This window comes from Taudactylus pleione, unplaced genomic scaffold (genome assembly GCF_031769625.1).
Source record: "Taudactylus pleione unplaced genomic scaffold, aTauple2 ptg000378l, whole genome shotgun sequence".
NCBI lineage: Eukaryota > Metazoa > Chordata > Amphibia > Anura > Myobatrachidae > Taudactylus > Taudactylus pleione.
The window spans coordinates 9,028,891-9,173,069 of NW_028284779.1; the positions used below are offsets into that span (position 1 = coordinate 9,028,891).

General features: G+C 47.8%; 1 protein-coding gene across 3 annotated transcripts; it reads right to left on the reverse strand.

Moving 5' to 3' along the window:
* Nucleotides 1-23,829: 23,829 nt before the first annotated feature.
* Nucleotides 23,830-107,498, reverse strand: SLC29A1 (solute carrier family 29 member 1 (Augustine blood group)). 3 transcript variants are annotated; one of them, XM_088445389.1, is made up of 14 exons: nucleotides 107,272-107,498; nucleotides 91,447-91,546; nucleotides 63,582-63,651; nucleotides 61,103-61,184; nucleotides 58,367-58,614; nucleotides 57,222-57,361; nucleotides 52,079-52,213; nucleotides 42,544-42,641; nucleotides 40,244-40,340; nucleotides 37,934-37,986; nucleotides 31,304-31,412; nucleotides 28,851-28,936; nucleotides 26,126-26,325; nucleotides 23,830-24,739 (listed from the first exon to the last, which is right to left on the reverse strand). In XM_088445389.1, the coding sequence occupies exons 3-14, from the start codon at nucleotides 63,602-63,604 to the stop codon at nucleotides 24,628-24,630; spliced, it is 1,383 nt and encodes a 460-aa protein (XP_088301515.1). In that variant the 5' UTR covers nucleotides 63,605-63,651; nucleotides 91,447-91,546; nucleotides 107,272-107,498; the 3' UTR covers nucleotides 23,830-24,627. The 3 variants fall into 3 exon arrangements, with proteins under 3 accessions (XP_088301515.1, XP_088301514.1, XP_088301517.1); XM_088445388.1 differs by lacking the exon at nucleotides 91,447-91,546; XM_088445391.1 differs by lacking the exons at nucleotides 91,447-91,546; nucleotides 107,272-107,498 and adding an exon at nucleotides 64,178-64,198.
* Between the last annotated feature and the right edge of the window lie 36,681 nt (nucleotides 107,499-144,179).

Genomic DNA, 144,179 nt, shown 5'->3' on the forward strand with positions numbered 1-144,179 from the left:
CAGACCCTTTCTAGCAGGGGGACTGATGTCTGGTGTAAGGACACCCTCTATGTCTTAGAGAGCGACAGCAGAGCGAACGCACGCCGATCTAAAGACGCCCACTTTTCTTGCTTAGCACACGTTATCTCCAGGAAGTATATGATTAATCAGAACCATCGAGAGCCAACGGAGCTGCACGCAGCACTTGAGATAGACTCTACCCCACCGCAAGCACTGCGATCACTGCAGGCTGAAATACAACCAAGTGACGTGTACAACGACGCCTCCATGCTAATTATGCACACCCATAAAACTCTGTTTTGACGCCCAGACACGCCTGTGTTCACACCACCACTCCCCCCGTTCACAAGCACCTTCCTCTGTTACCACCCACAAACGGCGATATCTGTCACTCAAAGTAGCGCTCAGACTTTGTGTTAAGAGCGCACGATTCCCGATCGCAATGACTGGTTCGCGCACTGTGATGCATGCGCAGACAGGCGACAATCGCCCATAGCGTGCGTCTGCGGCTTAGCGTCTGGGTCTGAATCGACCCCTGTTTGGTTGAGCTATGTGTAATGATGTTATATGCAAATTCTGTAGTGGGGATTAGATCAACCCAATAATCATACTGAAATCCAACAATAGACTCTTGCTCCAAATATTGATTAAACCTTTATGTTTCGCCTTTCGATTGCGAATGACATCTTGAGGAAAAGTGTAAATGAGACTTGTAAAAAGCTTTACAAAACCGTGCTGTAATTTGTGTCTCCATATCCGACACAATGGTTTCTAGATTGCCATGTAATATAAATTTGCTGTAGAAATAGATGAACAGCTTGAGGTGCTGACAGTAATTTCTTAACACAAAGGCCCTGATTCAGAGCCGGACGCTCTGACAGAGCGCTCGCTCTGAATCAGGGCCGTCCCTGTGAATTTAAGAGCGGCCTCCTGACCGCTCGCATAGCTGTGGGTGACCACCCACAGCTATAGCGAGCGGCCAAAATGATGGTCACGATGGTCAAGACCATCGGGCTTGCGACGAGGCCCTTGCGGTAGGGTCTCATGGCCGCAAGCCCTGGAGTGCTTTTGGCTCTATCAGAGCCAAAAGCACTCCCACTGACATTACTTGTGATGTCAGTGGGGCCGGCCCCAGACGGTAGGCGTTCCCATGGGAACGCCTCCGTCTGGGCAGCCACGCCCCCGGCACGCCCACCAAAGGGGGTGTGCTGTCACTCACCATCGACAGCACGCCCCCTTTGGTGCGAGACCCATAACGATGGCTTGGCCGTCATTATTCGGGTCTCGCGCATGCGCACGACGGAGCCGCCTCTGTCGTGCACATGCGCACTTGGCCAACATCGACCCGCTTGCGAGCGCTCAGCGCTCGCGAGCGGGTCTGAATTAGGCCTAAAGTTCCATTTCAATAAAACAACCAACCACATAGTGGTAAAGCTGTGAGGGTGGAAACACATGGATAACTTTACAGTGAACTAAAGGCCCCCATACATGGTGCGAATTTTTTTTTTACACAATTTGGCCGTTTTCAATCGATTGGAACGACCACGTGCCATGTGTGGGGATGATCACGATGAGGATGCGCGCCCCAGCCGTCGTACATCGTCATCGCTGATCGATTGAAGCTGCAGAAAGATATCGACCTATCTTTCACGATTTAGCACACACAGGGCCTGATTCAGAGCCGAACTCTATTTGCGGACGGTCGTTCTGAAAAAGGGGCCGGATATTTAAATTAAGCGTTCGCTCTTTGCGGTCTGTTGACGCCTCTATGTCTGAACGAGCGAACGAAACATACGCTCGCTATTATGAAAAAAACGCCCCCTGGCCGCTCGCATCATACGTCATCTCCGCTATTTATTAGATTAATCGAGTACATCAAACAGCGTATGAACTGCTCGCTATTCTTGTGGTAGCATTTTCCTACCGCAATCATGTGAGCAGTTCAGACTAAAAGACAACCAAGTGACGTGGTCGATGACGCTGCTTTGTTAATTATGCACACCCTTAAAACGCCCGTTTTGACCGTTTGGCAAGCCTGCGTTCGGATCTCCACTCCCCGTTTTCAAGCACCTTCCCCTGTTACCACCCACAAACGCCTCATCCTGTCACTCAAATTATCAGGCACTTGCTATTTTGCGAGCAACATGATTTCCGACTGCACTGACTGGTTCGCGCATGCGTATTACAACCCATACGCATGCGCAGATGTGCGAACATCGCTCGGAGCAAACGAGCGGCCGCTTACGAGCGGCTCTGAATCAGGCCCACAGTTTCATGTGTGTGCACGATGAACGATGCGATGGACAATGAACGATTTGTCGTCACTGATCCTGGCCACTCCCCTCCACTATTTTTAAATGTTCCAGCAGATGCATCGTGAGGCTGTTTGCTGCCAAATGATATGTCGTTAATGATCTGCAGTCGTTAACGTCCAATCTATATCGTTTGGTCGTTTGTACAATCGTTCCGTGTGTGTGGGCACAATGGACCTCATTCAGAGTCGGTCGCAAGCGCCGATGCGCTCGCAACCGACTCGATGGTTAGTCCTGCGCATAAATTAGCCATTGCATTTGCAGCATGAGAGGTCTCTGCGTGTCAGGAGAGCTGCAGTGTTTGCGGCTGGTCAGACTTGCCGTACATGCTGCATGACTGCCCGATGTGCATTGATGGTACCGATGTTTACCCAGAAGAGCGACATTGGACAGATATAAGAAAGCAGCAGTGGGTGTCTTTATGCCAGCATTAGCATATCTTCGCAGCTGCGTTTTGCGCAAATTGCAGCTGTGATCACATTAGCGTCCTGCAGAATCAGGCCCTACAATGTTTTTTGACTGCGCATGTGTCCAAGTAGCTAAAAAGTCGCCCAGCTCATGCACCCCACTGCGTGTACGCACAGAGGGCCTGTTTCAGAGGAAGATGCAGTGTAGATGTTGGATGAATGCAGCCATGTTTTCAGTCTATGCTCCTTTGGCCAGGCTGCAGAGCCTGAAGCTTACTGCAGCCTGGCCGGGTTCTGGTCACTTAGTCGGCCAGGAAATCTGCATCCACTGACGCAGACCCTGGCCTCGTCCCTCCAGGAAATGGGGGCGACACTCCCGTTTCCGGGAACAATGACCAGCCACACAATGCTCCACCCCCCCAAACGCCGCTGTGGGCGAGATCACAGGACCCATTCTGCACATGTGTAGAAAAAGTTTTGCGAATGCCCAGACCACTCACCATGATGGATAGCGTACATCACTGAATCAGGCCCTCAGACTCTTAATAGCTTACATTGGGTACATAGGGTCTAATTCAGACCCGCTCGCGAGCGGTCGATGTTGGCCCAGTGCGCATTCTCACGAGGGAGCCGACTCCGTCGTGCGCATGCGCGAGACCCGGATAGCGACGGCCAAGCCTTTGTGGGTCTCGCTACAAAGGTGGCGTGCTGTCGATGGTGAGTGACAGCAGGCCCCCTTTGGTGGGCGTGCCGGGAGCGTGTCTGCCCAGACGGAGGCGTTCCCATGGGAACGCCTACCGTCTGGGCCGGCCCCACTGACATCACTTGTGATGTCAGTGGGAGTGCTTTTGGCTCTGATAGAGCCAAAAGCACTCCAGGGCTTGCGGCAACGAGACCCTACCACAAGGGTCTCGTCGCAAGCCCGATGGTCGTGATGGTCTTGACCATCGCGACCATATTTTTGGCCGCTCGCTATAGCTGTGGGTGGTCACCCACAGCTATGCGAGCGGCCAGGAGGCCGCTCTAAATTAAGAAGGATGGCCCTGATTCAGAGCGAGCGCTCTGTCAAAGCATCCGGCTCTGAATCAGGGCCATAATCTGGCAGAGAATATGCTCCTATCATGGGGCACAGTGGCAAACGCAGGATTTCTGGAGGGGGGGTTTCCAAATGCTTGATTTTAGAGCAAGTGTGGTCAGTCCATGAAGAGGGCAGAATTAGTACTTAACCAGCTTTAATATGCGTCATACAAAGTGTATTGTGTCATAATCCCAGCATATACAGGACCAGTGATCACAGTAAGCCATTAGATTCGGCAATAGGGCCATCCTGCCTGAGCTGTATGTTTATATTGTAGTTGTGGGCACCATTCCAGACTATTGGAGCAAGTCCGGGAGTCTGGGGGAGCAGCATAAGAACTTAGCACTGCCCTGCCACTGCCACATATTGGGCTCTATAATAGTGCATCCCTAACAGTGCATGTTTTCCAGATCTCCTAGTTGGTGCATAGGATATTTATTACTGGCTGATACATGTTAAAAGATCCACAGGTGGTGCTAATTATTTCATTTGTGATACTGAGAAGAACATGCAGCACTAGTAAGATTCTATTATATTACTATTTCTACTGTGGTCATGGTGTGTGCTGGGGAGGGGGGTTTCAAGGCAGCCGGAACCCCACCCTGTGTTTGCCCATGGGGCAGGTGCTAGTTTCAATGGTGCGTCTGATGGTAGCATCTAAATGCACCAAGCAGGATTATTGCATCTAAATAAGTGGGCATCTCAGTCCTTGCCATTTAAGCATAAAGTTGCAGAGGCGACTAGTGGCGTTTGTAACGATGGGGCTTCAGCACAGTCCAAAACTAACAGAGGGGAGTAGGGTAACTCAAGCCTCCAACTGTGCCTTTAAACGCTTCTTCATATTACCGGGAATCTGCGAGAACGGCGGGGATCAGAGGCTTGTATCACGGGTTGGGTATGAGATCCCGGCGGTCAGGATGCCGCTGGTCAGAATACCAAAAGCAGCATCCTGACAGTCAGAATCCCAACACCCATATGTACAGAAGGTAAGTCTAACCCTTACCCCTCCCTCCCCGGTACCTAAACCTAACCTCCCCCCTAGTGCCTAAACCTAACCTCCCCCTGCCCCACACCCCAATCCTAACACTCCCTCCCCGGTGCCTAACCCTAACCTTCCCCCCAGTGCCTAAACCTAACCTCCCCCTTCCCGCACCCTAAACCTAACCCTCCCCCCTGGTGCCTAACCCTCCCCCTAATGCCTAATCCTAACTTTGCACCCTAACACTCGCCCTGACGCCCGATACTTACCTTCGGGATGCTGGCGGTCAGGATTCTGGTGCCGGGATCCTGACGCCGGGATATTGACTACATCCCGTGTATCACAGCCATGGGCAGAGCAATCAGCGCCTTCCTTGTAGTATCTGCCTGCCCCCAGACTTTTGTGTAAACTAGTCAATGGGATTCCGGAAGGAAGGGGGGGTTGCAGGCAGATAATATCCAAGTCTTTATTGTGCCTGTGTAGTGTCTAGTCATCAGGGCCAGCCCATCCATTACACCAGGTAGGCGCCACAGTAGGTATGCAGTCAGGAAGCCAATGGTCGAAGTGCCGACCGCGGGCGCGGGGGGGGTTAGGGGCTCCCTGGGAGGACTTAGGGTTAGGCCCCCGGGAGGGTTAGAGTCAGGCTAGGGGATGGAGCTTGGGGTTAGGCCCCCGGGAGGGTTAGGGTCAGCCTTCAGGAAGGGAGCAGCCAGATCGGCATTACAGGGGGGCGTGGCCATCGCGAGGAGACGGGACCGGCCAGGTGATGCACATTTGTGGGCAGACCGTGGGCGGGGCCACGCAATCGCATCATTTTGGCCCCGCCCCCGCTACACAATGCCGATATTACAGGCATTGTGAAGCAGGGGGTGGAGCCAAAATTCCGCAATTCGGCGTGAATCGCGTCACGGTCCCCCTCCCTGCAGGAGTTTCTAAGGTAAGTGCGGGGGGGTTAAAAGGGGTGGGCGGCAGCCGGGAGGATTGCCTGCCTTCCCTAGAGGTCGGGAGCGGCACCCGATTTTCGGGAGGCTCCTGACCAAATCAGGAGGGTAGGAAAGTATGGATGGGGGGGTTAGGGTTAGGCACCCCGAGGGGAGGTTAGGGTTAGGCACCCCCCCGGGAGGGTTAGGTTTAGGCTGCGGGGACGGGGGAGGTTAGGTTTAGGCACTTACGGGGGGGTTAGGGTTAGGCACTATGGGTGGAGGTTAGGGTTAGGCACCCCCCCGGGAGGGTTAGGTTTAGGCTGCGAGGATGGGGGGGTTAGGTTTAGGCACTTACGGGGGGGTTAGGGTTACGCACTAGGGGTGGAGGTTAGGGTTAGGTACCCCTAAGGGAGGATTAGTGTTAGGGGGGGCAGAGGGTTAGGTATAGTTAGTTTACTTACCCATCGGGATCTTCACTGGTGCTGGGATTTGGACCGCCGGACATAGGGCCAGCGGTCATTCATATCGATCCCCTACAGTGGGGAGGGTGCCGTCATGCTGCAGCCTAACAGTGACAGGGAGGGGATGCGATGGGGCGGCAGTCGGGCGCTGGGTCCTAGGGACATAGTGATGGTTCTCAGCTGCCCGATTATACAATAATTCCTGAGTTTTGCCCTCTTGAGATAATGGAGCAGTGCTCTCCACTTTATTTTCCACCTTGGAAAATCTATTTGTGGCACTGCTGTCCTGCACAGGACCAAGCCTTCCAGCGCTTTCTTATATTGACTATTCTTGTGGTGCCCTGCAACCACTGCTCTCCATCTCTCCCCTGTATTACTACTCTTGGCACCTCTAGATCCTGAATGGCACTGTTGTCTTCAACAACTGTGATCACACCTGCTCTATAGACCCAGCCATTCTGTTCCAGATGCTATCCCTTTCTGCTGGGCATTGCTTTCACTTTAAGTGCCTAAGGGGCATACTTATTATTAGGGGTGTGCACCGGCCACTTTTCGTGTTTTGTGTTTTGGTTTTGGATCTGGATCTTTCTTCGTGTTTTGGATCTGGATTGGTTTTGCCAAAACCACCCTTCCGTGTTTTGGGTTCTGGGTTTTGTGTTTTGGATCTGTATTTTTTTGAAAAAAAGCATAAAAACAGCTAAAATCACAGAATTTGTAGGTTTTTCTGCTCCTATGCTATTATTAACCTCAATAACCTTAATTTCCACTCATTTCCAGTCTATTCTGAACACCTCACACCTCACAATAGTGTTTTTATGTCCAAAAGGTTGCACCGAGGTAGCTGGATGACTATGCTAAGCGACACGAGTGGGCGGCACAAACACGTGACCCATCTAGGCGTGAAACTGCAGTGGCAGACAGGATGGCAGTTTGAAAAACTAGGCCCCAAACTGTACATAATGCAAAGAAAAAAAAGAGGTGCAAGATGGAATTGTCCTTGGGCCCTCCCACCCACCCTTATGTTGTATAAACAGGACATGCACACTTTAACAAACCAATCATTTCAGCACCAGGGTCTGCCACACAACTGTGGCTGAAATGATTGGTTCGTTTGGGCCCCCACAAAACAAGCTGGCAATTAATCTGTCCCTGCACAAACTGGCTCTACGGAGGCAAGATGTCATCCTCATCCTCCTCATCCACCGATTCCTCACCCTCTTCAGTGTGTACATCCTCATCCTCACAGAGTATTAATTCGTCCCTGCTGGAACCACAGGTCCCTCTGTACGTTCTGGAGGCTGGTCTCCCTGGAAGAGTTGATAATTCATTTTATGAACATCATCTTCTCCACATTTTGTGGAAGCAACCTCCTACGCCTTTCGCTGACAAGGTTCCCGGCTGCACTAAACACTCTTTCGGAGTACACACTGGAGGGGGGGGCAACTCAGGTAAAATAGAGCCAGTTTGTTTGTACAGGGACCTCCAAATTGCTTCTTTTTCCTGCCAGTACAGGTACGGACTGTCTGACATGCCTACTTGGATGCTGTCACCGATGTAATCCTTTAACAGACAGATGCACGCTTGTCGCTGCTGCTTTGAGGATGCAAGTGCGGCTACAGCCCACACAATTCACAAAGACAGAAAAAAAAAGAATATTTTTATTGTTTGTGGAGCGCACTTTGAGGGTTACACCACCCTTTAACAGACAGACGCACGCTTGTCGCTGCTGCTTTGAGGATGCAAGTGCGGCTACAGCCCACACAATTCACAAAGACAGAAAAAAGAAGAAGAATATTTTTATTGTTTGTGTAGCACACTTTGAGGGTGTCACCACCCTTTAACAGACAGATGCACGCTTGTCGCTGCTGCTTTAAGGATGCAGGTGCGACTACAGCCCACACATTTCACAAAGACCGAAAAAAAAGAACAATATTTTAATTGTTTGTGTAGCACACTTTGAGGGTGTCACCACCCTTTAACAGACAGACGCACGCTTGTCGCTGCTGCTTTGAGGATGCAGGTGGAATCTAGACGGGATTTGGAACCGAGGACACACTACCTCCATCAATTGTCTAAATTCCACTGCACTAATGGCGGATACCGGACGCACGTCTAACACCAACATAGCAGTCAAGGCCTCAGTTATACGTTTTGCTTCAGGATGACTGCTGTCGTACTTCATCCTCATCGCTAGGGACTGTTGGAGGGTCAATTGTTTAGTAAAAGTAGTGATGTTCCTACTTCCTCTCTGGGATGATGAACAACTCCCAGCAGCAGCAACAGCACTAGGAGGAAGTGGTTCTTGATCTTTCACTATTTTATTTTTATCGAAGAAAGTTTGGTCCTCCATTTATGTTATATTGATATATACGTGCGGCTAAAGCGCACACAAACACAGAAAATATTTTTTTATTTTTGCTGGAGAGTAGTGCACTTTGTGGGTTACACCACCCTTTAAGAAATGAGCCAGCCGGCTCTTTACTTATGGGACACAGGCGCACGCTTGGCGCTGCTCCTTTGTTGATGCACGTGCAGCCACAGTGCACACAAGTCACAAACACAGAAAATATATATTTTTTTGTTTTGGAGTGTACTTTGGGGGTTACAGAACCCTTTAACGGTCAAGCCAGCCGGCCCTTTACTTATGACACAGGCGCACGCTTGGCACTACTTTGTTGATGCACGTGCGGCTACTGCGCACACAATTCACAAACACAGAAAATAATTTTTTTTTTGGTTTGGACTGGAGTGTACTTTCGGGGGTTACAGCACCCTTTAACGGTCAAGCCAGCCGGCCCTTTACTTATGACACAGGCGCACGCTTGGCACTACTTTGTTGATGCACGTGCGGCTACTGCGCACACAATTCACAAACACAGAAAATAATTTTTTTTTGGTTTGGACTGGAGTGTACTTTCGGGGGTTACAGCACCCTTAACGGTCAAGCCAGCCGGCCCTTTACTTATGACACAGGCGCACGCTTGGCACTACTTTGTTGATGCACGTGCGGCTACTGCGCACACAATTCACAAACACAGAAAATAATTTTTTTTTTGGTTTGGACTGGAGTGTACTTTCGGGGGTTACAGCACCCTTTAACGGTCAAGCCAGCCAGCCCTTTACTTATGACACAGGCGCACGCTTGGCACTACTTTGTTGATGCACGTGCGGCTACTGCGCACACAATTCACAAACACAGAAAATAATTTTTTTTTTGGTTTGGACTGGAGTGTACTTTGGGGGTTACAGCACCCTTTAACGGTCAAGCCAGCCGGCCCTTTACTTATGACACAGGCGCACGCTTGGCACTACTTTGTTGATGCACGTGCGGCTACTGCGCACACAATTCACAAACACAGAAAATAATTTTTTTTTTGGTTTGGACTGGAGTGTACTTTCGGGGGTTACAGCACCCTTAACGGTCAAGCCAGCCGGCCCTTTACTTATGACACAGGCGCACGCTTGGCACTACTTTGTTGATGCACGTGCGGCTACTGCGCACACAATTCACAAACACAGAAAATAATTTTTTTTTTGGTTTGGACTGGAGTGTACTTTGGGGGTTACAGCACCCTTTAACGGTCAAGCCAGCCGGCCCTTTACTTATGACACAGGCGCACGCTTGGCACTACTTTGTTGATGCACGTGCGGCTACTGCGCACACAATTCACAAACACAGAAAATAATTTTTTTTTTGGTTTGGACTGGAGTGTACTTTCGGGGGTTACAGCACCCTTAACGGTCAAGCCAGCCGGCCCTTTACTTATGACACAGGCGCACGCTTGGCACTACTTTGTTGATGCACGTGCGGCTACTGCGCACACAATTCACAAACACAGAAAATATATAATTTTTTTAGCACTTGGGGGGAGCACCCCTGATGGACAGAGCACCCCCTGGACAACACTACAGCACCCCTTTAGGACTGGGACACTGCACAGGACTTTGGAGAGGACACAGCCCCTATGGAGAACTGACTGCACAACACAGTCCAGCCAGCCCCTATGGACTTTGAAGTAGTGGACACAGGCCCTATTAACAACAGCAGCACAGCACAACACAGCCAGCCCCTATGGACTTTGAAGTAGTGGACAACAGCAGCACTACACTACACTACACTACACAGCCCTAACTCCCACCCTCCCTCTTCACTGTCCACAGCCGAGTGAGAAAATGGCGCCGACGCGGGTACCTTATATAGGATCCAAAACCCGCGAGACTCGGAAGGCGGGATGATGACGTTTTGCCTCGATTTCAGATCCGAGTCAGGCGGGAAAAGTCGAGCCTGACTCGGATCGGACTCAGATCGGGGGGGCTCGGGGGGGTTCGGATTTCAGAAATCCGAACCCGCTCACCCCTACTTATTATAATATGCGGTCTGTCCCGATTATTAAGAATCCTTATCGCCGCAGATTGCTTCACAAAGGATTATTTCTCCACCGAAATGTATCAATTTAAATCGCTGGGGCACAGAACCCGTCCTGGTGATCAGGAAGAAGTGAAGTGATTGCATATGCAATAAATGTACTTCTACCTACGGACACCTTGCAGCTATTGCAATGTGGAAAAAGCTGCAATAGGCAGTGGGTCCTCCTGCAGCCTGTGGGAGAGGGATCGCAAGATCTAGCAGGGCAGCCCCATAGCAGTTAATGGACATTAGCCCACAACTGCAAGATCTGTGGATCTTGTTAAATACCGCACCCATAGACAACTATGGAGACTGCTACTGCGGGGACCAACAGGCAGAAAGCAAAAGATTTATCTGACATCTCCTGCTTTCTGTATTGTTACATTCCAGCAACACTTAATTCCTCTCTTAAACATGTGTAAACAGACATTACAGTGCCGCTATAACGCTTCCTGCTTCGTCTCTTTACCGAGGCGAAGCAGGAAGCACTACCGATGAGATGTAAGAACATCTCATCGGCCGGAGAGGGGGAGCGTTAACTCCCCCCTCCGGCGCTACCTGCTAGAGAAAGCAGCGCCTGATGCGCTGTGTCTCTGTCCCGGCCGGCTCCACTGAGCATGCGCGGGATCTCGCAAGTATCGCGAGATCCCCGCGTGGAGCCCTGGAGCCGGCAGCCGCCGCAGCAGGGACAACGCTGTCCCTGCTGTGGGGATAGGCTAGCGCCAGGCTGTAGCTGTCGATAATGACAGCTACAGCCGGCCGAACAGTCATGCGTTATGACCGTTCATACATAGCCCTGCCGCTCGGCACTGCTATCTTGTAGATAGCAGTGCCGATAATGACAGGGGCGCATAGCGCCCCTGTCATTTACTGCCCAGACCCCCGATCATACATACATACATACATACATTCTGGGCTTCATACATCTCCCCCATGTTCCTTTGTGTCTGTAACATTGATAATGGACCCAGCTCAAAGACGCCCTTCAACTAATTTGTGGCCTATTTGCAACTACAGACATTCCTAACAGTCGTGTGTGATTGCACAAGTCATTCAAGAGCTGAAGTGTAGCTGTCCTCTGCTCAAGTAGAAGGCTATCCCGCGTACTAACCACCTTACATTTACACCTTCAGGCATCCTGGAGTCTGTTGAAGGTTTTCATTGTTGTTCTGTTTGGCCTTGGGCTGTAGTACTGCCATCTTACCACATTTGTGTCACTAGAGGCCCTCAGCGCTCTGTCAATTTTGGATGCTTCAGAATTGAAACTCATTGAGAGCATAGTTCTTGAGTTGGAAGCAAGTTCTGCACACTGCCATTGCGCCGCTAGTAACGTGCACATGCACACAGATGGGAAGTGCGGGGAAACAGGGGAACGGCCCACCGTCTGGATGAAGACAGATGGATATTCAGCATTGACGGGTGAATACTTCCAATGGGGTAAATTTACTAAAGTGCGGGTTTTTAGAAGCGGAGATGTTGCCCATAGCAACCAATCAGATTCTAGCTATTGTCTTCTTGAAGGTGCTAGATAAATGTTAAGTAGAATCTGATTGGTTGCTATGGGCAACATCTCCACTTCTAAAAACCCGCACTTTAGTAAATATACCCCAATAGCACAAAGTAGGCTGCTGCTGCCATACGGAGAAGTGTCGCTGAGCCCCTGAATCTCTATTACTCTTTTCTGGGAATCCCTTGTAGCAAATACATTCTGAGAATAGTCCAGATTCCTTACAAGGAAGGCAAGCTCAGGGCACACTCTGGATGTAAGGCCGCTGTTTATCTTTATTGCTGAATTTCTATGCTGAGGAAAAGATCAATATCACTTTTTGTTTTATTAGATAATTTTTGCCTCCACTATTTCTCTTTTCTCAACCTCTTATAAATGTTGTTATTCTGCCATTTGGATTACTTCCAATTAGAGGTGAGCAGTTCGGTTTTGCTGAAAACTGAACACACTCAAACTTTGGGGTTCCGAGTGTATATACTTCCGGCTTGGATCACTTTTGGGGTTCCAAGTAGAACCGGGTCTCCGTTTGGGTTTGCTTTAGGTTCTGATCTAAAAACGGATGTCGGGTGTTGGATTGCAAGTAAACAGGTCCAAATGACATGATTTCGCTGTTTTATCAATTTTAAAGATACCCGAAACAAACCAAAACACTTGAGGATGGTTTTGCCAAAACCAAAACACGGGCATCTGCGCACATCTCTGCTTTCAATATGTCCAGACAAACTAATATGGTTGGATAAGTCACCAAAAATGACTTATCCTCTGTCTCTCCTGCCAACGTCCATTACCTCTCCAGCTGGCATCCCTAGTGCCTATCAAGATAGCCCCCCTCTGTCTCTCCAGCCAGCACCTCTAGTGTCTATCCAGCTATCCCCCTTCTGTATCTCCAGTCACCCCTCCATTACAGAGCCCCTATCTCTCTCCAGCCAGCCCCCTCTTAGCCATCCCCCACTCTCACCTGCCAGCGCCCCTCTGTCTCTCCTGCCAACCCCCATTGTCACTCCAGCTAGCAACCCTAGTGTCTAGCCGGCTATCCCCCCTCTGTATCTCCAGCCAGCCCCCACTGACAGGCCCCTTTCTGCCTCTCCAGCCAGCCCCCACTGACAGCCCCCTCTCTGTCTCTCCTGCCAGCCCCCATTGTGTCTCCAGTCAGTACCAATTGTCTCTCCAGCCAGCCCCCGTTGTGTCACCTGGCAGCCCCCCTCTCTCTGTGTCTGTGCAGCTAGCCCCTGCATACCTCCGACTCCACCTACCTTCTCCAGCGTCTTCTCGCTGTGTTTTCTGGGTTGTCTACAGTCATGCCATGGCTCCTCTGACTGCAGCGATGCATATTTGAAGGCACCTCTGGCGGTTGGTTAAATAACGTTTTTTTGTTTATTGAGACTCGCAATAAACAAAAAAAAAAACTTTATTGCACTGCCACCAGCCACCGCTACCTGAAGAGGGGACAGCATCTCTACAGACGGACCCCACAAATAGATCCATCTATAACCGCTGGCAGCAGTTATAGATGGATTTATCTGTGTACTCCTGCTGCCTGGTGCCCCCCTGACAGATGGCGCCCGGAGGCCAGTGACTCCACTGCCTCCGGGACTTCTGTCACTGCTGCCTCTCCTTACTGACTCTTCATGGTTACCACTTCAACTGTTCCTGTACTTGTCTCGAATTTTCCATGGTATGTTACACTTCTGTGCATTGCTCACCGTGCCCCACTGTAAGCTATGTAGTGCTCCGTAGATGGCTGCCTCGCCTGGTACTTTAAAGGGCAGGATGAGCAATCCATTGAATTGTCTATGCAGTGGATGTCCTGTCAGCTCACTGCTCATTTTATCCTGGTATGTCTCATTTCCATGTATTGCTTACTTGCACATTGCAACCAATGTAGTGCGCCCAATATGGCTGCCTCACCTGGTGCTATGTGTACAATGAAAAATGCATCGTTCAGTAGGACTTGCAAGGATTTCGCCTAATCCTCTTATCTCTCCCACTGTGTGTGACATGCAACATGTCGACATTGACCACGCCAACATTCATCATGTGGGCACTGCTGAAATGTGGTCTAGCAGTGTCTTACCTGGTCTCAACAGCAGTGATGGCTTCAGGGTGGTCACGTGTGGAGCAGGTCCGGTGCAGACATCTGACGAGCAGTGCTCCAGTGAGTATTAACACTTACCCTCCCTACCCCGCAGCCTATCCCTAACCTCCCCCTAGATCCAAACCCAATCCCACCGGTCCTGCAACCCATACTTGCTGACTTTCTGACTGCTCTATCTGGGAGCATAGGGGGCTTTGCGGGGGCAAGGCTGCACGATCCAGTAATCATGGCTCCGCCCAAACGTTATAAAATGCTGACATTACCGGCATTGTAAAGTGGAGGGCATGGCTACCATGACGCGAATCAGCGCAAATCGCATTATCAATCGCCCGGACTGCCCACTTTAGTCGGGAAGCGCCAGTGCCAGGCGGACGCGGGTCAGCCTCTGGGGGACTTGAGCGCTTTTCCAGGCGGTCGGGAGTTGCACCCGAGATTCGGGGGCCTCGCGCCATTCTGCGAGAGTAGACAAGTATGCTGCAACCTAACTATAATGTCGACATTCTAAAAATGGCGGTTTTTCACATGTCGACATTTCAGATGTAACATTGTGAACATGCTGACCTTATGACTGCATCCCTTCACTGCAATAGGTGAATGAAAATAGTCTCTTAACAGACGTATTTCCATGTAACAAGAACAATAGACTTCTATTCTCTTTACTGTACAGCATACAAGGCTGAAGTTAGAGTTGGCACTGCTATGGGCATTGTGTGAATACGACCCATGGCATTCTATTAACTTCCTCTCTGCCATTACTCTAATACAGTAAGTGGGTGTAAGTAGCAGAGAAGGGACAAGTACTATATATACAGTCGATATAACTACTGTATATTGGATAATCCTGTTAGGTGGTAAATACAGCCTCGGGCAGACGACCAGCCAGCCATCCTCTCCCTCATCACAGAGAAACCATTTACAATATATATCACATATACAGTCAGGTGCATAAATATTGGGACATTGACAGAGTTTTCATATTTTGGCCTCTATTCACCACCACAATGGCTTTGAAATGAAACAAACAAGATGTGCTTTAACTGCAGACTTTCAGATTTAATTTGAGGGTAATTACATCCAAATCAGGTGAACGGTGTAGGAATTACAAGGGTTTCTATATGTGCCTCCCACTTTTTAAGGGGCTAAAAGTAATGGGACAAACTAAACAATCCTAAATTTAACGTTCACTTTTTAATACTTTGTTGCAAATCCTTTGCAGGCAATTATAGCCTGAAATCTGGAACGCATAGACATCACCAGATGCTGGGTTTCATCCCTGGTGATGCTCTGCCAGGCCTCTACTGTAAATGTCTTCAGTTCCTGCTTGTTCTTGGAGCATTTTCCCTTCAGTTTTGTCTTCATCAAGTGAAATGCATGCTCAATCGGATTCAGGTCAGGGGATTGACTTGGCCATTGCATAACATCCCACTTTTTAGCCTTAAAAAACTCTTTGGTTGCTTTTGCAGTATGCTTCGGGTCATTGTCCATCTGCACTGTGAAGCGCCGTCCAATGAGTTCTGAAGCATTTGACTGAATATGAGCATATAATATTGCCCGAAACACTTCAGAATTCATTCTGCTGCTTTTGTCAGCAGTCACATCAACAATAAATACAAGGGAACCAGTTCCATTGGCAGCCATACATGCTCACGCCAAGATACTACCACCACCATGCTTCACTGATGAGGTGGTATGTTTTGGATCATGAGCAGTTCCTTTCCTTCTCCATACTCTTCTCTTCCCATCACTCTGGTACAAGTTGATCTTTGTCTCATCTGTCCATAGGATGTTGTTCCAGAACTGTAATGGCTTTTTTAGATGTTGTTTGCAAACTCTAATCTGGTCTTCCTGTTTTTGTGGCTCACCAATGGTTTACATCTTGTGGTGAACCCTCTATATTCACTCTTGTGAAGTCTTCTCTTGATTGTTAACTTTGACACATATACACCTACCTCCTGGAGAGTGTTCTTGATTTGGCCAACTGTTGTGAAGGGGTTTTTCTTCACCAGGGAAATAATTCTTCTGTCATCCACCACAGTTGTTTTCCGTGGTTTTCCGGGTCTTTTGGTGTTGCTGAGCTCTCTGGTGCGTTCTTTCTTTTTAAGAATGTTCCAAACAGTTGATTTGGCCACACCTAATGTTTTTGCTATCTGTCTGATGGGTTTGTTTTGATTTTTCAGCCTAACGATGGCTTGCTTCACTGATAGTGACAGCTCTTTGAATCTCATATTGAGAGTCAACAGCAACTGATTCCAAATGCAAATGTCACACCTAGAATCAACTCCAGACCTTTTACCTGCTTAATTGATAATAAAATAACGAGGGAATAGCCCACACCTGTCCATGAAATAGCTTTTGAGTTGATAGTCCCCTTACTTTTGGCCCTTAAAAAGTGGGAGGCACATATAGTAACCATTGTAATTCTTACACCATTCACCTGATTTGAATGTAATTACCCTCAAATTAAATCTGAAAGTCTGCAGTTAAAGCACATCTTGTTTGTTTCATTTCAAAGCCATTGTGGTGGTGAATAGAGGCCAAAGTATGAAAATTCTGTCAATGTCCCAATATTTATGCACCTGACTGTATCTTCTGGGTGAGCAATCTGAGAACTATTTGCAGCTATATACTGAACACACTACACCAGTCATCTCTTTGGATCAAAAACAATATGAACTGTTCCATTCTTCTCTCCTAAAGTACTGATCATCTGAGCCGCCTTTACAGGGGAGTAACTACAACTCTGTGGGCACCATAGCAACATTTTGAAGTCCCCCCCCCCCACACACACACACACACAATTCATAGAAATCTCTATCTCCACCACAGCGGGCATGCATAGTGCTGCCAGGGGGCGTGCTTACTGCCTCCTATCATTTTGATGATTTATCACCCCTATTCCACCTCTGTTGATCCCCCCTACAAAACCCAGGACATGCCCCTCCCCCCTCTCCCCCCAGTTTCATCCCTGGCAGGGACCAGGCCATACCCATCTTACTGACTGACTGCATAATAAGCAAGAATAGCATTGCTAAACTTTTGCTTGTTGTTTTCAGAAGCTTCTATTATGAAGTGTGTATGTAAGTTGTTTTCACGCCCTTATTGACATTGTAGGTTTTTGTGATTTTAAAGCTTGAATTCAAGATAAATCATTTCAAGAGAGACACAATAGACATTTAATAAACACAAGTAAATTACACAAACCCACAATACACTGGTTGCATAAGTGTTCATTAAGGTATTTGTTTTTTATTTTATTTCTTAAAAATAGTGTGATTTTTCTGTTAATTTTGTTGATTGTGAGATCACATTAATGGGGGAAAAGGCCGGTCATGATGTATTTCATTTCAGAGTTCACTTCACTTGTTCCACAACCTCTCAGCTCCATCTATCATTCGGAGAACCACAAGGCTCAGTCCTAGGTGCTTTTGTCTATCTATACCACCTCCCTTGGGAAACTAATAAACTCTTTCAGTACTCAGTGTTATCTGTATGTGGCTGGTCGTGATTTTCCCTTCTGCGGTCCATTTGTGTACCAGACCCAGCTAAATGCCCATTCTCTGTACTTACACCAGCACGCCACATCTGGGGCACAGCGGAGGGATACAGCCTTCCATCTGCAAAGCCCAAATCCCCATGCAGGGGTCACTGGTGAAGGTCAGAGATTCACCGAGGATGCACCAGCCATCACACACATGTACTGATGTTATATAAATGTGGCAGGTAGGGCCCAGAGCTGATCTAAGCTACAGCCATCTCTAGCTGCTGCCTGCATACATTGTGATGTCACAGTGCAGGTCACAGCCCTATATAAAGGAGGCCCAGCTACTGGCAGCCATTTTGTGCTGACATTTTGTCCTACATTCATACTCTGAGTAGTTCCTGCTTTATTTATTAAAATTTGGATAACAACTACTGATAAGGACTTTGGATTATATCTTCCAATATGGTCCTGGACAGCAACATATTCAGAAAAAAACATCCGAATAACATCTTCAGGTAAGGACTATATAACAAATTTTGGCCTGTCACCCGTACCCCTTCATACAGCTCCCTAAAGTTTATCTGCAGTTTTTAAGTTAGAAACAATGGATAAAGCAAATTATTCATATGATATGATGCTGCATGACTTAAGATCATACTTGCCTACTCTCCCGATTTGGTCGGGAGCCTCCCGAAAATCGGATGCCGCTCCCGGCCTCCCGGGAAGGCAGGCAAGTCTCCCGGCAGCTGCCGACCCCTCCTGCCCCCACCGCAATTACAATTACGCTGAATCGCTTCATTTTGGCCCCGCCCCCTGCTTCACAATGCCGGATTATCGACATTGTGTAGCGGGGCGGGGCCAAAATGATGTGATCGTGTGACCACGCCCCCAGTTCTGCCCACATGGGCCAGCCACGCCCTCCTATTTTGCCGATCTGGCTGCCCCTTCCCGGAAGGGGCAGCCAGAATGTCGGCATGTCTGCTTAAGATAGGTACACACTTGTCCAATCCTCTGGGGAATGCAACTCCAGTCCAGACCAGACTGTTGTCACAATCCTACACACATACTCACCTATACAGCTGTCTAATTTTGCCGCAGATCTCAGATCTGCATCTGCTGAAACGATAAGCTGACAGGATTGTGTCACCGTACACACTCTTCCAATCTTTGGCAGCTGCCACTCACAGGCAGGGGTGTAGCTACAGTAGGTGCAGAGAGTTCGGCTGTTACGGGGCCCGGTCCTCTACGTGCACCGAGTTAGACTGCTATCTCCTGAGCCCCAGCTTCTCTGTATTACCCAGAGTGCTGTCACTCGCCAGGCCGACTTCGCTTGTCCTCGCTGACTGATTTATTAGTGAATCGTAGCCTTCTTATATACTACGTTATGTCATAAACAATATATATATATATTTTTTTCATTTATAATATTTACTATATGCTAATCACTATTCAGTTAATCCTGCATGTCAGCAAAGTAGATTGCACAGGGAGTGAGGGACGTGTTGAAATTTTGCTATGGGGCCCCCATAGGTCTTGCAACGGCCCCTGCATAGAAACCTGTGGGGGCTGCGTCTGCTGGCAGAAATGCAGGGACAGCAGCAGATATAGCTGCAAACATTTAATGATAAATGGGCACCTTAGTGAGCATCGTCACAGAACAGGCGGCTTTCAAAGTAGATCTCCTACAGATGCAGGGATTGCGCCAAGGGAGGAGCTAGCAGATGATTGTACTGTCCCTGCTAACCGCGCATAAGGGAAAATAACATTGATCTTAGAAAAGATCAATATTATTTTCTATATTATGGTCTGAATTAAATGCAGATATGGGGATCCCGTATCTGAAAGACCGATCTGGGACCGCCGATTGGTCATACCTAGTTGAGCATACAGAAAGCGGAGGATTACAATATATCTGTTTCTGCACAATCCTGTGGTGTTTGCATGGCTGCTGGTGTAAGCGTGGTGTCAGATGCTGGAGCTCCTTGGACATGATTCACAGAAGTACACTATGCCCATGGGTACTGAGAGGGGGGGTGGAGAGGGTACTGATTACCCGGGCATGCCAGGGGCCCGGGCCAGAGCTCACCAGTAGCTGTTATTACAAAAATATCTTTCAATGTCACCTTTATTACACCTAAGCCGGCTAGCTAGCGAGCAGAGGGTGGGTGGGGGGTTTAGGAAGGGGATTACCAGACTGTGTCACTTTAAGATCTGCTCCCTTCCTTGTTGTGCAGCGGCTGCAGCAGCCTCGCCGCTGCGGAGCTACTGGTCTCGCTATATGAAGACGCCATCATCTCACGAGTCTCTGCACCATGCTCCGGGCAGAGGGTTGAGCTTATTTCCCCTTTATGCTAGGGACCTGGAAATAAGGGCAGAAGTGCAGTTCCATGCCCATTAAGGTCACCTAAAGAAGAAAGTTGTCCCCTTGCGGGCTCGTGCGCTCGCCACTCTTCGGGCTCGGTGGCTCGCTATGCCAGCCACAAGGTTATATTACCCTTCTATGCCCACTTGGATGGTAGGGAATGACGCTGGACACTGGCTGATGACGTCAGGGTCCTCTCCGTGAAGGGGATTTAGACATTACCCCGGGCAGAGACTTGGAGGGATGACGGACAGGCTGCGTGGGTGGGTTGTGCAGTCGGAATCAGGGGCAGGATGTATTGGAGTGGTGTGATGGAAGAGCGCAGAGTGTGAGTAACCGCTGCTGACAGCTGATCATAATTTATAAATTCAATATAAATGTATCCATCCACATTACCATTAGTGTGTTAGATATATATTTATAGTTAGTCAGATATACAGATATATATATATATATATATATATATATATATATATATATATATATATATAGGTGGGTGTGTATGTATACTGTCACAAAATAATGGGGTCCTGGGGGATGCGCTTTGCAACCAATGATAGCTGAATGCAGTGCAGACAATAGGATCCTGTCCTGTCTCTCCCTCCAATAGCTGGCAGAAATGTATTCCACTGCGTATGGCTATAGAGGTTAAAGGTACCAACCTTCTGCCCACCTTTAGCATTGTACAGTACTGACACGAATGAAGTCAGTGGTGTAACTAGAACTTTGTGTTGTATACAAAAATGTATCTGTAACCAGGGGGGCAACATAAAACCGCTTCGGTGCCCATCCCCCCTCTCCTCTACCATCCTCTCTTCCCTCCCCCTCCCTTACCTAAGAGGCTTTATAGTAATAGGCTGCATGGCCCCAGCACCGCACAGAGGAGATGTAATGTGCGGTATTTTAACTCAAAGACCGTACATTACACCTCCTCCTCCATTCTATGCAGGGGCCGTGCAGCCTATTGCTATAAAGCACAGCCCCTGACCCTCTGCAGCCACCGCTCCTTTCATGTTTGGTGGGGGGGGGGGGGGGGTGAGACGTCCCCTTGCCCCCCCCCCCCCCCAGTTCCAATGCCCATGCCTGTACCAATGCTTATAGAGAGACACCTTTCTCTGCAGTGGTTGTTCATTTAATACAACAGAGTAGTGCCCTAGTTAAATTTATGCCCCATAGCATTGCTAAAATTCACATTATGCCACACAGTGCCCACAGTTCATATTATACCACATTGTAGTGCCCCCAGTTCACATTTTGCCACAGCGCAGTCATACTCCCAACATGTTGTGGTCACAGCCCCTCCAGGGGGTGCTCCGGGAAGTTGCTGTACTGGGGCCCAAGATTTCTCTTGGCAGATCTGGCTATGCCGATGTCTTCGCAGTTGAGCGATTATCTTCTGTCTGCGAATGAGTCTGAGTCCCACTGTGCTTGCGTCACAGGGCCTGACTCAAAGACGGACGCAAATGCGATCGCAACTGCGTTTCCGTATGCAATGCAGTTGCAAAAATATGCTGTAAGCCTTCTCACCTGCGTGCGAATACGCATACCTACGTAAACATCGGTACCATCAAAGATCGGAGGCCATTTTATCCTTGCAGCAGGTCGGACCTGCCGCAGGACAGGGAGCTCTCCAGCCACGCAGAGCTGTGTATGCAATTGTATTGGCTAATTTATGCACGCCCATGTAACGGCATTCAAACGGCCAGGTACGCCTGCATTTCGCTAACCACCCCCTGTCAACACCCCCCAAACGGTCACTTCCTGTCAAACAGCAATGAGCCTCCGTGGTCTGCGTGAACACACGGCGATCGCATTGCTGCCTTCGTGCACGCACACTGCGATGCATACGCATGCGCAATAGCAAACCATCGCTCGATCTGCGTGCAATTTGTAGTTGCGTTCATCTCTGAATTAGGTCCACAGTCCATAACCTTAATTGCTAGGAGTGACTCTTTACTCGCAAAGTGATTGACGGTTAAGGGTCGTTTGGGAGAGGATTTGGCGTGTGCCGCCAAAAACATCTCGCAACCATTTTCGGGGCATGATGCTGCCTGGATCTGCGATCCCATACTCACATACACAAAACATGGCTCTTGCGTCTCAGTTCAGGCAGCCATTCTGCGCCACCATAGGGTTACTCAGGTGGTCGATTATCGAAGGATCTGCGTATGTGGCTGCGTATTAGTACGGAGGTGCTTGGATTTGCGATGGCCGCTGTGGGCATCTCAATACAAATCCTGGTGTCTGTGACTTTAACATATTTTCTATGATCCTTTGCGTAAAAAAATCACATCAGCGATGGCAATAGCGTACTTCTCAGAATCAGGCCCCTTATACAGTAAAATGAATATTGTATAATACAGCTATTATATAAGCAAACTATTGTCCTCCATTATCGCTCACATTACCCATAAGGGGGAGATGTATCAAACTTTGAAGAGAATTAAAGTGGAGAAGTTCTCCATAGCAACCAATCAGCTTCTAACTGTCATAGATCTAGCACAGTCTATAAAACGACAGAAGCTGATTGGTTATTATGGTCAGTTTCTCCACTTTATCTCTCTGGAATGTTTGATACATCTCCCCCTAAGTAAGAAAGAATGCAAGATTGTCACTGTGACTGAGCCTATATAGGCAACACCAGAGCAGGAGACCCGGGAAAGAAGAACGGTGGAGAAAGGCCGATGACGAGAGGAGGAAGAGGTAGAGAGAGAGACACAGGGAGGAGGAACAGGAAACTCGAGGCACAAGGGAAAGAAACTTGTGTGTATGTGTGTGGTGGGGGGCGAGTAGAGAAACCCTCAATAACTCACAACAGCTACAGGCAGCGGCGTATCTATAATGGGTGCAGGGTGTGCGGGTTAGTGTAGATCCTCTACTGAAGGTATAGAAAGAGTGCTACTTGTAGTGTATATGCAGCAAATATCAGTGGTGGGGAGGTCCGTGTATGTACCCTGCGCCAGCAGCTGAACTCTCCGGCTTGGGAACTGGAAGTATGCTGATAACACCTGGGTGAGGAATTGCTGGCTGTGTTCAGGGCTGCCATCAGAGATTGAGGGGCCCAGTATATATTTAACAGAAAGGGCCCCCCTTATCCTCCCCCACCTCGGTCTGTTGGACGCAAAGTTTCAACAAGCCCATCAAGCTTCCTTTGCAGGAGCAGATAGCTCCATGTGTAAGGTGGGTGTCTGACTGCCATGTGAGAGGTGATGGGTTTGAGTCCCAGGTATGTCAGTATTTTGAATGTGTGTTAAATAAAGGAGGATGTATCTAAAGGTTCTTGGGCAGGTGACCAGATGGAGGGAGAGTCAGCCAAGAAGAGGAAGCTGCAAGTTAGAATGATTACAAACAGAAAAGTGACAGGTGCCGCCAAACAGTGTCCCCTGCCCCGGGGTGCCCTGTACCGTGGCCACATGACACACCACCCTAGTTAAGGCCCTATCTAGTTGTACTGCTTGCATAGGGGCCCTGTCGCGGGAGTGGCCCACCTGACCAGCGCCTTCACCCACCACTCACACCAATGTCACTGTGTAACCTGTGCACAGAAGTGGCCGCGGGTCCAAAGCACCCACACTTTACCAGCGTATGGTGCCAAACCTATCTCTAGCATTGATGATGTCAATAAGTTTTTTTGTTTTTCATAGTATTATCCTATTTATTGTGCCAGTCAACTTTTCTCCTTAGAATTACGTTCTGCCGGAGGGATAGTTGTGTTTTCGGGTTACTATGAGTAGTGTATATGGAGGCACTAGTATTAATCTGTAATGGTGCAGGTTTATTTACCAGCATTTACAACACTGATGCAAAGACTATTGGTTTAGGAATAAGGATTTAATACATTAGACCCCTAAGTGAAGCATCGTATTATTACCGGTTAGTCACAGCTTATAGGGCATGTAACTCTAATATCTCTGCTTTGCATACAAAGGATTCCAAAAATTCAAAAAAGCTAATTAATGTAAATTGTGGCAGAGACGCAATTCGGGTTAATTGTCTAAAAAAGGTTAATTGTCTAAAAAAAAAAAAAAAAGTTTGTCTTCAGTTGAACAAAGTTTTAAACAGATATTTTACTATGAAATACAAAAATGTAGCAAATAATTCCAGAGATTAATACATAGAAACCTGCACAAATATAACACTCCGAGCTGTAAACTATAATCCAGTAACCTGGAAGGAAGAGAATGAACCAGTCATACAATAATAACACAGAAGCCGACTCTGCGACTGGCATCATGCCATGTAATATGGCAGCAGTCAGATCACATGCTTCTGTTGGCACATGGGGAATTACTGCAGCAATAGTTCCTGGCACTTTAATGATCACCCACTCCAAATACAATAACGGATAAAGTTTGTGGTCAATACTATACTGCATTCCGTATTTAGGGGCCCCTCGATGAGGTGGGGCCCGGCGCTGGTGCAACAGGACATAGCCCAGGTAGGAGGCGACGCCGGACCAGCTGATAATAGAACCTGAGGGAATGATGCTGTGATACTATATTTATCAGATCCCGGGTGAAACGCGCTGTAATGCTCAGGTCTTCATTTTTCTCTCTGCATATTAAGTGCATTGATTACACACGAGGTAGCGCTAGACACCAGGTTTCAGGAAAATCAGACCAGAATCCTCAGGAGGAAGGAAAATCCTGCTCCGAGAGCCAGGCCCAGTGACAGGAAGAACGCCATTATAGCGCCACTGGTTTCAGCCTCGTGTACATTAACCTTCCTGTAGGGACAAGAGAGAAGATGTGAGGGGGGTGCACTGGGGAAATTGGGACCCTTCCCCATCACTGGAGATTACAGCTTGTAATATATAAGTCTATACACAGTAAGGGCCGTTTGTATCTTGTCTATGATAATCCAACATCCGCAAACACTGCAGGCGCATACATGTAATGATTTATGGACAGTCAGTCAATGGGAACAGCAGTATTTCCATTGTATACGTTCTGGTATGAAGAGCTAGTGTGGCTTATCCGTTCAGGTAAGGAAAGAGAAGCAACAAGGCTTCAGTGTAAATGGTACATTTATGGCCTTTACATACCATATATAATATCGCACCAACTCGCAAGTACTTTCCATAAATCTCTGTGATTGAGAATCAGTGGAAATTCTCACGAGAATACTTTCTCTGCCAGACATGATTCTTAGCAAATATATCCCTAGGACTCCCGAGTCATACTCACAATGCAAAGGACAGCTCTTATCATAAGCGATGCCCTTTGCGTTATTACTCAAATGTATTCATGCATACGGCATTAACAAACGCCGCTATGCATGCAATAAGTGGTGGGATCTATCGCATGCAATATACAATGCATGATACATCCTGCCCAGATAGACAGAGATGGAGAGTGAAGTAGCTAGAGAGAGAGAGAGAGAGGGAGGGAGAGAGAGGGGAAGGGGGAGAGAGAGAGGTAGGGGGAGAGAGAGAGGGAGGGAGGGGACAGAGAGAGGGAGGGAGGGGACAGAGAGGGAGGGGGAGAGAGAGAGGGAGAAAGGGGGAGAGAGGAGAGTAGGGAGGGCGAGAGAGAGAGAGAGAGAGAAAGGGAGAGAGAGAGAGGGGAGAGAGGAGAGAGAGAGAGAGAGAGAGAGAGAGAGGGGGGGGGGGAGAGGGGAGAGAGAGAGAAAGGGAGAGAGAGAGAGAGAGGGGGAGAAGAGAGCGGGAGAAAGGGGGAGAGAGAGAGGAGAGTAGGGAGGGCGAGAGAGAGAGAGGAGAGAGAGAGAGGGGAGAGAGAGGAGAGAGAGAGAGAAAGGGGGCAGTTGGAGAGAGGGGGGAGGGGGAGAGAGAGGGAGGGAGAGAGGGAAGGGGAGAGAGAGGGAGGGGAAGAGAGGAAAGGGGATAGAGAGAGAGAGAGGAAGAGGGAGAGAGAGAGAGAGAGAGAGAGAGAGAGGAGGGGGGAGAGAGGGACAGAGGAGAGAGAGATAGCAGTACTTTTCAAAGCATCTTCAGCTGTCTTGGTCGCTGGATTTAGATGGGTAATAATAATAAATACTAAAAACTACTGTTTTTTTTCCCACCCCCTAATGGGCAGATCTAAAACACTTGGGGGAAGGGTCTCAGGATGAAGGATTGAATCATGTGCAGCCTAACAGGGACACGGGTACTTACTTGGGACCAAAGCACATGCATAGACTGGCCAGGTAGCCGTTGGATAGCGCAAACACTACCATGATGCAAATATACCAGGCATCGTGTGCTAGTAAAACAGGCAGGTAGTTCCGGGGCATCACGTTACACAGCATGAAGAGGGGCAGGAAGATCACTCGGGTGGCCACGAAGATCGGCAGAAGTTTACTGTCCTTTCCAGGCTGCAGAAGACACACAACATAAGCAATCATTTATATGCAGATGCAGTCAGGCATATAGACGTAAACTACAGGCATGTCATGTTTGCAGATCTAAGTTCAATTAAAGCGGGAAGAAGCATAGGAAGGGGGTTAAGGAATCTATTCTATCAAACAATGAGTTCTGTAGGCACATCCAGCTCTCCGTCACCTGACAGGGACATTGTGCGGGCGGCAGAGAGCACCTGTGCTGAGAGCAGAAACAAAGGGCACAGGATGCTCATCACACAGTCTTCTGTCATACTGGCACATCTGGATGCTCCACCCAGTGCCCACTAAGGTGCACACCTACGTTCCGCCAATGAATGGGCGAGGCATTAACTTGATAACCATATTCCTTTGCCGTGTGATTGGCCATGAAACACAATGGGCCCTACCTATGTGTGGGGTTACTGTGTAAAACCTATGTAGCGATATGAAATTATTGGGGAATCACAAAATGCTGTCAACTGCATTTAAATCCCATTTTAGACACCTCCTGTCCCTGTGGTGGCAGCTTCCCTGTTTTGGAGAGGAGAGGTCTGTCCTTGTGACTAACTGGGGGAGAAATGAGCAGAACGTGAGCTGAAGCTCCCATTGGCTCAGTAGACTATAGTCCTGATTGGTCAGCTCAGCGCAGTTACACATGTACCTGATTGGCCACTCAGATCATATCACCCCATAGGAGATTAGTCCAGTACTTCAGCTGCTTATTTTAGCTGAGGTGGAGCCTATGTCCGGCTGTACACAAGCAGCACATGTTGTCGTGTTTACTGTGATGGACATCTATTACCTTTAAGGGATTGTGTGTAACAGTTCCTGTAAGAGTCTACTAAGCAATAAAAATCATTATTCTTACAGACCCTGCTCTATACCTGGGATGTAGTTACAATCCCGGCAGTCGGGATTCCGGCTCTCAGAATACCGGCGCGAGAGTCCCGGCACCAGTCGGAAACCCAGCTCCGACGGTAAGTATTAGGGTTAGGCACTAGGGGGAGGGTTAGGATTAGGCTGCGGGGGGGGGGGGGGGGGGGTTAGGGTTAGGCTGCGGGAGGGGAGGGTTAGGATTAGGCTGCAGGAGGGGAGGGTTAGGCTGTGGGAAAATTGGGTTAGGGGGAGGGTTAGGATATTACCTTTAGGCAGTCACAATTTTGGCTTATGCAGACTGGCCGGAATGCGAGGCCAGGAATCTGCGTCCATGGACGCAGCCCCTGGCCTTGCCACTCCCGGAAAACCAGGTAGGGGCATATGGAGGCCTGCGTGCGATCACACAGGACCCAATCTGATAAACGGGAATCTGCGACCAGCAGTGCAAGCAGCTGAATTAGGTCCATTGCCTGGAGTCAATGCTCTGCCCTACCCAGCTATCCTGCTCCTAAGTTAGCAATCAGGAGGACCCAGTCATCGTCACCAGCAAAGAGGCGCTGCAGTAGCCAGATGTAAGCAGTTACAGGTGTCTGTAAAGGTGCCTGATGGTGGCAGTGACTACTATCCTACAACTAGTGCGAAGTTGGCACTCGCAGTCGGTGACAACGTCATGGTAAGGTGCCGACAATAGGGGTGGTCAGTAGCGGGCAACTAAAGATGGGAAGAAGTAATTGTGTTTTGATTCATTATTTGACATTGTTCAAAGCTCAGAAATGTGCTTCTGCCCCACATCCCACGCCCCCTGCAGGAAAGCACAAAATCTGTCCCATCAGATGGTCCAAGAGGAAACTCGAAAGCCGCGAGCCCAGAGCTACTGCACTATGCAAGCCCTTCTGCTGTGTGCCATGTCCGGGTAACCCCTCCGCAAGGACAGCCATAAAGATGCACAGTACTGGTCTCTCTAGAGATCTGCAGAACATTGCTCTGTCCCATCTACCCCTGACAGATCGGGATCTATTCTTCAATTTGCGGCTGAATCTGGGTCAGACACATCTCTTTTCACGGTCGCAAGTAGCGAGTTTTTGCATACAGGGCATGTGCAGAAAGGAATTTATACATTTTGAGTCAGATGGATCTCTGCCCGAATTCAATTTGTGTAACATGGGCGTTATGGGGTGGGAACCGGGCGATGACCATGCGATCGCACTGAACTGTTCCGTGTTCTGGGAGTGTAGTGGGCGTGTGACTAAAGCTCTACGCTGTTCTGTGTCGTGCGCATGGGATAGGGAATCCTGTTTCTGATGGATCTCTTGCACCTAGCATGGGGCTGGTGCACGTGCCCATACTAATGATGGCGGTTGCGGCAGTGGGCAGAGCGCATGGATCCTCGCATTAGCCCTATGGAAATTGGCATTAGCATAAGATAATAAATCTGGCTGCTGCGTCATCAGGCAAACACAGGCGCTCTGCGTCCGACTCAGAAAAGCCCCGTCATCTAATACATAGAAACCACAAATAACTCTCACACTGGATTCAATTAAAAATGTTAATATCTGAGCATCAGCAGCTCATAGAGGTCCTGTATAAAAATCTGTACAAGAAATGTCTCTGCTGCTCCAAACAGAACGAGATCTCATACTCACCCACATGAAGAGAGCGGTGAGGCTCCGGCCGGCCCAGTCAAACAGGTTAAAAAGCAGAAAGCAGGATACTGGAATGAAGTATTTTCCTGCACATAGAAGAGGGGACATGACATATATAGTAATTCTGAGAATGATACACATGGAAGGGCCCCAAGCATAATACACACTGGAGGGCCCCTAGCATGATACACACTGGAGGGCTCCGAGTATGATACACACTGGACGGCCCTGAGTATGATACACACTGGACGGCCCTGAGTATGATACACACTGGAGGGCCCTGAGTATGATACACACTGGACGGCCCTGAGTATGATACACACTGGACGGCCCTGAGTATGATACACACTGGAGGGCTCCGAGTATGATACACATGGAAGGGCCCCTAGCATGATACACACTGGAGGGCTCTTAGTATGATACACACTGAAGGGCCCTGAGTATGATACACACTGAAGGGCCCTGACTATGATACACACGGGATTGCTATGAGTATGATACACACTGAAGGGCCCTGAATATGATACACACTGAAGGGCCCGGAGTATAATACACCCTGGACGGCCCTGAGTATGATACACACTGAAGGGCCCTGAGTATGATACACACTGGACGGCCCTGAGTATGATACACACTGGAGGGCTCAGAGTATGATACACACGGGATTGCTATGAGTATGATACACACTGAAGGGCCCTGAGTATGATACACATTTCCTGGGGCTGTGTGGCTGGTGTAATTAACATTGGGACCCTGGATTGGCAACATCAATGGTTGAAGTATAATGGATTAAGGTCCCTTAGAAGGTACCAGCATCGCCGGTTTCATTAAAATCATCTTTTCTGTTCCTCTCCTTAAATACTTTTGGATTTATCCTTGTTGATGTGTTAAATAAGAGTGATGAGACACGAAGACTATTTATTATGTCTGGCGTTAAGCTTTTTCTCACATTGGCCAAATTGTAATTGGAAATGTTATCCTTCACCCAAATGCAACTGAAAGCACCAGATGAGAGCCGGGCAAATAACTAGCTGAATATTTTAGTCTCCAAAACTGGGCACCACTCTATAACCCTAAGTTGAGTTACTCTACCGACTTTCCCACTGCGCAGATCTCTACATGTTACTACCTCTGCGCAGGGAAATGCTGTATCCTATGCTATGTACAGGGATCTGTGATCCAGAATGTTTGAGACTTAAGCTGGGTACACACGTAAAGATTTTCTGTGCAACCATCCAACAAGTTGATTGGTTGGAATGAAAATCTGGTAAGGTATGAAAGCAAATGACAATCAGCAATTTGCTCCCAAACGCCGGAAAATGGACAAAAACTGTTTGAATAAATTGTTTAGATCAAACATTTAACAAACTTGTCTGACGACCAATTTCATCTGTTTTCTGGCATTTAGGAGCAAATTGCTGATCATCAGTTACTCCCATACGTTACCAGATTTTCATTCCAACCAATCAACTAGTTGGATGGTTGGACAGAAAATCTTTATGTGTGTACCCAGCTTTAGGGATAATTGTAATGGGATCGGTATGAAATACCGCCGGTTCTAATCCCGACGCTGGAAGACCGGCGGTTCTAATCCCAACAGGTAAGTATTTTAGTATTTAATAATCTAACCCCCACCCTAACCCTCCCTTAGGGGTGCCTAACCTCCCCCCCAAGTGCCTAACCCTAACCCCCCCTGTAAGTGCCTAAACCTAACCCCCCCTTCCCCGCCGCCTAAACCTAAGTATCATGGGGGGTGCCTTAACCCTAACCTCCCCCCTGGGGTTCCCTAACCCCAATCCCCCCTTCCCCTAGCCTAACTCTAACCCTCCTGGGGGGGTGCCTAACCCTAAGTCCTCCCTGGGAGCCCCTAACCTAACCCTCCCTCCTGCGGCTGTCCACGCCCGGCTTACCTTTGATCAGGATGCCGGGTGTCGGGCTCCAAGCGTAGATAAAATTAGAGGCGACGGTCATTAGACTCTTGCCGGTATTAGACAGCCGGGATCCCGACGGTCGGCATTTAGACCGTTGGCATCCCGACTGCATACCATTGTAACACCCTGTGAATTGCAGGCACCTGAGAGTTTTTGTTGATTTAGTGGATAAATTATAAGTTGCAATAATTTGAAAGTCAAAACCAACCTGATAACAGGTTATTATAATTACGCCATAGGGTTTTTGGAAAGGGGTTCCTGAAATTTGGAGCATCATGCTTAAACTATGCTAAATTACTTGTACATTGAAAAATAACCCGTGTCCACACGACTCCTGGCAATACCCCTCTCTATTCAAAATGTTTAAGTTGTACAGTATGTATGAGATCTTTATCGAAGGTCCATGTAACGGATCCCATTCCTGTAGCACTAATATGTGTGTTGTGATTCATGCTTGGTCATTCTGTCCACTGGGTTATACATAGACATGTATCCAATCCTGACATACCCCGTCATACTCACCCCACTCAGACTTGCCAGCAATGGTGGATTTCACGTCTGCGGTAACAGAGGGGAATATCCCAATGGTGACTGTGAACACCAGGCAGACAGACATCGCCAATACCCAAATCTAGGGCCAGACACAGCGAGTCACTACACAGGCCGGGAGCTCACATGATTTTCAGAAGATTGGCTAATATGTGCATGCCCGAGCAGAGAGGAGTATTAATGTCTACTCTCCAGATAGGAGATGGATGAGGGAGGGGAATATATATGTATGTATTGGGGGATAGGAGATGGATGGGGGGTATACTCTAAGTATGTATTGGGGTATAGGAGATGAATGAGGGGTATAAGTATGTATGTATTGGGGTATAGGAGATGGATGGGGGGTATATGTATGTATTGGGGGATAAGAGATGGATGGGGGGTATACTGTAAGTATATATGTATTGGGGGATAAGAGATGGATTGGGGGGTATACTGTATTTATGTATGTATTGGGGATAAGAGATGGATGGGGGTATACTGTAAGTATGTATGTATTGGGGGATAAGAGATGGATGGGGGTATACTGTAAGTATGTATGTATTGGGGGATAAGAGATGGATGGGGGGTATACTGTAAGTATGTATGTATTGGGGATAAGAGATGGATGAGGGGGTATACTGTAAGTATGTATGTATTGGGGAATAAGAGATGGATGGGGGGTATACTGTAAATATGTATGTATTGGGGGATAAGAGATGGATGGGGGGTATACTGTAAATAAGTATGTATTGGGGGATAAGAGGTGGATGGGGGGTATACTGTAAGTATGTATGTATTGGGGGACAAGAGATGGATGGGGGGTATACTGTAAGTATGTATGTATTGGGGAATAAGACATGGATGAGAGGGTATACTGTAAGTATGTAATGGGGGATAGGAGATGGATGGGGGGTATACTGTAAGTATGTATGTATTGGGGGATAAGAGATGGATGGGGGGTATACTGTAAGTATGTATGTATTGTGGGATAAGAGATGGATGGGGGTATACTGTAAGTATGTATGTATTGGGGGATAAGAGATGGATGGGGGTATACTGTAAGTATGTACTGGGGTATAGGAGATGGATGGGGGGTATACTGTAAGTATGTATGTATTGGGAGATAAGAGATGGATGGGGGTATACTGTAAGTATGTATGTATTGGGGGATAAGAGATGGATGGGGGTATACTGTAAGTATATACTGGGGGATAGGAGATGGGTGGGGGGTATATTGTAAGTATGTATGTATTGGGGGATAAGAGATGGATGAGGGATATAAGTATGCATGTATTGGGGGATAGGAGATTATGAGGGGAATATATATGTATGTATTGGGGGATAGGAGATGGATGAGGGGGGTATAAGTGTGTATGTATTGGGGGATAGGAGATTATGAGGGGGATATATATGTATGTATTGGGGGATAGGAGGTGAATGGGGGGAATAAGTATGTATGTATTGGGGGATAAGAGATGGATGAGGGAATTAAGTATGTATGTATTGGCGGATAGTAGATGGATGGGGGCGCATATATATATGTATGTATTTGGGGATAAGAGATGGATGGGGGGTATACTGAAAGTATGTATGTATTGGGGTATAGTAGATGGATGAGGGGGTATAAGTATGTATTGAGGGATAGTATGTGTATTAGTATTAGTGTGTAAGTATTGAGGGGAGGTATATAAAATGGATCAGATAGTATCAGTGTGTATGTATTGGGGGGAGGTATATAAAATGAATCGGATAGTATCAGTGTGTATGTATTGGGGGAGGTATATAAAATGGATCAGATAGTATTAGTGTGTATGTATTGGGGGAGGTATATAAAATGGATCAGATAGTATTAGTGTGTAAGTATTGGGGGGTAGGTATATAAAATTGATCAGATAGTATCAGTGTGTATGTATTGGGGGGAGGTATATAAAATGAATCGGATAGTATCAGTGTGTATGTATTGGGGGAGGTATATAAAATGGATCAGATAGTATTAGTGTGTATGTATTGGGGGAGGTATATAAAATGGATCAGATAGTATTAGTGTGTAAGTATTGGGGGGTAGGTATATAAAATTGATCAGATAGTATTAGTGTGTAAGTATTGGGGGGAGGTATATAAAATGGATCGGATAGTATTAGTGTGTAAGTATTGGGGGGAGGTATATAAAACGGATCAGATAGTATTAGTGTGCAAGTATTGGGGGGATTATATAAAACGGATCAGATAGTATTAGTGTGTAAGTATTGGAGGGAGGTATATAAAATGGATCGGATAGTATAAGTGTGTATGTATTGGGGGGAGGTATATAAAACGGATCAGATAGTATTAGTGTGTAAGTATTGAGGGGAGGTATATAAAATGGATCAGATAGTATTAGTGTGTAAGTATTGGGGGGAGGTATATAAAATGGATCAGATAGTATCAGTGTGTATGTATTGGGGGGAGGTATATAAAATTGATCAGATAGTATTAGTGTGTAAGTATTGGAGGAAGGTATATAAAATGGATCAGATAGTATCAGTGTGTATGTATTAGGGGGAGGTATATAAAATGGATCAGATAGTATCAGTGTGTAAGTATTGGAGAGAGGTATATAAAATGGATCAGATAGTATTAGTGTGTATGTATTGGGGGGAGGTATATAAAACGGATCAGATAGTATTAGTGTGTAAGTATTGGGGGGAGGTATATAAAATGGATCAGATAGTATCAGTGTGTATGTATTGGGGGGAGGTATATAAAATGGATCAGATAGTATCAGTGTGTACGTATTGGAGAGAGGTATATAAAATGGATCAGATAGTATTAGTGTGTAAGTATTGGGGGGAGGTATATAAAATGGATCGGGTAGTATTAGTGTGTATGTATTGGGGGGGAGGTATATAAAATGGATCGGATAGCATCAGTGTGTATGTATTAGGGGGAGTATATAAAACGGATCAGATAGTATCAGTGTGTAAGTATTGGGGGGAGGTATATAAAACTGATCAGATAGTGTCAGTGTGTATGTATTAGGGGGAGTCTAGAAAATGGATCAGATAGTATTAGTGTGTAAGTATTGGGGGGAGGTATATAAAATGGATCGGATAGTATTAGTGTGTAAGTATTGGGGGGAGGTATATAAAACGGATCAGATAGTATTAGTGTGCAAGTATTGGGGGGATTATATAAAACGGATCAGATAGTATTAGTGTGTAAGTATTGGAGGGAGGTATATAAAATGGATCGGATAGTATAAGTGTGTATGTATTGGGGGGAGGTATATAAAACGGATCAGATAGTATTAGTGTGTAAGTATTGAGGGGAGGTATATAAAATGGATCAGATAGTATTAGTGTGTAAGTATTGGGGGGAGGTATATAAAATGGATCAGATAGTATCAGTGTGTATGTATTGGGGGGAGGTATATAAAATTGATCAGATAGTATTAGTGTGTAAGTATTGGAGGAAGGTATATAAAATGGATCAGATAGTATCAGTGTGTATGTATTAGGGGGAGGTATATAAAATGGATCAGATAGTATCAGTGTGTAAGTATTGGAGAGAGGTATATAAAATGGATCAGATAGTATTAGTGTGTATGTATTGGGGGGAGGTATATAAAACGGATCAGATAGTATTAGTGTGTAAGTATTGGGGGGAGGTATATAAAATGGATCAGATAGTATCAGTGTGTATGTATTGGGGGGAGGTATATAAAATGGATCAGATAGTATCAGTGTGTACGTATTGGAGAGAGGTATATAAAATGGATCAGATAGTATTAGTGTGTAAGTATTGGGGGGAGGTATATAAAATGGATCGGGTAGTATTAGTGTGTATGTATTGGGGGGGAGGTATATAAAATGGATCGGATAGCATCAGTGTGTATGTATTAGGGGGAGTATATAAAACTGATCAGATAGTGTCAGTGTGTATGTATTAGGGGGAGTCTAGAAAATGGATCAGATAGTATTAGTGTGTAAGTATTGGGGGGAGGTATATAAAATGGATCAGATAGTATCAGTGTGTATGTATTGGGGGGAGGTATATAAAATGGATCAGATAGTATCAGTGTGTACGTATTGGAGAGAGGTATATAAAATGGATCAGATAGTATTAGTGTGTAAGTATTGGGGGGAGGTATATAAAATGGATCGGGTAGTATTAGTGTGTATGTATTGGGGGGGAGGTATATAAAATGGATCGGATAGCATCAGTGTGTATGTATTAGGGGGAGTATATAAAACTGATCAGATAGTGTCAGTGTGTATGTATTAGGGGGAGTCTAGAAAATGGATCAGATAGTATTAGTGTGTAAGTATTGGAGGGAGGTATATAAAATGGATCGGATAGTATAAGTGTGTATGTATTGGGGGGAGGTATATAAAACGGATCAGATAGTATTAGTGTGTAAGTATTGAGGGGAGGTATATAAAATGGATCAGATAGTATTAGTGTGTAAGTATTGGGGGGAGGTATATAAAATGGATCAGATAGTATCAGTGTGTATGTATTGGGGGGAGGTATATAAAATTGATCAGATAGTATTAGTGTGTAAGTATTGGAGGAAGGTATATAAAATGGATCAGATAGTATCAGTGTGTATGTATTAGGGGGAGGTATATAAAATGGATCAGATAGTATCAGTGTGTAAGTATTGGAGAGAGGTATATAAAATGGATCAGATAGTATTAGTGTGTATGTATTGGGGGGAGGTATATAAAACGGATCAGATAGTATTAGTGTGTAAGTATTGGGGGGAGGTATATAAAATGGATCAGATAGTATCAGTGTGTATGTATTGGGGGGAGGTATATAAAATGGATCAGATAGTATCAGTGTGTACGTATTGGAGAGAGGTATATAAAATGGATCAGATAGTATTAGTGTGTAAGTATTGGGGGGAGGTATATAAAATGGATCGGGTAGTATTAGTGTGTATGTATTGGGGGGGAGGTATATAAAATGGATCGGATAGCATCAGTGTGTATGTATTAGGGGGAGTATATAAAACGGATCAGATAGTATCAGTGTGTAAGTATTGGGGGGAGGTATATAAAACTGATCAGATAGTGTCAGTGTGTATGTATTAGGGGGAGTCTAGAAAATGGATCAGATAGTATTAGTGTGTAAGTATTGGGGGGAGGTATATAAAATGGATCGGATAGTATTAGTGTGTAAGTATTGGGGGGAGGTATATAAAACGGATCAGATAGTATTAGTGTGCAAGTATTGGGGGGATTATATAAAACGGATCAGATAGTATTAGTGTGTAAGTATTGGAGGGAGGTATATAAAATGGATCGGATAGTATAAGTGTGTATGTATTGGGGGGAGGTATATAAAACGGATCAGATAGTATTAGTGTGTAAGTATTGAGGGGAGGTATATAAAATGGATCAGATAGTATTAGTGTGTAAGTATTGGGGGGAGGTATATAAAATGGATCAGATAGTATCAGTGTGTATGTATTGGGGGGAGGTATATAAAATTGATCAGATAGTATTAGTGTGTAAGTATTGGAGGAAGGTATATAAAATGGATCAGATAGTATCAGTGTGTATGTATTAGGGGGAGGTATATAAAATGGATCAGATAGTATCAGTGTGTAAGTATTGGAGAGAGGTATATAAAATGGATCAGATAGTATTAGTGTGTATGTATTGGGGGGAGGTATATAAAACGGATCAGATAGTATTAGTGTGTAAGTATTGGGGGGAGGTATATAAAATGGATCAGATAGTATCAGTGTGTATGTATTGGGGGGAGGTATATAAAATGGATCAGATAGTATCAGTGTGTACGTATTGGAGAGAGGTATATAAAATGGATCAGATAGTATTAGTGTGTAAGTATTGGGGGGAGGTATATAAAATGGATCGGGTAGTATTAGTGTGTATGTATTGGGGGGGAGGTATATAAAATGGATCGGATAGCATCAGTGTGTATGTATTAGGGGGAGTATATAAAACTGATCAGATAGTGTCAGTGTGTATGTATTAGGGGGAGTCTAGAAAATGGATCAGATAGTATTAGTGTGTAAGTATTGGAGGAAGGTATATAAAATGGATCAGATAGTATCAGTGTGTATGTATTAGGGGGAGTATATAAAACGGATCAGATAGTATTAGTGTGTAAGTATTGGGGGGAGGGGTATAAAATGAATCGGATAGTATTACATTGGGAAATATGAGACCTATGAAGTATCTGTATAATTTAGGGCTGATGCAGGGTAGCCTGCTGTCGGAGTGTATATAGTGTGTCATCACACTGCGCATTCTGCAGAAACGAGCGCACGCTAGGAAGGGTGAGGCCGAGTCCTGCACATTCGGCCACATCTACTCTTATGATTGCGGAAGGGTGACTGGGAGGTAACGGGGCGTGCTCATGTAAGCAATGTTCAGTGATGGCGCATCGTCACAGCGGATGTAAGTGAAGCTACGCCTGCTTCTAGTATAGGCTGATGATGGCAGCTATCAAACAACATATGAGGCGGGCGCACTGCAACGGCATACAGGCGAATATACGCATTTATTCCAAGCATGCATTTCTGACTGTCGTCCAACTCTGCGTCAGGCCCATTACATATAGCTTTAGTAGTTAAATCACTTGTAGTAATAAATGGCAATAACAAACCTTCTTCAGGATGTGGAGAATAGATTGCTTCTCTGTGCTGGAGCCGTCTCCGCCTGCCAAATACAAGCATGTTATAGAACCGGATTTATCAACTGCAGTTTCCCCTCATTTACACCCACCATACACGTAAAGGGAGGCAGTGTAATTTCCCTGTAAGACACACACTGATCGAGATACATAGGGTCAGTATTAGGGGCAGGACCTGACTTGATGAGGACAGAAAACCAGGTAACATACAGCACAGACGTGTTCTGTCCCCTAGGTGCAGGGAGGAGGTGTATAACAAGGTGCATGTACAGGAATGTAGCAGCACATCACAATACCGATTACCCAGACATAAATTACCTTAATGGTATTGTTGAGGTGCAGAATTATCACATACTGTGCTATAGAGATGCAGTATTATCCTGCACTGTGCTCTATAGGGACAGTATTATCCTGTACTGTGTTCTGGAGGTACAGTATATACTGCACTGTGCTATAGAAAGGCAGTATTATCCTGCACTGTGGTATAGAGAGGCAGTATTATACTGCACTGTGCTATAGAGAGGCAGTATTATCCTGCACTGTGCTATAGAGAGGCAGTATTATCCTGCACTGTGCTATAGAGAGGCAGTATTATCCTGCACTGTGCTATAGAGAGGCAGTATTATCCTGCACTGTGCTATAGAGAGGCAGTAGTATCCTGCACTGTGCTATAGAGAGGCAGTATTATCCTGCACTGTGCTCTATAGGGACAGTATTATCCTGTACTGTGTTCTGGAGGTACAGTATATACTGCACTGTGCTATAGAAAGGCAGTATTATCCTGCACTGTGGTATAGAGAGGCAGTATTATCCTGCACTGTGGTATAGAGAGGCAGTATTATCCTGCACTGTGGTATAGAGAGGCAGTATTATCCTGCACTGTGGTATAGAGAGGCAGTAGTATCCTGCACTGTGCTATAGAGAGGCAGTATTATCCTGCACTGTGCTATACAGAGGCAGTAGTATCCTGCACTGTGCTATAGAGGCCGTAGTATCCTGCACTGTGCTATAGAGAGGCCGTATTATCCTGCACTGTGGTATAGAGAGGCCGTATTATCCTGCACTGTGGTATAGAGAGGCAGTATTATCCTGCACTGTGGTATAGAGAGGCAGTATTATCCTGCACTGTGCTATAGAGAGGCAGTAATATCCTGCACTGTGCTATAGAGAGGCAGTATTATCCTGCACTGTGGTATAGAGAGGCAGTATTATCCTGCACTGTGGTATAGAGAGGCAGTATTATCCTGCACTGTGGTATAGAGAGGCAGTATTATCCTGCACTGTGGTATAGAGAGGCAGTATTATCCTGCACTGTGGTATAGAGAGGCAGTATTATCCTGCACTGTGGTATAGAGAGGCAGTATTATCCTGCACTGTGCTATAGAGAGGCAGTATTATCCTGCACTGTGCTATAGAGAGGCAGTATTATCCTGCACTGTGCTATAGAGAGGCAGTATTATCCTGCACTGTGCTATAGAGAGGCAGTATTATCCTGCACTGTGCTATAGAGAGGCAGTATTATCCTGCACTGTGCTATAGAGAGGCAGTATTATCCTGCACTGTGGTATAGAGAGGCAGTATTATCCTGCACTGTGGTATAGAGAGGCAGTATTATCCTGCACTGTGGTATAGAGAGGCAGTATTATCCTGCACTGTGCTAAAGAGAGGCAGTATTATCCTGCACTGTGCTATAGAGAGGCAGTATTATCCTGCACTGTGCTATAGAGAGGCAGTATTATCCTGCACTGTGCTATAGAGAGGCAGTAATATCCTGCACTGTGCTATAGAGAGGCAGTAATATCCTGCACTGTGCTATACAGAGGCAGTATTATCCTGCACTGTGCTATAGAGAGGCAGTATTATCCTGCACTGTGGTATAGAGAGGCAGTAATATCCTGCACTGTGCTATAGAGAGGCAGTATTATCCTGCACTGTGCTATAGAGAGGCAGTATTATCCTGCACTGTGCTATAGAGAGTCAGTTTTATCCTGCACTGTGCTATAGAGAGGCAGTATTATCCTGCACTGTGGTATAGAGAGGCAGTAATATCCTGCACTGTGGTATAGAGAGGCAGTAATATCCTGCACTGTGCTATAGAGAGGCAGTATTATCCTGCACTGTGCTATAGAGAGGCAGTATTATCTTGCATTGTCCTATAGAGAGACAGTGTTATTCCATATTTAGAAGGGTAGTCTTCCAATTTCTACCCTCTGAATATTTATTGCAGATGTATCTGTATATAGTCTATGTCAGTAATGGGGAATCAGATGTGGCACAACTCACCCTTCTCCAAAAGATCTTTCTTTAACTCCACGTTATTCTGTGCATTGCTGGCAGCGCTAGTCTTCAAGTTTTCCACGGTGTAATAGTGGTAGAATTCCTGCAATCCCACTTTATATGTTAACCGCCTGAGCCCCCAATCATCTATACACACACACAGCCCCTCACCAACTATACACACACAGACCCTTCATATCTATAGACACACACAGCCCCTTACCATCTACACACACACAGCCCCTCACCATCTATACACACAGACCCTCACCAACTATACACACACAGCCCCTCACCAACTACACACACACAGCCCCTCACCATCTACACACACACAGCCCCTCACCATCTACACACACACAGCCCCTTCATATCTATAGACACACACAGCCCCTTACCATCTACACACACACAGCCCCTCGCCATCTATACACACAGCCCCTCACCATCTATACACACACAGCCCCTCACCAACTATACACACACAGCCCCTCACCAACTATACACACACACAGCCCCTCACCAACTACACACACACACAGCCCCTCACCAACTACACACACACACAGCCCCTCACCATCTATACACACAGCCCCTCACCATCTATACACACAGCCCCTCACCAACTACACACACACAGCCCCTTCATATCTATAGACACACACAGCCCTTACCATCTACACACACACAACCCCTCGCCATCTATACACACACAGCCCCTCACCATCTACACACACAGCCCCTCACCATCTACACACACAGCCCCTCACCAACTATACACACACACAGCCCCTCACCAACTACACACACACAGCCCCTTCATATCTATAGACACACACAGCTCTGAATCAGGGCCACAGCCCCTCTCCATCTATGGACACACAAATATATATATATATATATATATATATATACACACACACAGTCCCTCTCCATTTATACATCCACAGACCACTACCATCTACACAAACACAGCATGTCACCAGGTATATATATGCCGGGTCTCCTCAGCCTACCTCACTCTGCCCCCGTCCTGCCATCACTCCATTACTGCCCCACCCTCACTCTATCCCCCTGCCCACTGGTGTCAAATCATCTGCCACTGTAACCATCAGTGCCCCATCATACAAATCCTCTGCCACTGTAACCACCGGGGCCCCATCATACAAATCCTCTGCCACTGTAACCACCAGGGCCCCATCCTACAAATCCTCTGCCACTGTAACCACCAGTGCCCCATCATACAAATCCACTCCCACTGTAACCACCAGTGCCCCATCATACAAATCCTCTGCCACTGTAACCACCAGTGCCCCATTATACAAATCCTCTGCCACTGTAACCACCAGTGCCCCATCATACAAATCCTCTGCCACTGTAACCACCAGTGCTCCATCATACAAATCCACTCTCAATGTAACCACCAGTGGCCCATCATACAAATCCTCTGCCACTGTAACCACCAGTGCCCCATTATACAAATCCACTCCCAGTTTAACCACCAGCGCCCCATCATACAAATCCTCTACCACTGTAACCACCAGTGCCCCATCATACAAATACTCAGCCACTGTAACCACCAGTGCCCCATCATACAAATCCTCTGCCACTGTAACCACCAGTGCTCTATCATACAAATCTACTCCCACTGTAACCACCAGTGCCCCATCATACAAATCCTCTGCCACTGTAACCACCAGTGCTCCATCATACAAATACTCAGCCACTGTAACCACCAGTGCTTCATCATACAAATCCTCTGCCACTGTAACCACCAGTGCCCCATCATACAAATCCACTCCCAGTGTAACCACCAGTGCCCCATCATACAAATCCTCTACCACTGTAACCACCAGTGCTTCATCATACAAATCCTCTGCCACTGTAACCACCAGTGCCCCATCATACAAATCCTCTGCCACTGTAACCACCAGTGCTTCATCATACAAATCCTCTGCCACTGTAACCACCAGTGCCCCATCATACAAATCCTCTGCCACTGTAACCACCAGTGCCCCATCATACAAATCCACTCCCACTGTAACCACCAGTGCTTCATCATACAAATCCTCTGCCACTGTAACCACCAGTGCCCCATCATACAAATCCTCTGCCATTGTAACCACCAGTGCCCCATCATACAAATCCTCTGCCACTGTAACCACCAGTGCCCCATCATACAAATCCTCTGCCACTGTAACCACCAGTGCCCCATTATACAAATCCACTCCCACTGTAACCACCGTCATACATATCCACTGCCACTCTTACAGCCGGATGATGCCTGTAAGTCATTACACACTCACCAGTTTACCAAGTGCCAAGTAAGACAAGAGAGCCAGTAAAATGACCACACAGGCTGTGATAAAATAGCCAAATGCACTGTCTTCCAGTGAGGAACCACCTGAGAAGATACAAACTGGCATTACTAGGCGAATAGGTTACATAGATCCTGTAGGAGAAACACTGATACAGAAGATTCTGCAATTAATGGGTAACCAAAAGAACAGACACTGGAGTACTGAGTTACTGAAATACCTGACAGTGAAAGGACTAAGGGCCTGATTCAGATCCGCTCACAAGCGCATTGCGCTCGCATGCGGGTCGACTGTGGGCCAGTGCGCACGCGCGGGGTGCGAGAGCCCCGGGGCGAGCGCAATAAGCACTCGCTCTGGTGCTTGCATCCAAAAGGGGCGGCTGTTGATGTTGATCGACAGCTCGCCCCATTTTGGAGGCGGGCAGGGGGGGTGGCTGGCCAAACCCACAGCTATGCGAGCGGCCAGGAGGCCGGATTTTTTTGCGTGCGGCTCTGAATCAGGCCCTAATATACTGGAAGACCAGACACTGGGAGAGACACTAAAACAGGAGACTCAACAGTTACTGTGTTATGTAGTAGAACGACACTGAGACAGGAGGCTCTGTAGTTACTGAGTTATTGGAAGGCAAAGGCACTTTGAGACACTGAGACCAGTGACCCTGCAGATACTGGGTTACGGTATTATACTACATAATGGTAAAGTCACTGAGACCGGAGACTCTGCAGATACTGTGTTACGCTATATAATACTACATAATGGGAGAGTCACTGAGACCGGAGACCCTGCAGATACTGGGTTACACTATATAATACTACATAATGGGAGAGTCACTGAGACCGGAGACCCTGCAGATACTGGGTTACACTATATAATACTACATAATGGGAGAGTCACTGAGACCGGAGACCCTGCAGATACTGGGTTACACTATATAATACTACATAATGGGAGAGACACAGACAGCAGACCCTGCAGATACTGGGTTACACTATATAATACTACATAATGGGAGAGACACAGACACAGACAGCAGATACTGGGTTACACTATATAATACTACATAATGGGAGAGACACAGACAGCAGACCCTGCAGATACTAGGTTACACTATATAATACTACATAATGGGAGAGTCACTGAGACCGGAGACCCTGCAGATACTGGGTTACACTATATAATACTACATAATGGGAGAGTCACTGAGACCGGAGACCCTGCAGATACTGGGTTACACTATATAATACTACATAATGGGAGAGTCACTGAGACCGGAGACCCTGCAGATACTGGGTTACACTATATAATACTACATAATAGGAGAGACACAGACAGCAGACCCTGCAGATACTGGGTTACACTATATAATACTACATAATGGGAGAGACACAGACACAGACAGCAGATACTGGGTTACACTATATAATACTACATAATGGGAGAGACACAGACAGCAGACCCTGCAGATACTGGGTTACACTATATAGTACTACATAATGGGAGAGTCACTGAGACCGGAGACCCTGAAGATACTGGGTTACGCTATATAATACTACATAATGGGAGAGTCACTGAGACCGGAGACCCTGCAGATACTGGGTTACACTATATAATACTACATAATGGGAGAGTCACTGAGACCGGAGACCCTGCAGATACTGGGTTACACTATATAATACTACATAATGGGAGAGTCACAGACAGCAGACCCTGCAGATACTGGGTTACACTATATAATACTACATAATGGGAGAGTCACTGAGACCGGAGACCCTGCAGATACTGGGTTACACTATATAATACTACATAATGGGAGAGACACAGACAGCAGACCCTGCAGATACTGGGTTACACTATATAATACTACATAATGGGAGAGACACAGACAGCAGACCACGCAGATACTGGGTTACACTATATAATACTACATAATGGGAGAGACACAGACAGCAGACCACGCAGATACTGGGTTACACTATATAATACTACATAATGGGAGAGACACAGACACAGACAGCAGATACTGGGTTACACTATATAATACTACATAATGGGAGAGACACAGACAGCAGACCCTGCAGATACTGGGTTACACTATATAATACTACATAATGGGAGAGTCACTGAGACCGGAGACTCTGCAGATACTGGGTTACACTATATAATACTACATAATGGGAGAGACACAGACAGCAGACCCTGCAGATACTGGGTTACACTATATAATACTACATAATGGGAGAGTCACTGAGACCGGAGACCCTGCAGATACTGGGTTACACTATATAATACTACATAATGGGAGAGACACAGACAGCAGACCCTGCAGATACTGGGTTACACTATATAATACTACATAATGGGAGAGACACAGACAGCAGACCCTGCAGATACTGGGTTACACTATATAATACTACATAATGGGAGAGACACAGACAGCAGACCCTGCAGATACTGGGTTACACTATATAATACTACATAATGGGAGAGACACAGACAGCAGACCACGCAGATACTGGGTTACACTATATAATACTACATAATGGGAGAGACACAGACAGCAGACCCTGCAGATACTGGGTTACACTATATAATACTATATAATGGGAGAGACACTGAGACCGGAGACCCTGCAGATACTGGGTTACACTATATAATACTACATAATGGGAGAGACACAGACAGCAGACCCTGCAGATACTGGGTTACACTATATAATACTACATAATGGGAGAGTCACTGAGACCGGAGACCCTGCAGATACTGGGTTACACTATATAATACTACATAATGGGAGAGACACAGACAGCAGACCCTGCAGATACTGGGTTACACTATATAATACTACATAATGGGAGAGTCACTGAGACCGGAGACCCTGCAGATACTGGGTTACACTATATAATACTACATAATGGGAGAGACACAGACAGCAGACCCTGCAGATACTGGGTTACACTATATAATACTACATAATGGGAGAGACACAGACAGCAGACCACGCAGATACTGGGTTACACTATATAATACTACATAATGGGAGAGACACAGACAGCAGACCACGCAGATACTGGGTTACACTATATAATACTACATAATGGGAGAGACACAGACAGCAGACCACGCAGATACTGGGTTACACTATATAATACTACATAATGGGAGAGACACAGACAGCAGACCCTGCAGATACTGGGTTACACTATATAATACTACATAATGGGAGAGACACAGACAGCAGACCCTGCAGATACTGGGTTACACTATATAATACTACATAATGGGAGAGACACAGACAGCAGACCCTGCAGATACTGGGTTACACTATATAATACTACATAATGGGAGAGTCACTGAGACCGGAGACCCTGCAGATACTGGGTTACACTATATAAAACTACATAATGGGAGAGTCACTGAGACCGGAGACCCTGCAGATACTGGGTTACACTATATAAAACTACATAATGGGAGAGACACAGACAGCAGACCCTGCAGATACTGGGTTACACTATATAATACTACATAATGGGAGAGTCACTGAGACCGGAGACCCTGCAGATACTGGGTTACACTATATAATACTACATAATGGGAGAGACACAGACAGCAGACCCTGCAGATACTGGGTTACACTATATAATACTACATAATGGGAGAGACACAGACACAGACAGCAGATACTGGGTTACACTATATAATACTACATAATGGGAGAGACACAGACACAGACAGCAGATACTGGGTTACACTATATAATACTACATAATGGGAGAGACACAGACAGCAGACCCTGCAGATACTGTGTTACGCTATATAATACTATATAATGGGAGAGACACAGACAGCAGACCATGCAGATACTGGGTTAGACTATATAAAATACTACATAATGGGAGAGACACAGACAGCAGACCATGCAGATACTGGGTTACACTATATAATACTACATAATGGGAGAGACACAGACAGCAGATACAGGGTTACACTATATAATACTACATAATGGGAGAGACACAGACAGCAGACCCTGCAGATACTGGGTTACGCTATATAATACTATATAATGGGAGAGACACAGACAGCAGACCCTGCAGATACTGGGTTACGCTATATAATACTACATAATGGGAGAGTCACTGAGACCGGAGACCCTGCAGATACTGGGTTACACTATATAAAACTACCTAATGGGAGAGACACAGACAGCAGACCATGCAGATACTGGGTTAGACTATATAATACTACATAATGGGAGAGACACAGACACAGACAGCAGATACTGGGTTACACTATATAATACTACATAATGGGAGAGACACAGACAGCAGACCCTGCAGATACTGTGTTACGCTATATAATACTATATAATGGGAGAGACACAGACAGCAGACCATGCAGATACTGGGTTAGACTATATAAAATACTACATAATGGGAGAGACACAGACAGCAGACCATGCAGATACTGGGTTACACTATATAATACTACATAATGGGAGAGACACAGACACAGACAGCAGATACTGGGTTACACTATATAATACTACATAATGGGAGAGACACAGACACAGACAGCAGATACTGGGTTACACTATATAATACTACATAATGGGAGAGACACAGACAGCAGACCCTGCAGATACTGTGTTACGCTATATAATACTATATAATGGGAGAGACACAGACAGCAGACCCTGCAGATACTGGGTTACGCTATATAATACTATATAATGGGAGAGACACAGACAGCAGACCCTGCAGATACTGGGTTACACTATATAAAATACTACATAATGGGAGAGACACAGACAGCAGACCCTGCAGATACTGGGTTAGACTATATAAAATACGACATAATGGGAGAGACACAGACAGCAGATACTGGGTTAGACTATATAATACTACATAATGGGAGAGACACAGACAGCAGACCATGCAGATACTGGGTTACACTACATAATTCTACAGAATGGGAGAGACACAGACACAGACAGCAGATACTGGGTTACACTATATAATACTACAGAATGGGAGAGACACAGACACAGACAGCAGATACTGGGTTACACTATATAATACTACAGAATGGGAGAGACACAGACAGCAGATACTGGGTTACACTATATAATACTACATAATGGGAGAGACACAGACAGCAGACCCTGCAGATACTGGGTTATACTATATAATACTACATAATGGGAGAGTCACTGAGACCGGAGACCCTGCAGATACTGGGTTACACTATATAATACTACATAATGGGAGAGTTACTGAGACCGGAGACCCTGCAGATACTGGGTTACACTATATAATACTACATAATGGGAGAGACACAGACAGCAGACCCTGCAGATACTGGGTTACACTATATAATACTACATAATGGGAGAGACACAGACAGCAGACCATGCAGATACTGGGTTACACTATATAATACTACATAATGGGAGAGACACAGACAGCAGACCCTGCAGATACTGGGTTACACTATATAATACTACATAATGGGAGAGACACAGACAGCAGACCCTGCAGATACTGGGTTACACTATATAATACTACATAATGGGAGAGACACAGACAGCAGACCACGCAGATACTGGGTTACACTATATAATACTACATAATGGGAGAGACACAGACAGCAGACCCTGCAGATACTGGGTTACACTATATAATACTATATAATGGGAGAGACACTGAGACCGGAGACCCTGCAGATACTGGGTTACACTATATAATACTACATAATGGGAGAGACACAGACAGCAGACCCTGCAGATACTGGGTTACACTATATAATACTACATAATGGGAGAGTCACTGAGACCGGAGACCCTGCAGATACTGGGTTACACTATATAATACTACATAATGGGAGAGACACAGACAGCAGACCCTGCAGATACTGGGTTACACTATATAATACTACATAATGGGAGAGTCACTGAGACCGGAGACCCTGCAGATACTGGGTTACACTATATAATACTACATAATGGGAGAGACACAGACAGCAGACCACGCAGATACTGGGTTACACTATATAATACTACATAATGGGAGAGACACAGACAGCAGACCACGCAGATACTGGGTTACACTATATAATACTACATAATGGGAGAGACACAGACAGCAGACCACGCAGATACTGGGTTACACTATATAATACTACATAATGGGAGAGACACAGACAGCAGACCCTGCAGATACTGGGTTACACTATATAATACTACATAATGGGAGAGTCACTGAGACCGGAGACCCTGCAGATACTGGGTTACACTATATAATACTACATAATGGGAGAGTCACTGAGACCGGAGACCCTGCAGATACTGGGTTACACTATATAATACTACATAATGGGAGAGACACAGACAGCAGACCCTGCAGATACTGGGTTACACTATATAATACTACATAATGGGAGAGTCACTGAGACCGGAGACCCTGCAGATACTGGGTTACACTATATAATACTACATAATGGGAGAGACACAGACAGCAGACCACGCAGATACTGGGTTACACTATATAATACTACATAATGGGAGAGACACAGACAGCAGACCACGCAGATACTGGGTTACACTATATAATACTACATAATGGGAGAGACACAGACAGCAGACCACGCAGATACTGGGTTACACTATATAATACTACATAATGGGAGAGTCACTGAGACCGGAGACCCTGCAGATACTGGGTTACACTATATAATACTACATAATGGGAGAGTCACTGAGACCGGAGACCCTGCAGATACTGGGTTACACTATATAATACTACATAATGGGAGAGACACAGACAGCAGACCCTGCAGATACTGGGTTACACTATATAATACTACATAATGGGAGAGTCACTGAGACCGGAGACCCTGCAGATACTGGGTTACACTATATAATACTACATAATGGGAGAGACACAGACAGCAGACCACGCAGATACTGGGTTACACTATATAATACTACAGAATGGGAGAGACACAGACAGCAGACCCTGCAGATACTGGGTTACACTATATAATACTACATAATGGGAGAGTCACTGAGACCGGAGACCCAGCAGATACTGGGTTACACTATATAAAACTACATAATGGGAGAGTCACTGAGACCGGAGACCCTGCAGATACTGGGTTACACTATATAAAACTACATAATGGGAGAGACACAGACAGCAGACCCTGCAGATACTGGGTTACACTATATAATACTACATAATGGGAGAGTCACTGAGACCGGAGACCCTGCAGATACTGGGTTACACTATATAATACTACATAATGGGAGAGACACAGACAGCAGACCCTGCAGATACTGGGTTACACTATATAATACTACATAATGGGAGAGACACAGACACAGACAGCAGATACTGGGTTACACTATATAATACTACATAATGGGAGAGACACAGACAGCAGATACTGGGTTACACTATATAATACTACATAATGGGAGAGACACAGACAGCAGACCCTGCAGATACTGTGTTACGCTATATAATACTATATAATGGGAGAGACACAGACAGCAGACCATGCAGATACTGGGTTAGACTATATAAAATACTACATAATGGGAGAGACACAGACAGCAGACCATGCAGATACTGGGTTACACTATATAATACTACATAATGGGAGAGACACAGACAGCAGATACAGGGTTACACTATATAATACTACATAATGGGAGAGACACAGACAGCAGACCCTGCAGATACTGGGTTACGCTATATAATACTATATAATGGGAGAGACACAGACAGCAGACCCTGCAGATACTGGGTTACGCTATATAATACTACATAATGGGAGAGTCACTGAGACCGGAGACCCTGCAGATACTGGGTTACACTATATAAAACTACCTAATGGGAGAGACACAGACAGCAGACCATGCAGATACTGTGTTACGCTATATAATACTATATAATGGGAGAGACACAGACAGCAGACCATGCAGATACTGGGTTAGACTATATAAAATACTACATAATGGGAGAGACACAGACACAGACAGCAGATACTGGGTTACACTATATAATACTACATAATGGGAGAGACACAGACACAGACAGCAGATACTGGGTTACACTATATAATACTACATAATGGGAGAGACACAGACAGCAGACCCTGCAGATACTGTGTTACGCTATATAATACTATATAATGGGAGAGACACAGACAGCAGACCCTGCAGATACTGGGTTACGCTATATAATACTATATAATGGGAGAGACACAGACAGCAGACCCTGCAGATACTGGGTTACACTATATAAAATACTACATAATGGGAGAGACACAGACAGCAGACCCTGCAGATACTGGGTTAGACTATATAAAATACGACATAATGGGAGAGACACAGACAGCAGATACTGGGTTAGACTATATAATACTACATAATGGGAGAGACACAGACAGCAGACCATGCAGATACTGGGTTACACTACATAATTCTACAGAATGGGAGAGACACAGACACAGACAGCAGATACTGGGTTACACTATATAATACTACAGAATGGGAGAGACACAGACACAGACAGCAGATACTGGGTTACACTATATAATACTACAGAATGGGAGAGACACAGACAGCAGATACTGGGTTACACTATATAATACTACATAATGGGAGAGACACAGACAGCAGACCCTGCAGATACTGGGTTATACTATATAATACTACATAATGGGAGAGTCACTGAGACCGGAGACCCTGCAGATACTGGGTTACACTATATAATACTACATAATGGGAGAGTTACTGAGACTGTAGACCCTGCAGATACTGGGTTACACTATATAATACTACATAATGGGAGAGACACAGACAGCAGACCCTGCAGATACTGGGTTACACTATATAATACTACATAATGGGAGAGACACAGACAGCAGACCATGCAGATACTGGGTTACACTATATAATACTACATAATGGGAGAGACACAGACAGCAGACCATGCAGATACTGGGTTACACTATATAATACTACATAATGGGAGAGACACAGACAGCAGACCATGCAGATACTGGGTTACACTATATAATACTACATAATGGGAGAGACACAGACACAGACCATGCAGATACTGGGTTAGACTATATAAAATACGACATAATGGGAGAGACACAGACAGCAGATACTGGGTTACACTATATAATACTACATAATGGGAGAGACACAGACAGCAGACCATGCAGATACTGGGTTAGACTATATAAAATACGACATAATGGGAGAGACACAGACAGCAGACCATGCAGATACTGGGTTACACTATATAATACTACATAATGGGAGAGTCACTGAGACCGGAGACCCTGCAGATACTGGGTTACGCTATAATACTACATAATGACTACATAATGGGAGAGTCACTGAGACAGCAGACTCTGCGGTTACTAGCTTACAATATAAAACACTATAACAGATGTGGACTGGGGTTGGTAGACACTACAGACTGAGATTTGGTAGAGAAATACTCACTGGCCAAAGCACAGATCATAGAGAAAGCAGCAAACGTCCCGGCCAGACCCTGACCGCTCATTATCGGGGCCGTGTAGCTGGCCGGGAAGAGTGCGGCCAATCCGAACAGACTACCCTGGAGGAGAGCACCAAACGCTGCATGGGAGAGAAAGAGAGTGACAGTTAGGGGCACAGCGCCACACAGAGACACTCTAAAACAAGCTACACAGTACTATTACTCTACAGTATGTCCCATTGATCTAGTATTTCAGAAGCAGATGGATGTAAAATAAAGCAATATAATATCACATAGGGAGAAAAATCTTGTAGTTACTGATAAGTCAACAAGAATCCAGATTGTCTGGTTCAGTGAACTCGATCTCAGAGCCTGTCTCAGGGCCTGATTCAGAACCGAACGCTCTGACCAGAGCGCTCGCTCTGAATCAGGGCCCTCCTCCCTAAAAATGGAGCGGCCTCTTGGACGCTCGCATAGCTGTGGGTTACCACCCACAGCTTATGCGAGCGTCCATGATGATGGTCAAGACCATCGCGACCATCGGGCTTGCGACGAGACCCAGCGGTAGGGTCTCGCTGCCGCAAGCCCTGGAGTGATTTTGGCTCTATCAGAGCCAAAATCACTCCCACTGACATCACTACTGATGTCAATGGGGCCGGACTCAGACGGTAGGCGTTCCCATGGGAACGCCTCCGTCTGGCAGCCACGCCCCCGGCACGCCCACCAAAGGGGGCGTGCTGTCAGTCACCATCGACAGCACGCCCCCTTTGGTGCGAGACCCCGAGCGACGTATTCCTCGTTGCTCGCCGGTTCTCGCGCATGCGCACGACGGAGCTCCCACCGTCGTGCGCATGCGCATTTGGCCAACATCGACCTGCTTGCGAGCATCCTTCGCTCACGAGCGGGTCTGAATCTGGCCCTCAATCACCTGGATTCCTTGTCGCGCTCACAAGCAGCAGATACCATAGTGCGGCATCATCCTACAAGTCTGTGTAATTCAGTGTCTCCCTCTAGTAATTATATCTCATCTCTTTCAGGGAAATAAAGTGACTGCTAGTTTATTCGATGAAATGACCCTGTGGTTTACTGTATTTGGTCGACCTGTCGTCTAATTTCCATACATGAACCCGCTACACTTAGTAACGATACTGAATTCCTCTATCGTTCATTTTCACAAGTTCAATTTCCAGCCCTAGAAGAAATGTATAGGGCAAAATGTAATAGGGTCCGAGTTAGCCTGGCCCTTGGAGCTTTTTCCTCCTAGCCTCATCTGGCTAGCAGGGTTCCTAGAATGGCACCCTGCAGCCAGAAGCTATGCAGCAGTGCCACCTGGAGCATCCTTAGGATGCTCCAGGCATTGCTGTAATCACCGGAGATTGTGGGCCCGCCCCGTATGATGCCACATTGAGGGGGCGTGGCCTACACCGGGCCCGTGAATACTGTTATATATATCAAAATGGCCGTCAGGTATAAAAAGGTTCCCCACCCCTGCTGTAATGGAACTGGTACATTGGCGTCCTTGAATAATTTTACACTTCTGTATATATTTATAAAGTGCTAAATCCAGAACTCTCGGCTTCGCTGTTTGATCCTGTGTTATCCTTGACTCTGTACTGTCCTTTGTTCCTCACAATCAATCTGTTTCCAAATCATATTACATACATCTAAAAAACATATGACCATAACTCAATTTCAATATTCAATATAAAATACTTTTATTTACACATAAGGCTATTAACCAAACTGCACCAACATACGGGATGTAGTTATGAGACCGGCGGCATCGTGGCCGCCGGTCTCATTCCCGAAGCTGAAAGTCCGACACGGGACTTAAGATAGGCGTCGATATACCGAAGCCTATTTTAATCCCGATGCTGGAACACAGAAGGACACCAGCCCAAACGAGGTAAGATCGGGGTGCCCTTAGTGTTAGCCGTGGGGTGGGAGGGTTAGGTTTAGATAGCATAGCGGAGTTAGCGTTAGGTTTTGGGGGGGGAGGTTAGGGTTAGGCACTCCTAGGGGGGTGGGTTAGGCACCACTGGAGGGGCACTAAGGGGGGAGGGTTAGGTTTAGGCACTAACGGGGAGGGTTAGGGTGCGGAAATTTAGGGTTAGGCTACAAGAAGGGAGGGTTAGGGGGAGAAGGAAGAGGGTAAGTATACTTACCGGACCCCTGTCGGGATACCAACCATCGGGATGCCACTGTTGGTATTTTGACAGGAGGCACCCCCGACAGCTGGCTTTTCATACCGATTCCCAACATATCGTACATCTCTTTGCTTATCTCAAAATATCTACCAACCCAAAATTTCCGCTCTGCACAAGACCTGCATCTCTCGTCCACATACATTACCTGCTCCTTATCACGGTTACAGGACTTTTTTCTGGCTGTACCCACTCTGTGGAATGCCCTCCCACTCACAATAAGAATTTCCTCTATTCTCCAAACCTTCAGGCGTTCCCTGAAAACTCACCTCTTCAGACAGCTTATAAACCACCCACCTAACCTCCATACCTATTCTACTAATCACCTTCAGTGGCGTCACTACGAGGGCATGGACCGCACTGGGTTTCATCCTCCAAGGGAGTGACACCAAAATGCCGGCTCCTCCACAGTGACCGGGAGCTGGCGCTGCACTACGACGCTAGTGTGCATGGCCCTGGCTCCCGATCACTAAGGAGCCGGCATTACGGGGAGAGTCTGTGGGGGCAGCCTGGCATCTCTGGGTGTGCTGGGCACCCCCCCAGAGTGATGAATTCAGGGGTGTGCCAAGAGGCCAAGCCCCTTCCCTATGAGGCCACTCCCCCTTTCCGAGCACGCATGGCTTTACTGGCCGCACTGGGTGTCACCTATACCAGCGACGCCACTGATTACCTCCCCCCTACAGGTTTCGCTTTCACATTTTCCTGACCCTAGGCCAACATTCCTGTGTGACTGGTTCATACAGCCCACCAAGAGCCTCTGCAATCAGGCTGGAGCAATATGCAATAGGGAGCACCTATTCTCGTGTATCAATTCCTATTTCCCTATAGTTTTGTAAGCTTGCAAGCAGGGCCCTCTTACTTCTATTTACTACAATCCGCATATTGAATGCGGATTGTAGTGTGATATTACCGAGTGAATTCGCATTGCGAATTCAGGCAATATCACAGGGATTTACTATAAATCCCTTGCAGGGACAGAGCTTGCGATAAAGCTCTGTCCCTGCGGATCCCATCCGCACTCTAGTCGCGGTATTTTCGGAAAAAATACCGCGACTAAGAGCCCGCGCATGCGCCGACCCACCGTCGCTGCTACCCCCCACCGACGCTAAGCCCCGCCCCCCGCGATCGCATCCTGCATCCTCCTGGCCTCCGGTGATCTTCTCCGGGCTTCCCGATCAGGTGATCTCCCATACTGCACTGGGGCCCGATCACCTGATGACCGGGCAGCAGGGCACTATGGGAGACCAGCTGACCGGAGAGGAGCCATCACCGGAGGCCCGATCACCTGTCCCTGGATTCAGGTAAGTTAAAAAAAAATGTTTCAATTTTTTTTTTTCTTTTTTTTACAGCAATCAGCTTGCGGTCTGTTTAGACCACATAGCTGATTACTGGTACCGGCTCCCGCCTCTGCTCTCCCCATTAGAGCAGAGTGGGAGCTCGGTAACCAGGGGAGACCCTGGATAACGCCACCTCCAGGTGGCGTTATTATCACAGGGCTTCCCCCGGTATTTTTTTACAATTTATTTTTAGTAACTATGGTCGGATCACATTTCCCATTACAATTATGGGAAATGCGATCTGCTTTACTAAAAATAAGTGATAATTAGGGGTTGGAGTAGAATTTTACTAATTCTACTCCAATTGCCCTGTAATAACTGCAGGTGAAACTAAAATAATGTGAAAAGGGTGTGAAAACATCCTTTTGCACTTTATTTTAGTAAAAATAATGTTATAAATAGAGCCCTATGTCTGTCTGTTATAACACGGTCTTGTTCTATTGCTGTTTGTTCCCAATTATAAAGCGCAACAGAATATGCTGACACTATATAAATAACTGATAATAAATAAATGACAGAAAGTGATTCACAAGTCTTAGCGAACACTGGCCCTCATTCAGACCCACTCGCGAGCGGCTGTCCGCTCGCAAGTGGGTCGATGGTCCGCACTGCGCATGCGCACGACGGAGGGAGCTCCGTCGTGCGCATGCGCGAGACGCGACGTGCGAAGGACTTTCCTTCGCTCGGAGTGTCTCATCAAAGGGGGCGTGCTGTCGATGTTGACTGACAGCACGCCCCCTTTGGTGGGGGTGCCGGGGGCGTGCCTGCCAGACGGAGGCGTTCCCAAGGGAACGCCTACCGTCTGAAGCCGGCCCCACTGACATCACTAGTGACGTCAGTGGGAGTGATTTTGGCTCTGATAGAGCCAAAATCACTTCTGGCCTTGCGGTTGGAAAACTCAACCGCAGGCTTTTGCTCGCAGTTTCGATGGTCGCGATGGTCAAGACCATCGCGACCATCATCCTGCACGCTCGTATATGCTGTGGGTGGTGACCCACAGCTATACGAGCGTCCAGGAGGACGCTTCATATTAATGGAGGTGGGCCCTGATTCAGAGCGAGCGCTCTGGTCAGAGCGTCCGGCTCTGAATCAGGGCCACTGTTCTGATATATGTAAAAGGTTAAGTATCTGGCAGCAAAGTGGTTTCCCTTAATCGGCTGCGATTTCGCCAGCAATAGTGACAGATAGACACATGTAGCCACAATGGCAGACAGCAACACACAGCCACAGTGACAGACACACACAGTCACACTAAAAAAAAACAGCCACTAATTGCCGCAGTGACAGACAGCAACACACAGCCACAGAAATGTCCACTGTGACCGGTCAACACAACCACAGTGATCGACACACCATCATAGTGACATACATATAATCATGGCTTTCACTGCCACAGACAGATGACAGTCACTCCCTGCCACAGCAACAGGCACAAGCAGTCATAGCGACGGACGGCCACTCACGGACACAGTGACAGGCACAAGCAGACATAGCGACAGACGGCCACTCACGGACACAGTGACGAACGAACGGACAAGACAGACGTGGTGGGCACAATGACAGACATCACATTATTATAATCACTGAGTTGTTCTTTTATCACTCACAGTTGATGAAGATGATTTTGATCATGGTTAAGGTGAAAAAAGTGACGGGTGAGAAATGGATCTTCACAAATATGACTGTCAGCAGGAAGACCAGGAAAATAGCCACCAGGCTGCCGCCAATTCGTATATTCTGAGAGATCCTAAATAGAGAGAAATGAGGCAACAGGGTTCAAGCTTTGCAGGCCACAGTCTGAGGTTACTCTGAGTCTATGGGGTCAATTTACTAAAGTGAGAGTTTTCAGAAGTGGAGATGTTGCCCATAGCAACCAATCAGATTCTAGCTATTATCTTCTAGAAGGTGCTAGTTAAATGTTAAGTAGAATCTGATAGGTTGCTATGGGCAACATCTCCAATTCCTTAAATCTCTCACTTTAGTAAATTTACCCCTATCTGTCCTGTCCCTCCCTGTAATATAATACTGGCTGGGGGCTTGGTTCAGCGATGGACGCTAATGTAATCGCAGCTGTGATCTGTCACAGATCGCAATTGCAAAAATATGCTAATGACTCTCCTGCCGTCCAGTGTTTAGAGACGCCCACTGTAAGCATCTCACCTCCGTCGCTCACGCACAAAGCCGGAAACGTCGAACGCAGATCAGACGGCCAATAGCCTTCTGAGTAGGTCTAACATGCCGCGGGTCCCCAGACATGCAGAGGGCTCCTCTGCCGCGAGAATTTTATGTTACATGAAAAAACATCCTTTGTGTAAAATTACAAGTTAGACGTCACCTTACAGAACCATGCCCTGTACAACATCGTCCTTCAATGCCGTGACCTCTGGGCCAGTGTGCATTTCTTGTGCAGGGCCCCCTCCTCTCTCCCCGGCGGGCGGCAGCTGACTGATGCGGCTGGCCGGCCACCGCAGAAGCAGTAAACTCTGGGCACTAGAGTGTGGCCAGAGTCTACTGCATATGCGCAGAACGCCGGAAAAATGGCCGCGGCGGCCATTTCCGGTGTTCTGTGCAGCGCTGACAACCAACGTGGGACCACGGACAGGTGAGTTTTCAATAATATGGGTGCAGGGTGTGTGGTGCGGGGCCCGTGGGCCCCGCACACCCTGCACCCATTATAGATACGCCCCTGATTATTTTACAGTCAGGTATCAGTTATCTCCTGCACAGTGTCCCGGTGCTGCCGGTGACTTACCTGCGGTGCAGGATGGAGTTCAGGCATGTGAAGATCAAGAGGGGCAGCATGGCGCACAGCGTCATGACATTGTTGAACTTGCTCTGTAGTAGGGTCTGCGAAGGCTCTAGAACCCTGGCCTCCGTGTCATTTCCGAGTGCAGTGAAGTCACTGGCGGCTGTAGATAGCATGGTAAGACTCTCATTTCCACCGATGCGATCTTCAGGCAACCCCTCGTTATCAGGCTCGGCTAGACGGCTGGTGAAATACTTAGACGAGAGAAAAACCATGATCAGTATGAAGAACATATATAGACCCCCATAGAGGCGCCCATACAGGAAGTAAGGTTAGGTTACTAGCGGTGCTTGGGCCTGATTCACAGATGGACGCTAATGCGATCACAGCTGCGATTCCGCATGGAAGCTATGTTAATAGTTCCAAAGCTTAACCGAGCATAGGGACGCCCACTGCTGCCTTCTCATCTGCGTCCTACGTTGCTTACCAGCGTAAATATCTGTATCATCGACCAGCCATGCAGCCCTTGCGGCAGATCTGACCGGTCTCAAATACAGCGGCTTTCCTGACACGCAGTGAGCTCTCATGGTGCGTAGGAGATTGCAATGGATTATTCATGCACGCCCATATAGCGTTTAAACGGTCAGACGCGCCTGTATGTTTCTAACAACCCCCACCCCCGTTACCCCACCCAAACGGTGACTTCCTGTCATTCACCGCTGCTCGTGCGTAGTGCGACTTACACAAATGCGCAATGGCCATAAATCATGCCCCTTGTACGGTAGTGTAAGACTCGTATACATGAGGAAAAGTGCTGAACTAATAATATGGGACTTTTATGCCTCAGGAGCACAAAGGTCCCGTCCCAGCTTACTTACGGCTCTTTCAGTTCTCTGTATGAAAATAGTATTAGATGACATTTGTTGTTGGTGATCTCTGCCTGACCCCACCTATTGTTCTGTTCCCAGCCCTGATTTATCATTGTGTCTCTGCTGGATTGCAGAGTATCATCATCTCTACACTCATATTTATCAATCTCCTCTGGATATCTCCCCATCAGTGTTGGCCGCGTTACAGAATATTTTTCTACAGCGTAATTTTGGATGTCATCTCACCACTTCAATATTTTAAACATTGAGCTAATATACTTGTATATTCCCACCAGCCAACAGTAGGATTTACTCTTGTGTTGTCCTCAGAGATGTTAGCTAAGTAACTTGCCTGTCTATATATGATTACAAGACCCCCTCAAACTCTTTGCCTTGGTGTCATCCTTAACTCATAACTGTTCTTTGCTCCTCACATGCAGGGCGAGATGGACCATTGATAATTTCCCAAAAACTGCACTTTTTTATCACCAAAAGCAGACTCTGCATATGCAGAATACCTCTTAAGTGAGGTCGCGGTGTCTGTAATGACCGCGCACCCTTCCCTCTCGATCGTCTGCATTAGCGTGAAAAGATGCATGTCACAACAAAGGCCGTCATTACTGGCGGCCGAAAAGTGGCGATTGGCGCCGTTAAATTTCACTTTGAATTTTGGTGCATCCCGCCCCCAGTCTGTATCCAAATCATTTGCATGTATCTAAGAAACATTTCCAGAATAGGCCCAGATCTCACACAATTCAATGCAACAATTTTACATCATGCACTTATCTCCTCTCAGCTCTGTCAGTTTCTATATTGGTTGTATGTTACTGAATCCAGTATAAAATACATCCACTAACATACAAGCAGTGGCGGATTTGGACTGCAGCAACCCCCAGTAAAATCCGCCACCCACAGGGACCGCGCTTCCCGCTAGTCACATGATGGACAGGCAGTCCCGTCCCAGGGGGAGGTGTTTTCTCCTCCCTGGGGCTACTTGTCTGGACTGGGATAGCAGAGAAGCCCCTCCCCTGCTATCACAGCAGTCCTAGCCGGCTTCTAGGGGCTGCAGCCGATGGAATCCCTAGGAGCTGGTCAGTTCTCTTATTTGTGCACATGTGCAGGATCGCTATACTGCACATACGCACAATTACGGACCCACTGGTCAGCTAAAACAGCAGCCCCCGCTGCATACAATGCATAAACGACACTGCACCAACATGCATCCATAAAAACTTTAATGCATCTTCATTCTATTCTCTATAATATACCCTGCCTTACTTGGTCCCTCTCTCTAAGGGACCCATTTATCAATGATCATATTTGCAATGGGATCTGGGCGCAATATTAGCGCCCATGATCGCAATGCAGGATGCGTTCATACCACCTGGATGTAACCTGCAGGGTCAGTGGCTCCAAAAGGAACCCATCCCTGCGATGTGCTTGGGGCGAATTGACCGTGTCAGCGGTCTCTTCACTCCTGTGCTGGGACTCCCGCCCATGTGGCGCTGTGGCCATTGCCGGGGAATTAGTCCGGAACCCTCTCCCGGTAATTTTTGCGATGTGTAGCTCATTAGATGGCGTTAGCTGCGGGGACCAAGCTCCAGAATGCGAAGCTCTGTGTAATCCGACATAGAGACCTATGGGGGTTGTAGCTGCTGTCGGATGTAGAGGGACTGCAGGAGATATCTCCAATCCATCCATAATCCATCCATAATACATCTGGGGGATACTAATTATTTGCAGTTAACCCCTTGAAAAAATGGGTGTTTTTGGGGAATATGCCGCAAATAGTTAATGATAAATGGGCCCCTTAGTGTCTGTATCTGTCTGAGGCCCTGACAGCTGCTACAAGTTACAATAGTCTCTGACTTACCATGGTGGCAGTCATGAAAAAATTCCATGGCAGCAGGGTGCCGAGTCCGAGCATGAAGAATATTAACCAGACAGCCTTGTACCTGTGTGAGAGATACAAGTGAGATCACCTGCCCCATAAGCACAGCCCCACATGTGAAGCCCCACAGAACAACTGCCCCATGCACACAGCGCCCCCCCAACCAGCACCTGCCTCATACACAGCGCACTCCACATACAGCACCTGCCTCATACACACCGCACTCCACATACAGCACCTGCCTCATACACACCGCACTCCACATACAGCACCTGCCTCATACACACCGCACTCCACATACAGCACCTGCCTCATACACACCGCACTCCACATACAGCACCTACCTCATACACACCGCACTCCACATACAGCACCTACCTCATACACACCGCACTCCACATACAGCACCTACCTCATACACACCGCACTCCACATACAGCACCTACCTCATGCACACCGAACTCCACATACAGCACCTGCCTCATGCACACCGAACTCCACATACAGCACCTACCTCATGCACACCGAACTCCACATACAGCACCTACCTCATACACACCGCACTCCACATACAGCACCTACCTCATACACACCGCACTCCACATACAGCACCTGCCTCATACACACCGCACTCCACATACAGCACCTACCTCATACACACCGCACTCCACATACAGCACCTGACTCATACACACCGCACCTGCCTCATACACACCGCACTCCACATACAGCACCTACCTCATACACACCGCACTCCACATACAGCACCTGCCTCATACACACCGCACCTGCCTCATACACACCGCACTCCACATACAGCACCTGCCTCATACACACCGCACTCCACATACAGCACCTGCCTCATACACACCGCACTCCACATACAGCACCTGCCTCATACACACCGCACTCCACATACAGCACCTGCCTCATACACACCTCACTCCACATACAGCACCTGCCTCATACACACCGCACTCCACATACAGCACCTACCTCATACACACCGCACTCCACATACAGCACCTACCTCATACACACCGCACTCCACGTACAGCACCTACCTCATACACACCGCACTCCACATACAGCACCTACCTCATACACACCGCACTCCACATACAGCACCTACCTCATACACACCGCACTCCACATACAGCACCTACCTCATACACACCGCACTCCACGTACAGCACCTACCTCATACACACCGCACTCCACGTACAGCACCTGCCTCATACACACCGCACTCCACGTACAGCACCTGCCTCATACACACCGCACTCCACGTACAGCACCTGCCTCATACACACCGCACTCCACGTACAGCACCTGCCTCATACACACCGCACTCCACGTACAGCACCTGCCTCATACACACCGCACTCCATACACACCGCACTCCACATACAGCACCTGCCTCATACACACCGCACTCCACATACAGCACCTACCTCATACACACCGCACTCCACGTACAGCACCTACCTCATACACACCGCACTCCACGTACAGCACCTGCCTCATACACACCGCACTCCACGTACAGCACCTGCCTCATACACACCGCACTCCACGTACAGCACCTGCCTCATACACACCGCACTCCACGTACAGCACCTGCCTCATACACACCGCACTCCATACACACCGCACTCCACATACAGCACCTGCCTCATACACACCGCACTCCACATACAGCACCTGCCTCATACACACCGCACTCCACATACAGCACCTGCCTCATACACACCGCACTCCACATACAGCACCTGCCTCATACACACCGCACTCCACATACAGCACCTGCCTCATACACACCGCACTCCACGTACAGCACCTGCCTCATACACACCGCACTCCACGTACAGCACCTGCCTCATACACACCGCACTCCACGTACAGCACCTGCCTCATACACACCGCACTCCACGTACAGCACCTGCCTCATACACACCGCACTCCACGTACAGCATCTGCCCCATGCACACAGCGCCCCCACCGTGCATCTGCCTCATACACATCACACCCCACACACAGCATATGCCCCATGCACACAGCATCCCCACCGAGCATCTGCCTCATACACATTGCATAACACACACAGCATCTGCCCCATGCACACAGCATCCCCACCGTACATCTGCCTCATACACACCGCACCCCACACACAGCATCTGCCCCATGCACACAGCACCCCCACCCATAGACACAGTGAGGTGGAGGAGCAGCCACACAAACAATCTCACAAAACATTTATATACACAGCATCCCTCAGACGATGGTCATATAGGGTACTAACACATAAGAGACAGATGTACTAAACCTTGGAGAGAGTTAAAGTACCAACCAATCAGCTCCTGTCAAACACAGCCTGTATACAGTAAGAAGTTGATTGGTTGGTACCTTTTCTCTCTTCAAGGCTTAGTATATCTCCCTCTAAGTCTTTACAGGCACTTACTTGTCCTTAGGTGGGTTGGTCATGGTCAGTCAGAGAGTGTTGCCCCAAATTTCAGCCAGGTATTAAAATGCTGCAGAGGAAAAACAGTGCACTTTAGTCAATGTGATATTAATGTTCATTGTGCCCTATTTCTTTTTTTAAAATCGTTTATTATGGTTATCAGAGATAAACAGCAAAACAATTCAGTGTCACAATAGAAACATTATCTAATAACAGTATATGAAGTCATATAAAGCAAATAAACCTATCACATAAAAATAAAGAAAATTCTTCAGCTGAGTTGAAATTGTAAAATATAACATCTTAAGTATTCATAAAACATTGATAAGATGTGGTAGAAAATAAAGTACAATTAGAGGATATTCAAGGTAAAAGGTAAAGGATAGAAAGTAAAGAGGAGGAGGGGGTATAAGTGAGCCGGGACAACATAATATAAAATAATAAATTGAAACATCAGGAGCAAAAATTGGGGTCATGGTTCATGTAAGACTGGGAAGGGTACCGCTTGGAAGGAGTACCTGGGAGACCATACTGAGTGAAATTTATGCACTGTATTATTCAATAAGCTAGTAATATACTCCATTTTAGATACAAACCAGACTCTGTTTAAAAATCCTGATTGAGTTGGTGTGTCAAATTTTTTTCCAGTTACGTGCCAATTGGTATTTGGCTGCACAGGAGATGTGAAGAATTCATTTGTTAGTGTCCTTGGAAACCTGATCAAACGGGACACAGAGTAAGAGGTTGGTGGGGGAGAGAGAGAAAGGTAGGGTAACAGCAGATGATATGAGGGAGCGAACCATATTCCAGAATGGGCTAATTTTTGGGCAGGACCACTAAACATGAAAAAATGTGCCGGCATATCCACATTGCCTCCAACACAGGTTAGAGGTGTTGGGAAACATATGATGGGGTCGTTCTGGGACTAAATACCATCTAGTGAATACCTTATATGAATTTTCTCGAATTGCCACACTAATGGAACATTTGGAGATAGTAAGACGTATTTCTTCCCAGGTGTCGTCACCTAATGGGTGTCCTAAATCTGCCTCCCATGCAAGTTCGTGTGTTGATAGTAGGGCTGATTCCGGTGTCAAAATAGAATGGTAAAGAAAGGATATAGTACCCTTGTCAGTAGGTAAGTGTATGCAATATCTTTCTATAGGAGAAGGATTTCGAGGTGATAGAGTGGAAAATAAAGAGGTGACAAAATGGCGAATTTGCAAATATTGGTAGTGTAACGAGTTGGGGATGCCGTGTTTTTCCTGACTATCATTAAATGACTGCGGGGCAGATTGTCCTATAATGTGACGGGGCGGGTAATACCTGCCCTGGACCAGGCAGATGCCATGGTAGGTGAGAGGCCTGGTGGGAAGGAAGGTTTGTTCCATATGGGGGTCTGAGGAGACGGGTATGTGGAGAGAGAGTTTTTTATTAAGATTATCACATATGAAGAGTGTTAGAGCTACCGTTGGTATGGAGAGGGCTGCGCGAGGTCTGTATTTGCAAGGTAACCAAGGCGAGTGTGAGATTGAGTCAAAACCCACTAAAGCATTCTCAAGGTCAACCCAGCGTTTAGTAAAACTGGGAGCATGCCAGGCAACCATCTGACTCAACTGAGAAGCTTTATAGTACCGTAGGAGCAGAGGTAAACCCAGACCTCCTTCTGATGATCGTCTAGCTAAGATATCCCTGCGTATACGGGATCTTTTATAGGTCCATATAAATTTACAGTATAGAGACTGGAGTTGGTTGAGAACTTGGGTTGGTATCGCCACAGGCAGTGTCTGAAACAAATACAGCAATTTTGGTAGAACATTCATCTTTATTGCGTTGATACGCCCAATCCATGAGATAAAATAGGTCTTCCATTGTAGAATATCCTGATCAATTGACTTAAACAAAGGAAGGTAGTTAGCTTTATATAGGTGATCATACTTTTTGGTAATATTGACCCCAAGATATCGCAAAGAGTCTGTTCTCCAATGGAAATTAAAATTCAATTGCAGCAGCTGTTTCAGACTACCTGGGAGATGAATAGGGAGAGCTTCAGATTTAGTTTGATTGATTTTGTAGCCCGACAGATCTCCATATAGGGACAATTCGCAAAATAAGTTCAGGAGATAGGCGAGTGGTTTAGTCAAAGTAAGAAGAATATCATCGGCGAATAAAGAGAGAGTATATTGAGTGTCTCCAATCGTCACACCAGAAATATCAGGGTTAGCCCGTATTCTCCTAGCCAGCTGTTCTATAATCAACGCAAAAATAAGAGGCGATAAAGGGCATACTTGTCGGGTACCGTTGGTTATAGAAAAAGGATCTGAAAGTATTCCCCAAGCAAGAACAGAAGCAGTTGGGTTAAAGTAAAAGGATTTAATGGCTTGTAAAAACTTACCCCCGAGGCCAAAAGTAGTAAGCGTGTGCATCATAAATGACCAGGATACCCTATCAAAGGCTTTCTCCGCGTCCAAAGTAAGCACAAGAGAGGGAAGTTGATGATTATTTATATAGTAGGTTGGGTAAAAGGGGATTGAGCCTATTTGCAAGGATCTTCGCAAAGATTTTTAAATCTGCATTAAGTAATGATATAGGTCGATAATTAGAGGTGATGAGAGGATCCTTACCTGGTTTGGGAATGACCGTGATGGTAGCTCTGGTGGTAGAGGGGTGAAAAGTTTCACCATTCAAAATCTGGTTGAACATCTCAGTAAATTGTGGGATTAGAGAGGCTTGAAACGTTTTGTAATAGGATATTGGGAATCCATCAGGGCCAGGCGCTTTAGATGGTTTTTGTGTTTTCAGGGCATTACAAGTTTCGTCCTCAGTAATGGGAAATCCGAGTGTTCCCGCTATTTGTGGATCAATACAGGGAAGACCACAAGAGGATAAATAATCTACAGTTTGAGGATCGACATTGGGGTCTGGACTGGCCGACTCTGAGAGGTTATATAAATGGCTATATTAAGTCTTAAAAATAGTAATCATTCATCAGTGTAATTTTACTGTCCGACACCCCAAAAATGGACCCAATCTTCAGAGAATATTATGGACACATGAGCGTCAGACTATCCGAGCACTGAGGTGGTAGATGTTCAGCGTTAATGTGTGATGGACACGGAACACCCATCAGGTGTAACCTGATTGTCAGTGCGTTGTCCCTATCATCCAGTCCTACTCCTTATTCCTGATCCTCTGTATCATGATCAATGAGTCTTATATCATTGGCACTTACAGGGAACCTACATTTACTTTAAAAATAAAGTACACTTTATAGCAATCTTCCAGCTGTGACGCGTCAGTTATGAACCGAAGAAATGCAGAAATGCAGCACGCATGTGCTTCCATGATGTCGGCTTATTCAGAGTCGGGAGCAAAGCAAAAAAGCAAGCAATTTTACTAGAGATGTGCAGGCTCAGTTTTATTCGGTTCTTATCACCATATTATCGCTAGTTCGGATTTCTCTTATTGGCTATCCAAAACACGTGACAATAGGATAGCCAATATAATGCCGTTTTTGAGATCCGAACATATCCAAGAAAAACCAAACCACACATCTCTAAATTTGACACCTTGGCAAAACCATGTTGCACTGCAGGTGGGTCAGACAGAGGACCGAGAGAGGGGGTAAGTGGATACCAATTACCCAGGCTTGATGGAGGGGCCAGGTTTTTTGGGGGATACCCGCAAATATTAAGTATCCCCTGAATGTATTAAGGAGGTATCACTGCAGATATTTACGATATCTGCTACTGTGTTTCTATGGAGGATGCAATGCTGTCAGGTTTACCAAGTTCCGAAATGCATTCCAGAACCTGGTCCCCGCAGCTACCGCCATCTGAAGATGGCATAAGCCTCTGTAGACTATGGGCTACACATCGCAACACTAGCCGGAGGGGGTTCCATAGGAACCCTCCCCCGGCAATGGCCGCTGTGCATGTGTGGTCAGTAGGCCGTGCATGCGCTGGAGTCCCGGCACAGGAGTTAAGAGACCGCTGACGAGGTCACTTCACTCCCAGCACATCACAGGGACGGGCTTATGGAGCCCTTCAGTACATTTGGGCGCTATGATCGGATCCTGCGATGCGATTATGGGTGCTAATATTGCGCCCAGATCGCATTGCAAATGCGATCATTAATAAGTGAGCCTCACAAGGCTCTTAGAACCATCCAGTCATTCTTTGACGGAGAAGAACATTTCAATACACACCTTGACCCCTGTAATAAAAATCATTATAAATTTGGCTACAGTAAAGTGTAAGGAGAACAGAGGAGGGGTCTTACTTGGAGCTTTGTCTCACTTTTTTTTCTAATAGAACTGCAAACCTACAAACCGAGGTGTAGACTGATGTTATGGAGTTTCTAAATAAGGTTAGCCATGGGATATATCGATCTATCAAGGTCATCAATAACCTATTCCAATATTGAACGCTGCTCGCTATTGTGATAAACTAGGGTAATTTCGCTCGATAGAGGGGACAGTGGTGCAGTGTCTAGGTGAATAAAAAGGGTCCACATGCAGGTTAAATTAAATTAAATTAAGGTTAAATTAAATAAATGGTGCTTTAGTTGTCAGCATGCAGGAACAAAATAATAAATGACCTAGCCCCCAAGCAGGGCACTACCTCACTTCTTTGCCCCTCTCTATAATTGGCAGTTAGTGTGCAAACATAATACAGTCACAGTCTTTAGTCCTGTCTCTCACACTATAGACAATGGCCTCCAGGCCTGGCTTGCATGCCACAAAGTCACAAAAAGACTCTTGTGGTCATCCCTGCCTCGCAGGTCTGGACATGGCCTCCTGGCTTCCCACTGGCCTGGCTTAGCACACTGGGCTCTTTGGCTGCCTCAGACCTCCCTGCAGCCTGACTGGTCTGCCTCATTAGCCTCACCTGGGCTCTGTACACAAGGCAGCCCTTAGGTGTGGTCACACTTCCTTTTTCTACCCTGTGTGGGCGGATCCCTCCAGTCCCACACAGAATTTGTGGCACACTATCGCCACCTAGCTTCATCTTGCCACACTATATATCGCGTAAATGCATTCAACCGTGACAATATATTTCCCAGGACTGCTTTCTGGGGAATGCAGCGTACCATTACCCTTAGCTTGCGGATGGCGAGGGGAGAACTTAACCCAATAAATATGGTGACGGACTACAACTGAGCATGCGCAGGATATCGATAATAGGGGAGGAAAAATTAATTAGATATTATTTCCACAATTATTGCCCTTATTCGATCAGCATGTGCTAATTGTTGTCGATTCCGATTATCAACACAAGACCTACGATTGTCCATCATTATTCCTATAGACTGTGGGCGTTCACCTTGAAATGCACTGGGATGACACGTAGATACAGTACAACACGTTTGCAGGCTGTTAAATACAGCTGTGTGTGTGTTATCTTAAGAAGCCGCACTGGGACTCTGTAACTGATCAGATCCTTTACGGACATCTGTGCACAATTACAACAAAAATAGTAGCAAGATACCACCTCGGAGAGGCACGTAGGCTATAACTACACAGCCCACCTCCCTGCGTAGCTCAGGTAATCCCTCCGCCAGCCTTCTGTCTGTCCCCACCAGCGCTGGCATCTTCTGTATCATTCCTCCTAGCCAGTCTCTCTTATGATGTTGTGTAACAGGGAGGTGATTATCTGAAATCTGATATCACAGTTGAACAAAGTCCACCGAATTCCCCATAAAAGATGATAAAAGCGGCCCTGGGTTGCAGGGAAATGTTTTTGTGGACGGGGTCCAGAGGAATCTCTGGGTGGAGTAAAACATGATGGAAATGTAAAGTTATGTAAAAAACAAAGAACAGACTCCTGTCCAGGCCCCAAATAAATACCATACTGGGCTCTTAGCTTAGATCGCTGAACTGAAAGGACAGTTTGTCTTCTAGATGTGTAACGGCCCTTATACGGTTATAGATTTGGGTCTATAATAATTCGTGTAGGTAAATCCGCTAGCCTCAGAAATCACAAGACAATGTCGCTTTCGTTACCAGCACATGTTCTCTGCTTGGCCACTTGCAGTGCTGGGATTAATGGTATAGAGCTACAGAAAAAAGAAGATTCCCTCCAGCACACTGCAGCAATATTAGCAAAAATACTTGAATCCTACATGATAATAGAGATTCAGAGGTATTAGTTACATACTTTTGCAAATATATGATTAAGCGCCGGGCCAGCGTCAAGGCTCCTCTATACCGGCGTCCCTAACATTAAGGGGTTCACGTCCAAGGCGCAGAGCAGCCCAAAAGAACCCAGCCAGGGACCACTCCCAGGACATCACACCAAAAATGGAAGAAAGGTGATAGTGAAGTGTAAAGTATAGATGTGTCAAGATAATCAATAAGTGTTACTATAATAAGAAAGAATTAAAATTACATAAATAATAAACAAACTAATGGAAAGGTGATGAAAAAATATCTATGTGAATTAAGTGGCGATGCCCTGAAAAAGGCCCAGCCAGAGCCACTCCGGGGGCCCCACGCCCAAACACTCACCCCAAAATAATTATTGCTACCAAATAGTAGCACCCACTCTGGGTCATATATTTACAATTAATGTACTGCATGATAACAGCACATGTATAAGCTGAGAGCTGACTCACCTAGGAGGTACCCCAAAAACCTCCAAATGGCACTATAAGGACCAGCACATCCTCCCAATGCTGGCTCCTTTCATGCCTCTCAGAACTGCAAATAGAAAGTAAGGTGGTCGCTCACATCAGCTTAATGACATTGCTCAGGTGCTTGTAAAGGGCGGGGTTTATACTGAACCACACAAAAAAGAAGATTCCCTCCAGCACACTGCAGCAATATTAGCAAATATACTTGAATCCTTGTTACAGGCAGCGATACAGGTAAGAGGGGCCCCTTGTTACAGGCAGCGAGACAGGTAAGAGGGTCCCCTTGTTACAGGCAGCGACACAGGTAAGAGGGTCCCCTTGTTACAGGCAGCGACACAGGTAAGAGGGTCCCCTTGTTACAGGCAGCGATACAGGTAAGAGGGTCCCCTTGTTACAGGCAGCGACACAGGTAAGAGGGTCCCCTTGTTACAGGCAGGGACACAGGTAAGAGGGACCCCTTGTTGCAGGCAGCGACACAGGTAAGAGGGGCCCCTTGTTACAGGCAGCGACACAGGTAAGAGGGTCCCCTTGTTACAGGCAGCCACACAGGTAAGAGGGGCCCCTTGTTACAGGCAGCCACACAGGTAAGAGGGACCCCTTGTTACAGGCAGCCACACAGGTAAGAGGGACCCCTTGTTACAGGCAGCCACACAGGTAAGAGGGACCCCTTGTTACAGGCAGCGACACAGGTAAGAGGGGCCCCTTGTTACAGGCAGCCACACAGGTAAGAGGGTCCCCTTGTTACAGGCAGCCACACAGGTAAGAGGGACCCCTTGTTACAGGCAGCGACACAGGTAAGAGGGACCCCTTGTTAAAGGCAGCGATACAGGTAAGAGGGGCCCCTTGTTACAGGCAGCGATACAGGTAAGAGGGACCCCTTGTTACAGGCAGCGACACAGGTAAGAGGGGCCCCTTGTTACAGGCAGCCACACAGGTAAGAGGGGCCCCTTGTTACAGGCAGCCACACAGGTAAGAGGGACGTAGCCTGGTGCCGGCTGCCCCTGCTCCCCCACGTGGCCAAAATGGTGGCACTGGCACTGAAGGGGTTAACCTTTGTGCTGCAGCGCCATTTCCATGTGTATAAAAATGTTTATTTTTATTCTGTATTTTTGTATATTTAATAAATATGTCGCCAGCATCAGAAGCTCCAGCGATGCAGTGGGTTAATCCCCAGTGCGCTGTATAGGGGGAGCACGCAGGGAGAGCCACTGCAGCCAGGAGTCTAGTCTATGACTGGGATCCTAGCTCTCGGCGCCCCAGCATTCCAGGGGTTACAGCCCCGCTAGACGCTGGGACTATGTTCGGCAGGTTAACAAGCACTTGCAATGTCCCGAGCTGCAGGTGGAGGAATGCGAGACTAGCTCCTGACACACCAGCATGAATAAGAGTTACTGTGGGGCACAGCATTTAAACAAAGTATACTGAGTAGCTCTTATGTTTTGTTTATTTTGTGCTGCTACTAATCCCAGCATTAGACACTTGTACCGAGGCCCTGGACTGGTGTACTATTACTTGGCTGCTGCATCACAAGTGCAACCGTTTACCCATGAAAGGGCACCCATACCCAGATCTTGCCACAATATATATACAGATGTGCCCTAATATATATTTACTGCAATTGCTCCAAATAGCCCCTCTTGGCGCACCATGCATATTTTTTTTCCAAACATGCATCTTAGTCGCAATACGATGCGACTAGGATGCACCAGGAGACTGTGAGGGTTAATTTGATATGTGACACTTGTATATCTGTGTGTGACTGAGTCTCTGAATCTACATACAAAGTGCTACCGTGTAGTGGCTGCAGAGTTTTCAACTCCAAGTGCCGCTGTGCTTAGTACACAGACTCAGTCGCACACAGATATACATGTGTCACATAACAAATTAATGCAGTCTCCTGGTGTATCTTAAGCTGGGTACGCACTGACAGATACATTGGCCGCTCAATTGATCGCCCCAATGTATCTGCTGCCCGTAGGGCAGTGTGTACCCGCGATATGTTGGTGAACGTAGGCGTTCACCGACATATTGCATTGGCTGTGCTGCACAGCCGATGGACAGATATGTCCGTACACACAGCGGCAGCCACGGGGAGGGGGGCAGGACACGCAATCCTGGTCGCCGTCACCCGCAGTAAGACACAGATGATGGCCGTTCAGTGTGTATGAACGACCACCATCTGCAGATATATCTGTCAGGCGTGTACCCACCTTGAGTCCCATTGCAGTGCGATTAAGATGTATTTTCGGCAAAAAAGACTTCTGGCACTAGCAGAGTTGCACAGGACCTGGTCACGGTGGCTCCTTTGCGCCAGGCATCCTGTGCCGCGTGGCATATTGAAGCTAGGGGCTTTATTTATGAAGCAGCAGCTTTTGTAAGTCGCTGCTTCCTGGTGGGTTGGAGGTGAACATATAAATCCAGCAGTCAGTGTAATGTCGGATAGTTTTACCCTGATTACAGGTACCGTTTAAAATTTTGATCTCCTGACAGAATTTACTAACATGAGTGCTTAATGGACTCATATTGGGGCAACAAGTGAAATATTGAATTAATTGCCCCGTAAGACTAATAATATTGTGGCCGTATTTTTTCTGTCCTAGTCAGGGGCACTTGTAGCAGCAGACCGGGTCATTCCTGGCCGTGTTATAGGACTAAAGCATAAATAGATATGTCTACATGGACATGTGACTACAGTGTGGGACTATTCAGCGTGGGGAATCAATTACAGTACAGAACGTGCTATAAATACCACTATGTGCCAGGCTGGGGGCAAACCTACTTATTCCCGGCTGTTGAAACAGGAGCTGATAATTCATAAACATATGTCACAACAGGATGTATACATGAGTTATCATTTCCAGGTAACTTCCATTCTAGGCGGCCAGCATCATACTATGTGATAGCAGTGTGACAGGGGAATAGGGATAGCAATAATTATACTGAGACAGGAAATCCTCTTATCAGACCATTTCCCTCCATATTTCTGTAGGACTACATATTTAGAATGTAAGTTGTTTGGAGCAGGGACCTGGTCTATATCAATGTATGAACTGAGGGCCTAATTCAGCAGTGCACTGCTGAACGCAGATTCCCGATGTTTGAGAATCTGCGCAGGCGCCAGACCCATTCTGCGCATGTGCAGAACGGGTCTGCAAGCCCACACGTAAACTGGCAGCAGGCTGTCGGTGATTGACAGTCTGCCGCTGTTTGGGGGCAGGGAGGGGGCGGCGATGGCCTCAGTTTCCTGAAACGGAGGCGTGACGCCGCCGTTGGGGGGGTAGGGAAGAGACCAGGATCTCAGAGCCAAAATCACTCCCACTGACATCACTAGTGATGTCAGTGGGGCCGGATCCAGACTGGCAGCCACGCCCCCGGCACGTCCACCAAAGGGGGTGTGCGGTCAGTCACCATCGACAGCACGCCCCCTTTGGTGCGAGACCCGTAGCGACAGCTTGGCTGTCGCTATGCGGGTTGTGCGCATGCGCATTAGGGCACCATTGACCCGCTTGCGAGCGTCCTACGCTCGCGAGCGGGTCTGAATTAGGCCCTCAGTCGGATGATGATTTCCTGGCGTCTTCCGCGCAGCTGTTCGGGCTCGGCTGCGTGACCCCATGGGTCAACTTAGCCGGCCAATGGTCCGCAGAGTATCCGATGCTGCGTTGGACAACGCAGCTGAGGTACGTAATGTAGCAGGCGCCGTGATGCCCACTACAGCATTACCATATCAGCGAGCAACTTGGCTATTCTGTCTGAAGCTGAATCAGGCCCTTCATTTCTTCAATTCCTCTCTCAACTTGATATATATATATATATATATATATATATATATAAACTATATACTATGTGTATATATATAACTATATACTATGTGTATATATATATATATATATATATATATATATATTATTTTTTTTTTTATTATTATTCACTCTATTTCCAGCAGCAGGCAGGGTGCCGGACCTAGAGCTAGTATACACATATACACACACACACAGTATATTGCACACTCATTTACACAGGATATTCCCGAGTCAGCGCCGTTCACACCAGAGCCGACTCTGCAGTGACGTCATCTTCAAGCGCCACTGATTGGCCGGCATGCGGTGCGATCCAGGTCATCGTAACCCGGATCGCGCCATCTTCATGCGTCCTAATGTATGTCAATGAAGGACGGAACAAGTGATCGTTCTGTCATTCATTAATCACTGTAGTGTGTACCGGCAATCATGTGATGTCCAATTGGTGGTCGTCTCAGTGTGTACCCAGCTTCAGGATGTCTACAGCATACTTGCCTACACTCCCAATTTTTCGGGTAGCCCCCCCACACTCCCGGAAGAGTAGGCAGATCTCCAGCATCCTGTCGTTTAGCTCCGCCCCTTCTTCGTGAACCAGCAAACTCACCATTAAATCTCCCCATTCTGCCCGATTCCCTAGGAAGTGGGCAGGATGCGGGAGATTTGCCTGCACTTCCAGGGGTGCGGGGGGCTACCTGAAAAATTGTGAGCCTCCCACGACTTCCGGGAGTGTAGGCATGTATAGTATTTACCCTGCATGCAAAATTATTTGTATTTATTTGCACCCCTTGCATAGCAACATGATTTGTCCAGGTACATAGTTACTTACTCTATCTTACTCTATTCCCAAATCTGAATTAGGCCTAGGGGTGGATTGGACCACCAGGAATGTGGGATTGTTTCAGCTGGGCAGGTCCCAAGTTTCCTGGATGGAGAAACAGGGAGGCCTGAAGAGACACAAGGGGCCCTGAAGATGAAGAAACACAGGAAGGCCTGGAGTGGCACAAAGGTACCTGAAGATGAAGAGACATAGAGGGGCCTGGAGAGACACAGGATGGCCTGGAGAGACACATGAGGAGGGGAGATGGAGAAACAACATTGGGGGGAAAGATGGAGACACATGGGGGCCTGGAGATGGAGAGATGCAGTGGGCCTGAAGAGACACAGGGGGTTCTGGAGATGAAGAGACACAGGGGGGGCCTAGAAATATGCAGGGGGTTCTAGAGAGACAAAAGGGTGCCTGGAGAGATGCAGGGGTCCTGGAGATGAAAAGACACAGAGGAGCCGGGACAGACACATGAGACCTGGTAATGGAAAGACACAGGACCTGGAGAGACATAAGGGAGGCTGGAGTGACACAGGTGGACTGTAGACAGAGCCTGAAAGACACAAGGAGCATATGGCTGGAGAGGCATAAGGGGGGGGAAGGGGATAGTTCTGGAGAGGCACAGGGGAGATAGTGCTGGAGAGGCACAGTACGGGATACTGCCGGAGGCGCACAAGGGGAGGGGGACAGTAATTGTCATTAAGACACCAATTCAATAAACAACAAAAAAGAAACATATTACTGATACAAATTAGCAAATAGTTTTAGAATATAAAATTGTCTGATCAGGGAAATTCACATTTTGCCCTGCACGAAAACTTCTGTTACTATAGGGCTCATTTATCATTAACTATTTGCGGCATATTCCCCGAAAAACACCCATTATCTCCGATACCTGCTGCTGTCCCTCCCTTTCCGACAGCAGCCGCAACCCCCGTAGATTTCTATGGGGCATGTGATGCTGTCAGATTTACCAAACTCTAAAGATGGCGTTGTGCTGCTATAGCCAATGGCCTACACATCACAAAACTACCAGTGAGAGGGTTCCGCTGCAACCCTCGCCGGCAATGACCGCCGCGCGTGTGTGTTCTTTACACGTACAAAACACACACACACAAAAACACACACCCAGGCTAGCCTTGCATGTCTATATTTTGGATTTTGCATCTTTTTCCCTCTCCCTGTCAGAACCTAGAAGATGAACATCCCTATTGTCTGGGGAAGCAGAATACTGGTGTAGAACGGTGGATGAATTGTGCAGGGCTTACGCTTATCTGGAGAGCAACTTTCACTGAGATTCATACTGTATTTAACATTCTGACCCTGTAGGGCCTCAGATAATTGCTCACATTCCCATTTCCCAGATCATCATATCCTCTGCATATTTCTCAGCCCTCAGGGGCTGCTTCCAGCCCGTAATGATTGGTCCGTTTGCTAAAATAACGAGGGTGCGGTGGCCAGGGCAGACTGTGTATTGTGCGACCGATGTTCTCCAGAAGTAATTACAACTACACTGGGATGCCAGATGCTTTGTATTCCAGGCTTATGTAACAGTTGTTACTCTCGTATAACCAATACGTTATTGCCTTGTATAATGTCTCCACTGCTTGCTACCTATACACATGATAAAAAGTAGCCCCTTGCTTAATAATGGATGGGCTCAATATCAACATCCTGAAACCCAGATCCAAGACACTCCCAAACTCTACATCAACGCACCATGATCTGTTCCAGCCGCCCAAATATTATTTTACATGTTATCCTCTGGAAAAGAGGTCTGACATGGGGGATCACTATGGGTACCCTTGAATTGGCCTGCTAAAGGTAATTGGGGTTTTTAAACAGCCGCGGCAGGTGCATTAATGCGTCTTTGAAGAAGTGGTGAAGAATAGCATTTAGCTTTATTTTTTTGAAAAAAATAACTAGTCCCATGAAATTTGGGGTACATGAAAATGGGTGCAAGTATATTTTTAAGTCCCTAAAGTGATTTTAAAAATTCTTCAAAAATCCACCTGCCGCTACCAGCCGCATTCTTGAAAACACCTGCCGCATACATGGGGACCCCCCCTGAAGCTACATCGCTAGTTTTAAGCTTATTCCCCAACATTTTTTTTTACGGCCACCAAACGAATCCACTTTTTTTGGGGTGTCGTATGCTAAAATTTAAAAAAAATGTACACAGATAACTGGGTGCAGAGTACTTTTTTAAAGTCTGCACTCCAAAACCTCAATTCTGCACTTTTTTTCGTCACCTATTCATTGGCAACTGCGAAAAGTGAAAATGGCGAAAATGACGTCCTTTTCGATCCTAATTGAATACGGCCCATAGTGTGACCCATCATCAGACGGATCAATCCATGTGCACCAGCGATTTCCGCCCGTGCGCCGATACCTGATCCAGCACATGTGCAGAATCCGTTTTTCTTTCCTTGGCGCATGCGCAGTATGGTGAAAATCTGCACATACTTGTGTAAAACTTCCATTGGTCCGTTCATCATCACCATATAGGGCCATATTAAATTTGGCTGCGAAAAGTCGGAATCGGCGAAAATTATCGCATGTTTCTATTACCCCCGTATTCAATTACAAAAACTTTTCGCCGGTACGAAAAGTCTTTGTAAAAAACGGGGATAACTTTTCACCATGTTTTACATGGCGAAAAAAAAGTGCAGAATTGGGGTTTAGGGGTGCAGGCTTAAAAAAAATAGCTTGTACCCCTGGGAATGACCAATAAAAAAGATCTGTGTAAAAAAAAAAAAATAGGGAACACAGGACCTGATTCAGAGCCGCTCGCAAAAAGCGAGCGCTCGCTCTGAATCAGGGCGGCCGCTTTTTTTTTTTTTTAATAAAACCGGCCTCCTGGCCGCTCGCCCAGGTGATGGTTGCGACCATTGGGCTTGCGACGAGACCCTTGTGGTAGGGTCTAGTTCCCGCAAGCCCCAGCGGGCTTCCTGCTAAAGGTGTTCCTTTGGGAACGCCTCAGTTTGGCCAACCACCCCCCCTCCCCGCCTACAAAACGGGGGCGAGCTGTCGATCAACATCGACAGCCGCCCTGTTTGTAGCGAGCCCGGGGCTTGCGCACGCCACGTGTGTGCAGTGCCCCACCATCGACCCGCTTGCGAGCGCATAGTGCTTGCGAGTGGGTCTGAATCAGGCCTACAGTTCAAAAATAGCTAAATTGATTCCAGAGGGGTTCCCTTAAATGCGGCAGGTGTTTTCTCCATTGCAGGAGTAGCGGCAGGTGCATTTTTGCAGAATTTTTCAATATTTTAGGGACTTAAAAATATGCTTACCCCCATTTTCATGTACCTCAAATTTACAAAAAAAAAAAAAAAATCTAAGTGCCGTTCTTAACCACTTCTTCATAGCCGGAAATATGCACCTGCCGTGGCTATTGGAAAGCTCGACTTCCTTCAACAGGTAAAAATGGGATACCCACAGTGATCCCCCTTGTCTAGACATCTTTAGGGGGGGTCCCTGGGATATTCCCCGAAAATTCCTGTTTTTTGGCGAAACTTACCTTTCCACCGGCTCCCATTTTCGTTGATTTCTAATTGAATACGGGGATAAAGTGGGCATGCCCCCGGGAAACCTCCGATGTGGAGCCAAAAGTCCAGCACGGACTTTTCGCTCCAAATTGAATACCCCCCATACAGTGATAATATAAAACTGTTTGATCAGGGAAGTTTACATTTTGTGCTGCACCAAAACTACGGTTTACCCGGGCTTCCTGAGGGGCCCGGCACCGGCACCTCCCCCCTCCCTTCTCTCTCCCACAGAGCAGCCCTGCACACAGTAAGTGCTGAGTTGCAGTGGGAGACTCCTCAGCAGCCACAGCAGTCTCCTATGCCTGTGGGGGGGAGCGATCACACCGATCGCACCCCCCCACTGCGATGATGAAGTCTCTATCACTTATCATGTGACTTGTTGCTTCCAAATGTATGCACTAGCAAAGGGACAGATAACCTTCTGATGCTTTAAAGTTTCCATTCCACTGATTTGTCCCTGATTCTTAAGGTGCCCACACACTATGCGATGTGCTCACGATGCAATATTGTGAGCAATTTCCCTTTGAACTCTCCCCGGCACTCCAGGACACAATGTGCAGCAATATAAAGATTTGCCGTTCTTTAGATCGTGCAGGATAGCAGACAGATGCTTGCACGGATCAGGGACATCCGTGATGCAAGCATCTGTCTGTAAAAACTTAAACACAGATGCACGGATGGGATCAGTGAGACCCATCCGTGCTGTTGTGTTTAAAAAATGAATACCGGTGTAAAAAAAAATAAAAAATTGTGTGGCCCCCTCCCCTAACAGAGCAACCAGCCCCGGGCTTTAGTGACCCAGTGCTGGTTGTGCAAAATACGGGGAACGAACGATGTAGGGGTCCCCCCTACTTAAGCACAAACAGCACCAGGCTAGTCTGAACCAGCCCTGTTTGTCAAAATATGGGGGACAAACAAGGTAGGGATCCCCCGTATTTTGCACATCCAGCACTGGGCACTGATCTGGTCCTGGAAATTCAAGGGAAAAAAATGAGTAGGGTTCCTCTGTTTTATCCAGAACCAGCACCAGACTTTTTCTAGCGGGGGGCTAATGCCACAGCCAGGGTATCCCTATCACCGGGTCCCCCAGCCAAAGCATTAACCCTGACCGCTAGTCAGCCCAGGCTGAGGATCCCTGGGGAGCTGGGGACCCCCCCATTAAAGGAGTCCCCCTCTCCAGGCCTAGGCTGATAGCCCGGGGCTAGCCACGGCACCCCTGATATTGTCTTTTGCTGTGGAACTGCAGGTCCCAGCAAGCCTCCCCTGCATGCTGGCACTTGGGAGAACCAGCATGGGGGGCATTACAGGCCCGCTGGTACCTGTAGGTCCACAGCAAAAGCAATATTAAAATAAACACAGGACACACACAACGTGCAAAGTATACGTCTATTAAACATACATGCACTCACACATGATGTACACACTCTCTCACCTCATCGAGCCCGGTCCCTAACACCTGCTCGATGAGGTGACCTGGACGCTGGTGGGCAGGCCTGTATCATTGGCTAACGATATGCCAGCTACTTCTGAAATTATATTTAATTACAAACTATTTTTATTTGAAAAGTAATGATCGCATAGTGCATCAGCAATTTCCTTTTCTGTGCACAGTATTTCATAATCTCAGCTGATAGCACCTTTCATTATTAGGGTGTGCAGTGTAGAGCCACCCCCCATACTCTGTGTCATGTGTATCTATACACACATCTGAAGTCTGAGATGACTTCACTCTAGATTGGCACCTATCCACCACCTCCCTCTATATATTTTTCAAGCAGGGAAACTAGCATCTGACTGCATTATGTAACAGGCATAATTCAAAGTAAGTCCTATCTAGATGTATGTAGAGTCAGTTTATTTGGGGTGAGTGTTTGGGCGCGGGGCCCCCTGAGCTGCTCTGGCTGGGCCTCTTCAGGGCATCACCACTGACTACACAGTCACGTTTTATGTTTGATTATTATTCATGTATTATTTCACATATTCTTTACCTTTGTTACTATTTTAATACTCATTAGCTACTGTACCTTCACACACTTGATACTTTATAACACTTCACTATCACCTTTCTTTCGTGTGAAGCCCTGGGGGGTCCTTGGCTGGGCTGGTTTTGGGGAGCTCTGCGCCCCAGATGTGAACCTCAGTGTGTTAGGGACCTGCTCGTTGAGGTGACCTGGACGCTGGTGGGCCGGCCCGTATCACTGATATGCTAACTACCTCTGAAATTATATTTAATTACAAAATATATTTAAATTTGAAAAGTAATGATCGCATAGTGCATCAGCAATTTCCTTTTCTGTGCACACATGTGAGATAGACAGGACACACACATGAAACCCACAGACAGAACATACTTAGCATAACATGCAGTAAGCAGAAGTCTGTCTCTGTCAGTGCCTGTGGCATATTAGTAGAACATCAGTTTCAGTTGACTTAACTTCCACCTTACAGTATGTCTCTGTTACTGAGTTGTACAAGCAGAAGCCATTTTTCAGGAGACTAAAATGCACCGGGACCTATGGAGGAATCAGTATGTAATCAATATGTACTAATCCCGACAGCGGAAGCCCGGCAGGGGTGAAGATCCTGATCAACAATTTGGGTAAGTACCCCTAACCTTACCCCCTACTCTAACCCTCCTTTAGGGGTGCCTAACCCTAACCTCACCCCCTAGTGCCTAAACCTAACCCCCCCTTCCCTACAGCCTAACCCTAAGTCTCCTGTGGGGATGCCTAACCCTAACCTCCCCCGGTGGTGCCTAACCCTAACCCCGCTTCCCCTAGCCTAACCCTCCCGCGGGGGTGCCTAACCCTAACCTCCCCCGGTGGTGCCTAACCCTAACCACGCTTCCCCTAGCCTAACCCTCCCGGGGGGGTGCCTAACCCTAACCTCCCCCGGTGGTGCCTAACCCTAACCCCGCTTCCCCTAGCCTAACCCTCCCGGGGGGGTGCCTAGCCCTAACCTCCCCCCGTGGTGCCTAACCCTAACCCCGCTTCCCCTAGCCTACACCTAACCCTCCCGGGGCGGTGTCGGGATTTGACAGTCGGGAAGCTGGTGGTCGGCATTTCGACCGTCGGCTTCCTGACTGCATCCCCCTATGGAAATATCGCTGTCACTACAACTACAGCATTGGAGACAGATATTTAATTGTAACAATTGATCACTAAGTGGTGAGTTAGAGTGAGAGAAAAGCAAGTATATTATACTGTAGCTTGTTTTATCATTAATGTCATATTCAGGGGAGGCTCGAGGCATGGTCGACCAGTGCGGTCAAACAGGGGCACCGCCCCATAGAGGGTGCACCCCTCCCAACATTCCGATTTCAGCGGGACAGTCCCACTTTTCTGGCACTGCCCCGCTGTTCCACTCGTGGGCCGAAGTGTCCCGTAGGTGGTCGGAAGGTCGGGCACCCCCACTGCCGCAGGTGGGACCCCGGAGTAGCTGAATGGATGCTGCGTGCATGTGCGCTGTATCCATTTAGTGCAGGGAGAGGGCTAGGGGAAGCCTAGCTAGTGACGGAGCGCTGGGCTCACCCCCACCCTGACATTACACTGGAGGCGCGCCATGCGGGCACGCCCCCATTTAGGGGGCGTGACCTATGGTAATTAGGCCATGCGAATAATACCCATCCTGCACAGGGCGCGGCTACCCCTGGAGCCGGCCCTGGACATATTTTATGTGAATTAGCGAGTCATCTTCCACTAATAATCTTAGCTGTTTGTGCCTGTCTGTTTATTAACCTCCCAAAAGTCATCGCTGGATAGCAGCATCTTACAATGACAAAGTTGATAATTGCCATTCAATTTAGTCACTGTTAATTTATTCTCTGATCTTCCGGCCATTTGCTTTTCCTTTACTTCTTCACTCCTCTTGAAAACAGTGTTTAGCTACTCACAAGCACAATGTACACTGGCAGATGCTTGCCTTGTATACTTCGTGTGGTCTGTATGTCTGGGCTTATAACCTGTTACACAGTATGCTTCTTTGTAGACACTATTGCAACAAAGAGAGACTATACAATACATACAATACTATCCCAAAACCACAGAACTACCTACTCTTAAAGATATACCAGAGGTTCCCAAACTCGGTCCTCAAGGCACCTTAATGGTTCAGGTTTTAAGGATATCCAAGTTTGAGCACAGATGGTGAAACCAAAAGACTGAGGTACTAATTAAGTCACCTGTGCCTAAGCATGGTTATCCTTAAAACCTGGACCGTTAGGTTGTCTTGAGGGCAGAGGGCCTGATTCAGAGCCGGACGCTCTGACCAGAGCGCTCGCTCTGAATCAGGGTCCTCCTACCTCAACTTGGAGCGGCCTCTTGGACGCTCGCATAGCTGTGGGTTACCACCCACAGCTATAGCGAGTGTCCATGATGATGGTCGCGATGGTCAAGACCATCGCGACCATCGGGCTTGCAACGAGACCCTGCGGTAGGGTCTCGTGGCCGCAAGCCCAGGAGTGATTTTGGCTCTATCAGAGCCAAAATCACTCCCACTGACATCACTAGTGATGTCAGTGGGGCCAGACCCAGACGGTAGGCTTTCCCATGGGAACGCCTCCGTCTGGCAGCCACGCCCCCGGCACGCCCACCATAGGGGGCGTGCTGTCAGTCACCATCGACAGCACGCCCCCTTTGGTGCGAGACCCGGAGCGACAGCTTGGCTGTCGCTATGCGGGTCTCGCGCATGCGCACAACGGAGCTCCGAGAAATCGAAAGTACAGATAGACAGGCCCTAAAGATACTAATATTTAATAAGAAGACCACAGTAAATAGTAAAATTAAACACTCAAAAAATTAATAAAAATACAAATAGGATAGGAAATGCTAAAATGACATATTAATGGGATAATGAAAATAAAAAATAAAGAATAAAAATATATATATATAAATAAATTAGAGAATTGCTTCAACTAAGACAATAAAAAATGAATAGGAAAATAAAAGCAATATTTGTTGTAATTGCATACAATCTGCACCAAGCAGAGAATAATAAACCTGCAAGATAAATTGTAAAAATGTAGCAACAATGGCAGTGTATAGTGGCTTACATATAAACCATCACAAATAACATTAAAGGTGTTGATATTTACATAGCTCTTAGATGGTCCGTGTAGACATATATATATTAATGTCTCTCACACATCTGAGACTGTAGGAGAATGTTAATTAGTACACCATAATAAAGGTATTCCAGCCTATGTGGCACAACGGATTTTTAGGGGGACTGTTGATGTCCAGTGATATTCTGAAAAAAAGTTAGAATATAAATTGAGCCCTTAGGAGCTGGGCTTATAGATTGTTCATCTAGGAGCATTGGCTGTTTCTAACATTTGAAGCCACTCCTAATACGTGTAGACCGCACAGCTGCAGACAGCTCTGTTCAATATATCAGAGAATAAAAATGTAAAAAATTTTTTTTAGAATAGTGCACATTCAAGCATGCATGCTTTATAGGGTCTGTCACTCACGATCCAGTTGTGACCATAAGTCATACCGTACTCCCCACTTATCTTTCACATGCAGTGGCCTTACAGTAATCCACGGAGGAGAGGGATCGGCTCCGGTGCAATCACCCGTCGGTGTGCAGCGTGCAGCGTTATTGTTCTTCCTCCGTGTAAAGTGGTCAGTATAGAGTGGTCAGTGACTCACTTGCCCGGCTTGCGGTCTCACGTCCCGTCCTTCTCTCTACGCGTTTCTCCGCCTTAGAAACATCAGCGGCTTCTTCAGGAGACAGAGTACTATGGTACTGATGTAGTTCCGTTTATATCAGCATAGCTCTAATTTGCTCAGCTGATTGTTAATTAGAGACATTATTCAGATGTCGGGTGTGTCAGCTACTGCTGCATTGCAAGCCAGATTTTTCTGACATAGATTTCAATCTTTTCTATGTCTAGATATATTCGGAACAAATAGCTATTTAGCCATTTTTATACATTGTATTAAATATATAGTTACAACAATTTAACACTTTTAACATATATCTTTTGGGACACAAGATATCAGGTGGTTTAGATCCTATAAATACTGGATATTTGTAACGATGATTATCAACATACTTATTCCATCGTACACAGCCCATATATATTTCTATTTAAAGACCAATACACAACCTGATATCAATATAAATCCCACTAATCATTACAATCATCAACCCATTTTAGATGTATATATATAATTCAAACAACAGGTATTTGACACTCTTTAAAATATCAATCAAAAATTCCTTAAACAACATATCACACAGTTATTTTACTAATCCTTGCTATTTTCCCCTCTTCACCTACTATAATAATTTAGGTCATTATTTTCCCTATAGCTAATACATAGAGCTTGAGTTGCTACAAAATGACCGCCTATCTAGTCTGCTTAATCTAGATCTTCTGCAGACTTCAACCACAATATATAATGCTCCACCTAACAGAACAGCATACTAAAAATCTGTTCTATTTCAACATATGTATTGTGACGATGACACTAACAATACTAAGTGATAAATATACATGAATTACAATAACAAAGAAAGAAGAGATGAGGCAGAGAAAAAGAAAATGCCCATATCAAAATATACGTTCCAGAGACACGAAGAGGGACATCATTCTAACCCTAGTCATATAACTCATTGATACAGCCTAAAATCCAAAATGCTGTTGGATATACAGTCTAACCATACAGCAAACATAACACCACAGACTGTGAGTATCTTGACCACCTGACCTATATATATTCCCAACCAATGGGGACAAATAGCCTCCTCTACCTCACTAGGGGAGGGGGCTATTGAAAATACTCATTCTAGGGTTGATCTATCTATATTTAACTATTATACATCACTCGGACATTTAATAGATATTATTTAGTTCAACTGTATCGTTTAGTCCCTGAGGGTATAGAGTTTGTAATCGGAAAATCCAATATGCTTCACGTTTACATAAAACATTAAATCTATCTCCTCCTCTTTTGGTCGGTTTTATAAAATCTATAGCTATCACTGTAATCCCCTGCATACCTCCCCCTTGGCAGTGTCCCACGTGTCTAGATAAAGTGTGTGTGTTTTTAATTGGTTACTTATGTTTCTTTTATGCTCCATAAACCGAACATGCAGGGTTCTTGTAGTGCGGCCCACATATTGCAGGCCGCATCTACACTCAATCACATAGATCAAAAATGTCGATCTACAATTCAAAAAATCTCTAATTTGAAATGTTTCCCCTGAGGTGATGGACTTAAATTGTACTGTTTTCCTCTCTGTATATTTACATGTGATACACGCATCTTTGCCACATCTGTGGAAACACAATGGTTTGGGAGGGAGCCAGGTATTACATATTTCTGTATATTTTTTGCCCCTTTTAAAATGACTAGGTGCTAAATTTAATTTTAAATTGGCTGCTTTTCTAAAAACTATTGATTTGTGAGGTACAATGAATGGACCAATATGATTATCTAATTTAAGAATAGGTAAATTCTTTTTAAGTACTTTTTTTATTTCATATGAATATGAATTAAACTGTGTCACAAAAACACACGATCTATCCACATTTTCTTTTTCTCTCTTTTTATCATGCATCAATTGCTTCCTATCTAAATTAGCCAGTGCCAGATTAAGGCCCACATGGGCCTGGAGCTGAAATTTATAAAGGGCCTATTGTGTGCACCGCACGTGGTGTGTCCAGTGCTTGGGGGGTTGACTAGTGATGTGGGGGTGTTGTCTGCACGGAATTGGATTGAAATGCCAGCGGCATCAGCCTAACGGAGGAGATCCCAACATCGCCAGGTAAGTAAACCCTCCCCCCCCCCTAAACCTCCCTTAGGGGTGCCTAACCTCCCCCCCGTTAGTGCCTAAAGCTAACCCCCCGCCCCCTAATCCTTACCCACCCGGAGGGGTGCCTAACCTTAACCCCTCCTAAAGGTGCCTAACCCTAACCCCCTTCCCCTACCCTAACCCTCCCGGGGAGGTCCCTAACATTAAGTCCCCCCGGAAGCCCTAAACCTAACCCTCCCCCCACCCACGGCTATCCGCTGCTGACGCCCGGCTTACCTACTATCGGTAAGCCGGGTGTTGGGATTCTGTAGTGGGGCTAAAGATAGGCTAAAGATATCTTTAGTCCCATTTCGGGATGTCGGTGTCGGGATATTGGCGAGCGGGATAGCGCCAGCAGGTATCCTGACTACATCCCGTCTGCACAGCAGTTGTGGCCTGTGTTGTGTGATGTGACTAGTCCCTACCTTTAAAAGCCTAAGGGGTCTATTTACTAAGCAGTGTTATGAGACAGAGTGAAAAGTGATAAGTATGTGGTAAGGTGCCAGCCAATCAGCTCCCAACTGTCATTTTTCAAACACAGCCTGTGAGATGACAGTTGGGAGCTGATTGGCTGGCACCTTATCACTTTTCACTCTGTCTCCTATCACTGCTTAGTGAATAGACCCCAGAATCTCTCTTCCCTTTTTGCTTATATCAGTAGTGTAATGCTTGAGTCTACAAAGAAGAACACTCCTTGTTAAAATGGCACATAGTGATGACATACTGTAAATCTGAAAATGTCTCTATTAAAGAGCACACGGGTCACTTAGTGATGTAATGAATGTGACATCTTTCTCTATAAAGATACCTTATCCTATTAATAGTTATACTGAGAAGTTGTTAGATCTAGACACCATAGTGAGATCCAAAACAAAGTCACATAGGGTCTGATACCGCATGCAGTTGGCCAATGTTTTTAATTCTGTGCATGAGTCCCAGTCGCACAGTGCATGCGTTCCCATTGTTAGCGCTTAGAGATGCAGAACAGTATCGGATGCATCCATTGGTGCACAGATGGTCTAAAGACGCACAGAGATCGCACTGCAACGCCGCAAGACGCTGCAAGTGGGCGTCTCACTATTAATAAAATTGGCCGCAGCATTAGCATAAGGATGCAGCTGCATCAAAAGACTCTAAAATACACAGATATATATCAAAACCAACACGATGCGCCCCAATGGTGTAGTATTTTCTGATTCCACTTCTGTATACTCAAACTTAATAATATGATGTACAATAAGGCGTCATACCAGAGATAAAATAAATGGGCTTATGCCTTACATCATATTATTAATTTTGAGCACACAGGTGGAATCAGAAAATACTGCACCATTGGGGTGCGTCTTGTTGTTTTTTTTAACACTCTGGACAAGGAGAGCCTCAGTCCTGTGCAACGCTATCTTTGAATTTTGAGTTATTTATTTCACTGGTATTGTTATTTTTAAGTGCCTGCGCCTTCGTTCTTTGGAGCTCATTCAGAACCGATCGATAAGCTGCGCTCACTCGTTCTTGCCGATAATCGCACATATGCGCATGCGTATGGTTTGCAATGCGCGTGTGCAAGCCAGTCTTAGCGATCGGGAAACAAGCGCTCATTCTACACAGCCTGGCCGCTACTTTGAGTGACAGATTGCGCCGTTTGTGGGTGGTAACAGGGGAAGGCGCTTGTGAACGGGGGTGTGGATGTGCGAACGCAGGCGTGTCTGGGTGCCAAAACGGAGTTTAATGGGTGTGCATCAGTGGCGTAAGTTCATCCCAGATGCCCGGAGGCAAGTTATAATTTGGTGCCCCCTGTCACAGCCGCTGACACTGTAATGTAGCATTTTGCATGCCTATACAGCCGCCAGGGAGGAGTGAGACAGGGAGTGGTGGGTGAGGAGGGTACCGGATGTGTCGCACTGATAAAAGGAACTGATGAGGAGCGGCGACACTAATGAGTGGGCACAGGTTATAGACAGACGGAGGTGGCAGCTGATGGTCTGACATGGAGCTCTCCACTAGTGTATGGTGGCTTCTCAGGTGCTGGGAAGAGGTGCCATGTATTGGGCAGCCATGATGGTACACTCCGGGTACATAGCTACAGCCCTAAGTGGGGTGAATATGTTGTGGACAATGAAGGAGATGCCCCTTCAGTGCTGGAGCCCGGCGGCAGGCGCCTCCATTGTCTCCCATAGTTCTGCCCCTGGTGTGCATAATTAGCAAAGTAGCGTCATTGAACACGTCACTTGGTTGTTTGTATCCTGAACTGCTCGCAGTGCTTGCGGGATGGTATGGTCTATCTCAAGCGCTGCGAGCAGCTCCGATGGCCCTCGATGTTCCCAATTAAACACACACTTCCTGGAGATGACGTGTGCAGCGAGTGACAGGTGGGAGGTTTTATAGTCCTGCGTACGCTCACTCCCGTCACTCACTAAGATACAGAGGCATCCTTACACCGCAAAGAGCGATCACTTGATTTGCATACCCGGCCCCTTTTGCGAGCGTCCGCAGCTGTGATCGGGTCTGAATCAGGGTCCTTTGTTTGATATATATATATAAAATTTAAATCTTGTCAGTGCCTGCATACCAGTGCAGTGATCATTGTTCGCAGAAGCCAGGCAGCCAGCAAGGGAGTATCAGTCACCCAGCCGGGCCACCTTCACAGATCAGTGGCTGTGCTCACTGGTCGGGCACAGCTGCTTCAGAGAGTGGTGGTACCTACAGTATGTGACGTCACATACAGAGGCCTATCAACAGTTAATGGTGCACAAGGCAAAGAAAAATTATGGTGCACCTCCAATTAGGAACAATATTCTATTATCTTTAATATCTAAAATCAGTGAAATAAAATACATATTGGTGCACAAACAAAATAAAATCAGAATAAAAAATATTTTTACTTTCCTGCACTATACATAATTGTGATGGAAAAGCTTGTGTGTTTGGGGTTACCTGTCTCAATGATTTAAATGTTTTTTTTTGTTTTTGTTTTTTTTTGGCATTGCAGGTTTTATTTCTCACAGGACTCTTTGCAGGACATTCTACTGTATGGGGGAGTGTAAGGAGGGAGCTGTCAGCAGGGGTCATACTTGTGTTGTGGCAACACTCACACACACATATATATACAGATGCCAGCATTACACCCACCTCTGGTTAGTGCCCGGCTGCAGTACTGATGGAGGGGTGAGTGGGTGGAACTTTAGAAGACCCGGGTGCTCAGTTTCAGTCATCCCAGAAATAGCGCTTTGGGGGCGGAGCCTAGCGCGAATTAGGGGCGGGGCTTAGCGCTAATCAGGACGGTCCGAAGGCAGAGTCTTGGACAGTCTGGGGGAGGAGTTTTGAGCAGAGTTGACTCAGTAGGCGCGGCTTCGGGCGGCAGGAGGGTATAATGAACAATGATTCTGGTGGCCGTTAGGTTAGATAGGAAGGACAGGGCTTCGGAATGTTGGGGTGGTGACAGGAAATATTTTTTTTTGCTGTCACCACTACCTGCACTGCAGTTGGTCCCGTGGGCCTATTTTCATGGGGTGGCCTGGAGCTGTAGCTCCACCTGCCCCATTGTTAATCCGGCCCTGAAATTAGCTACTCCATTAGCTACTCCGTCGTGCGCATGCGCATTAGGGCACCATCGACCCGCTTGCGAGCGTCCTACGCTCGCGAGCGGGTCTGAATTAGGCCCAGAGTTTGGGAACCTCTACACTAGACGATATATCGTTCATAGAGCCGATGAACGATATATCGTCCTGACGATCTGCATTATATCTGTGAAAGATCTCTTTCACAGATATATTACATTGGCCTTGCTGTACGGTAGATGCAATATCTCGTACAGATATACTGACGCCTCCTGCTGCATTACCATATTAAAGCTATCGCTGCCGCTTCCATGTACACAGCAGAGAGAGCAACATCTGAATCAGGCTCATCGTGTGGCCAACTGGTAATAGTGTATGCATAAAATCGTTTTGTGCATCCTTAACAAAATCGCTACATCGGTCGGTCATTATATCGCTACATCGGTCGGTCATTATATCGCTACATCGGTCGGTCATTACATCCGTCGTTAAAGTGTGTATCCCGCATTATACTGTAACACTTCCATCTTCTAAACTTAACTCACAATTACAGATTCTATCCTAATGGAGCGTACACACTAGACAACTTGCTAACAATGTAATGGTCGTCCATATTTCCTCTGAACTCTCGGACAAACGATCTAGTGCATATACACTGTGCAATCTACCAAAACTATATATATCGTGCGTCGTCTGGTCGTTTCATTGTTAACTATATCATGTTAGAATATCACCTTGTCGTCAGGTAGTGCGTACACACTGCACAATTTGAACAAAATCGTTAACAAGATTGTCAGGTTGAGCTGCATGCAGGGGAGACCTGAAGATGTGAGGGACGCTGCCGCGAGAGCAAGCATGGTGCGTACACACTTGACGTTTGGTCGTTCTGATGCGTCGGAATCGGGCAAATTGTCTACGGTGTACTCACGTTAAAGTGCTTACAGGTAAATATAATGTAACCTTTCATATGGAATTATATAAAGTTTGTATGTTTTCAAGCTTGTGTTGTTAGATGATTCCGCTGTGGTTGTGTCATAACTTATGTGGGCACGTATATGGTGAATAAAACTTACCACAAGAAGTACATTAAAACTTTTATAGACAAGTTTATGAATTTACAAATATACATAAATACAGACTGCAAATTACACTGAGAAAAACAGGAAGGCCCTGCTGGCAAGAGCTTACATTCTATCTTCTATTAATGTTTCCTATGCATTTCCTGATTTATTGTCCATTAATGAAACACCTGTGTTTAGTACATACAGTGAGTTTGTGAAAGTGAATCATGTAAAGCCACACCCACTGAAACATAAAGCACACCCACATTTGCATAAGCCACACCTATATATTTGTGTGATGCGGTTTCCTTTTTGCCTGGCTCCTGCATTTTCATCCACTGCATGTACAGGAAAAACACACTGGGGTCGTTTACATCTAAAGGCCCCCATACATCAGCAATCGATTGAAAAAGTTAAGGATTTTTATACACAATCGATTGCAGAATTGCCACAATCGATTGAAAGAGGGAAAGATTTTTATACACAATCGATTGCAAATTGCATGATTGCTGCAATCAATTGCTGATGTATGGGGGCCTTAAGGCGTACATATGTAAATGAAGCAATGAGTAAGAGAGTTCATCATTTATGCTAAAAAAAATAAATTTGATATTTGTGCTTGTCTGTACAAAATGCACCCACTGACCACTTCCACATGTCTGTCATCATGGCAATGGCTTTGGGTCTACTGACTCTAAATACATCCCTGAGTCTCCTGGTTCCCTTTTCTGGACCTCTTGTTTCCTCTGTCAGTATAAAAAAAAAAAAAAAAAAAAAACTTATTTCAGTCACTTTAAAATCATTTTTTCAACGATTGGTAACTGTGGAAGGAAGATGTGTCTGTGCCAGGTCTGAACTATTTTAATGTCAAAGATTTACTCTAAACCTCCTATCCTGGCAAGCCGACTGCAATGCAAAATGACAGCATCCACAAGACACTTTACTGAATATAAAATGGGAACACATTGAACCTGTCCAAGCACGTGACTCTGACTATCCTACAATATCCTGCGCTCCCTATGCCTGAGGCCTGATATACAGTGGCTGGCATCACAATCCCACAAGCTCTCTGTCTGGCAACGGCAACCACATGTACGTTTAGTTCTGTTTTGCAGACTGGATGATTACTCAGCTATATCTGCAGCCCCCATGTGCTAGCTCTTGCTTTTAGCATGCAGTTCTGTATATGTATGTATGGTGCAACGGTCCTTCTCAGAGGACTACAAGCCCTTTGCAGAACCTGTATGTGACCACAGCATTGTAAGTGCACCATCATTGGAAGATCCCATCAGCTCCATCGGTCTCCAATACCGTTATACTGATGATACAAATCTTCCCCTCTTCCTCTGAGCTCTCCCCATCCACCCTCTCTCATCCCTGTCTTGCTTCCAACTCTTCCTGGATGTCGCAATTCTTTCCTAAACTTAGCATGTCCAAGACTGTGTTTACTGTCTACCCCCTTGGGATACCTCTTTCTTACAGTGGTCAACAGTGTCCTCTTTCTCCTGTCCTACAAGTCCGCTGCTTGGGGTGGGGGGGGGGCATTTTGACTCCTTACTCTTCTTCAACTCCTACATTCATTCTATCTCCAAATTCCTTTGTCTTCCACTTGGGTTTGGTATGCTAGGTTGACCGTTCTGATGTTGACATGCATTAGGAGTATGTTGACCATGGCGACATTCATCGTGCCTAAATGGATGACTTGTTGACATAATGGCCCAGCGCTTACTCAACAGGCCTCAGTGGCAGTGGCGCCTCCAGGGTCTTCTTCCGGGTACCGGAATCATGTGACCGTAAATTCCGGTGGAGTGATCTCCTATGCCGGCATTCCAGTAAGTATACCGTATACCTGCCCTATCCCTAATCCTCCCTCTAGTGTCTATCCATAACTCCCCCCTAACCTTCGCCATTCGGAGAATGTCTAACTCTCAGATGGCGACATTATGGATATGTCGACATTCTAGTGTCGACATTGTAAATGTCAACCATGTGACTAGATACCTTTTACTTCCGCTAGATCTCTAAAAACTGAACCTTCCTCACCCGCGAATCTATCAAATCTCTAATTCATGCCTTTGTAAATTCCCTTATTGGCTACTGCAACCTCCTAATCTCTGATCTTCCTCTATCTACACTCCCCTCTTAAGCTGGCCACACATATAAAGATTATCTGTCCAACCAGCCAACTAGTTGATTGGTTAGAATGAAAATCTGGTAAGGAATGGGAGTAACTGATGATCAATAATTTGCTCCTAAATGCCAGAAAACAGATGAAAATGACGTCAGACAAGTTTGTTAAATGTTTGATATAAACTATTTGTTCAAACAACAGTTTTTGTCCTTTTCTGGCGTTTGGGAGCAAATTGCTGATCATCAGTTACTCCCATACATTACCAGATTTTCATTCTAACCAATCAACTAGTTGGCTGTTGGACAGATAATCTTTGGATGTGTGGCCAGCTTTAGACATCTGCCCTCAATGCAATGCTGTTACTCTGCTACGACTTCTCCTTCATTGGCTCCTCTTCCCCTCTTCCAGTTGAAGCTCCTTACCCTCATTTTCACAACACTTCATCAATTCTCTCCTTCCTAGATCTACCTCATCTCATTCCACGCTCCCTCTCACCCAAAATAGGTGGATGTATTATTCTAATTACCCGATAGTGAGCCTGAGTCAGTATGGAACACAAGTCTGCATACGCACGCACCCAGCCGCTAATATGCTAATGAACCCAATCGCAATGACACCGCAGCACAAGAACCAGACGCCCACCACTACATAATGCCGCCCACTTCCCTCTACTCACATCCGCAATACCTCGCTAGACAGCGAAAACATCGGTGACATCAAGAATCATCTAATCCATTAGCATAATAGTAGTTAACTTGACCTCACTCAGGATTTATGCTGCCTGTGTGCATCTAGAGGTCAGGCAGCATCTTCCGTCGCAGAGGCTTAATTATGCAAGCCTCTGTAATGGCGTTCAAACGTACTGGCACGCCTGTGTTTCACTGACCACCCCCTGTCACCACCCCCAAATGGTCGCTTCCTGTCAATGTGTGCTTCCTGCGATCGCATCGGCCGGTTCGTGCACTGCATGCACAGAACGGAAACATCGGCCGGGTGCGTACAAATTCGCGGCTGGGTTCCTTGCTGAATCAGGCCCGATATCCATAGTCTAGGTAGTGTGATTCAGGATGAATGTATAGAGGAAGAAATATCACCAGGTGAGACTGACTGCTGTAAAGGGCTCTTATAGAGAAGGGGCACATCTAATTAGGTAAAAACCTTGCGCCCCTCGTGCCCAATTTTGGATTACCGCGGGTATTATTATTATCATCGTTTATTTATATGGCGCCACAAGTGTTCCGCAGCGCCTTACAAGGTACATAACCAAAAAAGTGACACAGTAAAATACAATACAATGAAGGACATGGATAATATACATTGATACATTGGTGGCCAGAACACCCAAATAAGCAGCAGAGCATAAGCACCAAGTGTTAGGTGTCCTAGTGGTGAGTAAGAAGTAGATGAAAATAAAGTAAGGAGAAGCACAAGAGAGTAGAGGGCCCTGCTCCCAAGAGCTTACATTCTCAAGGGGAGGGGCAGACAGACGGGCGTGATACAGATGGGGAAGACAGGGAGGAGAGAGCATGTAGTAGCAAGTTAGGATGAGAGCTGGAAAGCATTGATGAAGTAGTGGGTCTTGAGAGCCCATTTGAAGGATTGTATGGGTAGGGTATGCGCGCTCCTGATACACCCGGTATTTATTAGGGGTTTATTGTGTCAGCGGTGGGTGCACACCTGAAACATCCGTTATTGTGACGGAGAAGTGGGCATATGTGTGAAATGCCCCAGTAAGGGGTTAATGTGACAGAGGGGTGGGCTTACATGTGAAATGCCCCAGTAAGGGGTTAATGTGATGGAGGGGTGGGCTTACTTGTGAAATGCCCCAGCAAGGTGTTAATGTGATGGAGGGGTGGGCATAAGTGAGAAATGCCCCAGGAAGACGTTACTGTGACTGAGAGGTGGACAGACAAGTGAAATCTCCCTCCCAATAAGGGGTTAACACTTTTACCCAGAGAGAAGACGAGGGAGTGAGAACAGCAGGGATGAGATCTGGACTGGCTCTGGGAGAGAGCGGAGGAGGTGAAGTTGGCATTATATCCTGAGTCACCGCATGTTCCAGTAGATTTTTTTTTTTTCTAACAAAGAAGAAACAAATCTCTTTAACACGTCCTTACGGTCTGGAATAGCCGCACCCATGGGTGCCACAGACTGCACCTGTCTCCTCGTGACTTCAACCAGTGCTGGGGAGCTCATACAAAGCAGCACCTGACTGTTTGGCTAATTAAAGTCTTGACTCAGACTTTTCCTGCACTCCCCTCCTGAGAGTTCCCGGCTGTCAGGGTAAAGTATAGCGACTTTTCTTAGAATGCAGAGAGGTTTTGTAAGGGCATAGATATGACAATAAACTGATATCTACTATGCTGCTGTTCTTACACTATTAGCCACTAACCTCCGCAGGGCTCCTCTGCCTGTGTCCTCTGATAGACTAAATACAGGACAATGATCTAAGTGTTGTTATCCCTGCTCTATTCTTACACTATAAACTTCATGGAAAATGAAAACATAAACACAACATGGAATGGGAGAACTGCAAAGCCCATGGGCTGCATCGCCAGAACTTCGCTCCACAAAACCACCTGTTCCATCTCTAGTGTCATTCAGATTGGAATACAACTTAAGCTGCATACACACGTAAAGATTTTCTGTCCAACCATCCAACTAGTTGATTGGTCGGAATGAAAATCTGGTAATGTATGAAAGCAAATGACAATCAGCAATTTGCTCCCAAACGCCGGAAAATGGACAAAAACTGTTTAAAACAAATTGTTTAGATCAAACATTTAACAAACTTAATAAACTAGGGGTAGGGGGCTGGGGAAGCACTTCTGCACTAGGTTTAGGTTTAAGATAAATATATATATATATATGTGTAATGGCCCCAATTAGACAATTTGTGGTACATATGAAATCATTCTATGGGGGTGCTGCCAAGGACAATAAATAAAAGTTTACAAAAAAAGAGAAGAAAAGGGTATTGTCTCTTTGTTGGCGCACAGAGGATAATTATATATAAAATATAACTTTTATTAAATAAATGATTTTAAAAAGTTTTCCGCCTTATCAGTGAAATATTCCAAGAAAAAAATATAATAAAAACATTGAAACAAACGTGTGTCATCAATTGATATTAAATTATTAATAATTCATTTGTCTCTGTGTCCCTTTCGGTTATGTTTCTGAGTGCAGATTCTATTAAATGTTGTTGTTTCCAGTGTCATTAATCATAACATGTGAATTACATATATTTATATAGTTGAAATCAATTAGCCCTGCATTTACTGCCCACAATTGTAGTTAGATATACTGTAATGAAACACAGTATATCTAACACAGTATATCTAACTACAACTGTGGGTAGTAAATGCATATCGGCACCCCGATATGGTTAGAATACCGACACTTGTTGGTCTGTATTCTAACCCTCTCCCTACCCTAACCCTCCCTCCCCGATGCCAGACCCTAACCTTCCCCCCTAGTGTCTAAACATAACCTCCCCTCGCCGCACCCTAAACCTAACCCTCCCCCCTAGTGCCTAAACCTAACCTCCCCAAACCCTAAACCTAACCCTCCCCCCTTAGTGCCTAAACCTAACCCTCCCCCTTAGTGCCTAACCCTAACCCTCTCCCCAACCCCGCTACTTACCTTCGGGATTCCGGCGGTCAGGACACCAACGCCAGGATTCTGACAAGTGTAGGGATTCAGGCGCCGGCATTCTGAGCGCCGGAATCCTCACGGTCGGAATATTGACCGCATCCCGTCATACGCATACACAGCGACTTGCATTCTAGCTGTGCCGCATCTGACCAAGTAGCGAGGGCTGCGGTTTCTGTGGAGCTTCATCATCAATTTATAAAGCTCTGCCACACCTGACAGTCTGCCTAACAGATCATACATAAAAAACAGGGACTTTGGGGCATTACACTGCCCATCAGTACAAGTTTACTCAATATGATTATAAGCACTTTTTTCTCCATTTCAAATACTCTTTAAGGTAGAATAATGTATAAATCCCTGAGAATAAGGGCTATATTTACTAAGGTGGAGTTGTTGCCCATAGCAACCAATCAGATTCTAGCTATTATCTTTTAGAAGGTGCCAGATAAATAATAAGTAGAATGTGATTGGATGCTATGGGTAACATCTCCACTTCTATAAACCAACACTTTAGTAAATATACCCCTAAGAATCTACGGTGAGAAGTGGAGCACACATAGGACCTTTATTGTGCAGTTTTACCACACAGAAATCACTGTGCTAGTAACATTACTGAGGCACGAGGCACAGAATGAACTGAGAAGATGAAGGCTAGCTCAGGCCATGGATTGATTGCCTCCACTGTGTATATAGGTGGTGGCCCAATAACATGAACTCAACCAACATGGAAGCAGGTAAAGTATTCACAAACAGACAACTGAGAGAGACGGAGACGGGTGTTACCATAGAAATCGACCACTGCTGTGTCGTGGCAACCGCAGGTAATCCCTGCGCACAACAAGCTCGCTGTACCTTAAATCTTGCTCATAATGTCAGGGGCTAGAGAGACTGCACAGCAAAACAGCACCAGCTTTTCCCCAGAGAATGAATTAAGCAGCCAATAATTAATATAGGGATAACGAGGAATTAGTTGGGACTGAAGATAATCCCAGCTAATCTGAGCCAATCACCCAGATGGGTATGCAGTCGGGAAACCGGCGGACCTAATCCTGACAGCCGGCTTCCCGACTGTCATATCCCGGCAAGGGTCTAAAGACAGGCGTTGTTATGCAGACGCCTGTCATTAGACATACGCCGGGAGCCCGACGCCTGGCATCCTGATCGAAGGGACGCCGGGCGCTGAGAACGGATAGCCACGGGAGGGGGGAATTTAGTGTTAGGCACCCCCCGGGAGGATAGGTTTAGGCTAGGGGGAAGGGTGGGTTAGCGCTAGGCACCCCCGGGGGGGATTTAGGGTTAGGCACCCCCCCATTGGACTTAGGTTTAGGTTAGGGGAAGGGGGGGATAGATTTAGGCACTTAGAGGGGGGATTAGAGTTAGGCACTGGGGTGGAAGGTTAGGGTTAGGCACCCCTAAGGGAGGGTTACGGTGTAGAAATAGGTTAGTATATACTTACCTGGGGACGATCAGGATTTTCTCCTCTGCCGGGATGCTGCTGTCATGATTCCAACCGCCGGGCGTGGGTCCGGCGGTGAATCATACCAATTCCCCCAGATGTATGATGCTGCTGTGTGCGTGGAGAGAAGCTGGGACAGGTCAGACATGATGGACTCAGATCTCCCATCAGTCACAGCCAGCCTGTGGTATCCTGGCCAGAGATGTCACAGAGAGGCGCCGTTCCTAAGGTCAGATCTGGACTGAGGCAGGGGGCCACATGGAGCAGGCAGCGGTAACAGCAGAGGGACAAGATAGGGGGAGAGCCACCACACCAGGATTTGGCCTTGTGTAGGTGCCTCTACATTACTGGTAATCCGAGCACGGGGTAGGATGTCAGTAGCCCGCTCTGTGTGTGTGGTAGAGCTGAGAGCGTGATAGAGAGCCATAGGCCAGGGGTCATTGTCCTACAGGTGGGTGACACAACTGGTCAGCATGTAAATACTACAATGTATATAAACACTTCAGTCATATTATGTAACAATCCATCAGTAACTCATTCATTGATACCTTTGTCCCCCCATCTTCTCATCCAGACTCTATCCCGTCTCCTAATACTGACTGCTACACCCCATTACAGCCCTGACCATGGTTTAACGCTTATTCACCCCAACACTTCAAACACCCGCACACTGGGCCTGATTTAGAGATGGACGGTATTGCACAGCCGCAAGCGAGCACGCAGGACCCTATCTGCACATGCTGGCGCAGACACAGAACCATCAGAGATGTACGCAAACCGGATGGTTCAGGACCATTCTATGCCCAGTAAAGCAATGCAGGATTTTCACTTTAAATGTAACTTGCTCTTGTAATCCATCAAAATGAATACACAAAATATTTTAACCATTTCTCTGTGACGGATGAGTGGGGCTCATATAATGTGCATTCACCTTAATACTGCCTGACCCTAGACCAGAGCCTAAACCTAATCTCCCTCTCCCCGCACCCTAAACCTAACCTCCCCCCCCCCCCCAAGTGCCTAAGCCTAACCTCCTTGTCCCCGCACTCTAAACCTAACCTTCACCCCCAGTGCCTAAGCCTAACCTCCCTGTCCCCGCACCCTAAACCTAACCTCCCCCAAGTGCCTAAGCCTAACCTCCCTACCCCCACACCCTAAACCTAACCTTCACCCCCAGTGCCTAAGCCTAACCTCCCTGTCCCCGCACCCTAAACCTAACCTTTCCCCCCAGTGTCTAAATATAACCTCCCCCTCCCCGCACCCTAAACCTAACCCACCAGTGTCTAAATCTAACCTCCCTGTCTCCACACCCTAAACCTAACCCTCCCCTCCCTCCCTAGTGCCTAACCCTAACTCTACCCCTAGTGCCTAACACTAACCCCTAACCCTCCCCCCAACCCCGCTACTTACCTTCGGGATGCCGGCATCGGGATTCTGACAGGTGTCGGGATTCCTGCGCCGGTATCCCCTGTGCCGGGATACTGACCTTGCACGTCACCCCTGATGGACCTATGGTCGACAGTCTAGGAAGTCCCAGGTGGTGGGGGATGTGCCGAGTGGGTTGGAACACCTGTGCGACGTCCCGCGTGTTGGTGCAAGTCTTGGCAGTACTTACCTACCGGTAGGTTTTTTGTTATGGTGATGTAGGTCGACGTTGCGGCCGTTGCAGGTAGGTTGGAAGCTGCAGGTTTGTTGGTGAGCTGGATCAGTATGTTGCTGGTGTGCTGCAGGTGCACGGCTGTTCTGATTGGTCTGCGGAGGTCAGCGATCGGAGTGTGCATCTGAGGTTGGCTCTTGGTCGTGCCGCTGGTGGTGCGGAGCCAGAGGTGTGGATGGGTGAGCCGCTGGGACACTGGGTTGCAGCGTGTGTGCTAGGACAACCCCTGGGAGGGGGGGGGTGGTCTGCACGGGATACTGATTGGATAAAAGTCGGGGAGGAGGGGGGGGGGGGGGGGGATATGGAAGGTGTGACCAGGGTGGAGCTGGTCACTGGCAATGTTGGCTGTGCGGACTTGCGGCCGGATGTGCGGGGTGCTCTCTGCACTGACGGTCCCTCGTGGAAATGGGGATAGACGGTGGAGACAACCCTGGTCAGGAGTCAGTTGTTGAGTACGCCTGGAAAGGGGAGGGAGAGAGGCTGGTCCGGGGCAGAGCTGGTGACTGGAGGAGTGAGCGGTGCGGACCAGCGGGCAGGTGGGCTGAGAGCTTTCTGCACTGGCGATCCTTGGTGGGGATGGGGATCTTTAGTGGAGGTCAGCCGGGATCGGTGTCAGGTTTGATGTGAGGATCGCCAACGAGTTTCGGCACAGGTGCCTTCTTCAAGGAGGTGTGACATGCCCGTGGCACTCCTATAACGCCCCTGAGACTGACCTTTTCTGCGTACACATCAGGTCACCACCCAGGAACGCCTATAGGTTTGCCTCGACGTTCCTAATGCCAACAATCCCGTACGCAACAGCATAAACTCAGTGGAGCGCATAAGACGTAGGGGCTTTTATTTTATTTATTTTTGCGCAAACGCAATAACAATGAATTGCTCAATTCTACCAACATCGGCATTGCGTTCAGTCTGCGCCCACCCCTGCATCCGGCCCAATGTGTAGTAATAACAGGTGTAGTTTCCGGATGCTGGAGTTGAGGAATAGTAGCATGCAGGAGGTGCAGTGCATGAAAACTTGTGACATGTTTAAGATTAGAGAATGGGGCAAAATCCACTGCAAAGTCCAGTTATAAATGACAGCCTTACAATGTGATTGGATGCTTAGCTCAAACAGCAATCGCCACCATTTGAAGCCGATTAACGCTGCATCTTTACTCCGGATGCATGAGATAAACTAGAACCTAGAGCTTATTCTAATGCAGCCGCATCCATACACTGTACTTTCACTTGCAGTTACCGAAGATACTCACACTTTACGTAGCGACCTTCTGTCTGTAAGTTTACACTGACCTTCAAGGAGCAAAACTGTGACATATTCTAAATTAGGCTCTATAAGTGCGGATCTCTGTTGATGCTCGGTGAGACATATGAATAAATAAAGTGCAATGCTCTGCAAAAACTCATGAGTGAATATCTGTGCAATGCTCTGCAGAACGTTATGGGGCCGATTGAGAGTTCGAAGCAAGTCTGCCGCAATGACACACACCTTGCGTACAGGTAACTAAAAGCGGATATTCACTCACAGGCCAAGTTTTATCCCTCTGTGTGAGCGTGGCGTCCCCATATGTACGTTTGCATTTTATAGCTGTCATCATTAGCACTTGCGCAACCTTTCCTTGGTGTAAGAGATCTGTCTAATGTCAGATGGAATTCTGCGCATGCACAACTCGGCACAGCACGTAGTTCCAGCTACATATCCTCACTAGCGACGACGTAGCCTACATGTGAGCGCCATGTTACTACCCAGTATGCCCATGCAGCTGCTGTGAGTGAAATGCGTAGGGGTTCTGACTTGCCTGTACTGTAGATGTGGTAACAATTTTCTTCATGACATTATGAGTAAATATCTGTGCAATGTTCTGCAGCCTATGGACTCCACTACGCATTAGGAGCCAGATTCAGACCCGTTCGCTAAGCTGTGAACGCACGCTATTGGCGATTATCGCACGTTTGCGCATGCATATGCATCAAAGTACGGATTCGCGAACCAGTCACTGAGCCCAGGAATCGTGCGCTCATAGTACACAGACTGGACGCTATATTGAGTGACAGCGCTGTTTGTGGGTGGTAACAGGGGAAGGTGCTTGTGAACGGGGGAGTGTTGCTGTGAACGCAGGCGTGTCTGGGCGTCTAAACGGCGTTTTATGGGTGTGCATAATTAGTAAAGAAGCGTCATTGTACACGTCACTTGGTTGTATTTTAGAAAGCACTGATCGCAGTGCTTGTGGTGGAGTAGGGTCTACCTCAAGCGCTGCGTGCAGCTCCGATGGCTCTCGATGTATCCGATTAATCACACACTTCCTGGAGATAACGTGTGCTAAGAGAGAAAGGTGGGCGGCTTTATACTGCTGTGCGTTCGCTATGCTGTCGCTCTCTAAGGCATAGAGGGCGTCCTTCCACCAGACAGTGTGATCGCGGCATTTGCATACCCGGCCCCTTTTAGCTGCGTGAGAGCGCAGCTTAGCGTCCGGGTCTGAATCGACCCCTAGGCCCGCTGGCTCGGAACCCGGAAGCAAAGTGATAGCGGCAGATATTACTTTACTTCTAATCGTTCGCAGAGCTTTCTCGCAGGGATGATAATTATAAGCAGTAATTTACATGACCGCACTGCGACTATGGGTGATATTTTCACATCTCAACCCCATTAAAAATGCAGGATGTGATCAATATGCTCCTATGAGTCTCTGCGGAAATGCTAAGCAGGACATTCAACGTGGAAAGTAAACGTGTAATAAGATAACACAGCAATGTGCAGATGCAGTCACATGATAAGGGATTCGCAGTCTCACTATCGGTCCCTTGCAGATGCATCTGCTTTCGGCTTTATCTGCTAAATCATCACTTCTTACATTCTGTTCCCTATTCCCGATGACCTCAGTGCTCTCATTTCTCTCTGTACATCTGTGCAAGTAAACCCAACACCAGTTCTATATTGTGGTCCTGATTCATCATGGTTCGCTATTTTGATAATGCGCATGCAACACCACTAATATCAGCGGTGATATGCAAATGCATTGCGATCCTGTGCAGGTCTTCATCAAGTTACCGCACCAACCAAACACTGGCTGCAGCAATAGCTCGCTGGGCGGATAGCTCGCTTGGCGGATAGCTCGCTTGACGTGTTAGGTCCCAAGTGCACGAATGCCCCCAATGTCATTTTATCAGCATTCAGAAATATCATATAAACTTCTGTGAATAGTATATTAAACATCAGTGCTTCCAAGTGCGATGTTTAGGAATAACGCTTCCCCTATAGTAAATGATTTCTGATCCCATAATACAATTATGGCCTGATTCATTAAATATCGCAACTGCGATTGCGCACACAGACCCGCTGCTAAAATATGCTAATGTTTGCAACTGCAGTGCCGTCGCAGCCTTACATAAGGATGCCTGCGTCCCCTTACTCACATCCGTAATACTTAGCAAACCATCGGTAACAATGAGTACCATCGTAGCCTCACGCACAATTGCACAAGGTCAGACCTTTCTCAGAAATTGCTAACCTCGTCGCACGCAGTGGGAGTTCAAGCTCAGGGCCGGCGCTAGGTGTCTCTGCACCCAGCGCCATCCCGTGCTCCCCTTCCACCCATGTCTTTCCTGAGTCCTCCCCCTAACCATAAAATTATACTTGCAGCAGGTGGGCGGAGGGCGGGGATTATCTTCAGCCGGACTCGGCGCCCCTGTGCCAGGAGCCGGGCCTGCTCAAGCTGCGTATACCATTGCAGTGGCTAATTTATGCACACCCCTGTAAAGGTGTGCAAAAGCATTGACACTACTGCGTTTCGCCGCCCCCCCCCCCCCCCACATACGGTCACTTCCTGTCAATCACTCTGCGAAGGGTCTGCGATCGCAGTGAGACCTTCGCACACGTGCAGTGTGATGCATACGCGTGCGCAGAACGCAACAATCAGCCATCTGCGTGAGTAATCGCAGTTGCGAGCCATAACGAATCAGGCCCTTAATGTAAATGTTAAGGAAAGGCCAGCAAAACAGGCGGAGCGCAGAGGAGCTCATTCAGAACCGCTCGCTAGATGCGTTCGCTAGCACGATGCGTATGCAAATTTGGGAAGGCAGGCGATTGCGCGGCAAGGCATTAGCACGCCCACTATGTCTTGGCATGCAATCGCTCTGTGTATGCAGACGCCCACTTGCACACGTCATCTCCAGGAAGTGTATGCAACCATCGGTACATCGAGTACCATCGGATGCGATCGCAGTGCTTGTAGCGGACCATACCCTGCCGCAAGCAGTGTTAAATCCAGCCAGGTGACGTGTACTATTACGCTGTCTCTTAATTATGCACACCTCTGAAACGGCGTTGAAACGCTCAGGCACGCCTGCGTTCGCACCTCCACTCCCCCGTTTCTAGTGGCCTGCCCCTGTCACCCCCCACAAACGGCTTCTCCTGTCACTCACTCTGCTGAGCAGTCTATGCGCAGAGAGCGAACGCTTCCCGTTCTCTCGCACTGCGATGCGTACGCATGCGCACAATGTGAAAATCGGCTGGCTACGAGCACAAGGTAACTAATAAAGAAGATATACCGCACCAGCAATTAAAACACAATATAATTCAATTTAAAAAAAGCATCAATGCGCTACAACTCAAGGAGGCTGATCAATATAACCACAGTAACGAATAATGTATACCTATCTGACACACAAAATATCAGAGGCGCACTGACAGAACTGCATAGGAAGACGGACACAGTAGTCTACAGAGACTACCAAAATAAAGCTTCCAACCCCAGTCACCTTCACCAAATAACTCATCAACCAATTTGTCATTTCCCGTCATCTGCTTTTATCATACAGAGATCAACTTAGCGTTCAGTTCTAGCAGGGCATGTTTTCCGGATATCCCTGATGGTAGTCAGTGATGTGCTATTTTTAACTAATAAGCACAAAAGCTGAGCCGTTGTGTTGATGAAAAGCTACTTCTCTATCCTCTCTGTACTAACTTTCCAGTATGATGCCTGTTAAGAACTAAACAAGTGTAATCTCCTGCAGTGTGTGTAATCACACAATAATGAGGGTAAATGTTATACTTCTGTTCTCCTCAGGCTAGAGGAAATGCTTCTGGAATGATGCGAGAGAGCAGATGAAAACTGGGACATTAACATGGAACCACTCAAAGAAAAGACTTGAGTGAGGTGAATGGAGGGGTGAGGTAGAATTAGGATAGGAAAGAAGTAACATTCAATCAGTAATTATATAATTATCACACATGTTCTCAGACAGCGAGATGCCGCAGAGGTGACCCATTGGGTGGTAGCGGGTAACATGACTGTAGAGGAGGCGTATCCCCACTGGCGGTGTGAGAGGGCACAAAGTAACAGAGGATGAGGTGCAGAGAGTGGGGTCAAAGTTCTGCATATTGTTATTTTATTACTCTTATGGTGCATACACACGGTCAGACTTGCTAGATCAACGATGAACGACTTCTGACAGGATTTTATGGTGCATACACACGATCAGATTTTTCTTCAGATCTGAACGATAACGATTTTAAAAATCGTTCAATCGTACATATCTGAAGGAAAAGCTGACATATCTGACATGTCTGAACGATGAACGATGCGCGTTCCTGATGGTCAGATAACGATATCTGATATCTGATGTGTTTGCAGTCAGTTTTGGACGATTTCAGTCACTTTAATGTAGTCAAAAATCGTTCATAGTTCAAATCGTTGGTCAAACCGTTCATCAAATCGTTCATCCGACACATCTGACCGTGTGTATGCTCTATAAGGGAATGAAATTGTCCAAATGTGACTGGAAACACAGTTGATTTCAGATATCGTTACCTGACATGCACATCTTTCGTCGATGCATGTCAACGATATAACGATTTTTACAATCGTTATCGTTCATTTCTTCTAGAAAATCTGTCCGTGTGTATCCTCCATTACGCTACATCCAGGAGATCTCGTACTTTTCCAGATCAGACATAAAGATCCTAGAAAACATCTGGTAAAGTTTCAGCCGCTGCTCTTTGAATGAGTGTCTAGCTGCGTGTGTGGATTAATAGTGTACAATGGCTGGAGCAAGTCACTACAAAGAGGCCTCTGACTGCGTTCTACTGCCTGGTGCCCTGCAGGTGACTGGGCTGGGAGGAAGGGGTGCTCAGATATGGAAGGGGGAGAGGGCACAGCCAGAGCTGATGGGGGTGAGCAGTAGACATGGGGAGGGAGGGGCACTGGTGTAGGGGGAGAATGTACTGTTCCCTATTGTAAAGTGAGGAGGGGGTGGAGATACAATGGGGGAGAAAAGGATGACAAGTAACGTAGAGGGTGGAGGCAGGGAGGGCTGCTGGGCTCTGGTGGCAGGGGACAAAGTGGCGTAGGGAGGGGAGTAGCATTTACCAGTCCGCTGCCTCAAATACTGAAAGTTTCAGCCATAACTCCCACAGGATCATACACATGAGATAGTTCTGTTTTGCTTTCAGCCTCAAGAGCACGTTTGGCAATTACTATGATAAATGACATAAACCTATTGCACAGATCAACCCCTTAATCTGGACACACAAGCTACTTGTGTGTATTACAAATAATCATTTTAATTACATAGCACCTTTCTCCAAAAGGACGCCAGATATGAAGGCCCCCATACGTCAGCAATTGATTGCAGCAATCGTGCAATTTGCAATCGATTGTGTATAAAAAATCTTTCCCTTTTTCAATCGATTGCAGAATTGCCACAATCGATTGAAAAAGGGAAAGATTTTTATACACAATCGATTGTGGCAATTCTGCAATCGATTGAAAAAGGGAAAGATTTTTTATACACAATCGATTGCAAATTGCACGATTGCTGCAATCAATTGCTGATGTATGGGGGCCTTAATAACTGCAATGTAGACATGCAGCCGTTGTAATATATGTATTTCTGTACAGCGTTACAGGAGATGTGAGCGCTACAACAAGAGTTATTGGAAAGTCCTGCCTGATATATGACAGAGGAGCAGAGTATTACTGTGCTCAGTGACACTTTACACCAGATCACATCAGAAGAGAACATTTCCAATCACTGAACAGACATCAGGCATTGATCAATGTAATACCAGCAGAGTGTCATTAAGTCATCTCTATGGTGGGGTGTTGCTGCTGTTCAGATTAGCCAGCTCCTCACTTGTCAAAAAACTACTTCCACTGTCAGCCACCTCCAAGCAGATAAACAAGAAAGAAACCAGAGACTTCTGTAATCTTTTTGCTGACACAGAAGAAGATACAAGAGCCATCGGGTCAAGGACAGGAGGAATAACCTACACCCAGACTCCAGAGGGCTGTAGGACCCCCACATGGCCCCGGTCTCTTCCCCGAAGTGGCATGGAACAGTCTCCGCATTAGCCCCCTGGCACAGTTAACCATTTCATCTTTATGGCATATGACTGCCTGCGCGCCCTGTTTATTTCTGTCTCCAACCACGGATCATTAACCCTGTCATTCCTGGCTGCATGGGGGGAGAGGGCTCCCTGGCTGCATGGGGGGGAGAGGGCTAGAGCACAGAAATCAGAAAGTGTCTACATTGCAATCTATACTTAGTGGGCCACAGGGCAGTCTCTTACCTTGCTTGCTTAGTGTGGAGACTTGCAGTTGCAGTTACAGTGACTGTGTGTGTGCCTCATTCTACACGTTTCAATGAGTTCTCTTCTACTCTCTCCTCCCCTCTACAGTGAGTGGGCAGCCCAGGACACCTCCTCCACCAACTCCCATCCCATTTGACACTCCAGCTTCATCAGGATATCACAACTCAGAACAAAACTTTAAAACATTACTCCCATATCAGACCCTCCAACATGACCCGTTCCATTAGGTACAAAATGCTCTGCTCCTGGACTTCCCTCTTAATTGATGATTGCAGACACCTGTGTTGAAACACCTGTCTCATCAATTACCTAGTTCAATACAGGTGATTGCAATCATACATTAGGTGGGAAGTCCAGAAGTAGAATGTTTTGTACCTAATGGAACGGGTCATGTTGGAGGGTAGCTTCCGGCAGCATAGCAGCCTGGAGCCTGAACACTATGGGGCCCATTTATCAATAATTTGCAATGCGATCTGGATTTGATATTAGCGCCCAAAATCTCATTGCAGGATGCGATTATACAAGCCCTGTGCATCAGCGGTCTCTTCATGCCTGCACATGCACGGTCTACTGAGCACGCAAGTGCGGCGCACATTGTTGGAGAGGGTTCCAGAAGGACCTTCTCCTAGATAATTTTACAAAGTGTAGCTCATAGGCTACTGCATCACAACGCCATCCAGTGGCAAACGCAGAATTTCTAGAGGGGGGGTTTCCAAATGCTTGATTTTAGAGTGAGTGTGGCCTGTACATGAAGAGGGCATAATTAGCACTTATCCAGCTTTAATGTTACATACAAAGTGTATTGTGTGTCATAATTCCAGCATATACAGGACCAACGATCACAGTAAGCCATTAAATGCGGCAGCAACGCCATCCTGCCTGAGCTGAATGTTTTTATGTCAGATGTGGGCACCATTCCAGAGCAGTAGAGCAAGTCCGGGAGTCTGGGGGAGCGGCAGAAGAATCTAGCCCTGGACATAAGGTGCGTACACACGGACAGATATATCGTTACAATATGAACGTTATCGGTCAACGATATATCGTTCATTTTTATTCAGAGAACGACCAACGATGCGCATTCCCGATAACGATATCTATGATCGTCCGTACATGCAGGCCAATCTGGACAATATCGTCAACTTTGCATGTTCAGAGATGTGGCAGGATGACTCACTGAAAGATATCTTTCATGTCGTTGGTGGTACAGATCGGTCTCCTTATGTACTGGATAGTGTATTATTATGCAGTATTAATAGTAAACCCTATAGATGGTCTATAGCAGTGCACCCCTAACAGTGCATGTTTTCCAGATCTTCTAGTTGGTGCACAGGTTATTTATTACTGGCTGACACATTTTAAAAGATCCACAAGTGGTGCTAATTATTTCATTTGTAATACTGAGAACAACATGCAGCACTAGTAACATTCTATTATATTACTATTTCGGTTGTGGTCATGGGGTGGGTTGGAGAGGGGGGTTTCCAGGCAGACAGAAACCCCCCCTGCGTTTGCCTATGCCATCGTAAGCTGCAAGGGGCCAAACTCAGAAAACAAGCCGCAGCACCAACAATAAAGAGCATTTGAAGAAAAAAAAAAAAAAGCATGACTTGCGCATGTGTACAAGCTCTTCATTTCTAGTAACTGCATCGGCTGCACCCCTAGAAGCCCATTTCGTCTGACAGGCAAACCTGCTCATGCGCATCCCTTCCCCCTCTCCTTCCCGAGGCTTCATGGGGCTGCAGCCCCACTAAGCATTAGAGCTGGCAGAATCCAGGGAGGTGCTTCAGTTCCTGTCCAGCATGTGATTAGCAGATAGTGCTTCCAATGGGATACCACTGTAATCACTGGGGGCTCACTGGTGGTGGTGGATTTTAACTGGGAGGGTTGCTTAAAAACTGCCACTGGTTATGATGTGTAGCCATCGCATCGCCTGTTTTGATGTAAGGAGCCCTGAAACCATTCAATGTAGGGATGACCATTGATGGTTAACAATCATCGATTGTTAACTGTTGATTATTGATGGTTTTGCCATCGATGGCAGAGCCAATGGTTCTCCGCCATCGATGGACGAGTGGGAGCCGGTGGTTATTTTTTTTTATTGACATCTGCTTAGCCCCGCCCCGTTATTGATTGGCCCTCAGCCTGTCGTCCTCCAGCAGTGGTGGCCTTCGAGGAGTGCAAACTATCGATGGTTTTTGTGCCATCAATGGTAATCACCAATGGACCCATTGATGGTAACTGATGATGGACACCCCACTGATGGATATCCCTAATTCGATGTCCATCCCAAACCCAGCCACACAGTTAGGTCTAGAATTGGGTGCTGCAAAGGACCTCTGACGTTACACCCACGTGACCCATGACCAAAGTGGGAGGAGCAAAGAACCAAACAGGGGGCCAAAAGTGTCCCCTCGCGGGCTTGCTTCACTACGCTCGCCGCAAAAATATATTCCCCCTCTATGTTTCGTGGATGGTAACACTGGAGCAGTCCAGCGCTACCAAAGCTGTCATGTGGTTGCAACGTCAGAGCGGTCCTTTCGCCATCTAGGGTCTAGCAGCAACCCCAGCCACACCGCTATTAGCCCCCATTGGTAGGAAGGGTAATAGGGATATTACCCTTCCTACCAATAGCCCTTCCCATCTCCCCTGTTGCCAATCAACTCCCCTTCCCCATCCCGTTTTTTTTTTAGCCCCCTCTCAAATCAGCACCAGTTATTAGTGTCCTCCCACCTCTAACCAGTGCCCACAGCTATTAGCCACCTTCCATGATCCCACCATCCCGTTACAAGCTGCCCCTCCCACCTCAGTCCCCCAACTTTTTTTTTTTTTAAGCTCCGAGCGAGTCCTCCAGAAGACAGACTGACCTCAGTGTACTAGAATACTAGAAGCCGATATACTCTGGCGCCACTCATGTCCTGACCCCGCCCCCCGCGGACTCAGACAGACCGAACCATCTCTGCATGTAGTAGCACTGGCCGGGGTGCATGTCTCTGTATTGGATTGATCCATGTGTGCTGGCGGGGCCGGGGTGAGGCTGCGCAATTTATGTTGTGTCTAAATTAAGATCACTGCGAGGAGTCAGGCTGTGTGTAGCTCTGTCATCTGTAGATTGCCATGACTACTACATACCCTCCAACTATACCGATATAGCCGGTACAGTACAGTTTTTTAAAGGTCTGTACCTGCAACAGAGGCTGTACCGTTTTGTACCGGTGGGGTACAATCTCCTGAATTCTTTAGCAGCGCTGCTGGGATACAGGACTCCCGCAGCGCTGTTGAGTGACAGGCGGCTCCGCTGTGTCCTCCCTGGTGGTCTGTAGTGCAGTCAGCACTGACGCTGACGTAATTACGCCAGCGCCGGTGATCAGAAGCCAGAGCCCAGCCAGTGCCTGCTACCTCCAGCCCCCATGTACAGCCCTGTAGACACGCCCTTTAAATGTAACCACGCCCCCTTTTGATCGTGGTCACGCCCCTGTACTGGATTTTCTCAATGAAATGTTGGAGGGTATGCTACTATATTCAACAATTGCCTGTCTGTTTCTGTATGGGAATCATCAGTTTCGATGAGTAGTCACAGTGTATGAATGAAGAGTTGTAGGGATGAACACTATAGATAGGAATGAGCAGAGTGGGAATGAGCAATGTGTAAATACGTGGTGTAGGCATGAACAATGTTTATGAATGAGTGGAGTGGGAATGAACAGTGTAGGGATAAGAAGTGTTTATGGATGAGAGGTGTGGGAATTAGAAGTGTTTATGGATGAGAGGTGTGGGAATGAACAGCGGAGGGATGAGAAGTGTTTATGGATGAGAGGTGTGGGAATGAACAGTGTAAGGATGAGAAGTGTTTATGGATGAGAGGTGTGGGAATGAACAGTGTAGGGATAAGAAGAGTTTATGGATGAGAGTTGTGGGAATGAACAGTGTAGGGATAAGAAGTGTTTATGCATGAGAGGTGTGGGAATGAAAAGTGTAGGGATAAGAAGTGTTTATGGATGAGAGGTGTGGGAATGAACAGTGTAGGGATAAGAAGAGTTTATGGATGAGAGTTGTGGGAATGAACAGTGTAGGGATAAGAAGTGTTTATGGATGAGAGGTGTGGGAATGAACAGTGTAGGGATAAGAAGTGTTTATGGATGAGTGGTGTGGGAATGAGAAGTGTTTATGGATGAGAGATGTGGGAATGAACTGTGTAGGAATGATAAGTGTTTATTAGTGAGAGGTGTGGGAATAAACTGTAGGGATGAGAAGTGTTTATGGATGAGAGATGTGGGGATGCACTATGTAGGAATAAATGTTTATGGATGAGAGGTGTGGGAATGAACAGTGTAGGGATAAGACGTGTTTATGGATGAGAGGTGTGGGAATAAACAGTGTAGGGATAAGATGTGTTTATGGATGAGAGGTGTGGGAATGAACTGTGTAGGAATGAGAAGTGTTTATGGATGAGAGGTGTGGGAATGAACAGTGTAGGGATAAGATGTGTTTATGGATGAGAGGTGTGGGAATGTACTGTGTAGGAATGAGAAGTGTTTATGGATGAGAGGTGTGGGAATGAACTGTGTAGGCGTGAGAAGTGCTTATGGATGAGAGGTGTGGGAATAAGAAGTGTTTATGGATGAGGTGTGGGAATGAGAAGTGTTTATGAATGAGAGGTGCAGGAATGAACAGTGTAGGAATAAAAAATGTTTATGGATGAGAGGTGGGAATGAACAGTGTAGTAATGAGAAATGTTTATGGATGAGAGGTGTGGGAATAAGAAGTGTTTATGGATGAGAGGTGTGGGAATGAACAGTGTAGGGATGAGAAGTGTTTATGGATGAGAAGTGTGGGAATGAACAGTGTAGGGATAAGAAGTGTTTATGGATGAGAGGTGTGGGAATGAACAGTGTAGGGATAAGAAGTGTTTATGGATGAGTGGTGTGGGAATGAGAAGTGTTTATGGATGAGAGGTGTGGGAATGAACTGTGTATGAATGATAAGTGTTTATTAGTGAGAGGTGTGGGAATAAACTGTAGGGATGAGAAGTGTTTATGGATGAGAGATGTGGGGATGCACTATGTAGGAATAAATGTTTATGGATGAGAGGTGTGGGAATGAACAGTGTAGGGATAAGACGTGTTTATGGATGAGAGGTGTGGGAATAAACAGTGTAGGGATAAGATGTGTTTATGGATGAGAGGTGTGGGAATGAGAAGTGTTTATGGATGAGAGGTGTGGGAATGAACAGTGTAGGGATAAGATGTGTTTATGGATGAGAGGTGTGGGAATGTACTGTGTAGGAAAGAGAAGTGTTTATGGATGGGAGGTGTGGGGATGCACTATGTAGGAATAAATGTTTATGGATGAGAGGTGTGGGAATGAGAAGTGTTTATGGATGAGAGGTGTGGGAATAAACAGTGTAGGGATGAGAAGTGTTTATGGATGAGAGGTGTGGGACTGAACTGTGTAGGCGTGAGAAGTGCTTATGGATGAGAGGTGTGGGAATAAGAAGTGTTTATGGATGAGGTGTGGGAATGAGAAGTGTTTATGAATGAGAGGTGCGGGAATGAACAGTGTAGGAATAAAAAATGTTTATGGATGAGAGGTGGGAATGAACAGTGTAGTAATGAGAAATGTTTATGGATGAGAGGTGTGGGAATAAGAAGTGTTTATGGATGAGAGGTGTGGGAATGAACAGTGTAGGGATGAGAGGCATGGGAATGAACTGTAGGAATAGGAAATATTTATGGATGAGAGGTGTGGGAATGAGAAGTGTAGGAATGAGAAGTGTTTATGGATGAGAGGTGTGGGAATGAACTGTGTAGGAATAAGAAATGTTTATGGATGAGAGGTGTGGGAATGAGCAGTGTTTATGGATGAGAAGTGTGGGAATAAGAAATGTTTATGGATAAGAGGCATGGGAATGAACAATGTAGGAATAAGTGTTTATGGATGAGAGGTGTGGGAATGAACAGTGTAGGAATGAGAAGTAGGAATGAAGGTTGTGGGAATGAAAAGTGTTTATGAATGAGAAATGTGGAAATGAACAGTATGACATTAAGCTGTGCAGTATAGGAATGAACAATAGAAAAGAGCTGTATATTTATGAGCAGTGGGAATGAAAATTGTAGGAATTGTCAGTATAGGAATGAGAAGTATACAAATGATTAGTGCAAGAATTAATTGTATGGCAATGAGTATAAGAATAAACAATAATTGGAATGAATAGTGTAGGAATGAACATTGTGGGAACAAACACCATAAGAATGAACTATGTGGGAAATAACATCTTCAATTAGATCTATATAGGAATAAACCATGTGAAAATTATAATTGCAGTGTAGGAATGAATGTATATATTTGAACAGTGGGCCTGATTCAGAGCCGAACGCTATTTGCGGACGGCCGTTCTGAAAAAGGGGCCGGATATTTAAATTAAGCGCTCGCTCTTTGCGGTCTGTTGACGCCTCTATGTCTGAACGAGCGAACAAAACATGCGGTTGCTATTTTGAAAAAACTCCCCCTGGCCGCTCGCATCATACGTCATCTCCGCTATTTATTAGATTAATCGAGTACATCGAACGGCGTCTGAACTGCTCGCTATTCTTGTGGTTGCATTTTCCTACCGCAATCATGCGAGCAGTTCAGGCTAAAAGACAACCAAGTGATGTGGTCAATGACGCTACTTTGCTAATTATGCACACCCTTAAAACGCCCGTTTTGACCTTTTGGCACGCCTGCGTTCGGATCTCCACTCCCCGTTTTCAAGCACTTTCCCCTGTTACCACCCACAAACGCCTCATTCTGTCACTCAAATTAGCAGGCATTCGCTATATTGCAAGCACACGATTTCTGACCGCACTGACTGGTTCGCGCATGCGTACTAAAACTCATACGCATGCGCAGATGTGCGAACATCGCTCCGAACGAACGAGCGGCCGCTTACGAGCGGCTCTGAATCAGGCCCAGTGGGAGAATGAAGTTGGGAAATTAGAACAATAGGGACGAATAGTTGAGAATAAATTGCTGAAATTATAAGAATAGGGATAACAGTGTGAGAATGAAGAGAGCATGAATATATAATATGGTAATGAACAGTGGGCCTGATTCAGACCCGGTCGCAAGCGCTGAGTGCTCGCAACCGGGTTGATGGTGGCCCAGTGCGCACGCGCGACCCCTGGAGCGAGCGCAAAAAGCACTCGCTCTGGGACTCACTACAAAAGGGGCGGCTGTCGATGTTGATCGACAGCTCGCCCCATTTTGTAGGCGTGGCAGGTGGGTGGCTTCACAAATGGAGGTGTTCCCATGCGAACGCCTGCCATTTGTGGGTGGCCCCACTGACATCACCAGTGATGTCAGTGGGAGAGCTTCCGGCTCTATTTGAGCCAGAAGCTCTCTGGGGCTTGCGGCCACGAAACCCTACCACAAGGGTCTCGTCACAAGCCCGATGGTCGCTATGGTCTTGACCATCGCGACCATCATCATGGCCGCCCGCTATAGCTGTGGGTGGTCACCCACAGCTATGCGAGCGGCCAGGAGGACGCTCCTAAAAAAAACAGTGCCCGCCCTGATTCAGAGCGAGCGCTCACTTTTTGCGAGCGCCTCTGATCAGGCCCAGTATTACAATTAGAAATGCTGGAATAAGCAATGTAGAAATGCAAAGTGTAGGAATGTGAATTACCTATTCACTGCTGTATGTTGCAGAACAATCTATAGTTTCAGGATTGCAGGGCTGAAAAGGGAGAAGTTTTATCTGCCATGATGATCGGGGTTGAACCTCTCTTATCACCGTGCCTCTCTGGAGGTGACAGTTTGTATAACGGCAATGTTTTGTTAGTGATCTGTTCATGTTTTCCTCATAAACTCTATACATTTAGTAATTATTTATTTTTAATCTGGATCTCCCCATGGTAAGCAAGAGGAGAACGTGAAGAATATAATCCTGGGATTACAAACCTCTGGCTATTCTGCTGTATGATTCAATTCACGTGAAATTCCGCTCATCGGTGTTAACAGGTTAATAATGTCTTGGCTTGAGATTGTGGGGTTCATATAGAGATGAACGCATTTTATGTCAGCACTTTGGAGAAAAGCTCTATATAAATAAATACTATCAATGAGGTCTATTCATGAAGCAGTGAAGTGTCCTGTTTATCTGGCACTTCCCTGCTTCGTGCTATTGATAGAGCAAGGTACCGTTGGAGAAGCGTATTACTTCTGCAGAGGGGGCACTTGCTCCTGTATGTATCGCATCACCAAACATTTGTATGGTGAGCAGTGGCATAACTAGGGTATTTGGAGCCCAGGGCAAATTTGAAAAGGGAGCCCCCCCCCTCCCCCACCCCCAATGTGCGTGCAAAAAAAAATGGGCGTGGTCACTTAAAATGGGGAGTGTCAACATGACACACCCCTTTATTTTCACACTGACCATTCCTATCCATATTCACCTTAACCCCAGTAGTACCCCTTATACAGTATGCAGTTGTGGTCCCTCTTATGCAGGCCCATAGTAGTGCCCCTTATACAGTATCCCCAGTAGTGGTCCCCCTTATACAGCCCCCAATTAGTTCCCCTTACTCAGTACCCCCAGGGGGTAGTGGCCCCCCCAAATGCAGTGCTCCATGTAGTGTTCCCCCTTATGCAGTGCCCCCAGTAGCAGTCCCCACAATGCAGTGCGCCCAGTAGCGGTATCCCCTTATGCAGTGCCCTTTATATGGTGCCCTCAGTAGTAGTCCCCCCCTATGCAGTGCCCTTTATATAGTGACCCTAGCAGTAGTCCCCCCCCATGCAGTTTTCCCAGTAGTGGTCCCCTTATGCAGGCACCCAGTAGTGATCCCCCTTATCCAGTGCCCCCTGTAGTGGCCCTTCCTATTAATGCCCCCAGTAGTGATCCCCCGAGTGCAGTGCCCCAAGTAGTAGGCCCCTTTTATAATGCCCCCAGTGGTAGTTCCCCCCCAAGTAGTAGTCCCCAGTAGAGGTTCCCCCTCCCGATTAAGTGCCCCCAGTAGTAGCCCCCCCCAGTAGAGGTCCTCCCAATAATGGTGCCCCCAGTAGTAGCCACCCCTCCCCCGTTGTGCCCCCACCCCCAGTAGAGGTCCCCCAGTAGTAGCCACCCCCCTCCCCCGTTGTGCAGATAGGTTAAAAAAATATATATATATAAAAATATACTTACCTGAATCCACGCTGCTGCTGCGGTCCGTGACGCCGCTCCCTCCGCCGCCGCCTGCCAGTCCTCCCGGGCTGGTGCGCTCAGCATTATGGGACAGACGTCATGACGTCTGTCCCATTACCCACCGCAGGAGCCGGACGGAAGTGGGTGCTGCAGCAGTCAATGAGAGTCTATCTGACTCTCATTGGCTGCTGTTTAACACACGCATCGCTGCCAGTGCTGGCGGCGATGCGTGTGTTATGCACAGCCTGAGCCCGCCTCCTAGCGCTATTGGGCAAGTGCTCAGGGGGAGGGAATGGGCTCAGGTGTGCCGCACAGGACCAGCGCTGGAAGCCTAGCGCCGGTCCTGTGTAAATGTGTAGCGCCGACCGCACTCAATGCGGTCGGCGCTACACTGGCTAGCTAGGGCAGGCAGTCCAACGGCACCCAGGGCACGCATCCTGCCCGACCCCCCCTAGTTACGCCACTGATGGTGAGAGCGATCTACAAAGGAACAGAAGGACTTTCCCCATGAGACCTCACCCCTTTTTTGGGCGTGCGTTTTATGTCCCTACTTAAAAAATAGATATGGAGGGGGGGAACCAATGCTCTTCTGGCCCAGGGCACCAGAAAGCCAAGTTACGGCTCTGATCACAGTGTATGACATAATAGTGCCCGAATGTTTGTATTAGCACGCGCAGGAACGGGATGGGTACACGACACCGGCATCCCGACACCTGTCGGTAGATATCCTAACCCTCCCCCTCTCCCAATCCTAACTCTCCCTCCCCTCTGCCTGAACCTAACCTCCACCCCTAGTGCCTAAACCTAACCTCCCCATCCCCGCACCCTAATCCCCATGGTCGGGATATTGACCGCATCCCCGCAGGGACAGGGGCTCCAAAAGGAGCCTGTGTTTGTGATGTGCTAAGAGTGAAGTGATCGTATCAGCGGTCTCTTCATTCCTCTATCGGGACGCATGCACGGTATACTGAACAGGCACGTACGGCGGCAATTTCTGGGGCGGGTTACGGAGGCTGTACAATTCCGTCCATCCCAAATGCAGGAAATGTAGGAAACAGACACCTCCTTGTTGCTTCTGCAATCCCAGCGCTGCGACCGAAGTCGTAGCCTAGGATCACCTCGTTTTTGGGAATGGTGTTCAGCCAAACCCCAGTTCCGCCCCCCCCCCAAACACTGCAGCATGTTTTGGGGGTCTGTGAGCGAGATCGCAGAACTCGTTCTGCACAGGGCAGAACGGGTCTTGCGCATGCGCAGACCACTCACCATCGGAGATGTGCGCTAACCATCGCATTTGCATACATCTCTGAATCAGACCCTGTGGGCAAAATTTACTAAGCGGCGGGTTCTAAATCCCCGGCAGTTTGGTGGCGGTTTGACGGCGGGTTCTATTCTGTTCTAAACCCCAGGGGTTTGGTGACGGTTTTGCAGCGGTTTCTAAATGACAGCCCTGTTCTATTCTATTCTAAAATGTGTTTTGACGGCAGTTTTTCAGCGGTTCGGCAGCGGTTTTGGCCTTAGTAAATCTGCAGATAGCAAAACCGCCGCCAAACCGCATTCAACACACATTTTAGAATAGAATAGAACAGGGCTGTCATTTAGAAACCACTGCAAAACCGCCACCAAACCCCCGGGGTTTAGAACCCGCATTGCATCCCCCATAGAAACCTACAGGAGTTGCGGCTACTGTCGGAAATGGAGGGACCTCTTATGCACTAAGCACTTCTTGCTCATTCGCTCATTGGGCCTGATTCAGACCTGGTCGCAAGCGCTGTGCGCTCGCAAGAGGCCCGATGTTTAGGCACTGCGCATGCGCTGCATCCGGCGTGCGCGAGCCCCGCCGAGCGACTGAAGTTCAGTCGCTACGGGGCTCGCAACAAGACGGGACGGCTGTCGACGGTGAGTGACAGCTCGCCCCGTTTTGTGGGCGGGTAGGGGGGGTGGCTGGACAAACGCAGGCGTTCCCTTAGGAACGCCTGCCGTTTGTAGGGAGGTCTAACTGACATCACTACTGATGTCAGTAGTGGACTTCCTGCTATATTAGAGCAGGAAGTCCACTCGGCCTTGCGGCAGCCTAGACCCTACCGTAGGGTCTCGTCGCAAGGTCGATGGTCGCGATGATCTCCTGGCCGCTCGCATAAGCTGTGGGTGGTCTCCCACAGCTTTGCGAGCGGCCGGAGAACAAAAAAAATAAAAAAACGCCCATAATCCCAGCGTGCGGGCAGCGGCAGCGAGCGGGTCTGAATCAGGCCCATTGTGTGACTTGCACTAAACTGCTGTAGCTCCTGATTGCTTTGCTGGCAGTTAGCTCACATTTACTCTAGTCTCATTATGTTACTATGGGAAAACCTCTTACACAGGACAGGTTCATCTTTGTGCATAGGGTCTGACTACAGGACACGTTTGAGGGCAACTCGGCCTCACTCTACATCCTGCTCTTTGACACTGCAACTCCCGCTGTTGCCTATTTAAAATAAATAAAATATCCAGATTCCTCTGGGACCTTAGGAGTCGTTGTGTGATGTCGGGCAATCGATAACGCCTCATCTCACAGCCACTTCATCACGTCTCCAACAAATGTAAAAATCCAAATATAAAATATAAATAATCAGACTGGCTCTGTTGCAGCACACTCCTAAAATGAAGACTCTAATGATGATGAAATGCACATGTACAATACATTTTCTATGCGTTTATCGGTGGCACGCATAGGACCTGATTCAGGGTCACACGCAGCACCGATGTTTTTAAGCGGTGAAGAGAGTTTGCTGCTGCGCTCGATGGTGATGATGATGGAGAAGCACACCATCAGGAACGTCTTGGAAAAGTGAGATGGGCATTCATGAGCGGTTACTGGGAGGCGGCATAGCGCACGAACGGAGGTGGTCCATCTTTAGGGGTCCGTGTTATGGGAGCATCGCGTGGCGTATCGGTGAAAGTGTTTGCGTTCGCAAGTCTAACCGCTCGCACAGGAGGAAAAAAGAGCATTTGCCATAGGGTTGGTGCAAGTTTCAATGGTACAAACGATGGTGCGTTTGAAGTCGCATCAATCGTTATTTCAGCCTTCACGGACGCTGACAGTGGGCGACTCGATCCTTGCACTTTCGGACGCATGGATGTACACAAGGGAAGGATTTTGTAGCGGCATTTACATAAAGTCGTAGACAGGCAAGCGCCAATAGCGTCTGCGTCCACCTCACAGTCAGGCCTATAGATAAAGTGGGCCTTTTCCAGAGTCAGTCTGAAACGTAAACGCAAACTGCGATTTTTCTAAAATGATCATCTCTGCATCCTATTCACAGTCCGTCACATTTGCAAATCTCGAGCTGCGGCTCTCTCCCCCTGGCTGCGGCTCTCTCCCTTTCCTGTGGCTCTCTCCCTTTGCTGCGGCTCTCCCCTTGCTGCAGCTCTCTCCTTTTGCTGTGGCTCTCTCCCCTTGGCTGCGGCTCTCTCCCCTTGGCTGCAGCGCTCTCCCTTGGCTGCGGATCTCTCCCCTTGGCTGCAGCTCTCTCCCTTGGCTGTGGCTCTCTCCCCTTGGCTGCGGCTCTCTCCCCTTGGCTGCGGCTCTCTCCCTTTGCTACGGCTCTCTCCCCTTGACTGCGGCTCTCTCCCTTTGCTGTGGCTCTCTCCCCTTGGCTGCGGCTCTCTCCCCTTGGCTGCAGCTCTCTCCCCTTGGCTGCGGCTCTCTCTCTTTGCTGTGGCTCTCTCCCCTTGGCTGCAGCTCTCTCCCTTGGCTGCGGATCTCTCCCCTTGGCTGCAGCTCTCTCCCTTGGCTGTGGCTCTCTCCCCTTGGCTGCGGCTCTCTCCCCTTGGCTGCGGCTCTCTCCCCTTGGCTGCGGCTCTCTCCCTTTGCTGCGGCTCTCTCCCCTTGACTGCGACTCTCTCCCTTTGCTGTGGCTCTCTCCCCTTGGCTGTGGCTCTCTCCTCTTGTCCAATCTGGCTGAGATGAGACTGGATTGCAACCGGAGACGTGGTTTCATGGACAGTATAGAAAATGCTAAAACTCACAATCCACGTCCACTCCAGCACTGGTCTTAGGGCCTGATTCAGAGATGGACGCTTTAGCAACACCCTCTGCATCTTTGTACGCTGTGGCTGTGCTAAAATATTCAAGAGCCGCATGGGGCGTCTTTAGTAAAAAGACGCCCCACTTCAGGCTTTTGTGATCCGCTGCTGCGTCCGAGGACGTAGCATTGCATCAACTGCGTAACCATTGGACATCTGAGTAACAATATAGCATATACAATCGTATATGCTCTATGTCGGGTCATGCGCGCTCCTGTTTGGTCGTCAGTCACATCGTCAGGTCGGACCTACATGCAGCTCAATCTGACAATGCGACTGGCGACCCCCTTGCAGCGGGACGCGGCTGGTACTGACATATCGGGCGGTCGGGCACTAGATCGTCTAATGAGTATCGGACGCCCAATATGTCGGCCCGTCGCATCGTTGGGTAAACATATAGGCCCTCATTCAGACCCGGACGCAATTAACGCTCGCTCGTCCTGAAAATAGGGGTGGCTATTCAAATGAACCGTTCGCTGTTTGCGGTCTGTTCACGCCTCTAGGTCTGAACGAGCGTACAAAACTTGCGTTCGTTTTTTGGGAAACTACGCCCCCTGGCCGCTCGCATCCTACGTCATTTCCGCTATTTATTAGATTAATCGAGTACATCGAACAGGATATGAACTGCTCGCTATTCTTGTTTTTGCTACCACAATTTTGCGAGCAGTTCTGGCTTAAAAAAAACCCAGTGACGTGGTCAATGACGCTGCTGTTTTAAATATGCACACCCATAAAACGCCCGTTTTGACCTTTAAGCACGCCTGCGATCGGATCTCCACTCCCCGTTTTCAAGCACCTTCCCCTGTTACCACCCACAAACGCCTCATTCTGTCACTCAAATTATCAGGCATTCGCTATTTTGCGAGCACATGAATTTCGGCCGCACTGACTGGTTTGCGCATGCGTATAACGATCCGTACGCATGCACAGTTGGGCAAACATCGCTCGGAGCGAACGAGCTGCCGCTTACGAGTGGCTCTGAATCAGGCCCATAATGTGTACCCAGCTTTAGCCCCTAGTTACACTGAGTCTTATGCCAGACTTGAGACAAAAAAAAAGATGTGTGGGGAAGAGACGCGCGGGTGCCGTGTAAAATAAAGCAATTTTCAGACTGAAAGCAGATAGAACCTAGGGCCTTATGCTGGGTACACACTGGCCGATATATTGATCGGCCAATATATCGTGCACCCGTCGGCCAGTGTGTACAGACGATATGTCTGTGAACAACGTCGTTCAGACATATCGCATTGGCTGTGCTGCATAGCCAATGAACAAATATGTCTACAGACATATCTGCCAAATGGCAACTGTGTACGGGCGATAAGCGGGTACTACTTACCCGGGTCCGGCACAATTCCCCATACACAGCAGCCCAGCACACGCTGCTGTGTGCTGGGCTGCACTGGGAGACAGCCCGAGCAATCTCCTATGCCAAAGGGGGGGGGGAGCGATCATGCTGATCGCGCCCCCATTGGTTGTGCGTCGGGCTGAGGGGCACACAGCGCCGCCTACCAGCGCGCGGCGCAATTTAAAAAAATTTCTCGAAGGGGGCGTGGCCATGCCTTCCTCGATTAGTCCACGCCCCCTACCCACCCCCAGCCCGACCCGCTGCAGCATGCAGATGATGGTCGTTCGGTGTGTATGAACACTTGATCTGCAGATATATTGCTATAGTATAGTGGGCCTGATTCAGAGGTGCTCGCAAAAAGCGAGCGCTCGCTCTGAATCAAGGCGGGTGCTTCTTTTTTTAGTTGCGGCCTCTTGGCCGCTCGCATAGCTGTGGGTTACCACCCACAGCTTATGAGAGCGGCCAGGTGATGGTCGTGATGGTCAAGACCATCTTCAAGACCATTTTCACCCTGGTAACTGCCTCCTGGCATTGTGCTACCATTGTTTTGTATAATGACCGCCCCCTGCTGGGATGTGACCTGCTCCGATCAGGAACAGAGAAACCTTTACCTAGAGGAGACAAAAGACCAGAATCATTGAACACAAGAGGAAATGTAGAACGGAACTGCACAGTAGATGCCGGTATGTATGAAGGGAAGAGAATGTTTCTGCATATACTTCCTACCGGCCTTTTTTTTATTCTTATCATTTATTTATAAAGCCGTGCTAATTGCTTAGCACTGTATGGAGAATATTTGTCATTCACATCAGTCCCTGCCCCATTGAAGATTACAGTCCCCTTACTCACATCCGTTTACTTTGGCAACAATGTGAAATAATCGGTAACATCGAGTAACATAACATCGGACCCATGCGCACAGGTAAGGCAGGTCAGACCTCACTCAGGCATTGCTTACTTCAGCGCACGCTATGAGGCCTCAGGCTGCGTCTGGTTATCGCAGTGGCTAATTTATGCACGCCCCTGCAATGCTGTCCCAACGCACTGGCACGCCTGCATTCGCCCGCCCCCCCCCCCCTCCCGTCACCACCCACAAACAGCACTTCCTGTCAATCACTCTGCGAGGGGTCTGCGTAGTCACTGTGAACGCAGTCCCGATCGCAGTGGCTGGTTCACACGCACTGGGATGCAAATCGGCCGATTGCGTGCGTACTAGCAGTTGCGATCCGTGCTGAATCAGGCCCTAAGTTTCCTACCACATACATACTGGAGTTCATTTTACCAAATAAATAAAAAATGGTACTGCTGTTATTATTACATATACATAATATAATCACTCGGCCGGTGAATACATAAAATCAATAAAATATTTTTTTAAAAGGTGCCCTCCAGTCAGGCTGCATTTATAGGGAACGCCAACGGCCAGAAGATAAGGGACTGGTTCGTATGGACATTGCGATTATGCTCCTGTAGAGTTGAAATAAATGGATAATTCAATCCCACTATACATGGAGCTTGTGCTGATTCAAGACTTTACCTTACTAGCAATGTTGCTTTTTGCGGCTGCAGATTTTTAACAGTTGTGCGGCCTTCATCCAAGCTTAGCTTACTAACACTGGGCCTGATTCAGAACCGCTCGCTCTGAATCAGGGCCGGGCTTCTTTTTTTTGGGAGCGGCCTCCTGGCCGCTCGCATAGCTGTGGGTGACCACCCACAGCTATTGCGAGTGGCCAGGATGATGGTCGCGATGGTCAAGACCATCGCGACCATCAGACTTGCGACGAGACCCTTGCGGTAGGGTCTCGTCCATCGCAAGCCCCAGAGAGCTTTCGGCTCTAACAGAGCCGGAAGCTCTCCACTGACATCACTTGTGATGTCAGTGGGGCCGCCTCCAAACGGTAGGCGTTCTCATGGGAACGCCTCCGTTTGGGCAGCCACCCCCCCCCGGCCCGCCCACCAAACGGGGCGAGCTGTCACTCAACATCGACAGCTCGCCCCCTTTGGTGCGAGACCCAGAGCGACAGAGTGCCCATCGCTAGCCGGGTCTCGCGCATGCGCACGACGGAGCCGGCTCCGTCGTGCGCGTGCGCTGTGGGCCACCATCGACCCGGTTGCGAGCACTCAGCTTTTTGTGGCTGCAGATTTTTAACAGTTGTGCGGCCTTCATCCAAGCTTAGCTTACTAACACTGTTTCTGCTGACTCTGGGCCTGATTCAGACCCGTTCGCAAGCGTCCGCTCGCTCGTACGAATCCGATGTTATGCGTTTGCGCATGCGTATGCATCGCAGTGTGCGTCCGTGAACAAAGACAGCCCAGTGGAATGAGTGACAGGAGAGGCCGTTTGTGGGTGGTAGCAGGGGCAGGGCAGTAGTAATGGGGGAGTGGAGTTGCGGACGCAGGCGTGCCTGAGTGTTTTAACGCCATTTCAGAGGCGTGCATAATTAACAGGCAGCATCATAGTACACGTCACCTGGTTGATTTTTACACAGAACTGCTCGCAGTGCTTGCGGTAGGGTACAGTCAACCACAAGCACTGCAGTCTGATCCGCTGGTTCCCGATGTACCGATGGTTGTATATACTTCATGGAGATGACGTACGCTAGTGGGCGGCTAAAGACAGGCTGGTGGGCGTCTATAAACACAAAGTGATCGCTCGCCAAGACATAGTGGGCGTGCTTATGTCTTGCCGTGTGGGCGTGCTCAGGGGCAGAACTATGGGAGACAATGGAGGCGCCTGCCGCTGGGCACCAGCACTGAAGGGGCACCTCCTCCATTGTCCTCAACATATTCACCCCACTTAGGGCTGTAACTATGTACCCGGAGTGTACAGTTACGGCTGCCCAATACATGGCACCCCTTCCCGGCACCTGAGAAGCCACCATACACTAGTGGAGAGCTCCATGCCAGACCATCAGCTGCTGCCTTCGTCTATCAGGGCCGCCATCAGGGGGGGACTGCCTGGACTCCAGTACCGGGCCCGGAGAGAGGGGGGCCCGGGTGGCTGCGGCAGTGGTGCGGCTGGCATTCAGGTAGAAATATCATTGGCAGCACTTCAACATAAGTCAGCGGCCGCGAGCCAATCAGAGCTCGCAGAACGGCAGCCAATCAGGAGCGCCCGCTCCTGATTGGCTGCCGGCCCGCAAGCTGTGGATTGACTTGCAGCCGGCACCCCTCTCTCTCCGGCAGGGCCGGCGCTTCCGTTAAGCACCTGTAGGGTGGCCTGCTGAAGCTGTGTCGGTCTTGCCTCTCCTGGTGAAAATGTCCTTACCCCAGCGACCGCACCCGTACACACTGTGACGGCACCCAGCACCTGTTTACACTCGCCCCCCAGAGAAGGCTAGAAAAATAACAGTAATAACACAAAATAACACAGTGAGCTGCGGTGGATTCAGGGTCTGCAGCAGCTGGGCCCGGCGCCGGTGACATCACTATGTTACTGACCGGCCCACTGCAGCTCCCCCTCCAATGCCGTCAAGACAAGCTCTGCAGCTGCTGGGCCTTGCGCGCGCCTCCTCTCATCCAGTGCTCCCCTGCCCTGACCCCTGAACCATGGCACAGACCTTTTCCTTGAGGACATCACCCAGCAGTAAGTAGGCTGGGAGAAAATACAAGTCAAGAAGGTGCCATCTCTAACTAGAAGTGTATGTGTATACTGTATGTATATACGTGTGTATAAATATATGTGTGTATATAATATATTATATATGTATAATATATTTATACATATATAATGTATAAATATGTGTTCTATCTATATCTCTTTATGGGCCTGATACAGGGGTGGAAAGTGTGTGTGTGTGTATATATATATATATATATATATATAATTATACATGTGTTGTGTGTGTGTGTGTATATATATATATATATATATATATATATATGTATGTATATCCAGTGGTCGAATTGGGAATTTTATAGTGGGGGTATGGAAAATCTAAGGTTGCACTTATGTGCGCACCGAAGGCTTGCATGCACCGGAAAAGGGTGCGTGTCCTTACGACGCACTCTTTTTCAGTAGTATAGTGTACCACACCGTAGTACCCCTTATACACATTATGCCACACAATAGTAGTGCCCCCTATACAATGCCCACAGTAGTAGTGCCCTTTATGCAATGCCCACAGTAGTTGTGCCCTTATACAATGTCCACAGTTGTAGTGCCCTTATACAATGCCCCCTATGCAGTGCTCACAGTAGTAGTGCTCTTTATACAATGCCTACAGTACTAGTGCTCCTTATAGTAGTGACCCCTATACATTGCCCCACAGTAGTAGTGCTCTTATACAATGCACACAGTAGTAGTGCTCTCTATACAATGCCCACAGTAGTAGTGCCACTATACATTGCCCACAATAGTAATACTGTCCACTATACATTGCCAACAGTAGTAGTGCCCCTTGTAATAGTGCCCCTATACATTGCTCACAGTAGTAGTGCCCCTTGCAGTAGTGCCCCCTATTCATTGCCCACAAGAGTAACAGTGCCCCCAATACTTTGGCCACAATAATAGTGCCCCTTGTATTAGTGCCCACAGTATATAGTAGTAGTGCCCACAGTAGTAGTGCCCCTTGAAGTAGTGCCCCTTTGTAGTAGTGTCCACAGTAGTAGTAATAGTAGTGCCCCTTGAAGTAGTGCCCATAGTAGTAGCAGTAGTGCCCCTTGAAGTAATGCCAATAGTAGTAGTAATAGTGCCCCTTGAAGTAGTGCCCATAGTAGTAGTTCCCCTTGAAGTTGAACCCCCTTACACACAAACACACATAAAAACATACTCACGTGAAGCCCCGCTCCGGTGCCCGCCGCCGTCCGCCACAGTGCATAGTCCTCTCCCGTCAGCTCCGCTCTCTGCACTGTGGGAGAGGGAGAGACGTCATGGAGATGTCATGATGTCTCTCCCGAACATGCACTGCAGGAGCCGGAGCTCAGGAGTGAGCTCCGTCCTCCGGCTGCAGGGAAGGAGGCGCCGGGGGGGGGGCCTGATTATTATGTCAGTACCGGGCCCCATAATTTCTGATGGCGGCCCTGCCTGCGGGCATGCGAATTGGTACATTACAGTGTCAGTGGCTGTGACGGGGGAGGGGGGGCACCAAATTATAACTTGCCTCCAGGCGTCTGGGATGAATTTACGCCACTGGGCGTGCTTATGCTTTGCCTTGACGTCACTTAGCTGAATTTGCATACGCTGGGAGCGAGCGGCCGCATCTAGTGAACGGGTCTGAATCAGGTCCTCAGTACAAGAGAGACGGCACTGTGCAGTTGTCTGTGAATTACAGTCAGCACAAGAGAAGAGGTACCGTGCATACAGAATAAGAAGAGATACTGAGCATTACAGCCAGCGTACAGAACAAGAGAAGAGGCACTGTGCAATAGTCTGTGTATACAGAACAAGAGTTACTGAGAATAACAAGAGAAGAGGCACTGGGCCTGATTCAGAGCCGCTCGTAAGCGGCCGCTCGTTCGCTGAACGGCACATGCGTATGGGTCGTAATGCGCATGCACCAACCAGTCATTGCGGTCGGAAATCATGCGCTCGTAATACAGCGAGGGGCTGCTAATTTGAGTGACAGAATGAGGCGTTTGTGGGTGGTAACAGGGGAAGGTGCTTGAAAACGGGGGAGTGGAGATCCGAACACAGGCGTGCCAAACGGTCAAAATGCCGTTTTATGGGTGTGCATAATTAGTAAAGGAGCGTCATCGACCACGTCACTTGGTTGTCTTTTAGCCTGAACTGCTCGCAGTGATAGCGGGAAGTAAATCCTACCACAAGCACTGCGAGCAGTTCAGACGCCTTTCGATGTTCCCGATTAATCTAATAAATACAGGAGATGACGTATGATGCGAACGGCAAAGGGGCGTCTTTAGAAAATAGCGAGCGCATTTTTCGGACGCTCGCTCAGACATAGAGGCGTCCACAGACCGCAAAGAGCGAGCGCTCAATTTAAATAGCCGGCCCCTTTTTCAGAACGAGCGTCCGCAAATAGCATCCGGCTCTGAATCAGGCCCACTGTGCAATAGTCTGTGCATACAGAATAAGAGTTATAGAGAATAACAAGAGAAGAGGCACTGTGCAATAGTCCGTGCATACAGAATAAGTGATACTGAGAATAACAACCAGCATACAGAACAAGAGAAGAGGTACTGTGCAATAGTCCGTGCATACAGAATAAGTGATACTGAGAATAACAACCAGCATACAGAACAAGAGAAGAGGCACTGTGCAATAGTCCGTGCATACAGAATAAGTGATACTGAGAATAACAACCAGGATACAGAACAAGAGAAGAGGCACTGTGCAATAGTCTGTGCATACAGAATAAGTGATACTGAGAATAATAACCAGCATACAGAACAAGAGAAGAGGCACTGTGCAATAGTCCCTGCATACAGAATAAGTGATACTGAGAATAACAACCAGCATACAGAACAAGAGAAGAGGTACTGTGCAATAGTCCGTGCATACAGAATAAGTGATACTGAGAATAACAACCACCATACAGAACAAGAGAAGAGGTACTGTGCAATAGTCTGTGCATACAGAATAAGTGATACTGAGAATAACAACCACCATACAGAACAAGAGAAGAGGTACTGTGTAATAGTCCGTGCATACAGAATAAGTGATACTGAGAATAACAACCAGCATACAGAACAAGAGAAGAGGTACTGTGCAATAGTCCGTGCATACAGAATAAGTGATACTGAGAATAACAACCAGCATACAGAACAAGAGAAGAGGTACTGTGCAATAGTCTGTGCATACAGAATAAGTGATACTGAGAATAACAACCAGCATACAGAACAAGAGAAGAGGTACTGTGCAATAGTCTGCGCATACAGAATAAGTGATACTGAGAATAACAACCAGCATACAGAACAAGAGAAGAGGTACTGTGCAATAGTCTGCGCATACAGAATAAGTGATACTGAGAATAACAACCAGCATACAGAACAAGAGAAGAGGTACTGTGTAATAGTCCGTGCATACAGAATAAGTGATACTGAGAATAACAACCAGCATACAGAACAAGAGAAGAGGCACTGTGCAATAGTCTGTGCATACAGAATAAGTGATACTGAGAATAACAACCACCATACAGAACAAGAGAAGAGGCACTGTGCAATAGTCCGTGCATACAGAATAAGTGATACTGAGAATAACAACCAGCATACAGAACAAGAGAAGAGGTACTGTGCAATAGTCCCTGCATACAGAATAAGTGATACTGAGAATAACAACCAGCATACAGAACAAGAGAAGAGGTACTGTGCAATAGTCCCTGCATACAGAATAAGTGATACTGAGAATAACAACCAGCATACAGAACAAGAGAAGAGGTACTGTGCAATAGTCCCTGCATACAGAATAAGTGATACTGAGAATAACAACCAGCATACAGAACAAGAGAAGAGGTACTGTGCAATAGTCCGTGCATACAGAATAAGAAGAGATACTGGGAATTACAGCCAGTGTACAGAACAAGAGAAGTAATAACCAGAATAAGAAGAGCCTGTTATATATAATAAATGTCCGTCTGGGATCAAACATATTTCTGTCCTTTCTTATTGTAACTACACCATGTAAGGGTAATCTGTCTTCTGGGGACTATTATGTGTAACGAGATACTGGGGACTGCGTGTGACGCTCTGGCAGGCCGTGTGACGCACACTCACTCTGTGCTCGTTAGGTGATAATGTTTTGTCACAGTCACATAGAGGTTATGTCTGCTGATAGATAAGACATCCACTATCTCCCAGCTCTCTCACCTCGTCCCCCAGAGTCTTTTGTCTCAGCTGACTCCTGTATTTCCGGCACCTGAACCGGGGTGTCAGGGTAAATAAAAATATATAAATTAATAAGACATTTATACATAGAAATATTGTGGCAGCTATCATATATAATATTTCTTTTCTGGGGCGTAGGGGCAATATCGCTCTTTATTTCTCTTGCACTGAAAAGTAAATACTAATTTCATTAGGCTTATCTATGAATGGGAGACATTACCAGAGCAGACATCGCCCGGCACAAGATCACTGCAGAAAGCAGGCGATCTTTAGTGCTGGTAGGGTGATCGCCAGCAAAAACAAGCCAAATAAGGTGTATCGGTTCCATTGGGCCTGTCTAAACCAAGTCATTACCATAATGACGGAGACTGGGCCCGAAAATGGTAAGTATCTCTCCGAGCAAGTATCGTTTTGTTTCTAAATGTCGGTGAAAGGTAAATATCACTTCTGTGTACTGAGCCCCCCACCCTACAACCCTTATCACTTTTATGTACTGAGCCCCCCACCCTACATCCCTTATCACTTTTATGTACTGAGCCCCCCCACCCTACATCCCTTATCACTTTTATGTACTGAGCCCCCCACCCTACATCCCTTATCACTTTTATGTACTGAGCCCCCCGCCCTACATCCCTTATCACTTCTACGCACTGAGCCCCCCACCCTACATCCCTTATCACTTTTATGTACTGAGCCCCCCCACCCAGTGGCGCATCTATAATGGGTGCAGTGTGTGTGGGGCACACGGGTCCAGGGGGGCCCCGCACCGAACACCCTGCACCCATAATATTTTAAAATTACCTTTCCGTGGTCCCGCGGCGGCTGTCAGCACTGCTCAGAACACTGGAAAATGGCCGTCGCGGCCATTTTTCCGGTGTTCTGTGCAAACGCAGTAGACTCCGGGCAAACTCTAGTGCCCGGAGTCTACTAATGCTCCGGTGGCTGGCCAGCCGCGTTAGTCAGCTGCCGGCCACCGGGGAAAGAGGAGGGGGTCCTGCACTGGGAGTGCACAGGGGCCCCCTCCTCTCTTAAGATGCCCCTGCCCCCACCCTATATTCACTACATGCTTGCCTACTTTTGAAAAAGCATTTTAGAGAGATTGTGAAAGCGGTATGCATTACCGACGCCACAATACTTACGCCGGTCATAATCCCGGCGCCAGCATCACTACCACTGAGATGCCGAAGGTAAGTAGTGGGGTGGGGGGGGAGAGTTAGGCACTAAGGGGGGAGGGTTAGGTTTAGGGAAGGGGAGATTAGGTTTATGCACTAGAGGGGGGAGGTTAGGTTCAGGCACCAAAGAGGGAGGGTTAGGGTAGGGAGAGGGGGAGGGTTAGCATACGGACCAACTAGTGTTGGTATGTTAACCCTGTCGGGATCCCGGCTGTCTGTATTTCACACCTACAGGCGTGCGTTAATATAGATGTATACTGCTACATCTGAGAGGCCCCAAAGCAATCAGTAACATCAGCGTGTTGATGAAAGCACACTAATACCTTTGAGAAATTTTATGTAGCCATAGGGATCATTGGCCCTCATTCAGAGCCGTACGCTCTGAGCAGAGCGCACGCTCTGCATGAGGGCCGGGCTCCATTTTCATGGAGCGTCCTCCTGGACGCTCGTATAGCTGTGGGTCACCACCCACAGGATATACGAGCGTGCATTTTGATGGCCGCGATGGTCGTGACCATCGCGACCATCGAAATTGCGAGCCGGAGCCTGCGGTTGAGGTTTTCAACCGCAAGCTCCGGAGTGATTTTGGCTCTATCAGAGCCAAAATCACTCCCACTGACATCACTAGTGATGTCAGTGGGCCGGCTTCTGACAGGAGGCGTTCCCGTGGGAACGCCCCCGTCAGGGAGGCACGCCCCCGGCACGCCCACCAAAGGGGGCGTGCTGTCAATCAACATTGACAGCACGCCCCCTTTGATCGGACACAACGAGCGAAGGAAAGTCCTTCGCTCGTCGTGTCTGGCGCATGCGCACGACGGAGCTCCCTCCGTCGTGCGCATGCTCAGTGCAGACCATCGACCCACTTGCGAGCGGACAGCCGCTCGCGAGTGGGTCTGAATCAGGCCCATTGTGCCTTATAACCAATGCCGGGAAATGATACTAATGATCCATTTGAATGTATAAATCTCTGTTTTTTTCTTTTATATAACAGCTTCATAATAGGGGTAAGGTGCAATCAGGGAGATTGCTGGACTCTTCAGGGAGACAGGGAGATTGCTACTATTTCAGTGAGTCTCTGGATCAGGGCCTGAGTACCCCCCACCCTATATCCTCTATCACTGCTATGTACTGAGCCCCCACCCTATATCCTCTATCACTGCTATGTACTGAGCCCCCACTCTATATCCTCTATCACTGCTATGTACTGAGCCCCCACCCTATATCCTCTATCACTGCTATGTACTGAGCCCCCACTCTATATCCTCTATCACTGCTAGTACTGAGGCCCCACCCTATATCCTCTATCACTGCTATGTACTGAGCCCCCACCCTATATCCTCTATCACTGCTAGTACTGAGGCCCCACCCTATATCCTCTATCACTGCTATGTACTGAGCCCCCACCCTATATCCTCTATCACTGCTATGTACTGAGCCCCCACTCTATATCCTCTATCACTGCTATGTACTGAGCCCCCACCCTATATCCTCTATCACTGCTATGTACTGAGCCCCCACCCTATATCCTCTATCACTGCTATGTACTGAGCCCCCACCCTATATCCTCTATCCCTGCTATGTACTGAACCCCCACCCTATATCCTCTATCACTGCTATGTACTGAGCCCCCACTCTATATCCTCTATCACTGCTAGTACTGAGCCCCTACCCTATATCCTCTATCACTGCTATGTACTGAGCCCCCACCCTATATACTCTATCACTGCTATGTACTGAGCCCCCACCCTATATCCTCTATCACTGCTATGTACTGAGCCCCCACCCTATATCCTCTATCACTGCTATGTACGGAGCCCCCACCCTATATCCTCTATCACTGCTATGTACTGAGCCCCCACCCTATATCCTCTATCACTGCTATGTACTGAGCCCCCACTCTATGGGCCTGATTCAGAGCCGGACGCTATTTGCGAACGGTCGTTCAGAATAAGGGGCCGGCTATTTAAATTGAGCGCTCGCTCTTTGCGGTCTATTGACGCCTCTATGTCTGAGCGAGCGAGCGAAACATGTGGTCGCTATTTTGTAAAGACGCCCCCCTGGCCGTTCGCATCATACGTCATCTCCGCTATTTATTAGATTAATTGAGTACATCGAAAGGCGTCTGAACTGCTCGCAGTGCTTGTGGTAGGTTTTACTTCCCGCAATCACTGCGAGCAGTTCAGGCTTAAAGACAACCAAGTGACGTGGTCGATGACGCTCCTTTACTAATTATGCACTCCCATTAAACGCCCTTTTCACCATTTGGCACGCCTGCTTTCGGATCTCCACTCCCCATTTTCAAGCACCTTCCCCTGTTACCACCCACAAACGGTACATTCTGTCACTCAAATTAGCAGTCCCTCGCTGTTTTGCGAGCGCACGCTTTCCGACCGCAATTACTGGTTGGCGCATGCGCATTACGACCCATACGCATGCGCAGATGTGCGAACATCGCTCGGAGCGAGCGAGCGGCCGCTTACGAGCGGCTCTGAATCAGGCCCTATATCCTCTATCACTGCTATGTACTGAGCCCCCATCCTATATCCTCTATCACTGCTATGTACTGAGCCCCCACCCTATATCCTCTATCACTGCTATGTACTGAGCCCCCACCCTATATCCTCTATCACTGCTATGTACTGAGCCCCCACCCTATATCCTCTATCACTGCTATGTACTGAGCCCCCACTCTATATCCTCTATCACTGCTATGTACTGAGCCCCCACCCTATATCCTCTATCACTGCTATGTACTGAGCCCCCACCCTATATCCTCTGACTGCTATGTACTGAGCCCCCACCCTATATCCTCTATCACTGCTATGTACTGAGCCCCCACCCTATATCCTCTTTCACTGCTATGTACTGAGCCCCCACCCTATATCCTCTCACTGCTATGTACTGAGCCCCCACCCTATATCCTCTATCACTGCTATGTACTGAGCCCCCACCCTATATCCTCTCACTGCTATGTACTGAGCCCCCACCCTATATCCTCTATCACTGCTATGTACTGAGCCCCCACCCTATATCCTCTATCACTGCTATGTACTGAGCCCCCACCCTATATCCTCTATCACTGCTATGTACTGAGCCCCCACCCTATATCCTCTATCACTGCTATGTACTGAGCCCCCACCCTATATCCTCTATCACTGCTATGTACTGAGCCCCCACCCTATATCCTCTATCACTGCTATGTACTGAGCCCCCACCCTATATCCTCTATCACTGCTATGTACTGAGCCCCCACCCTATATCCTCTATCACTGCTATGTACTGAGCCTCCACCCTATATCCTCTTACATTTTTGTGTACTGAGGGGTGGATTCCGACCCGGACGCTAAGCTGCGCTCTCTCGCAGCCGTCAGGGGCCGCGTATGCAAATTCCGCGATAACACAGCCAGGCTTAAGGACGCCCCCTATGTCTTAGTAAGCGCACGCCAGTTTAATGACACCCACTTTTCTTAATTAGCACACGTCATCTCCAGGAAGTGTAGGATTAATCAGTAACATAGAGAGCCATCGGAGCTGCACGTGTACAATGACGCCTACATGCTAATTATGCACGCCCATTAAACTCCGTTTTGACGCCCAGACACGCCTGCGTTCGCACCACCACTCCCCCCGTTCACAAGCATCTTCCCCTGTTACCACCCACAAACGGCGCTATCTGTCACTCAATGTAGCGCTCGGTCTTTGTACAACGAGAGCACGATTCCCGATCGCAATGACTGGCTTGCGCACGCGCACTCGGACGCATTCCCATGTGCAGACAGGTGATAATCGCCCATAGTGAGCATTCGCGGCTTAGCGTCCGAGTCTGAATCAGACCCTGAGCCGCCCCACCCTACATCTCCTATCACTTCTATGTACTGACCACCACACCCTACATCCCCTATTATTTTGTGTACTGAGCACCCTCCACACACCGTACAGCCTACATTCCTTATCACTGCTCAGTACTGAGGGGGTCATTCAGACCCGCTCGCGAGCGCAGGACGCTCGCAAGCGGGTCGATCTTGCCCCACTGCGCATGCGCGAGACCCGGCGAGAAGCCGGCCCCACTGACATCACTAGTGATGTCAGTGGGAGTGCTTTCGGCTCTGATAGGGCCAAACGCACTCCAGGGCTTGCAGTAGCGAGACCATAACGCAGGGTCTCGTCGCAAGCCCGATGGTCGCGACGGTCTTGACCATCGCAACCATCATTTTGGCCGCTCGCTATAGCTGTGGGTGACCGCTCCAAAAACTAGGAGGGACGGCCCTGATTCAGAGCGAGCGCTCTGTCAGAGCGTCCGGCTCTGAATCAGGGCCTGAGTCCCCCTCACCCTATATCCTCTATCACTGCTGTGTACTGAGTCCCCCTCACCCTATATCCTCTATCACTGCTATGTACTGAGGGCCTGATTCCGACCCGCTCGCAAGCGTTGAGCGCTCGCAAGCGGGTCGATGTTGCCCAAGTGCGCATGCGCACAAAGGAGGCGGCTCCGTCGTGCGCATGCGCAAGACCCGGATAGCGACGGCCAAGCCGTCGCTATGGGTCTCGCTACAAAGGGGGCGTGCTGTTGATGGTGACTGGCAGCACGCCGGGGGCGTGGCTGGCCAGACGGAGGCGTGCGAGCGGCCAGGAGGCCGCTCCAAAAAGTAGGAGGGATGGCCCTGATTCAGAGCGAGCGCTCTGTCAGAGCGTCCAGCTCTGAATCAGGGGCCTGAGTCCCCCTCACCCTATGGGCCTGATTCAGAGCCGGACGCTATTTGTGGACGGTCGTTCCAAAAAAGGGGCCGGCTATTTATATTGAGCGCTCGCTCTTTGCGGTTTGTTGACGCCTCTATGTCTGAGCGAGCTAATGAAAAATGCGCTCGCTATTTTGTAAAGACGCCCCATTGCCATTCGCATCACACGTCATCTCCGGTGTTTATTAGATTAATCGGGTACATCGAAAGGCATCAGAACTGCTCGCAGTGCTTGTGGTAGGTTTTTCTTACCACTATCACTGCGAGCAGTTCAGGCTAAAAGACAACCAAGTGCTGTGATCGATGACGCTCCTTTATTAACTATGCACTCCCATAAAACGCCCTTTTTACCATTAGGCACGCCTGCGTTCGGATCTCCACTCCCCCGTTTTCAAGCACCTTCCCCTGTTACCACCCACAAACGCCTCATTCTGTCAATCAAATTAGCAGCCCCTCGCTGTTTAGCGAGCTCACGATTTCCGACCGCAATGACTGGTTTGCGTATGCGTATTACGACCCATACGCATGCGCAGTTGTGCGAACATCGCTCAGAGCGAACGAGCGGCCGCTTACGAGCGGCTCTGAATTAGGCCCTATATCCTCTATCACTGCTGTGTACTGAGCCCCTGATTCAGAGCGGGACGCTCTGACAGAGCGCTCGCTCTGAATCATTGCCGTCCTTCCTAATTTTAGAGCAGCCTCCTGGTCACTCATATAGCTGTCGTACAGCTATAGCGAGCGGCCAGGAAGATGGTCACAATGGTCAAGACCATCGCGACCATCGGGCTTGCGACGAGACCCTTGTGGTAGGGTCTCGTTGCCGCAAGCCCTGGAGTGCTTTTGGCTCTATCCGAGCCGAAAGCACTCCCACTGACATCACTTGTGATGTCAGTGGGGCCGCCCCCAGACGGTAGGCGTTCCCATGCCAGCCACGCCCCCAGCACGCCCACCAAAGGGGGCGTGCTGTCACTCACCATCGACAGCACGCCCCCTTTGTAGCGAGACCCATAGCGACGGCTTGCCTGGCTGTCGCTCCGGGTCTCGCACCAAAGGGGGCGTGCTGTCGATGGTGAGTGACAGCACGCCGACTTTGGTGGGCGTGCCGGGGCGTGGTTCCCATGGGAACGCCTACCGTCTGGGGTCGGCCCCACTGACATCTGATAGAGCCAAAATCACTCCAGGGCTTGCGGCAGCGAGACACTACCGCAGGGTCTCGTCGCAAGCTCGATGGTCGCGATGGTCTTGACCATCGCGACCATCATCATGGACGCTCGCATAAGCTGTGGGTGGTAACCCACAGCTATGTGAGCGTCTAAAAGGCCGCTCCAAATTTAAATAGGATGGCCCTGATTCAGAGCGGGCGCTCTGGTCAGAGCGTCCGGCTCTGAATCAGGGCCTGAGTCCCCCTCACCCTATATCCTCTATCACTGCTGTGTACTGAGGGCCTGATTCAGACCCGCTCCAGTGGCAAACGCAAGATTTCTAGAGGGGGGTTTCCAAATGCTTGATTTTAGAGTGAGTGTAGCCAGTCCATGAATAGAGCATAATTACCACTTATCCAGCTTTAATATGTGTCATACAAAGTGTATTGTGTCATAATTCCATTATATACAAAACCAGTGATCACAGTAAGCCATTAGATGCGGCTGTAGGGCCATCCTGCCTGAGCTGAATGTATTTATTTCATATGTGGCCACCACTCCAGAGCATTGGAGCAAGTTCAGGAGTCTGGGGGAGCAGCAGAAGAACCTAGCACTGCCCTGAACATATACAGTATGTACATATTGGTCTCCTTATGTACTGGATAGTGTATTATTATACAGCATTAATAATTAACCCTATTGACTTTCTATAGCAGTGCATGTTTTCCAGATCTCCTAGTTGGTGCAGTGCAGTATTTATTACTGGCTGACACATGTTAAAATATCCACAAGTGGTGCTAATTATTTAATTTGTGATACTGAAAAGAACATGCAGCACTAGTAAAATTCTATAATATTCATATTTCTATTGTGGTCATGGTGTGGGCTAGGAAGAGGGGTTTCCAGGCAACTAGAAACCCCACCTGCGTTTGCCTATGCGCTCGCAAGCGGGTCGATGGTGGCCCAATGCGCATGCGCACGACTGAGCCGGCTCCGTCGTGCGCATGCGCGAGACCCGGATAGTGACGGGCAAACGGTCGCTCCGGATCTCGTACCAAAGGGGGCGTGCTGTCGATGTTGAGTGACAGCACGACCCTTTTGGTGGGCAGGCCGGGGGCGTGGCTGCCCAGACGGAGGCGTTCCCTTGAGAATGCCTACCGTCTGGGGCAGGCCCCACTGACATCACTAGTGATGTCAGTGGGAGTGCTATCAGCTCTGTTTGAGCCGAAAGCACTCTTGGGCTTGCGGCAACGAGACCCTACCACAAGGGTCTCGTCGCAAGCCCGATGGTCGCGATAGTCTTGACCATCGCGACCATCATCATGGCCGCTCACTATAGCTGTGGGTGGTCACCCACAGCTATGCGAGCGTCCAGGAGGCCGTTCTGCAAAACCACAGGGTCGGCCCTGATTCAGAGCGAGCTCTGAATCAGGTCCTGAGTCCCCCTCACCCTATATCCTCTATCACTGCTCAGTACTGATCACCCACTCTACATATTCTATCAGTGCTGTGTACTGAGGGCCTGATTCAGAACCGTTCGTAAGCGGCCGCTCGTTCGCTCTGAGCGATGTTCGCACAACTGCGCATGTGTATGGGTCGTAATGCACATGCGCCAACCAGTCATTGCGGTCGGAAATCGTGCGCTCGCAAAACAGCGAGGGGCTGCTAATTTGATTGACAGAATGTACCGTTTGTGGGTGGTAACAGGGGAAGGTGCTTGAAAACGGGGGAGTGGAGATCCGAACGCAGGCGTGCCTAACGGTCAAAAGGACGTTTAATGGGAATGCATAATTAGTAAAGGAGCGTCATCGACCACGTCACTTGGTTGTCTTTTAGCCTGAACTGCTCACAGTGATAGTGGTAAGAAAAAGCTACCACAAGCACTGCGAGCAGTTCAGATGCCTTTCGATGTTCCCGATTAATCTAATAAATACCGGAGATGACGTGTGATGCGAATGGCAAAGGGGCGTCTTTACAAAATAGCGAGCGCATTTTTCGTTCGCTTGCACAGACATAGAGGCGTCAACAAACCGCAAAGAGCGAGCGCTCAATTTAAATAGACGGCCCCTTTTTTGGAACGACCGTCCGCAAATAGCGTCCGGCTCTGAATCAGGCCCTGAGTCCCCCTCACCCTATATCCTCTATCACTGCTGTGTACTGAGGGCCTGATTCAGACCCGGACGCTAACAGGGACACTAACGGGAATGTGCTTGAAAACGGGGGTGTGAATGTGTGAACGCAGGCGTGCCCGACCGTCAGAATGGCGTTTAATGGGGGTGCATAATTAGCAAAGTAGCGTCATTACACACGTGACTGGGTTGTATTTTAGCCTGAACTACTCGAAATGTTGTGGTGGGAAAAGCCCACCACAAGCGCTGCGAGCAGCTCCGATGGCTCTCGATGTTCCCGATTAATCCTACAACTGCCGGAGATGACGTGTGTAGCGAATGGCAAAGGGGCGTCTTTATACAGGTGCGAGCGCATAGTGCGGCCGCTCGCTATAACTTAGTGGGCGGCTGTACACGACGCAGTGCGAGCACATGATTTAAATAGCCGGCCCCTTTTAGCCAGCGAGTGAATGCAAATAGTGTCCGGGTCTGAATCAGGCCCTGAATTCCCCCCACCCTATATCTTCTATCACTGCTGTGTACTGAGGGCCTGATTCAGACCTATGTGCTCGCAAGCGGGTCGATGGTGGCCCAGTGCGCATGCACATGACGGAGGGAGCTCCGTCGTGCGCATGCGCGAGACCCAGATAGCGATGGGCAAACCGTTGCTCCGGGTCTCGTACCAAAGGGGCTCTGCTGTCGATGTTGAGTGACAGCACGTCCCCTATAGTGCTTTCGGCTCTTTCGGCTCTGACCACCCACAGCTATAGCGAGCGGCCAAAAAGATGGTCACGATGGTCAAGACCTTGTGGTAGGGTCTTGTCTGCCGCAAGCCCTGGAGTGCTTTCGGCTCTATCAGAGCCGAGAGCACTCCCACTGACATCACTTGCACGTGCGTAGAGCTCACCATCGACCCGCTTGCGAGAACTCAAGCGTTTGTGAGCGGGTCTGAATCAGGCCCTGAGTCCCCCTCACCCTATAGCCTCTATCACTGCTCAGTACTGATCACCCACTCTACATCTTCTATCACTGCTGTGTACTGAGAGCTGGACGCTCTGAATCTGGGCGTCTTTGGTTTTTTTTGGAGTGGCCTCCTGGCCGCTCGCATAGCTGTGGGTGATCACCCACAGCTATTGCGAGCGGCCAGGATGATGATCGCGATGGTCAAGACCATAGCGACCATTGGGCTTGCGACGAGACCCTTGTGGTAGGGTCTCGTTGCCACAAGCCCCAGAGAGCTTCTGGCTCTAATACAGCCGGAAGCTATCCCACTGACATCACTTGTGATGTCAGTGGGGCCGCCCACAAACGAAGTGAATGCCTCTGTTTGTGAAGCCACCCCCCGGCCACGCCTACCAAACGGGGCGAGCTGTCAATCACCAGCGACAGCTCGCCCCCTTTGGAGCGATGGAGCACCTGTCGCTAGCCGGGTCTCGCGCATGCGCACTACGGAGCCGGCTCCATCGTGCGCATGCCCAGTGGGCAAACATTGACCCGGTTGCGAGCGCTCAGCGCTTGCGACCGGGTCTGAATCAGGCCCTGAGTCCCCCCCATCCTATAGCCTCTGTCACTTCTCAGTACTGAGCACCCACTCTACATATTCTATCACTGCTGTGTACTGAGGCCCTGATTCAGAACCGGACGCTCTGACAGAGCGCTCGCTCTGAATCAGGGCGTCTTTTTTTTTTTTAATGGAGCGGCCTCCTGGCCGCTCGCATTGCTGTGGGTTTCCACCCACAGCTAATGCGAGCGGCCAGGATGATGGTCGCGATGGTCAAGACCATCGGCCTTGCGACGAGGCCCCTGTGGTAGGGTCTCGTGGCCGCAAGCCCCAGAGAGCATTCGGCTCAAACAGAGCCGAAAGCACTCCCACTGACATCACCATCATCACTAGTGATGTCAGTGGGGCCGGCCCCAGACGGTAGGCGATCACATGGGAACGCCTCCGTCTGGGCAGCAATGCCCCCGGCACGCCCACCAAAGGGGGCGTGCTCTCACCATCGACAGCACGCCCCCTTTGGTGCGAGACCCATAGCGATGGCTTGGCCGTCGCTATTCGGGTCTCGCGCATGCGCACGACGGAGCTACTTCCGTCGTGCGCATGCGCACTAGGGCAACATCGACCCGCTTGCGAGCGCTCAGCGCTCGCGAGCGGGTCTGAAGCAGGCCCTGAGTCCCCCTCACCCTATATCCTCTATCACTGCTGTGTACTGAGCACCCACTCTACATATACTATCACTGCTGTGTTCTGAGGGCCTAATTCAGACCCGCTCACGAGCGCTGAGCTCTTGCAAGTGGGTCGATGTTGGCCCAGTGTGCATGCGCCCGAAGGAGGCGGCTCCGTCGTGCGCATGCGCAAGACCTGGATAGCGACGGGCAAGCAGTCGCTATGGGTCTCGCTACAAAGGGGGCGTGCTGTCGATGGTGAGTGACAGCACACCCCCTTTAGTGGACATGCCGGGGGCGTGGCTGGCCAGACAGAGGCGTTCTCATGGGAACGCCTACCGTCTGGGGCTGGCCCCACTGACATCACTAGTGATGTCAGTGGGAGTGCTTTTGACTCTGATAGAGCCAAAGCACTCCAGGGCTTGCGGCAACGAGACCCTACCACAAGGGTCTCATCTCAAGCCTGATGGTCGCGATGGTCTTGACCATCGCGACCATCTTCCTGGCCGCTCGCTATAGCTGTGGGTGGTCACCCACAGCTATACGAGCGGCCAGGAGGCCGCTCAAAAAATTTAGAAGGACGTCCCTGATTCAGAGCGAGCGCTCTGTCAGAGCGTCCAGTTCTGAATCAGGGCCTGAGCCCCCCTCACCCTATATCCTCTATCACTGCTCAGTACTGAGCACCCACTACATATACTATCACTGCTGTGTACTGAGGCCCTGATTCAGAGCCGGACGCTCTGACAAAGTGCTCGCTCTGAATCAGGGCCATCCCTGCTCCTTTTTGGAGCGGCCTCCTGGCCGCTCGCATAGCTGTGGGTGACCACAGCCCTGCAGTAGGGTCTCGCTGCCGCAAGCCCAGGAGTGCTTTTGGCTCTATCAGAGCCAAAAACACTCCCACTGACATCACTAGTGATATCAGTGGGGCCGGACCCAGACGGTAGGGGTTCCCATGGGAACGCCTCCGTCTGGGCAGCCACGCCCCCGGCACGCCCACCAAAGGGCGTACTGTCAATCACCATCGACAGCACGCCCCCTTTGGTGCGAGACCCATAACGACGGCTTGGCCGTCATTAGTCGGGTCTCGCGCATGCTCCTCCGTCGTGCGCATGCGCACTTGGGCACCATCGACCCGCTTGCGAGCACTCAGCGCTCATGAGCGGGTCAGAATCAGGCCCTGAGCACCCACTCTACATATTCTATCACTGCCATGTACTGAGGGCCTGATTCAGTGCCGCTCGCTCTGACAGAGCGCTCGCTCTGAATCAGGGCCGGGCTTTTTTTTTTTGGAGTGGACTCTTGGCCGCTGGGATAGCTGTGGGTGACCACCCACAGCTATTGCGAGCGGCCAGGATGATGGTCGCGATGGTCAAGACCGTAGCGACCATCGGGCTTGCGACGACAGGTAGGGTAGGGTCTCGCCCATCGCAAGCCCCAGAGAGCTTTCGGATCTAACAGAGCTGGAAGTTCTCCACTGACATCACTTGTGATGTCAGCGGGGCCGCCCCCAAACGGTAGGCGTTCTCACCCCCTTTGGTTCGAGACCCGGAGCGACGGAGTGCCCATCGCTAGCCGGATCTTGCGCATGCGCACTACGGAGCCGGCTCCGTCGTGCGCATGCACTGTGGGCCACCATCGACCCGGTTGCGAGTGCTCAGCACTTGCGACCGGGTCTGAGCGACCGGGTCTGAATCAGGCCCTGAGTACCCCTCACCCTGTATCCTCTATCACTTTTGTGTACTGAGCCACCCCACCCTATATCCTCTATCACTGCTCAGTACTGAGCACCCACTCTACATATTCTATCACTGCTGTGAACTACGGCTACATGCGCACGACACTCCCATGACACTTAGGACCTCATTCAGACCCGCTCGCAAGCTCCTATGCGCTCGCAAGTGGATCGATGGTGAGGCCCTGCGCACGCTACAAAAGGGGCAGCTGTCGATGTTGATCGACAGCTCGCCCCGTTTTGTAGGCGCCGGACAAGCGGAGGCATTCCTGATGGAACGCCTGCCGTTTGTAGGCAGCCCTACTTACATCAGCAGTGATGTCAGTAGGTAGCTGTAGTTGCGATGGTCTCAACCATCGTGACCATCACCTGGTCACTCGCTAAAGCTGTGCGTGGTCACCCACAGCTTAGCGAGCGGCCAGGAGGCCGGCTTTTAAAGAAGAAGCAGCCGCCCTCATTCAGAGCGAGCGCTCGCATTTTGCGAGCGGCTCCAAATGAGGTCCTTAGTTCTTTTGCATACACCTGAATTGTTGCCTTCCAGAAACTCCCATTTCAACGGACGGAGAGAAACGGACAAGATCCATCCGACTTGGAACCACCCATACACAGAGATATGAATATTCTCTACTGCGTGTGCACTGTTTCCTATAATCCACTAGCTGCAGCCACATGCGACTCAGAATCAGGCCCTCTCTTTATTTCAGTGATGAGCTCAGTGGTGACACTTGTTATAATATAATATGATGATGATAATAATAATATATATAGATTTCATCTTATTATAATTATCTCCAGTTCTTATCCTTCTCTGTGATGTTGGATCTAGTGACTGCGATAAATCTGTTCTCTGTCTGGGGGCACAATAATCTGGTGAGTGTTTTGTTCCTGCTGAGTCCAAACATCAGAGTTTGTTTCCCTTTTTTAGACACAGATCTATCTGTCATAGAATAAAAGATCATCAAGCGGGAAAGTAGTGTAATAAATAAGTGTAAAACAGTTTCAAAAACTTACAAGGAAAACCACCCACAGAAGACTAACTATAGGAGACCACCCACATGAGACCACTCATAGACCAACTACAGACGTTCAACTATAGGAGACCACCCACATGAGACCACTCATAGACCAACTACAGAAGTTCAACTATAGGAGACCACTCGCAGAAGACCAGCCACAGGAGATCACTTAGAGAAGACCACCTACAGAAGACCAGCTATAGGAGACCACTCACAGAAGACCAGCCACAGGAGATCACTTATAGAAGACCACCTACAGAAGACCAACTATAGGAGACCACTCACAGCAGACTAGCCTCAGGAGATCATGCATAGAAGACCACCTACAGAAGACCAACTATAGGAGACTACTCACAGAAGACCAGCCACAGGAGATCACTCATAGAAGACAACTATAGGAGACAACTCGCAGAAGACCAGCCACAGGAGATCACTCATAGAAGACCACCTACAGAAGACCAACTATAGG

Excerpts from the sequence above, each read along its gene's own strand:
- SLC29A1 (XM_088445388.1), bottom strand. The coding sequence starts at position 63,604 with ATGACCAACCCACCTAAGGACAA. Across the intron at positions 37,987-40,243 it reads GAAAGATCTTTTGGAGAAGG|GCGGAGACGGCTCCAGCACA; the intron begins GTGAGTTGTGCC and ends TGTATTTGGCAG. Across the intron at positions 28,937-31,303 it reads TGCTGGCAAGTCTGAGTGGG|GAAAATACTTCATTCCAGTA; the intron begins GTGAGTATGACG and ends TTCTATGTGCAG.